The sequence below is a fragment of the Paramormyrops kingsleyae genome, chromosome 16 (genome assembly GCF_048594095.1).
Source record: "Paramormyrops kingsleyae isolate MSU_618 chromosome 16, PKINGS_0.4, whole genome shotgun sequence".
NCBI classification, from domain to species: Eukaryota; Metazoa; Chordata; class Actinopteri; order Osteoglossiformes; family Mormyridae; genus Paramormyrops; species Paramormyrops kingsleyae.
The window spans coordinates 10241311-10382950 of record NC_132812.1 but is presented as its reverse complement, the minus strand read 5'-3'; the positions used below and the strand labels follow the sequence as shown (position 1 = coordinate 10382950).

General features: G+C 42.5%; 9 protein-coding genes across 23 annotated transcripts; 4 read left to right on the top strand and 5 right to left on the bottom strand.

The window, feature by feature from the left end:
* Positions 1–40140: 40140 nt before the first annotated feature.
* Positions 40141–49376, top strand: dusp27 (dual specificity phosphatase 27). Of its 3 annotated transcripts, none has more exons than XM_023814778.2 (6): positions 40141–40305; positions 42051–42180; positions 43994–44088; positions 44191–44422; positions 44555–44772; positions 45667–49376. In XM_023814778.2, exons 2-6 carry the CDS (start codon positions 42071–42073, stop codon positions 48318–48320), a joined length of 3309 nt encoding a protein of 1102 aa, XP_023670546.2. In that variant the 5' UTR covers positions 40141–40305; positions 42051–42070; the 3' UTR covers positions 48321–49376. The 3 variants fall into 3 exon arrangements, with proteins under 3 accessions (XP_023670546.2, XP_023670544.2, XP_023670542.2); XM_023814776.2 differs by having other exon boundaries at positions 42048–42180; XM_023814774.2 differs by lacking the exon at positions 40141–40305 and adding an exon at positions 41270–41357 and having other exon boundaries at positions 42048–42180.
* Positions 49377–50905: 1529 nt separating this feature from the next.
* LOC111845445 (POU domain, class 2, transcription factor 1-like) lies at positions 50906–74116 on the top strand. 7 transcript variants are annotated; one of them, XM_072700814.1, is made up of 15 exons: positions 51901–52226; positions 57691–57845; positions 58606–58652; positions 59089–59184; positions 60379–60549; positions 60732–60870; positions 60961–61052; positions 61144–61311; positions 65027–65168; positions 65510–65655; positions 65848–66030; positions 66270–66375; positions 66490–66757; positions 68219–68307; positions 68842–74116. In XM_072700814.1, the coding sequence occupies exons 4-15, from the start codon at positions 59158–59160 to the stop codon at positions 69111–69113; spliced, it is 1803 nt and encodes a 600-aa protein (XP_072556915.1). In that variant the 5' UTR covers positions 51901–52226; positions 57691–57845; positions 58606–58652; positions 59089–59157; the 3' UTR covers positions 69114–74116. The 7 variants fall into 7 exon arrangements, with proteins under 7 accessions (XP_023670635.2, XP_023670634.2, XP_023670639.2 ...); XM_023814867.2 differs by lacking the exons at positions 51901–52226; positions 58606–58652 and adding an exon at positions 50906–51280 and having other exon boundaries at positions 65851–66030; XM_023814866.2 differs by lacking the exons at positions 51901–52226; positions 58606–58652 and adding an exon at positions 50974–51280.
* A 213-nt stretch (positions 74117–74329) lies between these two features.
* Positions 74330–88595, bottom strand: LOC111845447 (T-cell surface glycoprotein CD3 zeta chain-like). Its single transcript, XM_023814879.2, has 9 exons — positions 87981–88595; positions 84757–85009; positions 78692–78789; positions 78431–78475; positions 78125–78193; positions 77893–77922; positions 76101–76154; positions 75648–75680; positions 74330–75067 (listed from the first exon to the last, which is right to left on the bottom strand). Exons 2-9 carry the CDS (start codon positions 84815–84817, stop codon positions 74996–74998), a joined length of 462 nt encoding a protein of 153 aa, XP_023670647.2. The 5' UTR covers positions 84818–85009; positions 87981–88595; the 3' UTR covers positions 74330–74995.
* Positions 88596–88700: 105 nt separating this feature from the next.
* On the top strand, positions 88701–89404 carry h2af1al (H2A histone family member 1a like). The gene is made up of 2 exons (XM_023814880.2): positions 88701–88808; positions 88917–89404. Exon 2 carries the CDS (start codon positions 88928–88930, stop codon positions 89351–89353), a length of 426 nt encoding a protein of 141 aa, XP_023670648.1. The 5' UTR covers positions 88701–88808; positions 88917–88927; the 3' UTR covers positions 89354–89404.
* Positions 89405–92267: 2863 nt separating this feature from the next.
* Positions 92268–103160, top strand: LOC111845446 (transcription factor Dp-1-like). 3 transcript variants are annotated; one of them, XM_023814875.2, is made up of 13 exons: positions 92268–92449; positions 93318–93396; positions 94560–94651; positions 99216–99282; positions 100066–100166; positions 100388–100506; positions 100963–101128; positions 101202–101348; positions 101542–101610; positions 101747–101898; positions 101988–102154; positions 102418–102496; positions 102583–103160. In XM_023814875.2, the coding sequence occupies exons 3-13, from the start codon at positions 94640–94642 to the stop codon at positions 102713–102715; spliced, it is 1212 nt and encodes a 403-aa protein (XP_023670643.1). In that variant the 5' UTR covers positions 92268–92449; positions 93318–93396; positions 94560–94639; the 3' UTR covers positions 102716–103160. The 3 variants fall into 3 exon arrangements, with proteins under 3 accessions (XP_023670643.1, XP_023670641.1, XP_023670645.1); XM_023814873.2 differs by lacking the exon at positions 93318–93396; XM_023814877.2 differs by lacking the exons at positions 92268–92449; positions 93318–93396 and adding an exon at positions 94122–94420.
* Positions 103161–104625: 1465 nt separating this feature from the next.
* Positions 104626–107872, bottom strand: LOC111845443 (potassium-transporting ATPase subunit beta-like). Its single transcript, XM_023814865.2, has 7 exons — positions 107588–107872; positions 107029–107157; positions 106809–106922; positions 106480–106685; positions 106209–106271; positions 105414–105506; positions 104626–104896 (listed from the first exon to the last, which is right to left on the bottom strand). Exons 1-7 carry the CDS (start codon positions 107697–107699, stop codon positions 104738–104740), a joined length of 876 nt encoding a protein of 291 aa, XP_023670633.2. The 5' UTR covers positions 107700–107872; the 3' UTR covers positions 104626–104737.
* Positions 107873–110586: 2714 nt separating this feature from the next.
* LOC111845437 (ras GTPase-activating protein 3-like) lies at positions 110587–125908 on the bottom strand. 3 transcript variants are annotated; one of them, XM_072700809.1, is made up of 24 exons: positions 125515–125908; positions 122818–122935; positions 122540–122643; positions 121543–121637; positions 120987–121063; positions 120408–120488; positions 120256–120328; positions 119957–120024; positions 119306–119410; positions 118742–118898; positions 118391–118539; positions 118180–118294; positions 117627–117701; positions 117323–117446; positions 116495–116601; positions 116252–116329; positions 116077–116154; positions 115173–115246; positions 114933–115039; positions 114712–114794; positions 113996–114204; positions 113642–113745; positions 113312–113489; positions 110587–112650 (listed from the first exon to the last, which is right to left on the bottom strand). In XM_072700809.1, exons 1-24 carry the CDS (start codon positions 125567–125569, stop codon positions 112575–112577), a joined length of 2490 nt encoding a protein of 829 aa, XP_072556910.1. In that variant the 5' UTR covers positions 125570–125908; the 3' UTR covers positions 110587–112574. The 3 variants fall into 3 exon arrangements, with proteins under 3 accessions (XP_072556910.1, XP_072556911.1, XP_072556912.1); XM_072700810.1 differs by having other exon boundaries at positions 125531–125908; XM_072700811.1 differs by lacking the exon at positions 122540–122643 and having other exon boundaries at positions 125531–125908.
* Positions 125909–130139: 4231 nt separating this feature from the next.
* Positions 130140–133260, bottom strand: mettl21e (methyltransferase like 21e). Its single transcript, XM_023814785.2, has 4 exons — positions 132945–133260; positions 132441–132595; positions 131822–131939; positions 130140–131672 (listed from the first exon to the last, which is right to left on the bottom strand). Exons 1-4 carry the CDS (start codon positions 132982–132984, stop codon positions 131263–131265), a joined length of 723 nt encoding a protein of 240 aa, XP_023670553.1. The 5' UTR covers positions 132985–133260; the 3' UTR covers positions 130140–131262.
* Positions 133261–134021: 761 nt separating this feature from the next.
* Positions 134022–138459, bottom strand: ccdc181 (coiled-coil domain containing 181). 3 transcript variants are annotated; one of them, XM_023814800.2, is made up of 6 exons: positions 137217–137810; positions 136739–136863; positions 135508–136374; positions 135235–135381; positions 134763–134920; positions 134022–134370 (listed from the first exon to the last, which is right to left on the bottom strand). In XM_023814800.2, the coding sequence occupies exons 1-6, from the start codon at positions 137314–137316 to the stop codon at positions 134199–134201; spliced, it is 1569 nt and encodes a 522-aa protein (XP_023670568.2). In that variant the 5' UTR covers positions 137317–137810; the 3' UTR covers positions 134022–134198. The 3 variants fall into 3 exon arrangements, with proteins under 3 accessions (XP_023670568.2, XP_023670565.2, XP_023670564.2); XM_023814797.2 differs by lacking the exon at positions 137217–137810 and adding an exon at positions 137830–138459 and having other exon boundaries at positions 135235–136374; XM_023814796.2 differs by having other exon boundaries at positions 135235–136374.
* Between the last annotated feature and the right edge of the window lie 3181 nt (positions 138460–141640).

The following is a 141640-nucleotide window of genomic DNA, read 5'->3' as shown; positions in this document are numbered from 1 at the left end:
TTTGGTCCCTCAGATAATATCTCTGAGTGGGAAAGGCCCAAATACCACGGGCCTTTGGTTTCAACATTAGGTTTGGTTTCAACATAGGTAGGGGCTAAATCAGCCCCGAACCCCCCTAAACACGCACAGTACTTCCACAAAATTGGTCGGTACATGTCCCTACCATCCATACCCAAATTCACACCCAAAAACACACAGAGATACACACACACGGTATGTTATAAGCCCATCATCAGTGGCTAACTGTGAAGCATTTGAAAAGAGGAGTGTGTAGATTACATGGTAATAACAGTAGGGCCCTCCTACCTGCACATTGGGACATCCATCCATCCATTTTCCAAACTGCTTATCCTACTGGGTCGCGGGGGGTCCGGAGCCTATCCCGGAAGCTATGGGCACGAGGTGGGGAACAACGCAGGATGGGGGCCAGCCCATCGCACTGCACACTCACACACCATTCACTCGCACTTGCACACCTATGGGCAATGTAGTAACACCAATTAGCCTCAGCATGTCTTTGGACTGTGGGGGGAAACCAGAGGAAACCCCACGACGACACGGGGAGAACATGCAAACTCCATACACATGGAACCCAGGTGGAGACTTGAACCCTGGGCCGAGAGGTGTGAGGCAACAGTAAGAACCACTGCACCACCGTGCCGCCCCCTCATTGGGACATTGCAGGCATTTTTGCTAGCATGAAACCCAGTTCTTCAAATTCAAAATTTTGGACTCACCCAGACCCCTGTGTAATAACAGGTCATACTAGCAGTATGTTTTTTTCCCAATCAGATATGATAAGAATCAGTTGTGTTCTGTGCCAGTTGGTGTCATGGTAGTTAGGCAACTGCACTGGAGTTGTGTTTAAAAACAAAAATCTGTGTTGCAACTGCAAAAAATGAGGGTCATTCCACAAACATTTATGAGTTTGAAAGTGAGACTGTGTCGTTTCAGTGGTCGAACTGTCACCAGTAGTAGCTTTGCCGTTAGCGATGTCGCTCTCACACGGTATCACTCATGCTTTTCGGTTGACATCACCGCTTTATGCGGTCAAGTTAACCCATCTTGTAAGATTCTGATGACGCTCATCTTTCCCAGCATGAATTATTGATTCTTCATGGCCTGTCTTGTATGGTGACATCATCCCCACATTGTTGGAGACGCCATCCCAAGAGAATAGATAACGAGAAGCTCTGAGTGCAGAGGTGGCTTTTTAGCCCCCCCATCAACATTAATTAGTAATGTTAACACCAAAGTAACATGTGTAGATGTTGTGCAGGGGGACTGGGGTCAGAGGCATGACCTCACCAAGATGGGTGACATATCATAACAGATGAGGGTACAGCACAGCCTGGCAGGCCGGGGTTACACATCACCCACCAGCTGTCGGTCTCGGCGATGCCTACTGACACTGGCTGAATGAAGATTAGTGATTTAGGCTATATTTTTGCATATAAAATAGAAAGTGTAAAAATCAGCAGAGTATGGCTTCTTGTGTATCGTGTACAGTGAAGATGTAATGCACAGATGGATTCACACCTGAGCCAGTAAGTTTAGATGAGAGTGCTTCAATGAGCGTAACCGCACAAAAAGTATAAGAAGCAAGTTAATACCACGGATGCTATAGTTATTTGTCCCTTGTCATCTCATTTATTTATAAATACTTTTTGAATGCGCAATTTTCCAGCATCTTTAGAGGTGCCATTTATATATTTCAATTTTTGGATTTTTGGAATGATGAAAGCTGATGGTGAAAGGTCAGAGTGGTGAGCGTATGCACCATTAATCAAGTAGATTCTTTTTGCATGGCATCCCATAATATCCCCTCAGTATATGGGAATATCTACTGTGACAAACTGCTGAAGAGTGGGAATGAAGCTGGTGAAGAAAGGAGGCTTAGATCTGTCAGTTGGCAAAGTGTTGGAGATGGGTGGTATTATTTCTTTCCATTTTTTGATTTTGTATTCCCCTTCCTGTCACTCTTCGCGGCGTGATATTGAGGGGAGCCAACGACAGAATAATAATGCGATGCTTTGCATGATCGTTCCAAAGGAAATTGGATTTGAGTCTAAAATAACTGAAAAGTCTTTTTTTAAAAGTGATGATCAACTTCCGTGGAAAAACCATGGAAATATGGCTGTAGCAACGCATACAGCTAAAGTCCCTCATATGTTTTTCAACCACAAACTGGTAACTTGTTAACTATAACTGACAAAATGACCACCCTATTCTTTATAAAAATACAAACTGTGTACATTATGGGTGGTCCCAGCTGGTATGTGACATTTGCTTTAGTAAATTTCACTTGATATTATATTGTCAGAGACCAGAAAATTCTACATACAAGATCTCAAGTACTAAGATTGAAATCCATTAGATAATCTTGGTATGGTGTAAGCATACCTGAAATAAAGTTGAGATTCATTGTTTCTGAATAATATTCAAAACTTTGCAAGATGCTACAAAGTATCGGACCTGGGGATTTATTGATTCCTCTCCCTTTCTAGCCTGTCTGCGAGTCACATTCATCATCATAAACCATATTTCCACAGGCAATTTGGGTCTTTAATGAGGACAGTGGTCTCCAACTCCGGTCCAGGATAGCTAGGTCCACTATACAGTAGGTCTACTATCCTATGTAGCTTCGGATGAGCCATAGCTGTTCTCAGGTAAACACCAGGAACAGGTGTGGCTCATCAGAAGCTAGAAGGAATAGAAAACCTACTGGACAGTAGCTCTCTAGGACGGGAGCTGGAGACCCCTGGTCTAGGATCAATGCAATAGCCTACTGAACTTACACATGTGCAGCTTATATATGTAAATACTTTAGATTCATATGCACTACTTTGCTGCCAATTAGCACTATGAATATTTATGATTATTGTTTCATGTTTACTGTTTAATTCCTAATGTCTTGCCTCTTTCCAGAGTGTAAGTGTGTATGTGACAAAACTTTGTGACATTGGCTCATAAACAGATTCCAAACGGCTGAATCACCATTTTGCTCCATCATAAACATCCACGTGGTGGTGGTGACCTTCACCTCACTGTGGAAGATCTCTGCAGGTAGTGGAAGAAGCGTTATCCTCACAGATAACAAGTACAGCCGTGGAAAAAAATTAATATACCACAGCACAATTTTTTGTTTCACTCATTTCTCAGTTTAAGGGTGGGGTGTCTGTGAATAATATATATATTTTTTCAAACTGCAGCCTGCTTCTTCTTCTGTTCCTCATTATTGAAGGACTTCTTCCTTGCTTTATGGGACTCCAGTCTTGCTTCTAGGAGCCTGATGCGAACTGTCCTTGCAGTGCACTTCACACCTGCACTTAATGTTACCCATTGAGGTCATCCTACGATTCGTGAGAAACTGTCGCATAAGTTAACGGTCATCACTGGCATAAGGAATCTGCTTCCGCCCTTTCCCTGGCTGGTTTCTGGTTGTTCTCAGTGTCTCCTGCTTCACCTTATTCTTGTGTGCAGCTGTCCTAGAAATTTTGAATCTGGAAACAACCTTGCGCTCAGTGTAGCCTCCTGCCAGCAGAACCACGATTAAGCCAGGATTTAAAAAATGCAGATTTGTTTAAAAACATAGAGTGGTCTCGTAATTTTTTCCACGGCTGTATATCTAGGGGGTAAGTGGGAGAGCAGACCGTGCCTGCCGCCACACGGAAAACTGCTCCTGTTACGGAATGCTGCTGCTCTCTCTGGAATGCTTTAATGAGCATCCTGGCAAGGGGGTTCGGTGACACGGGGAGCCTGAGTGATATTTGGGAAAAGTGGGAGGGGGTGATACTGAAGACATGCCCAGGGGGGGTGTGATGGTAAAATTACAAAGCCCCCCACACGCTCCTGTCGTCAGCAGGAAGCCAGGGGATTTCATTTGGGGGGGTCCAGTTACCGCGTTTCGCTCCAGAGTAGCAGCCGCTCCTCCCGCTATTCGGGTTCCGCGCCCCACCCTCGGTCACATGCCTGCGATGACTTGAATGCTATTTGTTCCAGCTGTCAGCTGCTCTTGCACTAAAAACTTCAACTCTATAAATTCCCTTGATTACTTTGTGTGTTTTGTGGCCCCCTAAGTTTGGGGGCCACAAATATTCACTACACTAAATATGAAAAAAAGAATTGTTCCTTATATGTGAGATGCTGAAACAGCGTGTTCTGCAATCCTGCTAGCTAGGTACGATCTTCTGACTCTAATCTCTATTTATTTGGTTTTTGAAACATATGGGGGGGGGGGTTGGAAGGCCCTAAAGTGAGTTTTGAGGGGGGTCTCAGAAACAACAAAGCCCCGTGTTGGAGCAGAGCTCATCTGATATTCTGAAGATTCATAAACAATTCAAGTGGAATCACATCTGTAAATATTCAGATCTAAATGCATTATAAGTGTGTAAAGCTCTACAGCTGCCTCTGTTTACATTTAGGTGGGTAGCTGATGCTTTTAACCTTCACCACTAGTTATATATTTCCATGAAGCAATTTAGGTGTCTTGCTCAAGGATATTATGGTGCCCTTCAAGCTAAAGTCTATAACCACCATGCTATTGTCTAATATGCAGTTACCTACTATGCAAATATATACTGTATATTTTGGGCCATTCTGTTTGCCATTTTGCTTAGCAACTAGGAAATAAATAGATTTGAACTCCTTTTGACATATGCCTAACTTCCCCAATCAAATACTTATTATAGAATTTTTGAGATTCTAGAAGAATCTTTAAATATTTAAAAAGTAGCAGGACATCTGCAGCTAAATGTAGTAAGACTAAATCTTCAGTTCCATTCTGAGATTAAGAAAGGCTTGGTGATCATTGCCAAAGCATCTTCACTGGGATTGCCAGCTGACTTCATGTCCTTAAAGGGTTTGACGGGAGTCTGTAGCCCCTGTAACAGCCCAGAATGTCAGGGTGCCGAATTTGATCGGGGCTTCAGCTGGTCGACCACAAATGTAGGAAGTACTAAATGTTGGAATCCTAGACCGATTCAGCAGCTGGATGTTGAAGACGATCTGGGTATGATCTGACATCACGTGTTGCACAAGGTTGATGTTTTTCATCGCATGTGATGCCAAGGTTCTTACTGCTTTTTCACAAGCAATAATCTCCACTGCCTGCTCCTCCACTTGCATTGAGGTGTGTAAATTGCTAGCATGAAGCACCCTTGGGGGGCGCTGTCCTGACCGGGGCCGTAACTAATGCTTCTACAGTCTTAAGGCAGGTGTGGCTGGCTAACAGACCAGAGCTGCTTCACTGTCACTACGGCCCCCAAAAATAACACATGGGAAGGGGGCAGTAATTTGGGGCCATAAAAGAAGAGGCTGGGGTCTGTTCTCCTGCCACGATGATGGACACACGGCCATTATAGCTACCTCACCCTTATCTGACACATTCCACGTGGACCTTCATGCTCCTAGTCCAATGAAACAGAAATCTATTCTCAGTTTGCCCTGACTTTGCGATAAAAGTAAATTGAACGATTAAGTGAATCCTGACAAAACACAAAGATAATCCCTGGTCGCGTGAGAACTGAAAAAGATCACGTACAGCAGCTGCTCATACGAGATGCCTCGCTACCTTTCTCCTTCCTCCGTGTCAGCGTTTGTGCCTCGTATCTCGTCAGCACGGAGATTATAACATGCCAGGGGTGGTAGTCACAAGGTGGAACTGGATTAGCAGGATTTTGTGGAAGTTAGAGACAGATGCCAGACCACAGAATACTATAAACTTACCGCGACCCTCCTGGCTACAAGCTCCATTCTCTGCCTGTAGATGGTATCTTGAATTTTGCAACCTTGTGACAGATTCATTAGCTCAGGGTCAATGAGACCTTTTACCCCCCCCATTTTAGCCTGGGCTCTGTGGGATATCTAATGGGATGCAGAAAGGGCACAAGGAGCTGCTTGTTTGGAGAAGACTCCACAGCTTCAGCCGTTGGGTTTCACAATGCAGTGCAGTCAGCCGCTTCATTTCAAAGCACCAGATCCTGGCTTCGTGTCAATCCTGCCAACATACAGCATCATTAGGAGTTGACTCACTATGCACCACTGAAATACTGGTGTATGGGGGGTGAGTGTTGTCAGCAGCCATTTTGGCAGGAAGTCTGGTAAACTCCCGTTCTTATGCTCTGTGGGCGTGTGACGAGAGGGAGAGACTGAGAAGCGGGGCAGAGGGAGTTCTATGAAAGGCTTCGGTGACGGAGAGACACGCTGACTTCCTCTGGCACACTTACAGCATCGCTGCACTGCAAAGACTGCGGAGACAAGGACATCACTGTTTCACCCCCGGCAGCTGCGGAGGGCCCGTGTGCAGCTTCCAAGAGGAGGCGGCAGCCCTCCTAGGTACAAGGGCACCTGGTGGGTTAGCGCCAGCTGCCCGGCTTGGCCAGTCAGCCAGGAATTCAATTACAGGTAGCCAGCTATGACACTAGCATAATGGAAATCACTGACCCACTTTCAACTGTGCCCGCTGTGTCATACAAAGGAACTGCATGCTTGGCTTCGATATACGATGCGTGTCACAGAACACCAAGGAGTAAGAAACCCGTAGCCAATAGCAACGGCATTATAAACGAGAGGCATGATGACACTGCAGCCTAATGATAAAACCACTGCCATAAGCTCAATGCTGACAAGAAATGCCAACCTTCACTTTACCTTCTCTATATGGTATGTCACTGTATCGCAGACAGGTTTACACATTTTATGTCTGGTGACAGAACATATGCTTTGGTCTATTTACACCAGGATATGACATCATGACAGGAAGTGTACTTCAGTGTCTGGCTAAAACTCACTGATATTGGTCTAAACGTATTACAAAGCCCATATGTGCTTCCCTAGACAAAAGTGTCGAATAATTGGAGAAAACAAATAAAAAAATTTAATTAAAAAAACCTGCATTAAATGAAATACCAAACGTGTGACATGAAGAGGTTTGTCTCTGCAAAAGGTGTAGCTATTACTGTCATTACTTTGTTGCTATAAACTCAGTCACGTGTTCCTTGCTGTATTGCGTAATTAGTGTGGCGGAACACTGATCTGCTCCACGGCAAAATGTCCCATTACAGAGGATGGATTCGATTCGCTCCGTCTGTTCTCATTCGCTCTGTGCCAAATCACTGTGACCCAGATCAATCGCAAGGTCACTTGATGGTACGGCCACTGAAACTGTCCCGAAGGCAGATGTCTGGACCTGTTCTCCAGACATCCTGTGAGCAGATGAAAAAGTTAAGAAAGGCCTTGTGTTACTGAGGTCCAGTCTTTGAGACCATAATATCTATAATGCCGCCCGATGCTGGATTTATGGATTTATTGGGTTCTGCTTTCGTTTTATTGGACAGTTCTTTTATCTTATACTGATGGGTTGCGGTGTGTTCATTGTTCTCATTCTAAATCTGTTCCTGTCATCCACCATCGTCATGACGATGTTGTACATTGATGACCTGCATGGTCATACACTGTAAAATTCTAAATATAGGACCAGATTCCCCAAAAATAGCTAGAAGATGGAGTATAACAGGAAAATTGGAGGATCCATTTGCTACATTATACCAGAGTATCTATGCACATTGTAATTTGGCTGAAGATGCCTCTTCAGAGCCATTGAAACCCTTGGTTATGTGTTTCACTTTTACCTTTAAGACCACAAATGAAACAATGGGGGATGTAATGACACAGGACAGTACAAAAAGTCATTTCTCTGTGGACTCCATGTAGGTAGGTTTCCCAATAGCGTTTTTCATTCAGTGGCACCTTTTTTTGGGTGCATTTCAGAATGAATGGGACTGAATGTGTGACATAATGGCTTCATTGTTTCCAAGTCAGTAAACACCACTTGGCGTCTAGGTTAATGAAGCTACTGTCACATTCAATTTCCCTTTCTTACCATTGTAATATTCCTTTTTGCTGTTTATTTTCACAATGGTCACCTTAATTAAAGTTTGGGAAACTTCATGGAGTTTTTAGATGGTAAACCCACAATGTGAATGACAGTCAGCTTCCTTTTTGGGGATACAAAATATCTGTAACTTTGTAAACAGATTTCCCATAATTGCCCTAGCAAGACCAACTCATAGGTCATACTTATTTTACCCACCTACCTATATATATAGGAGCACAATAGTCTGGAACCCATGTTCAAAATCTCTGGAATTAAGGTAAGAGAACATGAGCTTCACACAGAGCAAACCAGGAGTTGTTATAACTAAACTGAGATGACTCATAATTGCATGTCCTTATGACTACACAATATCCTGGATTACGGCTGATTTAAAATATGACTCCTTCTATCTGTTCCAGTACATTCATCTTTTTCTCTTCCTAGAACATGCCCAAACACTTTTATGCTCTCTGGTTACATTATTCTAGGATTTATGAGGTTCTCGCTTACACTTCCCTTATCCCCTGAGGCTGTGAGTGTCACAAAAATTTGCGCCAACTGCTCCCCCCCCCTTCAATTTATAAAGAGAACCATTTTTAAAGAACAATACTGGTAATGCTACTAGCTAAGGACATTAATGAGGAAGTTGACCCTTGGGGGTTGGGATGGGTTGGGCAGAGCTTGTGATCTGGCCTCTCATAGCCTTTGGTATAGCCGGTCAAGTGAAACACCCACATAAGAAAGTCACTAGCTGTATTGAGCATGCCCAAAATACACCAATGTTCCTGTCGAACAGCCCTATGTCTTCATATGACTTAATCACCCTTTAAAGCCCTACGATATATTTGAACAGGACCCTTAAATGTATTGTCATATATGACATATGATAGATTCAATTAAAATATACAGAGTTCCTATCAGCTGGAGTCATAGTACCAAACCCTTGTAAACCTGCCAAATTCAAAGTGTTGTTCTATAGCTTAAGAAAGTTGAGAATCAGAAAAGAACATAAAAAAGATTCTGAAGAAAACACAACACTAAGATTAAATCAGACGAATCTGTACTGAAAGGCCATAAACTTTCAGTTCTTCCTTTCATTGCAGATAACCATAATGAATGACACTTATAGTTAACAGCACAAAGGCTGCTTTCTCCAAAAATCCAGGGCTGTGATAAGGCTGGACCTTTCAGGACCCATATTTCCCGTATATATGCATGTATAATTAGTTTCTGTTTTTAAGGGCAGGGGACGCCTTGGAAGGGATGCCAGGCCATCATAGGGAAACTTCTAAATGTACATCGAAATCCAATCTCTCATTCATACCCCCCCCCCCCCACCACCCACCCACGAAAACCATTTCCTGCTCTCTCATTGTTGTACAATAAACTTAACAATTGAGCAACATAATTTTTTACCACAGATACTACAGACTGTAGGGACAAAGGGAATGTTTTCTTTTGGTTTTCTATGAAACCACTAACCCCCCCCCCCACCCACCCAAAAAAAAAACATCTAAAGCATTAAATTCAGCTGCATTCTAAACAGACAGAATTGCAAAAAAGTATAATTGTGCCTTGCAAGGAACTTGATTCATAAATATACAGCCTATGGCTGAAATGATCCATCCATCTTCCATCCTCTTATCCAGTACAGGTTCACGGGTGTCCTTGAGCCAAGCGCAGACAGCACAGGGAAAACTCCCAGACAGGATGCCAATCCATTACTAGGCAGGCCCACACACACACACACACACACACACACACGATGGGCAGTTTAGAGGTGCCACCTCACCTGACTGCATGCTATTTGGACAGCAGAAGGAAACCAGACTTGAGGAAAAATCAGGCAAACTGTACGTATAGGGAGCCAGCATGGAATATCAGCCCCGGTTATGGGGGTGAGAGGCGGAACGCTGCAGCATTTCAGTAATATTTTGCCATGTTTTAATATTTGATCACTGGAAGAATAATCAGTCATATTTTATTGAATTCACATAAAATTTCAGTGCCTGCTCCACCATCCAGTCGATTTGTCTCAGTAAGTAATGTTGCAGTATACATATTACTACAGGAGTTATAGAACGTTTTTCTGGCTTGATGTGGCAGTGAAAATAATCCCTGGGATGTCTCTCTGAATGCTGAGTCCTCTGCGCTTTCCCCCTGTATGAGCTGATCTCCTCGTACCTCACCAACGCTGTGAGATTCATCAGCCGAGGCTTGTGGAGGCACTCGGTTGCTAGGCAACTGAACCAGGTCATTCATCAGACCATCAGTTCTAACTGGGGTGGCATAAGGGGACTGGGGCGTGGCGAACCTGTCACGGTGAGGCTTCTCTAACGCCGCGGCAAAATGGGAGCATGCAGCTCAGCGCGCTGATGGCTCCACGATGCTTTAATTACCAGGTGCATGAATTAGCATGAAATTAGCATGCGTTAGCGGGAATGCGGCTGCCAAAGGTACGGCGGCGTGTCGGGGGTGCATCTGTCCCTGCGCCCGCTCTTTAGTGCTAACAAGACACAACAAGGAGGTTAGCGAGAAACAGATGAAGCACAAAATTAGACTCTCCCACACATCCAGTCGAACAAGCCCTGCATAAAAATCATATGCTAATAATAATAATTCTGCGGTGTGCAGAAATGGTAAACAAGCAGATTTTCTCTGCCGAACACAAACCCTCTCACAGAGTCTGGACAAGGGAAGTCCGCAGATGTCCGTTGGAAGCATTTTACTCACAAACCACAATGCAGCTGTAGGTGAATTCATGCCAGAAGTGAAACTATTGAAATGATCGAATAGGCCGGCCAGCCTCCTTAGCATTGGCTCGTTAGCCTGTTTTGTGTCTTCACAGGTCACATGACGCGATGTGGTTCTTTGTGATCGCATATGGAGTGCACGTTGAGCGTGAAGGCATTCGGTGGTCTTTTGGCAAGGTCGCGAGGTGATGCTGTATCAGCAGGGCTGGCGTCTGCTGCAGTTCTGATTGGCCGGCGATCTGAGATCACTGTGCCCGCCGCTCTCATCTGGGAGTTACTTATGCATTACTAATGCATACAGTGGATATAAAAAGTCTATACACCCCTGTTAACATGCCCGTTTTTTGTGACGCAAAAAAATTAGATCACGATAAATCAGTTTAAGGGTGTTTAAGGGAGTGGACACTTATGCAACCAGCTTAAAAAAATTTTTTTTTATTTTTTATATTTTTCCACCTAACAGATTTGTTTGTTTTTCAATTGAATTGTACAGGTTTTAGGTCAAATTAAAAGTGGGAAAAGTTTTGAAATGATTTATCATGGTCTCATTTTTTTGTATCACAAAAGCTTGGCATTTTAACAGGGTTGTGCACAATTTTATACCCATTGAATCTTTATCAAGGGAATGATGTCTGTTTTGGACATGCTTAGTATCTAATACTGAGAGATAATGTTCACTTTCACTAATCCTTAGTCCATTAGATTCACCACTGTAACACTGTCAGCGCACTACTCAGCACAAAGCTAAACCTCCACATTTTGATAATTAAGATATCACAGAAGGTCATTGTGAACATATCTAGAGAACAGGAGTAAATGAACCTATACAATTTGACAATGCATATTGATTTTGAATTCTCACCTAAGGGGTTATTTGAGAAGAGAATGGGGTAATCTAATGAATATAAAAGATATAACTAAGGAGTATTATGTGTAGCACTGTGCAAAGACCTAAGCGTCAAGAAAAATGTTTAAAGCTGTATATCTGGGTAATAAGTGTATTTTTGCTCAGAAAAAGTTACTGGTATCCTGTTAGATGGCTAGATGAACCTCTCCTCAGGGGCACCCCACCCATTCCATGGATTCGTTACATTTCACCACCAGTGCACTTAATTAATTAACTTAATTAGTCGCATAACTCAATCAGGTATCGATTAGTCATATGAGTTCTGTTACTGGTTGAGTTCAAAAAACATGGGTGTATTGGACGGTTGCCGCAAATCCTGGGGTGACTTTAGGAGAGGGTTTGAAATAGCTAAGCTGACACACTTTGACAGACACAATACCATAGCTTAATGCCAAAATGAAGATCATTTAAACACCATTTTCTTTGCCTGCCTACGACTTTTGCAGTGCTGTATATATATAGCACGGTGTTTCAGTTCAGCTCCCAGTATTGTTTGGGTGGGAAGACTTCAAAATGATGTATCGCGTGTGTATTGTTGCGTGTGTGTTACTGCTTCGAAAAATGATACTTTAACGGCTACATTTCTCACCAGAAACTCTTATTGAAACCCTGAAACACTGACGTCAGCTGGGAGAGAAACGGCAGCAGAAGGGCAGGTTACACTCGCTTATCCAGCACAGATATCTTCAGCCGAGGATTGGCCTGTGTATCTGCCCACGTGAAATTCCAGCCATGCCTGATTATGTTCTTTGCTCCTTCCCATCTCGGGTCATTCAAGCCACCATTCCCTCGCTGGTTACTCATGGGCTATGCATGTCAGTGCTGCTGTTCAAGTCGTTCGACGCTGCCTTGATGACCACACATCATCAGGGGGTGACGGGGGGGGGCAAGTTACAGCCTCCTCTGTTACGGCTGCCACTCAAACACCCTTAAGGATCCCTCAAACAATCTAAGGAAATGCACAAAGACTGTCTTAGCTCATAATTCACATGTACCGCAACAAGTTGGCATGGAAACACCTGATAGTGTCTGTCCTTCATCTCTTATGCTCCTGAGTTTTCAGTCAGGCTGGGAAAGGTGGTTTCTGTTAAACATTTGCTTCGGGTATCCAGATGGTGACTGAATGTTCTTTGCGCCATTGATGTGAAGCTGCCTATATCTCAGTATTCTTACATCACAGTGGGAATGACCTAATACTGAAGTAGTGCATTTGCAATTTTTTCTTGCACATTTGCAGTCCATGCTGACCTGATCCTTTCGAAATTTCTGCCTTTGTCCCCTGGGATATGAAGATTTGAATCAAACCATCCCTTGTAGAAACCATCCCTTAAACATAGCAAGGTGCTTAATACAGGAAAGTAAATGTGACCTCTGACATTTGAGGACAGCGTGTCTCGCCTATGTCCTGTGTCACCTGTGCTTCTTCCATCCACTTGTTTCTCTGTACCCGCTTATCCTGTTCATGGTTGCCGGGCTTCCAGAGCCTATTCTGGAATCTACTGGCGTAAGGCAGGGAATTACCCAGGATGGGACACCGCCCCAACACTCATACCCCACAAAGACACGGGGAGACCATGCTAACACCACACACATAGGGCCATGACTCGCAGAGGGGCTAACCACTGTGCCATCACGCTACCTGTCTGTGCTTCTTCTTCTTCATCGCATTGTAGTTTAACTTTTCAATGACGTTGGCATGACCAGAGTCACAAGAAAAGGGGAAGGAGCAGAATGTAGAAAAGAATAACTGAGAAATAACTACTTCCCCATGTATCTAGAGTAAAAAGCAAAAGCTGTATATAAACCCCATGCAGAGCCAAATCTAGTCCATGAGAATTGTATCACTTCCTAGAGGCAAACCGCACATCAAAGTCAGGCTCCATATAAACTGGGGGGAGGGGGCTAGAGGGAGGGGAAGCATTCTAGGCAGCGTGGCGCTTCTGCGAGAGTAGCCCCCCGTGGCTGCTTTCAGTCTCGAACCCGCAAATTCCACAACGGGCTGAAAAGCAGAGCCGCCCCTGGAGGACAGATGTTCCCTCCATCGCGTCGATTGAATCTGGAGGCGGTCCTCTGCCGAGCTCCTCCACGCGCTACGGGGTGTCGCTTTTCAGCGTAAGTGTGATTTTACGCAAGGGTGACAATAACGTGTTCTTTATTAAATTCACTCCAGCTGTAGTGAAAATAAAAAGCAATGCTTCCACACTGCCACCACTGCTCAGGTGTCAGAACTGCTGGAACAGTCAGTGATTTTCTGACTGTTCCTTAATATGTATATTTAGGGTTTTCCTCTTTTACACCCTCCTCCCCCCATTTTTTACCCCCTTATGAAACTCCCACCCCTAATAAAATCCCGTGCCCTTATCTCATTGACCAGAGCAGTTACGGCAGAAGATTAGCATAATGCTAAGCTATTTTCTTGTTTCACTTCTACAGAGTGATAGAGCATATTTTATGCCTCCTGCACATCAGCAGATATGTTGCTTGTGATTTGTGTGGCTCCTCCTGGCATCCCATAGTCTCATTCCTGAAGCAGAAATAAAGAAGTGTAAGATTAAAATGCAGTAAAAATAAATATGACTAGCCTCTGCTTGGCCTGGAGCCATGATTTTAATGTGATGTCAGTCAGTCACTCCTGAACCAACCTCTGATGATCTGCATTGTTATGATCACTTCCTGGTTCTGCTTAGCAGAGAATCACTCATCACCTCAGGGACATCTCTCTCTCTCTCTCTCTCTCTCTCCCCCTCATTTTATTTGCTCTCTCGTTTTTGCCTCTGTATCTCTCTGAAGAGGGTTAATGCAGCGTAACAGAAAATTGCACCCAGGCTTCAATAGCTTGTGGTCCGTAACATAAGGGCAGTATAGTTTCTGAGCATGAGGGACAGTGCCTCATAACCAGCCTCATTTGTGCGTGTGCATAAACGGGAATGCAGCTCAAAAAAACACATACACTGGCTCTCTTTTGCGTAGGGCGAGCGCTCGCTTGTTCTTCAAGGTTTCAGAGCGCTAACTGCGTTAGATCACAGGACAACAGCAAGACAACGGAATGACAGCCAACCAGACACGCACCCTGGGTTTAATGCTGCAGGAGGATTCGTTTGCTGATGTTATCTCGGGGCCACTTGTTCCCGCCTGCTTCCTGGGAGGTCCTGATTGATGTTACCATTAGGGCCCGTTGGAAGGCTGGGGTTACTGCTGATTGGCTATACATTATTATCGTAAGTAGGAACACACATGCTTTGCTGTTAAAAGGAACGGTACTAAATGACAAAAACCATAAAAGGTTATCGCAAGCTATTGATTTGAATTCAGTACTTGATCTTTGAGATTTAAAGAGCCTGGGACCAAGGGAACAGCTTATCATTACTGGCAGTGCAGGTCGAATCCCATGTGGCGCTCTCGGGGGGGGGGGGGGGGGGGTTTAAGTTAGCGCCCCCTGATACTGAATAGCGCCCCCGGTTGACCAGCATGAGCTACAGGTCCTGTACTAAGCTGCTTGGTGACCTCATAACCTTCATGTAACACCTGTGTGAAATGCACTTTCCCTAAGCACATGGTAAACTGCGGAGCAGGTACAAGCAGGGCCATGTGGGAGGACGGTGGGGGGGGCGCACGAGCTGATCTCCGACAACCCCCCACCCCCCATTCCCCCTGCCAGCTCCTGCCAGGCTGTTGAGGTCAGGCCTTCTCCTCCATATAAACAACTGCCACAGTATATTACTCACAAGAGCAGAATCTCTGCGCATAAACGCAGTCTGGAGATTGACTTACATTAAAAAAAACTGCATTCGGAAAAAAAAGTCACCTTCCTGTAAAATCTTAGGCATTTTTACTCTTTTCTCTCTCTCTCTCTCTCTCTCTCTCTCGTACATTTCATTCAGTAGCCCTTGTTTCCATGTCATAAAGAATAATTGATTAATGATGATCAGGATCAGGAAACCCCCCCTGCATCTCTGCCCCCCCCCCACCAGGCTTGGTTGCTCTTTGATTCTTTGATTTGAAGTGAGAGCGAAGTTTGGGGTCTGAGCACAGGGTCAGCCATATTTTTGTGTCCCTGGAGCATTTTTTTTTGGGGGGGGGGGGTTAAGAGCCTTGCTCTATGTGACTACTCTGCCAGGCATTTGAACTGACAACCTTATGGTGCCAGACACAAAAGCCTAACCAGCTGAGCCACACGGCCCCCTAAGGCTAATTTTGGCCTTTGATCAGTCCAGACCTTGACATTATTAGCACTCTGCGCTAACCAGCTGAGATACTGGCTATACTGTTACGGAACGCCACCCGTGTTACTTTGCTGATATTTAGCACAACCTGTAAGGACTCATTTAAGCACATCCATCACACACTGTTTGCCTGGAGGGTGGCATAGTAACAAATAAGGCTTCTCCATCTGCTCCATCTCCAAACAGTAATAATAGCAACTGTAATGACAAGCTTTTAGGTGAGAAATGGGACGTACTCTATCCTTTTCTGAGTCACATCTGCGCTTAGGCTGTATCTCCTCATCAATGCTGATCAATCATCTGCATGTTTTATATGACGTAACAAGCATAGTGGGGATTTGGAGCCGTTCCTGGGAGACAGATAGGCGACCAGCTCCGGGGGAACCTCACATGTTAAGGGCGACGTTAGGAGCAGGGATCCAGATGTGTGTTTAGCTCCACAGGAATCTCACTCAGTAAGGGAGACTTCAGAGGCAGGGATGCAGATAGGTGACCAGTTCCACAGGAACCTCACATGTTAAGGGCGACGTTAGAGGCAGGGATACAGTAGGCAACCAGCACAACAGGAATCTCAAAAGGGGGGGCTTCAGAGGAAGGGATATACCGCAGCAGCATATCTTTGGAGGCAACCCACGCAAACACAGGGATAATGTGCGAATGGCCCACGCACACGTAGCAGGGGCCAGATGCAAACCCGCGATAGGGCATCTGGGAAGATGACAGCATCACCCACTCAATTCTGCATCCGTTGGTGTTAAGCCACGATTTTTCACATTTCTCTATATTCAGCAGAGACCTGAGAAGCTGAGTCAGCTAGTCCCAGGAGCAACTGGGGCTTCAGTGCCTCACTCAATGGTCCAAAAGCAAAATCACTGTGATTTCGACCAGCAACCTTCTGATTATAGGTACAGCATCTTAGCCCACTGAGCCACACGCTGGACTGCAGCAAGTATGTGGAACACAAGGTGTGAAAATGTGCCTATTTGTGCTACAGCCAGTGGTAAATGTATTTATAAGCAGCTTGCAGTTGTGCCATAGCTGAGAAATGACTAAGAAGATACATGAATTTCAGACGCGTGGGCATCACATTATCTGCATGGATCAGATGCTTTCTGCTGACTAATAAATCTTCTGGGCCGAAATGGGCATCAAAGCGGGTGCTCGGGTGAAAGCGATACACACCAGGGAGGGGGGGTAGAGAGAGAGCAGCGTGCCACCCCACTGCTTTGATCGTGGCCAGCAGGTCTGGGGGATTTTCTCTCTCCCTTTGATCTCTGAGGCAGACTGGGCCCCTCCCCCCTGCCACGTCAACGCACATCAAGCCCGGCCCACATGCTGATTCAATTAGAGCCCCGTGCGGAATGAAAGCTTTAATTAGACCGCTATGGCAGGCAGGTAAATATTTAACATCCACTTTTTTTTTTAAGCGAGTCTGTTTGTTTTTCCTCTTTTTTGTGTAACTTACAGGCAACCCCCCCCCCCCCCCCCCCCAGGAGATCCCCCTGAGATCCTATCTCAGATCCTTCTGGACAGAACATGACACCCTGCGTACAGAATCAGGTGAATAATGGCTTTAGAAGGACAGCTCTGCTTACCTGAATGAGCCCAAACACTGTGTAGATACAGCTTCCAGGTCAGGCTAGAGCTTCCCTTAGAAATAAAGATTATTCCCTTTTGTACCAGAGTGCACAATCATTTATGATGTCATTCTACTGAAGCAGTGTTTTTTAAATGAATGAATTAATTTACAATTCTGGTTTAAAATCATTATTAGCATTGCACACAGTTTCCTAAATGTAGAATATGCATTTTCTATTTTCACCGCCATGCAAGATAGATCCAGAAAAAACAGCACAGAAATCAGCAACAGTGACATTTTCCTGTTTTTTGCTGTAGGGGAAAAGGCTGAGGATTAGCATGCTGGTTGGTCAATTACATTCCTCCGCAGGGAACCTCTATGCGTTGGACAATAAACACGCTACCAGGGAAACCACACATGCAGCACTCTGCTGGACAGCATGCAGAAGGAAACACCAGTGAATCTGTGTGTGACATCCCTCCATCCTGCTCTTCCCCCACACTGCTGAAATGCACTTTTAGCCATCCGTGGCAGACGACACCTGACACAGCAGCCATCCCGGTGCGTCTACAATCCCGCATCCTCGCTCATGACTGCCCCCCGCAGGCAGCCGAGTCTGCAGTAGCCCTGAATTTTCACGGTCTTCGGCAGTTTCCGTTACCGCGGTGATGAGCCCACCAGGGCAGCGAGTGGGAAGGCCCATCGTGAAGCCTGCCCAGAATAATGATGAGGGCTGGGGGGGCACTAGACGGGAGAAGCACTGGAGCTGAGGCAATGGGATGGGGAAGCCTGTCACTGCGTTAAGGGGCCCCCTCTGATGCGAATCCACGACACCGCGTGCGATAGGTGACAGGGGATGTTTCCTGTCTAATTAGGGCATAACCACAACAAAGATACCTACATCAAAAGGTGCAAAAGCACCGAAGTTCCAGAACCAGGTCCCGGTTTACAAGTTCCTGGAACTTTTGTAGCTCCTGGTTACTTTCCTGTGTTGCAGCAGGAACTGGGACCTTTAAGCTAAATAAGCATGAGAGACGCAAAAAGCTCGTAGGTTAAACTTCACACGTAATTCGAAACTACACCACTACCCCAATACAATGGAGGATAAGCCTTTTTTTTAGTTATTTGTTAGCTATTGGGCGGATTGATCACGATCAAACGGGACACAACTTTTTATTTATATTTAACTTATACGACCCAAGACATTCGTGACTCTTATTAAATCTGGCCAGCAGATCAATCTTTCATTTTCCATAGAATGAAAAATAATGTACCGTTATCCCAGTACTAAGCACTGGCAAGTTTCACCACTGGCACTAGCAATGCTAGATAAAAGTATCAGAATCAGAATCTTTTGTTTCCCTAGTACAAAGAAGTACAAGGAATTTCTTTTTGTGCAGGTGGTATCAAGACTTAAGCAAATTAAACATACAAGTAAAATTCTAAATGTAAAAATACAAAGACAGTAAATAGAATTAGGCAACATAATAGGTCTTTTCCAGGAGATATGCTACGATGAGGCAAGCATATACAGTTGAAACCAGATATTTATATACACTTCAGAAAAAAACACAAGAACTTCTTTTTCTTTACTGTCAAACATTAAATCAGAGTAAACTTCTGTTTTAGATCAATAAATATTAACACATTTTTTGCATTTGTTAAATGTCAGAATAAAGGGAGAGAATTTTATGGAATTTTTTTTTATTACTTTCATCAGTTAAGACTCACTTGGGCCAAACGTTTTGCGTTCCTTCCACAAGCTTTCTCCAATAGTTGCTGGAATTTTGGCCCACTCCTCTTGACAGAACTGGTGTAACTGGGTCAGGTTTGTAGGCCTTCTTGCTGGCACTCACCTTTTCAGTGCCGCCCACAAATTTTCTATGGGATTGAGATCAGGGCTTTGTGACGGCCACTGCAATACCTTGACTTTGTTGTCCTTAAGCCACTTTGTCACTAATTTGGAGGTATGCTTGGGGTCATTGTCCATTTGTTAGACCCATTTGCACCCAAGCTTCAACTTCCTGGCTGATGTCTTCAGATGTTGCTTCAATACATCCACATAATTTTCTTTTCTCATGACACCATCTATTTTGTGAAGTGCACCAGCCCCCCCTGCAGCAAAGCAGCCCCACATGATGCTGCCACCCCCATACCTCACAGTTAGGATGGTGTTCTGAAGCTTCAAAGCTTCCCCCGTTTTCCTCCAAATATACCGTTTTTCATTATGGCCGAATCGTTCAGTTTTTGTTTCGTCAGACCACAGGACATGTCTCCAGAAATTAAGAGTTTTGACCCCATGTATAGTTGCAAACTGTAGTCTGGCTTTTTAATGGTGGTTTTGAAGCAATGGCTTCTCCTCCCAGAGTAACCTTTCAGTTCATGTCAGTACAGGACTTGTTTTCCTGTGGATAATGACGCTGTCTTACTAGTTTCAGCCAGCATCTTCACAGGGACTTTTGCTGTTGTTCTGGGGTTGATTTGCACATTTTGCACCAAAAAACGTTCTCAGAATCCATCTCCTTCCTGAGTGGTATGACGGTTATACATTCCCATGTTTTTTATACTTGCATATTATTCTCTTAACCAATGAACGTGGGACCTTCAGGCATCTGGAAATTGCACCTAAGGATGAGCCACACTTGTGGAGGTCCACAATTATTTTCCTGATGTCTTGGTTGATTTCTCTTTATTTTCTCATGATGTCAAAGAAAGAGGCTCTGTGTCTGAGGTGCGCCTTTATATGCATCCACAGGTGTGCCACCAATTAACTCAAATAGAATCAACTAACCTATCAGAAGCTTCTTAAGCTCAGAAAGGAATCATCTGGAGTTTTCTTTTTGTTTAAAGACACAATAAACTTAGTGTATGTATACTTCTGACTTTGATGAAAGTGATAAAAAAAATACATAATAATTCTCTCTTTATTCTAACATTTAACAAATGCAAAAAAATGTTAATATTTATTGATCTAAAACAGAAAAAGTTTACTCATTTAATGTTTGACAGTAAAGAAAAAAAGCTTTTGTGTTTTATTCTGAAGTGTATGTAAATATCTGGTTTCAACTGTAGACAAATAATAAAAAAGTATTGTGGCACCAGGCAAATTGAGGCATCATAGCAGTAGCGAAAAAAAATTATGCAAGATGGTTTCACACAAAGTTGCTCTTTATATTAGCCCTTGACTGGACTGCACAACAAGCAACAACGATAACACTCTGACAATCGATGGCAGGGAAACACGGGGAGGTTACACACTAGATGGGAAGGCTCACACATGGTAGGTCATTATACAACATTAGAGCATGTCAGGATTACACACACAACACAGGTATGGGTACATGCAATACTCGGGTGCAGAACACAGACACTTATAACCAGACATTCTCAGGGGCTATATACACGGCCCACGAGCATGCTGGGAAATGCTAATCTGACCGGTGCTACAGTATATTGGTTATTGATAGAATATTCTGATGCAGAAATATGGAGACCTAAGCATAGAATGTATTAATTGATGCATTAAATGTAATTGAAGTACAAAAATAATTCCATCTGCTCAGTTTTCGCTCCGCTACTTCTATCTTTTTTCCTGCACTTCCATGTAACTTCAAAGTTAGCAGCGGTACTTGTGGTCAGCAAAGTTTATTGCTATAAGTGCCTTCCCAGCAGTTCGTATTTGAACGAAAAGTACCTAGTCTGAAGTAGGTACTAAAAATAGAGTTCCAGAACAGCCTCCAAGGAACTACAATCGGGGCCATGTTCCTGTTTTGTGAACATGACAAAAGTCCCTGGTTCTGGAAATAGATTCTGGTTCTAGAAAACCGTCCGTGTGGTGTGAAAGCAACTAAAGATGTGAACCTCTAAGTCCTGGAAACAAATCTTTAACTGTCTGAAAGCTGTAGCTACCGCTGTTAGCTGTTAGTGGGTGAAGTGTGGTTCAGCTGGTTAGGATGCTGTGCTGTGAGCAGAAGACCGCCGGTTTGAATGCCAAGGTCGGCAGAGTGATGTCACCGTTGGGCCCCCTATGCAAGGCCCTAAACCCCAACTGCTCCGGGGGCTGCTTCATCAAGCTTTCTCAATGTCACTTTGGATAAAAAACACTTTTGCTAAAAAAAAAAAAACAATTGGATGTCATCACCCTGTCAGCACAGAGTAAATATCTGCACCTTTGGCAGTAAATGTGGGCCAGTTGGTGATCCAGTGCAAAGCTGTTTCTTGACATTTCTCATTCACAGTTATGGTATGGAAATGCTGACATGGTAATCAGAGTCATATGCTGCAAAAAATAAATTAAAACAAAACAGTATAATCGAATGGCCAAATACATTTAACAAAAATGGCCTTTGATTGCCATTTTTGCTTTAACCCCTTCGTTAAAATTTATGCTCATCCAAAATTCTCAAGAATGAGCTTGAAATAAAATTAGTGTCCGAAATAAAGTGTCATTCTTGATTTGACCCAGAACCCAGGAAGAAATATCAGTAGCCTTCAATCAAAGGTATTGAGCAAGATCTTATTTTGTTTCATGTTTTGTTTTCATGAAGTTAATCAGCAGAGGTACACTATACAGACAAAAGTATTGGGACACCAGACCATTACACCCACACGTACAACTATGACATCCCATTCTAAATCCAAAGGCATCAATACGGATTTGGTCCAAGTTTTGTAGTTGTAACAACTGCCACTCTTCTGGAAAGGCTGTCCACAAGAGTTTGGAGTGTGTCTGTGGGAATTTTTATCCATTCATCCAGGAGAGCATTTGTGAGGTCAGGCACTGATGTTGGATGTGAAGGCCTGGCTCGCAATCTCAGTTCGAGTTCATCTCAAAGGTGTTTGATGGGGTTGAGGTCCAGGCTCTGTGCGGGCCAGTCAAGTTCATCCACCCCAAACTCAACATGACTTTGCTTTGTGCACTTTGTGCCCAACCCCTGAAAAACAACCCCATACCATTACACTCCTCCACCAAACTTTACAGTTGGCACAATGCAGTCAGGCAGGTAATGTTCTCCTGGCATTTGCCAAACTCAGACTCATCCATCAGACTGTCAGACAGAGAAGCGTGATTTGTCACTCCGTAGAATACGTTTCCACTGCTCCAGAGTCCGGTGGCCGTGTGCTTTATACCACACTGATGCTTTATATTGCGCTTGGTGATGTGAGGCTTGCATGCAGCTGCTCGGCCATGGAAGCCCATTCCATGAAGCTCCCAGTGCACAGTTTTTGTTCTGGGGTTAATGCCAGAGGACGTTTGGAACTCTGCAGTTATGGAGTCAACAGAGCACTGGTGACTTTTACACACTATGCACCTCAGCATTCGGTGACCCCGCTCTGTTACTTTACATCGTCTGGCCTGCCACATTCTGTCGTCCCTAAATACTTTGCAATAATACCACTTATAGTTGACCTTGGAAAATCTATAAGGGAAGAAATTTCACAACCTTATTTACTGGAGAGGTGGCATCCTATGACAGTACCATGCTTGAATTCATATAGCTCTTCAGAACGACCCATTCTTTCAGAAATGTTAGTAAACCTGACTGCCTGGCTAGGTGCTTGATTTTATACATCTGTGTATAAAATCTATGGGTCTGAATGAAACACACGTGTCCCCATACTTTTGTCCATATAGTATATTTCGGAGCACATTCTGCTTTTCAAATCTCTTTCACATATGTGTGGATCTATTGTAGCTTTATCACAATCTAAATGTGTGCAAGATAAACCATCTTCTGTGAATCTCCCTCTTTCTGACCCTACTGAAGCCGGGTCTTTGGACTGTGGTCCTGTTTCAGACACAGAATACCCAGCATTCCCTGTGGTCATCTGACATCCCACTGTTTGCACTGTTTGCAGATGCAGTTAGAGTGCAGAGTGGTAGAAGGTAAAGGTTAACAAATAGTTCACAATGTCTTCAGATTTGAATGACAATTTTGTTATCCCTTAAGCTTTATTGTTGCAGTGATGTTGTTTATTGTTGTGTATTTGTTCTGCATGTTATTTCTATGCTGTATATGGATGGTTTGTTTTGCCATTGCCATTCATTTCCCTGCATTGTATTGTTGTATTTGTTTTCCTCTAATCATGTGTGGTATTATTTTTGTCATGCAACTTGACAGTCGATTTCCTGGACCAACATGCAATTACAATGAGCTAGCCACTGAAGTTATTTCAGCTAAACAGTAATTAAAACCTTAATCCGCAATGTAATAAGGGGGAACATTGGGAAACATTGTATCTTTGTGTGTTCATTTGGTGCTTATTGATTTGAGGTGAGGATGGGAATGTAACCCGATGAAACTTGTGGTTTCCTGAGGAATTCCTGGTCAGTGGAATAATGACCAGCTACATGCACTGTTTTTGCTGGTTTTTCCAGTTCCTCCAAACTTAAGCCCTGGGTCTTGGGAAAATACTCTGAGACTGCAAAGGTTCACTGGCGTTTGTCAGATACGACCCCCACTGTGCTAAATAATTGTATTATTATAGGAAGGTAGGGGACGTGATGGCTCACTGATAACACTACAGCCTCATACCTTCCTGGATGGGGGGGTTGAATCATGCCCCCCCTGTCAGGGTTTGTGCGCAGTTTATCAAATATTCTGGCTTCCCCCCAAAGACACGCAGGAAGGCCAACTGGCATCTCTGAATTGCCAGTGCGTGATTGTGTTTGCATGTTTGTGCCTGTAATCCCATCTCGGGTGAAGAGTCATGTGTTCAGAGAACATGGCACTGAATTTGGAATTTAGCAGTAATGAATAATGGAAAAGATGCAAATGTCGATTACATTTATTTGTGGTCAGACAAGTTAGAATAGAACACCAGGATTATTGACTAGGTCATAGACTCACCTTGAAAATAGTCTGGGGGTGAGTTAAGACGGCCTGAGATAGACAAGGTTATGAAAACGAGGGTGGGGATTGGACTGGGATTGGACCTGATGTGTGAGAGATGAAGACCAGTGCACTGGGCGGTGGGGGGGTTAAAACCACACATGCACCCCCCGCTGTATGTAAGCAGCTGGCCTGAGGACTCTTGGGGGATTATAAAGTGTCTGGGACAGACTGAGCCCAGTGTAAATAATGTGGGGGCAGCAGACCTCCTGGCCTGGAAACAGTCCTGCCCCCCCAGAGAGAGCAAAAAAACATTTAAGTGTGCAAGAAAAACTCAGCCCTCAGTTTCTTCTAGCCAGCACATTTCACACACACCCCCACACCTGCACACACACACACACACAGGCAGACAGACACACACACAGATAGACACAAACACAGACAGACACACAGAGACACACACATGGACAGCAAACAGACATACAGATTGACAGACACAGACAGACATACAGACACACATGCACACAGACAGACAGATACACACACACAAACCAACAGACACTCACACACCCACAAGCCAACATACACACAAACACACACAAACGTGGCCCCTTTCGGTTGTCACTGAGGTCCTAGTGGCTGATCCTGGCCAAGGAACCCTGTGATTAAAGCCCCCCCCCCCCCTCAGCTCCCATAAAGATGATAGCAGATGGGTCATTTCAGGCAGCCATTTCAGGAGCAAAGGCAAAAGTAAACACTGCAGGAGTGATGGATGTGTGCAAACAGGGGGGGCCGGATAACAGGCATTTATAGACAATGGCTAATGTACAGCTACACACAGTTCTGGGGGAGATCACCTGCCAGACAGCAACTTCCATAAAATTGCTCAGTGTGAGGTCAGCATGGAGGAATCATCAGCTAGGAGGTTAACTGAGGCTAACCCTGACCTTTGCCCTCTTCCACCCACAAGGCAGAGATCCTGCTGAACTTTTTGCTCTGAGATCTAGGCCAGTTTCCCACTGGGAAGAGTCTGCAGGCGGCTGCAAACCCCAATGCAGGGGTGGACAGCAGACGCCAAACACATACAGTGCAAACCCTGCTTGGTGATACAGACAGATATAACTGTCTACAAAATAAATGTCAAGTTCCTCACAAGAGACATTTCTCAACTAACGTAAGTAATCTGTTCCAAACCCTAACTCACCCAAACCGTACAATTCATCTTATAGCAAAAACACATAAGGCAAACATATACTAATGATACATACTAAGGAACTCATAATAAATAAATGAAAAGATAAATACTGTATTTTCTCAGGTGTACGTTGCTTTCTTGTTAGTTCTTTCATAAATTCTATGTGTCTGCATAAGGCTGAATTTATGCAAGGCAGTTTTAGGTAAGTCGAGAGCTGCCTGTACTTCAAGGTTCAAGGTCACTTCACTGTCATCAGCAGCTTCATACATGTACAAAGAGTGATGAAACAACGTTTCTCCATGGCCCCGGTGCAACATATAGTAACATATAGTACACTTAACATTACAGTAACAGGGCGTGCAAGGTGCAAACAGGCAGTAAATAAACAGTGCAGAGATAATATATAAGTGGTGCATAGGTCATTTTGTTTTTCAGCAGGGTTGCCAACTTTGGATTGCTGGCTGGTGTGAATTTTGCAATTCGAGACAAGTCTGCACACGCATTTATATGTACGTGACAAATGTGTTACCTAGTAAATAGTTTATAGGGTTTGCAAACTACCCCAATGCTTTTGATGTTGTTAATTTTAGGTTTATAATGGAATTATATGGATTTGTCATAAGATTTCTTGCGTGAGCGTGAGAATGAAAGCCTGCATGTCACACCAGATGCATGAGAGTTGGCAACCCTGTTTCAGCCATGAAAGATTGAAATGCAACAGAAATACGACTAGACTATCCACAATCTTTTTGTTTTTTTGCTTGTTTATGTTAAGCGGAATAAAAGCACAAAAACACATGTAGTCTGCATGAAAGTAGGATGCGTGTCACAGGTGCAATCATTCAGGATGTGGAAAAATATCTTCCCGTTGAATGCAGCGATTTTAAGAAAGCAGCTTTTGTGGTTCTGTCAGGTTTGTCTAGACACTACAGGTATGTCTGTGAGAAATAACGTGAAAGTAGAAGGTACCAAGCAATACTGACCTCAGACATTTTTCCAAAATATTTCCAGGGTAAAAGACATATCTATAAAAAAAAATGGCTTCAGCGTATAAGGTAATTTTAGACCTGAACATGTTGCGCGGAGAGTTACACAGCCTACCTACAGCAAGCATAAGGTCACCAGCCTGATGTGACATGTCTACCCTGGGGAAGGCATGGTCAGATGACCCCCCCAAACCCTCATAGGCTGTCTGACACCTTAGGCAGGGTGAGTATCAGCAAGGACAAGATCAATCATTTCAAAAGGTGGAGATGTACCAGGGCTCTATAAATCAAACAAACGTCCTGAAGATATATTAATGTAAAAGCATAGCTAGACAATAATGTAATGTGTTAATCTTTGCAGCAAGGACATGCCAAGGTTAATGTTCATAAATGCAAATATGTCTTATACACACTTAGATAAACACATTTATGTAGGAGTGGACATCCTCATGATGATATGACTGGGGGGGTGGTTATTTGTCTCCCTCTCAGGGTCACCGGTCGTTCATTTTGATGCCACAGAGTCACCCCATTGGACCTCTGAGTTCTTGAGCCCGACGGGCAATAGCTAGCCGGTTAGCAGGGATGTTGGCACCTACTCGATGAGGGATGCCGGGAAAAGAAATATGAGAGCAGAAAATGTAACAGAAAATAGTGGGTTGGGTTCCTTGGACAGTGCATCCACAATACAAGCTGGGTGTTTTTTCAGAGAAGGACATTAGCCTATCTGTATAGTGAACATACTCGCCCTCCAAATCCCCCCCCCACTTGACAAATCTGAGCTTAGGCATGTCCTCACAATCAATGAGCTTAACAACCACACACACATACACACACACACACAGGCCTGGAGTGGTGGTGTTCCCTTCCTGTGCCGGATCCCGACGTGTTCCGTCTTCTACCGACGATCTTCCTCTATCTCTCCGCAGCCACCTCCGTTCTCAGCATCCTTCAATGCAGTTTTGGCCACATGGTTCCCAGCCCTGTCTCTCCTCAGGACCCCATTAATGGCAGTGGTGATGCTGTGGTGACTGGCTGCGGGGGAAACAGAGTGGAGGACCTGTCTAATGTAGCCAATGAGAACAGTATATACTGACCTGTGATGACCAAGCAGAATCTGTTACTGCAAATGATACTGAACAGATATCTCAGGTAGATTAAGGCTTATATATAGGCTTGGATATAGTATAGGTGTATAAGCAGATTTGTGGTTAGGTTTAGGATGTGGGTTAGGGTTAGGTATAGGTACACTAAAGTTAGGTACAAGTACACTAAACCTTCTTTAACAGAGTTAGGGTTGTGGATTGGGTGTTGCTTAGGAACAGGAACGTTAGGGTTAGGGATAGGTACAAAGTTCTCCACAGGGCAATGCAGTACCATTCAACAGGAAGTCGCTTGCGCTGCACTGCCTGATAAAGTCTTCTGCAGCGTACCCTCCCTGCAGACGGCATTTTTAAAACATGATGAGTGACTCTGACAGCCGCTTAATGCTTCCCTCTGCACCATCATTATGGCTCCAGCAGTAATCTCCCCTAAATGGGCTGCTTGCCTGAGAGCTTTTTTCAAAATCTCCCAGTACTAAAAGTCCGAATTTTAACTCAAGGCCATAATTCAAGTGCAGTTATCAATATATACTGTGTATTTTTAGACTTTACTGTGAAAAAATAAACACCTTCACATACTACATTTGCTCAGCATTAAGGCACCTGCTAATCATCAATGGTGAAAATAACAGTTTTATGTTGAAACAACTCACTTTCTGTTTTATAGACTTATTCTAGGTCATTATCGAAATTTGATATTGATATTTTGAAGTCACAATCACTGATCATTTAATTCTGGCTTTTGTTCAATAAAAATCTTCTTCCCATGCTTGCTTCTAATAGCCAGATCATGATTTCCCTGAAATCTGGGGGACAGGAAGCTGATGAGTGTATCTGCTGTCAGTACTGTCAGTGTCACCTCATATGCTTCCCGTAGATCACGGGTCTCACACTCACATGACCTGGGGGCCGCTGACTAGGAGATATTTTTTGTGAGCCAAAAGTGAAGTGAGGGAGAAGAAAAAAATGATGCGACATCCACTAATCTGTAAGAAAACTAAGTCTATGCAGGTCACTTAAATGAAAAATTAATAAAGTGTAAAACGAAAGCTCGTCCTGTGCAGCAAATTTAATAATCAATTTAAAACATTCAACGGGTCATATAAAACTGTCTTGGGGGCCGGATCTTGTCCGTAGGGCGGTAGTTTGAGACGTCAGATAAAATAAGATAGAACTTTGTTGATTCCTATGAGGAGAATTTTCTTTGTATATTACCACATGAATAAATACAACAAAGGACAATTTAGATAGAAATAAACATAACAAAGAAGAATAATAATAACAGACAATAAATATGTGAATGTGCAAAAAAGGTAGCGCTGCGCTAAGTACAGTGCAAAATGGCTGTTGGGCAAATAGCATATGCACATTCAGTGTCTCTTCACAAAGTGACTTTAGAAGAGCCAGAGTTGTATAGAAGTGAGCAAGAACCAGCCTTGTGTAGCTCTATGTTTTGCATTTGGGGACTTGAATCTGCATTTGTGTTTTCTTAAGAGGACTATCCATCCATCTGTCCATCAATCCACCCATCCATCCATTTTTCATGTCCGATTGTCCTATGCAGGGTCATCCGGGTCCACAGCCTATGCCAGATGCTATGGGTGCAAGGCAAGGAATAACCCAAGATCGGGCGCTAACCCATCGTAGGGTACACGCTCCATTCATACCAACAGGCAGTTTGGTACCTCCAATTCACCTTAGCTTGTGAATATTAATGGCATTAGCATTTGCTTGCATAAATATGCATAACAAATCCATTCCATTCGGCTGTTCTGTAGTACTTTTTTAAGGAGGTGGTTTGAAATTTTCAAGTTCTGAATTATCGGGAGTGCATCAATACTATGTGCGATAGTACTAATAATGAATAATATGTAGAACGTGCCCTTTTTTCCTTCAGATAATCCATGCATATTGATGCAGAACACTGGTATCTCTGTGCATTTCAACCAATCAAGTGATTGTGATGCAAGCAGCTTGGTCTGGTCACACTTAAGCCGGGCAGTCAGTTCACAGTACGACTCAGGGTAGATTTGGTTTTCGGTGGCAGTGGAGAAGCACTATAAGTGAGAAATCTCACATGGGTGACATGGGCGTTTGAGATGAGAAAAGGACTGTGCAGGCAGAGCCTGTGTAGCGCACGATTCAGAGGATGAAATCATGTATCAAACAAATTAAATCAAAGGTTATGTTCAATAAATGTGGAAGCAGTAATGTACCCGTAAACTGGAAAAAAGATTGAAATCTTCCAAAGGCATAAAATAATTGGATTGTTTCCATATATCAATTATATAATAAATTCATTTTGCTGCAATTAAATATATAAAAAGTCACGATTTCTTTCAATCAGCATGCAGCTAGTGAACAAAATCTAATAGCTAGAGGAATCTGGCTCTTCCATCTTCTCCTATCTACCAGGACTTTGTGAAGCACTTTTGAAAGACCCTTAGCAGACAAAGACAAAAGAGATTTATTTGATCATTTTCAGGTCAGTCATCAGAATATCACAGATAGGCTTTACTGTTTTTGGTTTTTAGAACAGTCAATGGGAATAAGGCTGGCATAGGAAGAGCAGTTTTGTGTGTGTGTGTGTGTGGGTATGTGGATATAGTGATAGCCATATATACTACAATAGCAGGGGAATTATGCATATCTGCACATGTATGTAAGCCAGACTTTGCTATTAGTCTATGAGGTGTGGGAGGCAGATTTGCTAACTTTAAGTGGGTTATAAGTGGATCGTAGCTGAAGAGGGTGACAGACATTGGGTCCCTGTGGAGAGCTAGAGGATGATATCACACAGCCTGACATGGTTTTCCCAGACGTGTTTTCTGCTCATGTGTGGTCGCTTTTTTCCAGCACTTTCTGTGTTATCAACAAGTCACCTACTTCCATGGCTCTCCTAATTACCAGGCCTTAATACTTTTGACCTGGAGCTGTTTATGACATCAGTATCGCCTCCAGCTAAACGAAGGATGAAATTACCTATAGAGGAATTTAACATCTTCAAAATAGCTTCAGAAAACCTGTTCAGTCTGTGTCACATTATGTATTCATTCTATTCATCTGCATTAATAAATTAGCTTAACAACGGTTCTACATGGTGGGTGGCGCACTGGCTCAGTGGGTATTATTGATGTGTCACCCCTCCAGACCCGGGGTGGGTCGAATCCCTTTTTGCATGATCTCCCCATGTTGTCTAGGTTTCCTTCCTCAGTCCAAGAAAATGCAGTTGGATTGATTGGCAATCTGTCAATGACCCATAGAGTATGACTGTGTGCCATTTGATAGACTGGCATCCCATCCAGGGTTTACCATGCTGTGCCCTGTGCTGCTTGGCATAGGCTCCACCCAACCCAATTCCAAGATGATGAATGGATGGATGGATGGATGGATGGATGGATTGACAATTCAGTTCGGCGAATATAAAAAATGAAGCAGATTAAATTTTGGTAGCTATGAAAATAATAATATGGAAAATACCCTGGATAATAAAATATGTAGCTATAGTATAGTAGATGTTTTATGCCAGTTTTCTTTCAGACATTTTGCATTATGAGATGCCTGAACATTGTACTGCGTGTTATTCACTGCTATTCCCATACTATTTAAAGTGTGATATATAACATGGTTACTATGTACAAGCAGACATATCGGTTTTGAGTTTCTGCGATGCATAGATCAGACTTGGCTGAGAAAAACCAGAAGGGCTTCACTGTGTTTTCAAGAGTCGTGACACATGGACTAGAATAGCGACCCGGTCTGAAGTGACACTGCGGTGCAGTGGGTAGTGCTGCTCGCGGCTTCAGGGCCACGGGTTTGAGTGAGGCAACACTCACAAACACACATATAGGAGAGCGAAATTAGTGAGTGAGAGCACAGCCAAACTGGGCCGTGGGTGAGGAGCGATCGCTTCATCTTGGGAGCCCCTTATTTTAATGGTTCTTTCAGGTTGGGGAGTTTTAGAAGCGCGGAGAGATGTGAAGGAGACATGGATACAATATCAGTACAGTCTGATCAACAGTAGGGTCCCAAGTTCTAGCAAATCACCATCAGGGTTTAAGTGTAAATGAGAAATTAAAGGCAAACATTCTCTGGAAGTGAAGCCCAAGTTCTATATCCCACACTTGGTGGAGAACTTCCACGCCACCCGGAACATGAACTGCATTCTGGATTCTCTGACATCCATACAATGGCATCCATGTTATGGTCCTCAGCAACCTAAATAAATAGTTCTTATATGGATAAGATGTTTCAAATATTGGATAAATGGCAAGGCAGCACATTATAATCTTTGGTATGATAATTAAAAAATTCTTGAAACCATAGAAAAATGGCCTGGATAGAGGCCTTAGATTCACACGCAAGCAGCAGTGTTTGCCATCACTCAAAACACGCATTTGGGGTCCCTGAGGACCACAAACAGTCTCTACACTGCCGGGGGGGGGGGCAGACTGACATTTTGAGTGGGACCCCAGAAATACTAAACCCACCCCTGCATGGAATAGATTAATTCTGGGTCTTTTGGCAGTTTACTTAATTTGCAAGGCATTAAAAACTGCTCTGGGTTTTGGCTACAAACAGATTTTCATGGCAAAATTACTGCTTCACTTCTTCCTCTGACATTGCTTCTATTCGCCATTAAGGCCAGATGGTAAATGATCTGAATATTTAATTGCCATGATAATGTGCTTAAATTACAGTAATTACAGTATTATGAGAGTATTGCGACAATGGCATCTGAAGAAAAAAATATATTCTTGCATATTTTTTCAGTCGGAAATGAAAAACTTCTAAAGGAACTGTGAGCCTGCATAACCATTTCAAAGGAATTAAAAGAATGGCGAAACACTATGAAGTATGATATATAAAGTAAATAATTACAGCCTACGTACTGCTGAAACCGAGCCCCATATATACACAGCTAATTGCTAGCAGTGTTTACCAGAGCTGCGTGTGTCTGATTCTCACAGATCTGGCCCCCTAACAGAAAATCTTTTGCTGCTTTCCCAAAATTATAATCCACTCAATCAGTCACTTGTATAGGTTGCCTTGCATTGAAGTTCCCTGAGGAAATTGATTACGACTCTTTAGTTCTACTTACATAACCTGTCTCGTCCTGTTGAGTTCCAAGTAGTTGTGCACAGGGAAAATAGGGCTGAATTTAGTTTTTTTCATAATTAATAAGGAGATTTTTTGAAATATATTAACTTCATATGGTTATTTCGTGTGGTTGCTTTGCAGACTCTGGCCTCAAAGCACAATAACTGACAGACATATGGAATGTAAAAAGTCAAATGTTGTCACATATATAGGGTTATGGAGGGTTAGGTTGATTGAATCTTTCAATAATAACTGTAATTGTTTACAACTCCTTGCAGGCAAGTACACACTACAGTTCAGCAGGGATCACATTCACATGAAATGCTTAGCTCAGACTAACAGCAAAAACGACTCTTGCACTCCCCCTACCAGTCATTTAGTGTCAGGCCAATAACATGCTCTGTGTTGCTAAGGATTTGGGAACCCAAACATGCTACAAGATAGGAATATGCCTCCATCATCATTGAACCACTTTCTTATGTTTTAGAAAATTTGTTTATCCATCAGTCCATCCATCCATCCATCCATCCATCCATCTGTCCATCCATATTCTAACCACTTTTCCTGGTCAAAGTCTAAACTGTGGGTGTTGCGTGACTGTGTGTGCATCCTCTTCAGAATGTTCCCATGCCCAATGCATTCTGGGATATGCTCCAGGGTTACTGCAACCCTCTACTGAGTATGTGCCTGGAAGATGGATGCATGGTCCTAATTGCCTGAAAGAGGCCTTTTTGGGGTACAAGCTAACATGCATGTACCCATTTTAAAATAGCTAATGAAGCTAATTTTGTTCTTCAGATGTCATTAAATAAATTTTGTTCTATTATTTTTATTTTAAACTGAAAGACAACTGGTATTGTGGATTGCTTTCTGTATTATTACTACATGTGATGCTAGTAAGATTGTACTGTCAAACAAGATTCCAGGCTATTAATCAGTGACATGGGGAAGATATTTATTAGCTGTCATCATTTTTATTGACTGTCAAGAATCCATTTATCTGCAGCATCTTAAGTGGGTTGGGATACCTCACAGCGCCATCATTTGGTTGTTCCAGAACAAGGCATCTCGAATGAACATAGCTTTTGTATTGTAAATTAAGAGCTCGGTATGGCAGCTGGCAGTTTTGCTATATTCAGGAACATAATAACTCAATAACATTGACACCAAACGCATTACACGCCTTGTGGGGCAGTGCCTGAATTCCCCAAAGGAAAGTGTTTTAGAATCCTGTACATTACCGCTGGCATTTTCACTCGTGGGATGCGTGCTGCTCCAGATAGCTCTCCATGGGAAGAACTCAGCTGCTGATAGGCTCATCAGCAAAGCAGCACGGCACACAATGATGATGCGTCCAATTTTATGCCTACACCTGTTTGTTACCACTGTACCCTGTAGTATAGCTGGAAATATGCAGTATAGTCCTACTTTCTCCTTAAATGGTAATTAATATGATTTGATTAATTAGGGCGCCCATAGCCTGCAGGATAGATTGTGGATCCCTCGAGACCCTGAATAGGATAACCAGTTACAGAAAATGGATGGATGGAAATTTAATGTACCCTGCTAGGACCTATTCTGTTCGCCATTGTAATTATGCACAACAATATTTAAATTACAAGTTAATGTTCACCAAGGTGGCGTGGTGGTGCAGTGGCTGGCACTGCTTAGCACTGCTGCCTCACAGCAAGAAGGGCCTGGGTTCGCTCCCCGGTCCTTTCTGTGTGGAGTTCTCACGTCTCTCCCTGTGTTCGCGTGGGTTTCTGCCAGGGGCTCTGGTTTCCTCCCACGGTCCAAAAGCATGCAGGGCAGGTTGGTTGTCTAAATTTGCCCTGTAGATGTGTGTGTCCTACAGTGTGTTGGTGGCTGCCCAGGGTTGGTTCCTGCCTGTGCCCATTGTTCCTGGGATAGGCTCCTGTGACCCCAGTGCGGTAAAAGTGGTTACAGTGATGGATGGATGTTCACCAGTGAATACTACACTGCAGATTTTATCTGAAGAACATGAAACCACAAGAAAACAAAGACCAGTCAGAGTACTCTATCTGTACTACACAGTACAGAGTTACATATTTAAAATTGAATGTATGATTGCATGTCTGTTGTCTTTGTTATTCAGAACAAACAGCCTCCTTCTAGTCTGGAGAGAATAGTCTCTGCAAGTTTGGCTCAGTGGGTAGCACTGCTGCCTTACACCTCTAGAACTGGCAGTTTGAATCGTGTGTGTGTGTGTGTTTTGTTCCCCTGTGCAGTTTGGCTTCCTCTGGGTACTCTGGTATTCTCCTGCAGCAGGTGGCGAATGGTCTTGTTATTTTTAAAGCTGATTAAACAGAATCATGTCATAAAATCACTCACATTAATAAGCAAACTGCAAACATGTAAGCTCCGCTAAACAGATTAATCATGTAAAATAATACAGTGAAAATAATGGTTTCAGCTGGGTGGTATTATTTTTTCCACACGTCACATGTTTTTATCACCGATTTAACATGAAGAACATTCTTCACACACTGTCTACTAAGAAACGAAAAGTTTTCCTACGAAACGCCTCCCTTGTCAAGTTCAGACTTTTCCTTCACTTCCTGCTACCTTAATCTCGCAAAGCAGCCTGAGGTGATGAAATTCCAATTACTCAACAGCAGGAGTCATTGTAACACCCCCCCCCCACCCACCCCCTGCCAACCCCCAACCCTGTGGCCTAAACCTTCCACCGCCTCCCCTGTCCAAGCACCTGAGACTATGCACACATGGCCGTCATTATGTCACGTCACGGTGGGACATGGAGGCACCGGGTCCCACAAAGAAAACACAGAGGCGGGGTGTCGACACCACAGATCTGCATCCGCCCACAGCTCAGGTCACAGGAAGTAGGGTTAAGAGACGGGTTCTGACAGGACATCCACCCCTGTGCCTCGGCAGTACATTCATCCTCAGTGTACAAACTCCGTCTGTCATCAGCTTTTTATTTCTAAACACACTGTGAAGGCAGGATGAATCAGACGGAGGTCTCCGAAACGCTGCCGCTGCGTTTGCACTCCTACTTGACTTGTCATCAGGTAAAGACGGGCAGCCAAGAGATTTGACTGACCTGGGCTCTGCGATGCAGAAGGTGGGGTTGATTTTTAACTGCCCTGGTCTGCCAGTGTTAGAAAGCAGGGGGTTTGGTGTTGGGTGTGATATGTTCACCTCATATACAACGTGGCCTTTCCTAGGTGAAAGAGCCATTGAATTGTGTCAGCATAAGGAAAGAGTTTTGGATTTTCTTTTTTTCTGGAGAAGTTGTGCTCAAATTTTAAAATATAGGTGATATAGGTAGAGACCAAAAGAGACATGAAAACGATGAATTGGTCGATTAATTAAACATTTCATTCCATGCACTTGAATATCACTTAGAAATAGAAACCAGGACAGTGAGAGTGAAACGAAAGTTTCTCAAAGAGTCCTTCTGTGTTGTTTCTTTTTTCTTCTTAAGCCCCTCTGGCAATAACACTTCTGTACTTTGCCTGGGTTGTTTCCAAGGCGACAGTTACAAACTGTGAACTTGTTCCACTGAAGCATTTTCTGGATGAGAAAAATTCTGAGAATAGGCAGGTCAAGAACAATAGGGAGAGCCGGAGAGGGAGGGAGGAGAGCGATGGCGAGGTGATACAGGGCGATAAAGAGCTGGAGCAGTATGCAAGCGGCATGGGGACTGCTGCAGATTACCCACCACCCATTCCGAGCCAAGAAGCGGGGAAAACAAATAACAGGCAGCACATCATACACAGAAAAGAAAAGTCTGCCACCCTCACCAGGCAGCACGAGACTAAATTAGGTTCTGCTGTGTTAATGTCATACTGTCATTCCCCTGCAGGATTAACACCTCTCTCTTTCAGCAAGAGAACAGTTTATGTTTTAAATATAATCTGTAGCTTAGAGCCACAAAAGCGAAATGACATTACTTTAGGATTTCAGGCTGACTAACCATTTCCATAAACCCGGGGTTCCGAGGCTGACAATCTGAGCTCCTTTGTGTCTTGTTACACCGCTCACGATTACACACAACACACACGTTCTACAATGTCCATTTGTTTAACAGATGAAAAAATAATGATTGACCTTCAGCCAGTAATTAGAAAAGCCATGTTAGATTAAATACGTCATTATATTTTACATTAGCGCCAACATCTTTTATGACGGCTGTAATTAAGCTCCTGCTCATGAACCCTAATACTGACCTGAATGGCCGGCCACACCCTCGTAGCTACCGATTACAGTACATCATTATCTATAATATGCTTAACTTCTGTAATATGCAGCTTAACTTCTGAAAGTTTAACAATGGTCTCTCCTCTTATGCTCCTGGACTTCAGCGATGCCTTTGACAAAAGAAGGTTGACTTATTGTTTTGGACAGAATAGCAAATCTTGTTGGACTTAATGAACAGCTGTTCTCTTGCTTTACGTTTTATCTGCCATAATGTTAACAATTCAAGCCAATAATCAAAATACTCAGAGATCTGGTAAAGAGTTCCATAAGGCTTAGTCCTGTTGCCGCTAGTCTGCACCATACATATGCTTTTACAATATTATGAACATCTAGGGTGTTAATTAGTAATTACCAGTGTTATGTTAATGAGAAATAACTCAATCTATCTGTCACAAACAGTAAAATGTTTTGGCTCTTTGGATTGGAAAATCCATAAAAAGACTTGATAACACAGTGCCTCCTTTAAAATTTGTTTTCCTTTCGCACTGAAAATTATATCGGGCTGCCGCTCCACCTTGTGGTCATATGTAAGATCGTTACCGTCGGATTTCAGCGCCCGCACACCGTTCCCAGGAAACACATAAACACCCTTGATGTGACGCCAGGCAATCAAAGCTTTTGTAGTTTAAATCGACAGGCACTAACACACATTGCGTAATCCATGTTATTGGATACACACTTTTTTCTTACATGTTCCAGTAATTCAACTGGCACTCTTAATGTAAGCAGCACAATAAGTTTGCATTGCGAGGGAGCTGCAATGTTTGCTGGCGCGGATCATATTATTAATAGATACATCATGAGTGAAACCATCTCATCTGTCTGACAGCTGTACATGATGCACAGCGCATCGATCCATTTCAAAGCGAGAACAAGCGAAACATTATTAACAACTTGTGAAATGAGGCTTTATTTGCCATGTAGTTAATTAGCACACATACGAGTACAGCTACATTGGAATCAGGGGCCGTATTACACAAAAGAACCTTCTTAAGTCTTAGGAGGGAGGAGTATAAGATTGGATCTGCAAGTTAGAAGATTTTACAATATGGCCACATAATGAAGGCTGCTCTCGTTTGAAATACACACACACACAGATCTGAGAGAGCGAGAGCTGCCTGTCCAGATACCCTAAAGCCATGTAGTTCCCACCCAATGTTACAGTGCCCCCTGTAGGTTAGCATGGGTTTCACGTCATGAATGAACGATTATACACTGCCCGACATTGTGAGGCATGCATACAAGCACGTGGGGGCCATACAAACTACTGAGTACGATTTTTAGTTGTTGTAATGAATATTTCGGCAAAATGGACCAGCCTACCGGATCATTTTTTCACTTTGATTTTTGTGGTGTCTTTGAATTCAGCCCTCTGTAGGTTTATCATTTTCATTTCCATCAAACAATGTGGCATCCTTTCGTTCCTAACACATTACCCAGTCCATATCAGTATTGATATACAGCATGATTTTTCCCCCCATTGAGATCTGATGTGTTTTCAAAGCGTTCCTTTAATTTTTTTTGAGCAGTGTATAATCATATAGGTTTGGTGTCGCACATTGCCTGTTATCATTTCATTAGTGCTCAATCAGCTAATTTATTCATTAGTGTCCTGGTGCACTAGGACACCACGCCATCGCCTACAGCTACAGAGCAGCCTGTGGGCTTAATTGTACGTTTGTTACTGCTTTAATTTTACCACCTGCCATTCGATATGCATGCAGCTGTGGGTGCCGTGGTATTATAATCAACATTCGGACTGTGGTTTTGTGAAACACGTACTGAAAGTGTAAAATTTACTCGGACGTTTTACCGGTTTATACTTCTGGACATTTCAATGGTGCACTTCAGATAATTTCCCTTTGGGGTGTGTTATAAAACGCCCCCCCTCCCCCCTCCCCCAAATGACCGCCTGTGCCCCTCAAAAATATAATCACCTTAAGATGCAAAAAAAAAGAACGGTAAAGAAATATTGTGCCTTTCTGGGGTGTGCTGCTGTATAACTTCTACGGTCGCCATCCCACCTCTCCCATGTAAAGACGGCGTCACCCGACGTTACGTTACCCCATGAATTTCGGTCCTACGGTAGTAACGCACTTTCACCACAAGGTGGCATCATTAGCCCATGTTCATCTGCTCTATTGAAGATCGACATATTTTGGTAGACCTGTTAAACAGTATTTCCAATGTTATAATTCTTGCTGCTACATGGTATATATTAGGAATGCTGCAGGATACTGGAGTCTCGCTCTTTTTTGGATGGATGGAGTTTTGCCGAACCACGCACATGCAGTTCCCTGTAGTTGAATGTAAGATAAGTTTAGGACAGGGGTGGGCAATCTTATCCTTGTGTTTGAGAGTTTTCACTGTAACTCCCTAATTAGATTACTAATTAGAGGACTGATTGGCTGAAGAGTCCTCACAACTGGGTTTGAACAGCTAACCTGCGTACACACCAGCCCAATGCGAATAAGATTGGCCACCCCTGCTTTAGAAGATCAGTTGGTGTTCTGGAATCTTTCTTCACTCTAATCAAATGAATATTGCGGTTTCAGCACTGGTGTACTAAAATATTCCTATTGTAGTGCTTTGTGAAAAGATTACATGTAATGTGATGAAATTTAGATCAAGATTGTTATGATTATTATTGTTATTGTTGTTAATAATAATTTTTCTTAATATTCTGTGTTTCTGCATTCTATTTGTGCACTATGTGCTTTTGCTTGCACTGCATTTAATTGTTAGCACTCTGTGTATTACACCTTGTCTGTTTTGCACTTTGTATGCATGTTGGTCTGTGGTCTGTGTCTCATGCTGCTGTATGAAGTATGTCTGTATGTGTGCTCCGTGTGTGTATTAGCTGCTCCGCCTACCACTTAAATGTCTTTTTAACATTCTGGAACCACTTTTTTGTACAGTTAATCAATCCTATTTTTGTCCTCCGAATGTCTTCCTCGTTAAACAGATACACACATGCATTTGGCTAGTACCAAAAGGACAATTAACACTAATACTGCAAAACCTGGCAGCATAATGATTATCTGAATATAAACCTAATCAGTAAGTCAGATATTGAATATAACACTTGCACAAGCCACTGAAGGACTGTGACTACAGGACTGTTAACATTTGATTCCACTTCTGGTGAAAGAGAAAGATAATGTTCTGTACAGCAGCATGGGGACTGTCTGGATTTAGTAGATGGGCATCATGGTCTGTCCTGAGTCTGTCTGCTCATGCAGTGACTGCCGTGGCCTCCATTACAGTGAGAACCACACATTCCTCAGTTTATAAATAGACTCTGAGCCATTGTTAGTGGCAGATAAACCAACATGACGCTTCACTCTGTCAGCCAGTCTCACACAGGCTACAGGGCAGAAGGTTTCCATGGCCGAGACCGCACTGTAACCGTGCAGTAATCGTGTTGTAACCACATTGTAACTGGATTGTAGCTGACTAAAGGACCAGACTGGGTGTTGTATTTTCAGAAACTGTGAACTTGCAGGTGAGTAGAACCACCAACCATACAACTACTTTGGCATGTCTTGGGTCACTTCACTGTGAGCTGTATCCTGTGATATTTATATAGATGGACCTATTATAATGATGATGATAGTGATGGTGATTATCAGTATTATTATCGTTGTTGGAGGTGGTGGTGGTGTTATTAATGATGATAAATCATAACATAAAGCAGACTATTTACCCACATGGTTCCTACCATCTTATAATCTTTAGAACAACATCACAAGCACCAACAAAAGGCTTTTTTTAGATTTGCCATCTAAAAACATCGATATCCGGACTAGATGTGTCAGAGAAGTGGCGTGAATAATTTTCCACTTTCTAATAAATGCAAATACTACATGGCATTATGATTCCTTATTTTTATACATTAAGTGAAACAGGTTTGTACACCACTATGTAAAACAACATCTATGTGTCGCCTCAGCTGTACAGTGCATTGCTGAATTCTCTCAGATAGATAGACGCAGGGACGTAGGACCTGGGAAGGGATGTGTATCCCCCAGTATTTAATTTGGCTTCATTCAACCCTCAATTGTGGTTAAACCCTCCCCCCCACAATATCAAATTGTCTCCCACGCCCTTGGACAGAAGTAAGCACCGTTTGTGTGATGAGGCTCTGATGTCAGAGTATGTTTCAGATCGGCATTCCGGTCCAATGTGAATTTGTAAGTATAGGTTTTGTTCACAAATCTAGTGACTGTGGCTCAACTGAGAGACAGAGAGTTTCATGAGCTGTATAAACACTATGTAAGAAGAAAATTGGGCACTTTTACTTCTATTACACCACTGGAATACACAAAGTTCCCTTCTGTGAAGTGGAACTCCAAGGGTTAATGTCCCTTAGTCACAAACTGATATATCATGATGGTGTCAGATGTCTGGGCTCTGGGAGAGAGATTATGACCTCACAGGGACCCAGCCAATCAGAAGGCCTACTAAGTTTAGGCTTCCCCATCACCCCTGCCCTCTCCCCCAGTATGCCCCTGTCGCCTGACGTGGATGTCAGAAAGTCTACTTTTGGTTACCCAGGTAAGCAGAAAACCTGCTTATGGGAACAGCCAGCAGTGTGATCTTGGGAAGGGCTGCCGGGGCGTAGCGTGGGGGCCGGGGGCTGGGGCACCATGGGTCTTTATCAAAGCTTTTCGGGCTTCGGGGTTCTGGGCTGTTGCCTTGCATATCTTGACCTGATTGCAGCTGTCACTGGTGCTATAAATACATGCATGGACGCAGATAGACCTCTCTCTCTGTGTCTCACACACAAACACAGACACACACACACACATCAAAAAACAGAAAAACATGCATTCAGTTACAAACATCCATCAATCTATCATACATTCGCATCCAACAAAAACACATACCAAAATGTACAGTAACACTAAATAATTTAAATATGTTATTATTTAGGTAAAATATTTAAATAACTGCAGATTTATCATATTTTATATGTAATTTTTGCTGGGAGCATTTGCTAGGTTTACAATTCATGTATAACTTAGGTGTTCGCATTGTTTAAGTGTGTAAAAATTTTAGGCATGGCGCAAAAATTCGAACTGTTCCCTGTGCTGCCTGGGAATTTCACAAATTTGTTTCCATCAGGAAATAAATGCAAAAATGACAATGATACAATGGAAACACTGACACTGCAGTTATCATGTTTCTTTTGAAAACACAAAGCCAAGATGTACCATAATGAATCTTCCTGACGTGTTTCTACAGCAGTTAAAGACGACAGCGTTGCCATGGCATCCCTCAGAGACACTGAAGATGCAGACCAAGTGGTTCCGGAAGATGACACCACGAGTGTCAAATCCATCCAGTCACACTACCTACGAAGTCCATCTCCAAGCAGGTAACAAGACTTCAGTTCTTTTTCAATTGTATTATATGCCTGACAAACCAACATTTTATCTTCAGTTTGACAGTAACGCATGGAAACTATTATTCACAGTGGGACCTTCATGTTACATGTTCAATGTTCAATGTGGTACTGTGTAAAATTAACATGCTATATATGTTTAACAGGGAATCACAGAGGGGGAGAACAGAATCAGACATTTTTTATGTTCGACATGTTCCTTGGCCACAGTTGTCAGAGTAGTTACATTAAATCAATACACTTGTCAGTCTGTGGGTGGGAAACGTTTTAGTTTATGATTTGTGGAATAAACTTTTCAGTGTCCAAGTTGTTTCCTCAGAATGTCCTTAAGAATTGCAGCTCAGAACAGCATGTGATATGGTACCTCCACAAAAGTTTTAGCAATAATATTGTACAATTATTGTACGGACTGCCTAAAAGAGTCAGTTTGTTTGATAATCTACTGAAACAAATGTTGAAGCCCTTGAGCACTATGATCAAATAGCCCAGATAAGTAGGGGGCACTCTGGGTGGCCACAAGATAAACTATTGATGAAATGGAAAGTGCCAGGGAAGGAGAACTGAGCAGTACCTTTGTAAGCTACTGCAAAGGGTATTGCATAAGTATCCTACCAGCAGTGTGTAAGACTGGAGACCACAGCTCATGCTATACAGACAATGTTGTCTCCATATTTTTTACATGTTACCACGACTATTCAATGGGCAGATGCCAAATGGAGCAAGGAGGGCTTCTGGTTTCTGGCATGATCTTTTACTGTAGTTCCCCTTTCTGATGATGAACGGTCAATGGTTCCTTTGGCTACATCACAGCAGTATAGTACAGGCCCCTCCTGGTGTTGAGTTTAGGGACAATGGACAGGGATGCTGGTTGGGTATGTCAGTTGTTGCTGAGCTAATATTTGAGCCGTGTGATGGCAGCATGGCCTCTGTAGCGTGTTTGTGAGGAAAACTGTGTCCTATTTTCAGCAGGTGTACAACTGTCCTTAAATGGCTAACCCTATTACTTGTTCATATTTCAATTTTTTTTTACATAAAGGGCCAGATTTATTAAGCAGGGCAAATTAGCATGAGGGTGTGATTTAAAAATGCACCAATAGGAATGGCCAGTTCTATGGGTGATTAAATTAATGAACATAGACATGGCAAGTTCATTTAAATAATGACCGATCCAATCTACCAAGGGCACCGCAAAAGGCATGCTTTTTTTGGCGTTAAGTTATGGTGCAATTTGCAGTAAATTGCCTTTGACAAACCTTAGTAAATCATGGTTCATGACTCATTTAAATGATCCCCTCCTCCAAAATGTTGCACTTTGAAAGGGAACTCCTACAAATGCATTTACAATATTGCTGGTTACAAAATTAACTGCATCAGCGCCTTTCCATCGCTAACTCTTCAATGTGCGTCTTTAGTTTGCACTGGCACAAACCATTAGTAAATCTGGCCCAAAGTCTCAGGATTAATGTCTGTAAAAGAAACACCAATACCATACAGGATGTGTTTCATTAGTTTCACGTGTTTTTAAGTTTGCCAGTCAGGATATGGAGGAAGAAGAGACACACAGACATATACATTAAAGAATGGGGCATGAGTTTCAAGTATGAATAGCTATGGGATGTAATTAACACACTGTAAATCACTGGCCTCCCTGCCATTCTAGATAGAGCTCAAAGCAGTGATTTAGTATGTGTGTTCACAGTGTGTTAGCATGTTCTCTGTATGACTGACCCTGTATGAAATACCCCCTGCTCCACCCTGACTCCACACTGACTTATGCTGCCGACAGGTTCTCTGTGATCTCGGATACAGACACCGAGAGCATCTTCATGGAACCCATCCATCTGTCATCTGGAATAGCTGCCAAACAGATCATCAGTGAGGGTGAGGGATCAACAACTGGCCAATAATCAATACAAGACCAAGGAGACCAAGCAAATTCTCAGAGTCCCTTAGTGACTCTGCCCTCTCTTTCTCTGTTCTTAGAGCTGAAGCCAAAGGAGATTAAGCTAGATCCGGTGCCAGAGAGCATGCTGGAGTCTGCAGAGCAACTGATGGTAGAGGACCTGTACAACCGTGTGAAGGACATGATGGACGACAGCAGCCCCTACAACACGCCTTGTGTGCTGGACATACAGCGCGCTGTGGTGCAAGACCGCCTCGAGGCCCCTTTCAACCCCGTAGATGAGGTGTGGCCCAACACCTTTATCGGAGAGAAGTAAGTTACAGTTAGTAAGTTACACTCCAGAGTAAGTTACACTCCAGAGTAAGTTACACTCCAGAACTGGCCTCTTTGATAGCCCCGATGTCTAAGCGGTGTGTGTGAGTTGTGTATACCTGTTTTTTATAGGTCTGTGGCCGTGAATAAATCCCGTCTTAAGCGGCTGGGCATTACACACATCTTGAATGCAGCCCATGGCACTGGGGTGTACACTGGGCAGGACTTCTATGCTGGAATGAACATCCAATACCTGGGCATTGAGGTAGATGACTTTGTCGAAGCAGACATCTCTCCACACTTGCGAGGGGCTGCTGAATTCCTGGATGAGGCCTTGCTGACCCATAAAGGTAGGATGGCACATTGAGACACACTGCTAGACGAGCCTTTTGTTTGGGTTTTTTTCTGATAGACCTGATCTGGCCAGACATGGGGTTTCCTCATGTAGACATGAAGTAAAGTTACTCAAATTCAGAGACACTCGAGATGGATGTAGATTGCACCCAATATTCCCAGAATATTGTGGAAACATGGCAGCCCTAGAATATTCAATGTGGTCTCATGCAGTGTAGATCACACTGAAGCTTTCAAGGATCTGAGCTCAGTGCTGTTGCCTTCCTAAATTGATTTAAGAGCTTAATACCATCCATCCACTCATGTTTTATAATTGCTTATCTAGTGCATTATGGCAGTGAGCCTGGAGCCTGTACTATGAGGCACCCTGGACGGAATACAACACAGGTGCTTAAAAATGGAAGTATATCTGTCTGGAAAACCGGGCGATAAATGCGAAGCTGTATGATGACAACATGGTTTTGGTAGCACATATTTGTGCAGGAGGCTGTGTCTTATTTTGAGTAGGTGACAAGCTGACAATAAATTGCCAACCCTATGATTTGTCCCTAAATTCACATTTTAATGTATTTTTGAACATAAAATTTTGGGATCGATTTTTGTAAGAGAAAGATACACACTAATGGCCAAAACTGTGGAAACACCTAGCGTTTGGCATTACGCTTTAAAAATCACTACACGAATATTGGAGGTAATGTTTATAAACAATCAATGAATGTTTACAAGTATCAGTACACTGGACAATTACAAAAGCAATTGGAGTAACTGGAATAAAGTTCTGCGATTTCTAAAAAAGTGTTGCCACAATTTTGGCCGCTAGTGAATGTGGAGGAATGGTTTGAATATTTAAATATATCAAAAATGATTTGATGTGCTTCATTACTCTGCAGGGAGGGTGCTGGTCAACTCAATGATGGGGGTTAGCCGATCTGCTGTGTTTGTTGCCGCCTACCTCATGATCTTTCATCACATGACCATTATGGAGGCATTGCTTGCACTAAGGAAGAAGAGGCCAATCAACCCCAATGAGGGCTTCCTGAAGCAGCTGCGAGATCTGAACGAGACCCTGCTGGAGGAGAGGGATGGGGACAGAGATGACGGCAGTGACACACTTAGCCAGGGCTCTGTCATTGAGGTCCGCCCGCGTGAACACGGGGGAACGCAAAGCATTCTGGGAGCTAAGGTACACTCCATAATGGCAGAAGAGGAAGAGGATGGGAAAAGTATGATCAGCAGTGTGATGTCATCACAGAGACCCACACGCCTGGATCAGCACCAGGAGGACCAGAGCGAAGAGACAGAACCAGTGCTGCCAGAAGAATGGGATGATGAGGACAACGATCTGGACCGTGCGATCCATGAATGGCAGAAGAGGAATGAGAAGTATCAGAGTGAAGAGTGGTGGCAGACCCAGCTGATGTGTGAGGACAAAGAATCCATCTTAGGTGGGAGCTGCCTGGCTGAGGACTTGGAGAGCATCAGCAGCAAAGACATCCAAGCCCTGAAAGAGCAGCTGGGGGCTGGTCAGTCCCGTCGCCACCAGGGTACAGAGTCCATCTGTAGTGAGGACAGCAGCAGTAGCTGTGCAGATATGTGGAAGCGCCGACTGAACGACATCGAGAAGCAGGTGGCTGCCCGTTACAGAAGCCGACACGTGGAAGAGGACCAAAGTGAAGACAGGGACAGGGAGGACGATGAGGAGAGCGTACTCTCAGAGTCTGGATCCTCGCTCTTCAATTTCTGCAAGAAAAACAAGGACAGGTTGACACCATTGGAGAGGTGGCGAGTGAAGAGGATCCAGTTCGGCTGGAACAAGAAAGACTCAGAGGCAGAAAAGGCAGGGTTGGGAGAGCAGGGTGGGGCCGAAGGAGAGGATAGGAAGACCCCCGCGCCAGATGAAGTTAATCTCACAGCCTACCAAATCTGGAAGCTGAAACAGCAAAAGAAACTGGGATTGGAGAACAAAGATGAGATAGTGGAACTGGCTAGGGGGGAGGACTCGGCTTCAGTGAAACGGAAGCAGCGGCGCGAGGAGATCCTGGAGCGCTCGCGACAGACGCTGGAGGAGAGCCAGTCCATGTGCAGCTGGGACGCGGAGAGCTCGCTGAGCGCAGGCACCATCCCGCTATCCGCATTCTGGCCTGCGATGAGCAGGAGTGTGGCCGGTGATGACACTGCCTCCATGCTCAGCATGCAGAGCGGCCGCTCTTCCACCGTGTCTCAGAGCCGCAGTTTGCAATCTATGCCTCAAATGCCACCCATGGTGCCCACAGTTCCTTTGCCAAACATGCAAGGGCCTGGCAATGAGATGCTGAACCTAGCTAGCATCCAGAACTGGATTTCCAATGTTGTAGCAGAGACTCTTATCCAGAAACAGAATGAAATGATGATGCTAGGAGGGAGTTTGCCTCCATCCCGGCCAGGGTCCGTTCTCAGCCTTGGGGTAAAATCAGGGCAACCCCAGGATGATGACAAGGTGTCCATGCTGAGCGGGGCATCATCCACCAGCTCTCTGTCTAGGACTGGGGCCAATTCAGTGCTCTCTTTAGGTGGAACTTCTGGTACCTCTGTTACAGGTTCCCGTAAGGGCCGCATCACCACAACAAGCGTGCCCCTCTACAGTCTCTTCCAGGATGAGGTTGACCTGCAAAAGCTAGACTCCATAGATAAAGGAATTAAATCCGAGATGAAGGACAAGATGGCAGCCTATGAGCTGAAGAAAATTACAGAGGACAACAAGCGTAGTACCCTCTTCAAGAAGAAAAAAACTAAGGAAGATGAGGATGGTGAGGATAATGAAGTGAGAGGTACTTCACATCGGCAACCTGACCCTGTCCACAAGAAACCTGAAAGGGCAATACTGGATGCACCAGGAAGATTGAGCAGTGTGGCTCTGGATGGAGACAAGACCAGCAGCATTGACAAGTGGCTCAATGGCATCTCAGCTCCTTCCAGGAGCCCCATGTCCCACAGCACAGACAGTCTTACACATCGGGCCACCACAGAGTCTCTCTCCAGCCGGAGGAGGGATTTCCGGGAGAGCTCATCTAATGGTGGGGGAGAGGAGTATGGTCATGGCTTAAGATTCTCCTCTAGATCAATGAAGGATCCATTCTCTACAAGCAGACTCCAAGCCTCTGAAACTGACCTCTGCAGTGGTCCCAGTTTAGAGTCATCCTATAACAAAAGAAAGTCAGCTCTGGAGAAAGGACACTCAGCGAATGGCATGTTGGAATCCCACAGCTGTGGAACACGTAGATCTTATGGCAGCGATGAGGACCAGGAAGAAGAAGAGGACGTACAGGAGTTTTCAGCAAAAAAGAAGTTTTCCCATTGTGCAGTGTATGATGCCGAAAACACAGAGGTGAAGAAAGGAAGCCAAGAGGAGGATGAAGAAGAAGATGAAATATCCTCCTTCCTTAGCAGGTCCAGGCTAAGATCCAGGGCTGTGGTGGAGGAGGAACTGCAGGATGAGGATGTCATTACATCCTGGAGAAAACAGCTGGAATCAAAGTCATATTCATACAGAGGGAGTGAATCTTAAAAACATTGTCTTCAGAAAGGGCAAATTAATTTCTTCTTCAACGTCTAGATTCTTTAGATGTTAAAGTACAACAGAACTTATACTCCACATAACTACTCTTGCTAGAATGTCATCTACCTTGTAGCAATTTAAAAATTGCATTTACAATCTAAAGAGCTTTTAGATATCTTAAAAACCCTGCTCATGATCACAAGTATTGATACATCTGTCTGGTGACATTTCTCACCTGACACATTATGATCTGCAGGAATATTAAAAAAGACTCCTGCTATCATTGCACTAGCTTATAGAAAACCAGGAAATAGGTACAAAAACAAACCCTGATTGAAATATTCTAGATGAGCAGAATAATATCAGATGTTCAAGTCATAAACCCATGCTGATATTTTGTAATTACATTCTAAACACAAGCTTAATATTAAGAACACTGGACATGAAAATAAATTTTGAATCAATGGAAATTTAAAAATTTCAGAAACTGATTGCTTATCTCTTCCTGCATGTTAAATTCCTTTTCATGACTGGAGAAATGGCTGCCTGTCTCGCTGATGCAGGCTTGTTTTTTCAACATCTGAACAGAACCATTAAAGGTCTATATTTGCTGTATGAAGTAAGTATAGTGCTGAGACACACCAGCCAATCCTTACAATCCATTCTGTAAATAAATACTGATTTCACACATGCAATCATTTTAATTATAGTCTGCAGTGACTAACGATACATATTTGTTGTATCATTAGCCCATGAGTTTCCAAAGTGAATGTTTTGTATTAAATTCTGTGGGTGGACATGACTGAGTGATCATTTTATTTTTAAAAAAATCATACAAATACAAAGAGCTTTTGTGCAAATGTGAAAGTAATTTATTATGACCTGTATTTGTAAGAAGTTAATTCTTAGACATATAGCAAATACTATACTGCTGAAAATGTATTTCTGCAGGTTATTTTTTTTAAAGTGTGATCGATGTTCCACTTTTTGTGAAGAAATTATTGGACAGCCGTTTCATACCTCCAATGAATCCATGTTAATAATAATAAAAATAAATAAAAATCCCTCAATGCTTCATCAAATATCGATGAGTTTTAACTTTTAAAAAAAAAGTAATACAAAAGTACAGCAGAGAAAGTATAGTAAAGAGGCCTATATAAGTATACAAAACTACTAAGCTCATTATAAATTTCACTAATGAAGGACAGTTCTACTCACCATGGTTATGTGTGGATGCTGTGAAGTTCAGCCTTATCTCAGAAAGGAGCCTACCAGTATCAATAGTAGGACAGCAGAGTGTTTCAGTGTGGTCTCACACCTCAAGGGTTGTTGGCTGGACTCCTGCCCCAACTCTCTATGGCAAGCAGGGTTGCCAACTTTGGTCAACTGGCTGGAGTGAGATTTTTAATTTGTGACAAGTCTCACATTAGTGCGTGAACATATGCACATGTATACTTCCATGTATGTAACAGTTTTCTTACCTTGTAGATAGTCTGTAGGGTTTGCAAACTACCCCAATGCTTTTAATGTGGCTAATGTTTGGTTTATAATGGAATAATATATAGATTTGGCATTAGATTCTTGCATGAGTGTAAGATTAAGGATGAATGCATCACTCCAGGTTCACTCAGAAAAAAATAATAATTTGTACCGTTGTTTGTCACTGGGGCTGCACCCGTAAAGGTCTGCCAATGGTACCCTTAGTTGTAGGTAAATGTACCTCCTAGTCTAATTTAAGGCACAGAAATGGACTGAGGAACATACTTAATGTACAAACATTAATGTACCCACAATGGTACAAAAATCTTTCTTGTAGTCCATTTCTGTATCTTAAAAGGTAGTTACCCTGGAGAGTACAGCCCCAGTGACAAGCAAAGATACAAATAGCCTATATTTTTCTGACAGCATAATCATATGCATGAGTAATGAACTTTACTACAATTTTCTTCCAGCAAACTGGCTAGTTTTTAATTAATTGAACAAATAAATTCATGAATCATGATAAATGGCAATGAATCATAATGGGGAAAAAAGATCTGGCTGCAGGGTGTTTCAATTGCAAGCGCCCAGTTACACACAAATTAGGCAAATACATAAAGACAGTCAGTGGAATTACTTAATCGATGGTAAAGGAAGATTTTTAATTAATGGGATAAATTAATTCACCGCGCTGGTTTCTAAATATAGCATTAATATATCTGCAACTATTAATCCAGTCTGATAGCGTTGAAACCTCTTTTTTATTTCAACGGCGGGGTCATGGTGAAGTGATATTATTTGTGCATGGCTTAAGCGTTGTCTGAAAACAAGTATCTTGAGAAGAAAATGGTCGCATTTGTTTTGGCTGAAAGACAGCATATGCAAGTCCGTTGCCTGAACCGTGCTGTTCCGCCCACTGTACTCCAGTATATTCAGAGGTTTCTTAAAACATCGCATGTATAAAAACGCATATCGTTTTCCCTCGGTCCATATGTTTTAGTTTAGAAAAAAACATGTTTCAGACGAACGCTTCGTTTGTGGAATTCTCCACTTTCACAGTTCGCATGTTTCCGAATAAAACCATTCCCGGTGTTTTGATCAGTATTGTTAACGGCCATATAATTAAATGCATGAATGCCCGACTCTGTGTTTGCTGCTGCGTGAGGGAAAGTGGTCGTTTCCAGTCGCCACCCCCCTTTTCTTTTTTTTTGTTTTTCGAAGTTCGTCAGTTTTCGCCAACTGTTTCCGACGGCCAATGGAAGTTCCCTTCGGATTTTAAATCGATCACTGAAATATTTTCCCAAGTATTGTTTCTGGATTATGCTAATACACCGAAAAGGTTTCACGTCCGTGGAATAATCAGCCGCATAATGTGTTTTTCTGTTATAAGGCGGGGTGTATAGTTGTGTATCTCGGGGTTGGGATTCGGGGTTAAATATTCAAAATGGCGGACGGAGGAACGACGAGTCAAGATGGGAGTTCGGGAGCAGGTAATATTACTGAACTTTACATATTCATATTCATATTCAAACACTCTCAACTTTTGTTTGGGTCAGGATTTATATAACACCAAGCTCTAAAACACTGCATCGCATTATAAACAACCCAAGGTGGGTGTTCAGGAGAAGATAATATTGGTGAACTTTACATATTCATCCGCTCCTACATCAGGACCAGGAATAAAATTCAACATTGTGTCATAACATCTTATTAACAATAATGGAGCAGACGAGCTCTTGTGCGTTGTTTCCCCCATGTGAGTCGAAATGGGGCGATCGTAAATTTAAAGTTAAGCATGTTGTGATTAACTCATAGCGTTAAACGTTTCCAGCGAGTCACGGCTTGAGCACATCTGACGGCTGTGATCTACATTTACTGTGGTCAGCTGTCGGAGTGTTTGCAGGTCGCTGATTAGCCATGTTTATGCTAACGCTAGGCTGTTTTGCGTTTGAATTGGCGAGTCGAGTTTGCATATTCACTCCCCGGCTGGCGGCGGCAACACCTCGCACTCCCGTCAGCCTAACAGCCACGGAGCCCCGCAGTCTATTCATCCACATGCAGAATAACCATAACCCCAATTATTCTCGTACAGAATAACCCTAAAACCAACTAACCGATATAAGTTTGCATATTCAATCCCCGACCGCCAGCAGCAGCACGCCGCCCTCCTGTTAGCCTGACAGATACGGAGCCCCGCCATCATGCATAAGACTAATTATTCACAAACTGAACTCTCATATATCTTTCGCCTCAGTAATGATTCCTGCACTAATACGGCCGTCAGTTTCAATGTTACTTCTCCCGTCGGCTGATTCCTGCCTGTCCGGCCGAGGCAGACCAGTGTCTGCTTTCAATATTTCGCTGCTAAACCGATACTCTTGCAACATTTTTATAGTTTTTTTCCCTTCTTTTTCAAACCTACAAAGGGATAAGCGGGTATGTATCTGCTTCTGTTCGCTCTTTTAACTCAACAACTTCACCACAACTGATGTATAACTGCAAATTAACTTAATAGTATTTTTTGTGTGTGTAAGCAAAATGCTTACTGCCTGAACTTGATGCGACACTGTCATTTACATTTAATTAGGCGTTTTAGTCCGAAGCGACTTTCGCGCATTTTAAGCCTATAGGCGGACTCCACATACGGACTAAAAGTAATTTTCATAACTTATTATGCAAACCAGTCCCCTAAACCGTGCTCATGTCACTTCGCAGTTTTATTCTTACCAGTTTGAGCTATTTTGTTCAGCAGATGCTAAGTATTCCCGTACCGTGGAGGGTCTGTTTGCCTGAGAAACGAGCTTGACACTTGTCAGAAGTATTTCTTAGTATTAGTTTGTTTGTTAGACATCTTTGCATGTTAGGAGTGAACAAGTCAGGCGGTAAGATTTTCGAAAATAAACACGCCCCACGTTTCTCAGTATCTACATGTTTAATAAATATGATTAAACCATTGCAAACTCCGTGTGCTGTCCTCTGTGCCGGGGTGTGTTCTGGAGTGGTGAATATATTAGTGTCTCATTACAATGTATCTGCTTGGGAGGTTTCTTTTATTTAAAATGGCTGAATAGATCCCCGCCTCTCATGTTTAGTAATACACGTCTTTTTAGACATACACTCGCTCTGTTTTGTATTTTTTATACGAGGCCATGTGCGTTTGTGGTTTCAGTGATTCCTTCTCCTTCGGCCTGCCGTTATCCAGGCGGCGCCGGCGGTCCACGCAAGGCCCAGGCTTTTCGCGAGAGCAGGCCTCTGGCTCTTTGTTTATTTCGTTTTTCTTGATGTCGTATTTCATCCGACGGTAATCTTAAGTATATGCTTGATTTCGCCGCTGGCATTTATTTTGTGCGTGTTTCTTTTTAGATCAATTTAAGGGCTGAGTTAATATTGACAGTTAACGAGGAAGTCAATGTAGTTCATTTGGTCGGTTATCTGCTGTCTTAAAGTTAGTAATACATTTAATAAAACAGCTTTTATCAAGTATGAAAATGTGTAAAATATCCAATTTTGTGTATATATAATTTGTAAAGGAAATTGTTACAATTAAAATTGTTGTTTTTCCATATCACATAAGAATGCTAATTCCTGAGTGATCAAACTGATTAGAATTGTACATGCATGCATAGTACAGCTGCCCATCTCAGACGTAATTGGGGCGGTGTGTGGCTCAGCATGTTAGGACTCTGCTTCTGATCAGAAATTAACAGTTTGGAATTCCAGCACTGACAGTCTAATAGCAGCAGTGGGCCCCTGAGCAAGGCCCTTGACCCTCAGTTGCTCCAGGGGCACAGGGCACTGTCTGAACCTGTGCTGTTGGCCAAGCTATGGGCAGCAAGATGGGATAGGGAAAGAGAAGAACTTCTGTACTTGTGCAAACGGCAAATATAGGATTTATTTTTATTTATTTACAGTTTGCAGTAAAGTGCTGCTGCTTGCTGAACAGTGTCTATTGATTGAGTTGATATAGGTACCGTCTCTCTCTCTCACACACACACACACACACACACACACACATATACATATATAATGTAAAGGATAATTTATCTATATATATAACCTTCGTAGGTGTTCTTGGTATTACACCTACAATGAACTTGTTTGAGTAAAATGGGGTTAACCACACATGATGTTCAAATAAGTGGTGGAAAATCTAAATGTTTCAAAAATGATGTTGTCTTTGGTGCTGGTGAGGTATATTGTGCTTTAGCTGTTTATTTTTAAGTTGAAGGAGTACCAGTTATAAGTTGTTGTGCATTTTTGTTCCATTGAGGACTGTGTGTGCATGTGTGTGTTTGTTCAGGTATATATGACATTGTAGGGGCCAAATGTCCCCACAGTGTGATAAAAAACTTGTTACATGGACCTTTTGGGGACATCTGTGAGTGCAGTCAAAAAGCTAAAATAGCCGTAAGACTTGCATTTTGTTTGGTTACTTATGGTTAAGGCTAGGGCTGGGTAGAGGTCAGACTTGTCATAGTTGGTATTAGGGTTATGCTCAGAGAAATAAATGGAGAATCAGAACCAGAAAGGGTATTTGTACGATAATGCTCTGACCCAGTTGAATGACAATAGATCTTGTGACCACAGCTATGCCATATCTAAGTTTGGGGGGGCTGGGGGTGGTGTTAGTGACACAGTTATTGCAGAAGTGTTAATATTTTTTGGCAATTCCTTTATTCAGTTGGTTTCTTTTTAGTAAAGACCTAGTGTAGTTTACTTCAGAGCTGTGAATCATCTACCATCATTTTCACATGCCCATCATGCTGTGTGAGGTAGACTTGATGAACCTCAGTTTCAGATTTTAAAACACCAAAGAAAAGTGCAATCTTGGTACTACTGTTTTACACATACTGATGAGGTCTAATTATAGATTGTTACAATAGTTTGACCAAGAATAGCATTTAACTCGGCTTGAATTTTGAAAAGTAATAAGCTATATGTCCTTCATATTGCCATACATTGTATTCAAATTTGAAATAATTTTAAGCATGGCAGAAATTTGTTCCTACAGTGTATTGCTCTAAATAGGTATTTGAGTTTATGCATGAATATGGATGAGGGCAGACGTAGTGGTCATGAATAATTCATTTATCACTCCACTGACTCCACAGCTTTCAGATGCTACAGCACAAATAAGCTGTGTGGGGCGTTCTGGCCAGTGGCCACTTGCTGTGAGGACATGGGCCTTATCTGCTTTCACATGTGAGCAAGTTACCCTCCAAGTTGTGCCACGTAATATGTGTGCAGGTGTTCGGTTTTGCCTTTTTAGGGGTATTGAGAGGTGTCTGTTCCCTGGTTCTGGAGAGCCAGTGTATATAGACTTATACCCTAATTCACATGCTGGTCGTTTACTCTGTTTTGACTGTGGAGACGGTGGCTCTTCATGGTGCTGGTCTTCTGTCAACATCCTTGAATTTTCTGCCTCTGGATCCCACTAGTAATAAAAGAGGGGTCAGTGTTAAATGTGACCACAAGATGGCTCTCATTAAAATGGAATATAAGAATATTCCTCATCTTCATCTGCATGGTTCTGGAATTAGCATTTTCTCTTATTAGTATCTGAGTCACTGTCTGCAAGTGCATCCTGAAGACATTAGTCTCACTGATTTCAGTAGCCTAGAGCTATGGGCTATGGACGTTTCATTTTCAATTGTTTGTTTAAAATTGTTAAACTCTGCATAGTGTATCATTGGATCTGAACAGCCACAGAATGTAAATTTTATATTTACGATCTCATTTTTCCTCAGCTAAAATGCTGTCGTCCCCCACTCCTACAGAAGCATGTAGTCGTAGCAACAGTAATGTTAAAAGAAACTGAAAGTTTGTTAGTCACCTCCTATATCATATTTGTCAGTTTGTACATTTGTATCCTCTTAAGATATCACTGGCCAGCAAACTGTATGTTTATCTGCTTGGGATGATGAAGACACAGCTGCCATGTTATCAGCCGCAGAGGTTTCTGGCTTTTATTTATTTTTTTATAACTGGAATGTTTTGACTATCAGAAATCATTGAACTCTGCTCCTCAAAGTTCTGTCAGACGACTTTAAGATGCCTGTCAAATTCTATGGGCTTTGAGATTTCTGTAGTGTAGGTAGCATTTTACTTTAAAAAAAAAAAAATGTACAACTTCCTTTCTGCATATGATTTTCATTTATTGACTTCAAAGCCTTATCTTCACTAAATGAACACTAAAGAGTTCCAGGTTATCTGAATATGCTAATACAGTTGAGCACGCATGCATATATTTGCATACGGATTGCGCTGCAGCTGTAAATGTAGCCTTCCATGTTAACTGTCTAGGATGCTGCATGTTGTGCTGCGTAGCTGTTTTGCCAGAAGTTGTGTTAATGCAGGATTTTGCATTTCATAAACAGGAACAAAAAGGTTACAAAATGCACCTAAGAACACATGTATATTGATTTGAACAGTAATTAATTTACTATTTTGACTCCTGTAGAATGTCAAAAGGATGTGGAACTTTAAGTGCAATTAATCAGCTTGTTAAATAGGTTTGCTGATTTTGTAATTGTGATTTCTGTTAATGCTAATTTATACATGAGAATAATATTAATTGGCACTATGTGTAAACAGCTACATTTTGAAGCATATAATGAAGTTAGAAAAATCAAATCAAGTAGCTGATTCAGTTGGAAAATACCATTGCTTTTAAAAGCGTAGCTGCTTAGCTGTGGATCACAGCCACAAAACGTTTCACCTTTGCTGCAGTTACTCAGTCCCCCTGGATCCACATCAATGTGAATGTATGATTTTACTTCTGTACTTGACTGTTTCCTTTTTATAATGTACACTGAAAACTGCTTTTCTGAATAAACATAACATTAGTGAGATTAGGCTTCTACAGACCTGGTCTGCTGCGATGCTATGGTTAGCCAATCACAGAAGGTGGTAGGTGCTGGTGTTTGAAACAGTGCTCTCTGTAACTTAAGGTGAAATCTACTCATTTAGACCATAATATAAATGGTGACCATGGGGGGGGGGGGGAACTACAGACTTATTACTGTTCAGTCTTGCATGGTGTGCAGATGGCAAATGCCTGTGTTCTGGCTGGACATGGATTGCTGTGCTATAGGGCTGGACAGGCCTTTGCTGGCCCATGGGTAGGCTGTCGATGTCAGTGTATAGGTGGGTTACGCTGCCACCCCCCGGTCACCCTGGCTACCGGTGCTGCGTGCCATCAGCATCTCTCTCGCCCGTTCACTCTCTCTGCTGTTATTTGGACTCACACCCACTTCCTCACCATGAGGCTGGGTTAGAATCAGTCTTGTTATCCAATTAATATGGTAATGAGCTGATAAATATTTATGACAGATTTAAATTATGCAGAAAGCTTTCTGTCCTTTATGCGAAATGAATCGCTCGCAAGACTTCAAAGCACTCGCACCACACTAACGAGCGCGGAAAATTTGCATAGGACTTTAATCAGCTGCATACTGATTATGCCTCATTACTGAAAGTGGCAGCTGCAGTCTTTGTCTGGCTTATTCCAGCGAAGAGGAACTTTTTTGCACTTGGGCTGCCATAACATCCGAGAGAAGCAGAGGAGGTGCTCGTGCATCCACAGAGCCAAAGGCTGTTTGAGACTCCCCTCTGCTGGGTCGCTCTATACTCCCCTTTAACGATACCCGCATCTTAGAGCTGGCTGGGAGCTGTCCTGTACTCCTCTATGCTTGTGACAGGTGAGAGTGGTTTGTGTGTCTGTCTGTCTGTCTGTCTGTCGGTGTGATTAATCTGTGCATTTCTGCACTACTGCTTGCCTGTCAGTAAATGCAGGTACTGAGCCCCAGTGCCTCTTGTGTACAGTGGTGGACTGGCATCTGTGGCATTCATCATGCTGAGATGACTGGTCTGGTGAATAACGTTGTCTTGTCTGTTTCAGAGTCAGGAATGAGCAGTCCGTCTGAATCAAGCAAAGGAGCCATGGGCAATGGCGAAGGAAGCCCGGGGCTACGGACAAACGGAGTGGACTTCGAGAGACGGAGTGTGCAGACAGACTCTGTCAGCAGTACCAACACACAGACCCTGCTGCAACAGGTAACAGACATGCCCTTCTTTTGTAGTGGACTCCTATCGACTAAATTTTATACGGTGCTAAACTGTAACTTAATCTCAGGATCCTTTAAAAAGATATACGTTGTCAAAACACGTTTCTTATCTAAAGAGGTGAACAAAACGTTACCCCAGTTTTAGTTTTGCGTTGCTGGAGTCACTGTGCTTGTAGGGCATTTTTGTGAAAAACTCTCACAGCTGTCTCGTGCTATAAACGCACAGATGTGCACGCCAGCGGCATGCACACTCCTATTGTTACGCTTACATCTTTCACAAAGAAGCTGTATTGCTGCTGCTGGCAGATTACCTGCACATTGTATAGCTCTATAGTGTGATGTGGGATTCTGATTCCTGTGGTGTTTCTGCTCGTCTGGGGAAGAGCTGTTGAATCAGCCCTCTATTTTAATTGTTGTTGTTCCTTGGGGAAGAAATGAATAAATATGCAAATATATGCAAAGTTCAGCAGCACAGCTTAAGTAGTTTTATATTACCATACTCTGCTGTGTTTCCCCTGAAGATCTTTAAGTAGATTTTAAATGTATTTTGATATTATGTGTAAAGCCCGAAACAGTGAAATTGCTTTCCAAACTATCTCTGATTTGTTAGACTTGGGCCTCTTGGTACAAGGAACTGATCCATTGAATCTTCTACTTTGCTGTTCTACTGAGACAACTTTATGGAGGTTCTCTGGGTGCCCCTAGCTGTATAGAGTGTTGTGGCGACTTTGCGTATTTTCCCTCTGTAGTCTCGTAGACCTTCCTTGGGTGTCCTGGATCCTGTCATGGAGCTTCTGTAGGTGTCTGCCTTTTTCCATCTTCTCCGTTTGTAGGGTGTTGTTTCTAGCCCTTTATGTAGGGATTTTTATTTAGGGTGTGGCCCTCCATGCTGTGAAGACTGTATGTCTCATACTGAAACTGATATGATTTTATCATCTTTTTAATCAAGTACTGTGTGAGTAATGATGCTGAGTTTTATGTTGTTCTTTTTATAGTAATTAGGTTTATTTGAATTAAAGTGTATTTTAAATGCCAGTAAGATATTTGATGTAACAATTACAAAAACTGGGGCTTTTATAACCTGAAGACTAAACTTTGCTGACCGTCTTAAGCTTCTGCTTAATCTGTACCATTTGGTTCTTTGTGTTGAGTGCTGCATCAGCAGGATTTTGTGGGTGTAAATGTAAGATCATACTCCTTTTTACACAGACTCTGCTCTGTTTTGGTTTTAGTCCAAGTCTGCAGATGCAGCAGAACCCCCGCCCACCATCCAGTTGGGGGCGCTGCCTCAGGCTCAGCTTATGTTAGCTGGGGGACAGATCACTGGAGTAAGTGGCACGTTGTGGTCTTGTTCAAGGCTCCCTGGTGTTTGTAAACGCCCCCAGCACGCTTTCTTTTGGCTTCTTTGTGGTTCCTGTTTTGTTCTCTTTGTGCAGTGCAAACATGATCGATGTTCTTTGCTCTGCTGTCACAGCACAGTCAGCATGGGTTTCAGCATGCATAGTACACCTTTCCTTAACAAGGCCTTAGCATGCTTCTCCGATTTCTTGCTTGTGTGCTGCCTTTATCTCTCTGGGCTTATGATTATGGGGACCAACTTAGTAGCAGGGTCACATCTGGAGAATGAGGTTTAGTCATTTTGGTGCATAGTATGTATGAATTGTTAAAACCTCCAGTTGGCTGACCCAGTAGAGGACTTCGGGTCCATAGAACAGATTCATAAGGATAGCCCCTATATGCAAATCATCAGTTTAACTGATAAACACTAAATGCAAGAAAGAATGCGAAGTGTGAAATAAATGATATGTAAAGTATATTTAAAAACCTGATTAAGGAATTATTATACATAATGAAGTTAATTGGTGGTTCTGCTCTCTTAGTTTTGGGTCTGCCTTAAATGTTGTGCAAGGCCAGAGGCTGGAGCTCCTGTGTAGGTAAACGTGTGAATAATGGCCTTTCTAAACAGATCATTAGTGATTTCCCAGAGGGCTCATTATCTCCCGGTGTGAGTACTTGCTTTAAATCGCCCTAATGAGTGGAGCAGAGTTGTGTGCCGAGTGGAGGTGCCATTGACCGGCAGAAAAGTGTGGGTCTGTACCCTGATTGAACGGGGAGAGATGGGGTGCTGTTAGCTACCCCACAGTGCTCTGCTCCGCGTAGTGGCCCCGGGGCCCGTCTCTCTGCTCCTCCTCATGGGATGCCGATGGCCAGTGTCTTTCCTTCATGGCACAGGATGCCGCCAGTGCCCGTCTCTCTTCTCCGCATTGTGCGATGCTGGCTATGCCCATGTCTCTGCTCCATGTGATGGGACGCCGCCACTGCCCATCTCCCTGCTCTGCGTCACGGCATGCCAGCTCTGCCCATCTTTATACTCCGCGTCACAGGACACCGCAGTCGCCCATCTCTTTGCACTCCTTTTTTTTTTCCTGACATACATTGTGTTGTTGCTTGTCTCAGGCACATGTTTTGCTCTGTGCTCATTCACAGAGCTCTGACCTTTGTTCCCTCTCTTGCCGCTGCAGTTGACGCTGACCCCAGCACAGCAGCAGCTCCTGATCCAGCAAGCACAAGCGCAGCTTCTGGCTGCAGCGGTGCAGCACTCGGCCAGCCAGCAGAGCAGCACCACAGGAGCTGCCATTTCTGCCTCTGCAGCCACGCCCATCACTCTCTCCCAGCCCATTCAGATCACACCAGTAAGTGGTGCTCCTGCTTAGTTCAGGGCCTGCAGAGTGTGTCAGTGCATCATATCTTCTGTACATTTAAAGAGCCTGCTTGCAGCTGTATTAGACTGTTTTTGGGTATGTCTCTTTCCCTGTGTTGTTCTTGATGCACTGCTCCCGTAATGACATGCATCCCTTTTGTTCTTTGCTTGGAGGATTTCCAGCAGCTACAGCAGCTGCAGCAGCAGAACTTAAATCTGCAGCAGTTCGTGCTGGTGCAGCCGGGCCACCCTATCGCCACGCAGCTGCAGCCGGCGCAGTTCATCATCTCGCAGACGGCTCAGGGGCAACAGAGTACGTGTGCCACCGTGACTGTGTCGGCTCTGCTTTGCTCACCTTCTCGCTTTGTGTATCACACCTCTTGTGTTCCTGTTTGCCCTACAGATATTCTGCAAGCCCAGAATCTGCTAACACAACTACCTCAAAGCCAAGGCAATCTGCTGCCGGCTCAGACAAGCATCGCCATCAGCACTCAGGTCTGAGGCTGCCTGTAGATATCGGAATATTCGTGGAACCAAGTGAAATGTTTCTGAATAGCAATATCGCTTCTCTTGCTTTGTTGTACAGCCAGCGACACCTACACGCACAATCGCAGCTGCACCTGTGCAGGCGATCAACCACGTAACACCAAAGCGCATAGACACGCCCACTTTAGAGGAGCCCAGCGACCTGGAGGAGCTTGAGCAGTTTGCCAAGACATTCAAGCAGAGGAGAATCAAGCTGGGATTCACTCAGGTTTGAGGGCACTCTTCTCTTTATTTGCAGACTTACTTTGGGATCAGGGTGGGGATTCTGCATCTCCATGCTGGCTCCCAGTAAAATATGATTAGTTTTAAGATTATTTTATTTACATACAAGGCCCTTACCCCTCTGGAGTTGGCGATCCCGCCGGCAGGATCTGACAGAAATTTCACCAAACCGTTTAAATAACTGAGTTTTTGTCATACACATTTAAAAAAACACCATCAGAAAACTTGGATGGTATATTTTTCATATATATATATATATATATAGGTAGAAACTAAATATTTTTTTACAGCTAGAAAGAACAAGAGTGACTGACTTAAGCGTCTGCGTCTCGAAGCAGCTCTGATCGCGCACCCACTTGCAAATCGCGCTATTCACATGATAATAACATGATAATCCGACAGTTAGTACTGGGTAAAGAAATATGTGGATATGCCCATTGTGACCGAAATAAACAAGAGCACATGTCTGGGTAGTGTTTACACTGATCGGCTACAATATAGCACACGGATACGTCTCTGCCGCTGAAGCTTTGCGCCAGTGTTGCCATTTTCAGCAGCGAAGCTCATACCTGTGTTCATAGCTCAGTGGGCTAAACCTGTGTGCCTATAATCACACGATTGCCGGTTCAAACCCAGCCTATTTAGAAAGTGAATAGCGATCTTCAGCTGAGAGCGGTCCTACACGCCCCCGATGCAGGTAAGACAAAGAAAGGTGACATGGTTTACTTTTTTGCCGATTTAACCTAATTTAAAAAACTTTCAAACTTCCGACAATGGAACTTTTGAAAAGAAGACAGATTATGGATTTAGTCAGTGTTTTTTTTCATGATTCTACATAATGATTTCAGCGAGATATAAACTGAAATACACGAGAATGATACGCGGTCAACGATGCCCTTGTCCCCAGAGCATTAATAATAGTGAATTATTTTATTTCCGTCAACTCTGCATAGGCACTGCATCATATTTATATGGTCGGTTTTTCATTTTTCATTCCCTCTACCAATAAACTGTGAAAAGGATTTTATTGTTGCTACTTGCGTTTCAAACTACCTTTGCAAAGTGATGGGTGTGGGGTGACATTCCAGACTGATGGGCCATTGACAGTATGCAAACTACTACAGGTGTAGGGACACCTGTCTCATCTATATTCATTGTGCAGGCCACTGACTTTGAGAAAAAGTATCACTCTAAAGTTCAAACACCCCAGTAATCAAACCACATAAAATTTCAGAATGTCTCTTTCACCTATGTGTAGCCAACCCCTGTGTCTATAAGCTTCAGAGCTCAAAAGTCTTGGCTAAAAATGTCTATAATGTGATTTTTTTACAATTTCTCAGCATGTCTGAAAATAGGTTTTTGAAAAGGATATGTTTAAAGTTGATTTTAACAAAAAATAGAATAACACTCTGTCAGCGGTCACTAACAGGCGGACCGCGGTCCAGGTCTGGACCCAGAAGCTGTCCCATACGGACCTGGACCGACAGCCAAAACATTTAGTTATTTAAAACCTGACGGGGCGCTTTTATTTTAACCGGCGCAGCGTTTGTAGTCTTTTCGGTAGTGGTTTAGCAGTAGAACCGCCGTTTCCCACGCCAATGAACGTCAAACGCCTTTGACCGCCAAGCAAGACGTATAGTTCGGCGTATGCAGCCCTTTGTCTGCGCTAATGTGCCTTGTGTTAATAGCAGCAGCGAAGCTAACACCAGCAAACAAAAAGCGTAATGTTCCTAACAGAGTGGCTGCGCTCTCCTGAAATCGTAAAGCTGAAAAGTTTTCAAATACAATATATATTATATAACACGTTGGATAAATAGACGTAGTTTATTGTTGATTGCATGTTCGTTGAAGTTTCTGCATTTTAACATATGTATAAAATAATGTTATCTGTTATATAAATAAACTCATGTGAAACAGAAAATGTACGTTTTCAGGGTTGCCAAACCTCAAGCATCTGGCATGACACGCTTTCAGACTCATGCTGGAAATCTTACGGCAAATCTATATTATTCCATTAAAAAACCTAAAATTAGCTACGTCAAAAGTGTATTTACACGGTTAAAAAGCAGACTATTTACAAGGTGAGAACTGTTACATGTGTGCAGACATCTCGAATTGAAAATCTCACTCCAGCCAACTGGCCGAAGTAATATGTCACGTGACAAAAAAATTACGTTTTTGAATTGTACTGAATTAATTTGATTTGACAGTCAGGTACTGATTACATACAATGTTGATGCAACTAATAGGCTACTTAAATATATATCACACTATTAAATAGTTAGACATTATGATCTTCCGGACCTTTGCTTCAAGAATTTTTCTCTAACTGGACCTCTTTAAATTTTAGTTGAATACCCCTGCTCTAAGTGGTCTCAGATTATTGGTGCCGAGTTTGTGCTGAATAAAAGCAAATGTAACACTTTGGGGTAAATGTTTTTTAGATAGGTGAAATATTTTAAAATGTCAAGGCATGTCAGACCACCCCGAAAGTGGCTGAGAGGCCTCAGGCTGCAGAGGGTTAACAATCAGGTGTCCACTTACGTCTGTGACCTTTTGAGCCAATACTCGGCAAACCAGACATTCAGGTCTTCCTGTTGTCCCCGGATCCAGGTGTAAGACTAAGGGTTACGGAGCTTTTGTGGTTGTGCCCCAAGGCTGAGGAACAGTCTGCCCATGGCCGTTAGACCAGCCAGCAATGTGGACACTCTAAAAGGATATCTGAAAACTTATTTGTCCAGAAGCCTTTTATTGATGTTTGAATATCTTTGTTTTATTTCCTGTAAAGCACTTTGTGCTATATAAATGAGCTACTTATTAACCCTCTGGGGACGATGCAGCATATTTTTCGCGTCTATTTCAGTTTATATCTCTCTTAAATCTTTAAGTAGAATCATGGAAAAAAAACACTGACTAAATCCGTAATCTGTCTTCTTTTCAAAACGTCCATTGTCAGAAGTATTAAAGTTTTTAAAATGAGGTTAAATCGGCAAAAAAGTAAATCATGTCACCTTAACTTTGTTTTACCTGCATCGGGGGTGTGTAGTACCGCCCTCACCTTGAAGATCGCTATTTGCATTCTAAATAACCGCATTACCGTGTATTCAAGTCGCATTCACACGGTAATTTGATGAACAACGCAATGGGAAAACGCGATCCAGATACAGCCCCATCAGCGCCATAAAAGGGGGGGATGTGGCCAGGTGTGAATGGCTCATGCATACACATGAGAGCTCCTACATATTCAATGGAAGGAGCCAGAAATAGTGACATGAGTTAGGCTTTTCTTATTTATCCAACTGAATGTTGCAACTGCACCATTTAGTCATCTTCATGTAGCCAAAACAATGGTGATCAGATATCTGGGATCAAAACAAACTGGCACCATTGCTTACTATGAACTTTCATAATGTTTCTGCAAGTGTTCGACTGCATTTTGCAATGTCTATACTTTGGCGTCAGATTACAAACTTAATATAAATCTGACATAATTTAAATGTATATTATAAATAAGATGAGTGTGATGCCAAAACAAATATATGATATAATTTATTTGCCATGAATTAAGTTTATGATATTGAATGAAAAGTGTCTTCCCTACTACTTACTTGCTCTTCTGTATAAGAAGGCAGGCTGGGTATTTTCCCCACTGATTTCTGGCTTGTCCTGAGAGCATGTACTCTTTTTCTCTTTCTCCAAAGGGGGATGTCGGCCTTGCCATGGGCAAGCTGTATGGGAATGACTTCAGTCAGACCACGATCTCCCGCTTCGAAGCCCTGAACCTGAGTTTCAAAAACATGTGCAAGCTGAAGCCGCTGCTGGAGAAGTGGCTTAACGATGCAGGTCTGTCACTCAGAGCTTGGGCTCTAAAGCTGTAAAACTGTCTGAACATACCATTCTTCATATAGTGTTTCCCAGTCCAGTCCTCGTGGGCCCAGAGATGGTCCACATTTTTGCTCCCTCCCAGGGAGCTGGAAGGGAGCAAAAACATGGATTGATTGTGGGTCGTCCAGGAGTGGATTGGGAAACACAGGCATAAAATATCGAGGATAGACAGCCCATATGTCATGGGCCTGGATCATTGAGGATGTGTGCATGTTCTTTCCTTGTCGTCGTCTTGCTGAGTGTTTACGCACATTCTTCACAGGTGCTAACCATTCCTCCTCCATCTGCCGTCTTTGCAGAGAACCTCAACTCAGACCCCTCCCTGTCCAGCCCCAGTGCCCTTGGCTCACCGAGTCTGGGCATGGAGGGTACCAACCGGCGCCGCAAGAAGCGGACCAGCATTGAGACCAACATTCGAGTGGCCTTAGAAAAGAGTTTTCAGGAGGTAAACGAACCTTCACACCTCACCTGGTGCTCGGGGACTTCTGTGAAATGTCATAATGAAGCTTCCTGGACCGTGTGTGGATAATGGTCCGCTCTGCTCGCCTTGGCCTTGCCTGACTCCCGTAATCTGGGCGTCATGACGCCTTTTACGCCTCATGCTGACATGGCAATTGGTGTCTTTGCCCCTTTTAAGCAGAACCAAAAACCTACCTCTGAGGAGATCACCATGATCGCCGATCAACTGAATATGGAGAAGGAGGTTATCCGCGTTTGGTTCTGCAACCGCCGGCAGAAGGAGAAGAGGATCAACCCACCAAGCAATGCCAGCACTGGAAACACAGCAGTTAAAGCAGTGTTTGCTCCTTCCAACCCTGTGGTACGCTCCACTCCTCGTACAATGGCACATGTAGGGGTCTCCTTCAGCAGCGTTTTCAGTTCAGTCTCCCTGTTCTGGTGATGTTTCTCATCTTGGGGAGACTGGATTCCTAGAGCTGCTTGTGTGTGTGAGCCTCCTGAAGCTTGAAACCGCTCTGGTTTGTATGTGTATGTACGTGCATGCGTGCACGGCCCTCTGACGCTTGGAGCTGCTCACTTCTGAAGCTCTGCTCTCCCCAGGTGTCGAGCACGGCCAGCCTAGTGACCAGCGCAGCCCCCGTCTCGCTGGCTGGAAACCTGCCCCCAGCACTGACCAGCACAGCCGCCTCCAGCCTCGCCTTCACAGGTGTGAGTGATGCGGGAATGCTGGGAGATACTGGTGGTCATACCTGCCATCCCAGCTGGCCAATCTGTGTGAGTCCCCTGGAAACACCCTGTTAAAGGTTTCCCTTTATTCCAGGCCCGACCCTCGGGGCAGCGACTACAAACACCGCGTCTGTCATATCAACGGTTACTATGTCGACATGCACAGCGACACCCTCGTTCGGGGAGGGAGGCCGGCCCCAGAAGACGGCGGTGGTGACTCAGGTGCCGGCAGCTTCCAGCTCGACCTCGCAGGTGATGATGGCGACGCCCGGGCTGCCGGCCGCCCTGCAAAGTGCCGCCATGGCTGCCGCGGCTGCGGGCCTGGGCCCGGGGCTCGTGGCGTCCCCGCAGTTCACGCCAGGGTAAGGCACGCACCAACACCGTGCTCTGGCACGCTGACACTTTCACGCAAGCCTGCTGGCGGTGGGGATTTGCATAGCTATCCCCCTTGAGTAAAGCTGTACTTTTCTCGCTCTAGATATCAAAATACTCTGTCCAAGCGTGTAAGGGCAGCTTCCGTCCTGAATCATTTGCATCTGTTTTTACTACCAGTATTCTGCTGTGTTTATTGCTAGAAGAATGTCTGTAATGAAAATATACCTCGTGCACCTTTTTCAACACAACCACATTTTTTCATAGTTTTTTTTTGGTCACATATCACTTCCTAATATAATGCAGTTCCATACATCTGCTTTATATGTTGTTGCGATTCAGCATTAATTTTTGTTCTCCGTACATGCCACTTAATTTCTGTAAAGAGGGCAGTTCAGGCTTTAAGATAAAGTTAAATATTTAATTAAACTAAAATTGTGTGTGCGTATTTGTTAAAGATGGAGCATAAGAATCAGTTGTTCTTCAGTAACTTCAGTAAAAACCAAATTATCAAATAATTTGGAGGAACACAAACATTGATGGCAATATAGTATTGATTGCAATATAAGTATAGAAATACAAGTACTTGCTTGGAGCAGGTTGGTAAAAGAAATAATACAGCAATACTTAATGTCCACTTAATGCTATTTGGTTAATGTATTGCAGTTTTAATTTTTCAAATGCTCAGGCTCACTGTAATGGTTATCTTAAAGGTATACTTTTTTTGGATGGTAAAATTGAAAGTGTTAACCTTGAGTATTTAACGGAAGCTCTCTCTTTTCTGTAACTAGCTATTAAACTATCCAGCTGATCCCATGTCACCCTTTCTTTGTTTTACCTGCATCGGGGGTGTGTAGTACCTCCCTCACCTTGAAGATCGCTATTCGCATTCTAAATAACCGCATTACCGTGTATTCAAGTCGCATTCACATGGTAATTTGATGAACAACGCAATGGGAAAACGCGATCCAGATACACCCCCATCAGCACCATAAAAGGGGGGGGGGGAGGATGTGGCCAGGTGTGAATGGCTCATGCATACACATGAGAGCTCCTACATATTCAATGGAAGGAGGCCAGAAATAGTGACATGAGTTAGGCTTTTCTTATTTATTCAACTTAATGTTGCAACTGCACCATTTAGTCATCTAATTATTAATTATTTGCCATTGATTAAGTTTATGATATTTAATGAAATATGTCACCATGGCCCAGTCAGTGAAAGGGTCTTCCCTACCCCAAGACCCCAGAGTGTTAACTAGTGGACAATTTTCAGTTAATCTCTTATCAGAGGACAAATGTGAGAAACAGCAAAAATGTAGCCCTTAAATATATTTTTATGTGCTGTTACTCTTAATTGAGCCATTGCCAGTCAGTGAGGTATAAATCATACAAGCACTTCTGCTCATTACCCTCTGATTGACTGACTTGTATTTGCTTATTTGCCACAGGGGGGCGTTGCTGAGCCTGGCTCCTGGAGGCCTGGGAAGCGCTCTGAGTCCGGCCTTGATGAGTAACAGCACCCTTGCCACCATTCAAGGTTTGTGTTGTTCTGATATTACTCTTCTTGCTTGGTGCCTGTGCCCTCCATTCCAACCAAGAGAGTGTGGTGGCTCCGTACTGACGGGGACGCGCCCGTGACTCTGGCTCTGTACTGACGGGGACGCGCCCGTGACTCTGGCTCTGTACTGACGGGGACAGGCCCGTGACTCTGGCTCTGTACTGACGGGGACGCGCCCGTGACTCTGGCCTCCGTACTGACGGGGACGCGCCCGTGACTCTGGCTCCGTACTGACGGGGACGCGCCCGTGACTCTGGCTCCGTACTGACGGGGACGCGCCCGTGACTCTGGCTCCGTACTGACGGGGACGCGCCCGTGACTCTGGCCTCCGTACTGACGGGGACGCGCCCGTGACTCTGGCCTCCGTACTGACGGGGACGCGCCCGTGACTCTGGGCTCCGTACTGACGGGGACGCGCCCGTGACTCTGGCTCCGTACTGACGGGGACACCATCCTGATTTTGGTTTCATACTATTAGAGACACTGTGGTGACTCTTACTTTCTCTTCCTCAGCCCTGGCATCCAGTGGGACTCTGCCGATATCCGTCGATGGAAATGGGAACCTGTTGTTTGCGAATGCTAGTGCCGGAACCACCAACCTGGTACCTGCTCCACTTTTCCTGAACCCACAGAACTTGTCCCTGCTGACTAGCAACCCAATCAGCTTAGTGTCTGCGAGCGGGGCTGTGGGGGGAGCTGGAAGCGGGGCCCTCAACCTGCAGGTCGCCTCTGTTCCCCATGGCGATTCCCACCACGGCACGGTGACCTCCACCAAGGCCCAGTAAAGACCGTACTGACTGATCTGCTGCCACCAAGAGCGAAGCCTGTGCTGGACGTCCCTCCTGCTGTTTTTCCGTGAGCTTCAGGCCTAAAGACACATCCTGGGTCTTCATGCTTGATTGTGTGGTTCTTGGCATGTAGGAACTTCTTGGGTCTTTTTTGCAAAGACTGCTACTGAAAGAAACGTAGGCAATTCTAATCTAAGAAGATCAACTGCATTGACATATTTACAGAAGTAATTATTATTGTACTGATTATCTGTCTCACATATGGAGGGTGGGTGAAACTTTTATATAGAAGCTTTTCAGTGTTCACTGCTGTGCGTGCTGAAGAGGCTATGAGTGTGTGTGTGTGTGTGTGTGTGTGTGTGTGTTGACTTTCTTAGTGAATTTTTTTAGCTTTATATTGTCCTTAACTGAAACCTTAAACACGGTTAGAAGGCTTTAAGCTTACAGGGAGCTGTGTTCTTGCTTGGGCTCGTTTTACTGTAAGGAATCGTGCTATTCAACATGTGTCTCTCTAAAACACTGGTACTGCAGGAGTTTGCATGAATTAATAGGGTGGTGAGGACAATAGACAACACTGATTTTTGTACTCTAATTGTGAGAGCTTTACAGGAAGCTGACGTGCTGTGGTTTTGACTGTCGTAACTGGCACAGGGAGCGCTGGTGGCGGCGCTCTCCATCCTCATGCCTTAAGGTCCTTTGTGCGGCCTCTCAGCGCAGGTGTCGCTCCTGGCCTTTTGGGTCTGGCCCGACGCTTCGGGGCCGTTCTGTGCCCAGAACCCGAGGACCATGTTGGCACCAGCTGCTCTGTGGCTCATTGATCTCTCTACTCTTTAACCAGCTTCTATTCAGATACCAAAAATATCACGTGTCTGTATGTTTCTGTAGATTAGCATAAAAGTGTCTATTAGGAGAATCCCTACTTGGGTCATGACTGATAATGCAATACTGTCATGACACTTTCCAAAGACTGATGGGCGAAATACTTTAGTTTCCATGTGAGGAGGTGTGTGTGTGTGTGTGTGTGTGTGTGTGTGTGTGTGTGTGTGTGTGTGTGTGTGTGTGTGTGTGACAGAGAGAGAGAGCGAGAGAGAGAGAATTAGTGCATTAAAGCAAACCGTAGGGAGGAGATGCTTAATGAGCTTGGATTACTGGTCAGGCACATTTTTATGCTTGATTTTTAAAGAAATGTTTGAAACCTTAACGTCCACTCCATGTGATAATAAAACTGCATGTGTGTATTGACTTTTTTTTTTCTTTCTAGAACCACAGTCTGTCGTGTGCTCTGTATCAGTCTGTTCTACATTGGACTGACTCTAACTTTGTGAACCATGGTCAGGCTTTTGTGGAGCTGTTTTTTTTCCCTTCCCTTACAAACTTTAGCCACCAAACGAAAGCTTGAACCAAAGTTGTTCCCTTTTGCTGCTGCTGCTTTGTCTGGTCTGTCTGTCTGTCTGTCTGTCTGTCTCTGTCTGTCTGTCTAAGGATGTTACTGTGTGACCATGATTAAGACTTCACCACTGTATAAACATCTGACTACTTATCTTTCATTTAAACGTTTTTTTCAAGAAATTGGTGTTGGTAACTAGTATCTAGCTCTAAACCAATTTGCGTCGCACCACCAGGTGGAGTGTCTCTATGGGCCAGTACCCCCCCCGCCCCCCTCCCATGTTGTGTCTCCTATCACTACTACTGCATTAGTGTGGTTTTCTCAGTAGATTCAGACTGAGTAATGATGTAGAGGTCTTGCTTATCACAGGACAGGTTGTGTATGTATTAGAGATGCACCGATTGTAACGGCCAGCTATCAGTATCGGCCAATACAGCAACAATTAGCCATCAGTGAATCATTGTAAATGAGCCGATATTTCCCACTTATAATTCCCCATATTGTTTTGCATGCCTGCGTACTAAACGGTAAGAAAAATGTCTGCTGTGTGGAATTTTATTGTTCACAAAGTCATTAGACCTTAGAAATGTATTTTGCAAACATTGCTCTGCTAAACTTTCACGAGGAGGATCCATTAATAACCATTTCAATGCAGTAAATTTGATTGCTCTTCTTAAGGTGGGACAGTGAAGAGTAACAAATCCGCTCCTATAAAGAAGGCTGCTGTACAGCCAAATAACGTTATTCCATCAGTAGTGCGAGCATTTAATGGCAAAAATAATCCGTGCAGACAGTGTGAAGTCAAAAGATAATAGGAAAATTATGGAATTAATCACACTTGATTGGTCAGCCCTTCTGTTTATAAATGTTATAAATATGTAAGATGTATACAGTTAGAAAATATAGTGCTCTGGGACTATTGTATGCCAGAGTTGGTGGGAAAATACTTATTCATGCTTTTGGAATGTAACTTATTTATTTTTTTAATTTATTTGGGTGGAATGTCCTTTAAACTTATTTAAGCAGAACCTCCCAAACAATCGGTATCGGTAATGTCAGTTTTCTAAATAACTGGCTATTGGTATCAGCCAGAAATGTCCTTATCGGTGCATCGCTAGTATGTATCTGAGATAGCTAGTGGTTTACTGGAAAAATACAGCAAATTCCAGCGGCCAGTAAATTAGAAAAAAAGTATTGGTAATTCCCTGTATTTAAATTAAGGTTTTCACTTATTAAATATGGTGATTTGTAAATAATGATGTGTTAGTGTTTGTCACAGTTCCAGCTGCCTTGCCGTGACGCTTTGCGGGGACATGGCCTGGTTCATGGAGCCTTCAGTTGATGGCTGAGTTCCTGACCTCCTGTAGGCTGGTAATTAACAAGGAAACAGACTCTAAAGCCACTGGTCTTAACATGTGAAGATACTCTTCCTTTTTTTTCTTCTTTTGATAGAAATGAATAACAATCAGTTTTTCTAGCCTTTGAAATTTCTTTGTATTATTTCCTTGGCTTTGACCCCTAACCCTTCAGAATTGCCATTTAATGATTCCATCACCATATATGCTTGTAAGGGGTACATTTCTTGGTGTGGATGCTTATGATCTTTGATCTTTGGCTGATCGTCAATATGGTGTAACTGGATGATAGGTGGGATTAGGGTTGCAAAGAGGCAGAATATTTAGGGAAGCTTTCCATGGGAAGTTAAGATGGGGAATTTTGGAAATCTAGAGCCCCATGGGACTCTGCACAAGCTGTCAGATGTGGCAAAGAAAGCAAACTATATAATATGTCTTATAAGCAGTGCGTTTTAATGCGTATGCTTGTTTTGGGATGTTTCTGCATATACAATTACAAGCGCTTGGTCACAGAGTGATAGCATTATTATTGCCATCAAGATGATTTTTTTTCCCCCAACTACAACTACGTTTATGTTTCCTGTTATAGGCTAATCTGCAGTTTTGAAATTTTCCAGTTTATTCCTAGTAATTCCAATATATTCCCATTAATTCACATAGAATGTTTCTCAGAATTTTGCCTGCAAGAAAGGTTAGGGATAAATGGAAGTTAATCATGGTGGAAGGGGAAGCATGAGGCCGTGAAGATCTTCATAAAGCTGGCTGAGTGTGTCTGAGGTGTCCTTTCAAATGTACTACAAGTTCTGGGCTGGGGATGCGTGTGGAGTGCCACCTCGTCGGTGCCTGTGTGGGGAGGCCCCTTCATAAATGACCGCTGACTGAGGTGTGAATGTCGAATGTCGGCAGCACTCCGTTCACTATACCCTTTCACCATTACATCCCCTTGTGCTGCCTTTTTCTGTTAGGTAGCTATAGCACTGTCGTGGACTTGTTCATTTCTACTAATGTATGACAATCCTTCTGATGTGGCGTCTTCATTTCTTGCTGAATGTATACGTAAGGGTGTGTGTGTGTGTCCATCCTCAAGCTTCAGAGAAAACCAAAGACGTCAGCGTGTCCCCGGTCCTGGCCTTCCTGTGACAGATACCAAAACGTCACCTTGCTGTCTGCTTGGGGTTGTGTGTGGTTGTGTTCTGGAATACACAGTTTGTCCGTCACCGCTCCCTGTCCCTCACTTTTGCTCCCAGAGTGTGCTTCGTTTTGGCCGTATAGCTATGCATCGTGCTCCAGGGCTGGACTCGGTCTGTCTCGGCACAGCTGTAAAGAGACCTCTGTCACTTTCCTGTTTGTGTGTTGCCTTTCTGGGGAGCTAAACGTGGGTGGGAGGGTCCTACACACTTTGTGCCGGAGCAAAAACCCAAATGAAACGAGTGGACCGGCCGCCCTGCCTGCCGCACATACCAAAGATGGCCCAGCCCGCTGAGTTCACTCTGGGGAGGGCAGCCTATTCCAAAGTTTTAGTCTTTATTTTGGAACATTTCTAGGACACTTGAGGAGGGGTGGGACAATTTAAAACCCCCTTGTTGATTTTGGTGTAAAGCGCTTTCCTGTCATAGCATGCAGTTTAAATACAAAGTTGTCGTACTCTTGTTGGGGGAAGACTGGCCTTTTGTACTGGATATATATCGGCTAAGTTTCAAGTTCCATTTTCCTGGGAGTCATCATTTTAAAATGTAAACACAAGCTGTACATATTTCTTAAGTTGTTACTTTTAGATGATCATTCTGACAGTTAATTGTGTGAGGCTGTTCTACCTTTACTATATTTTGACTTAAGCTTTTGCCATTTTTTCTTTCTGCTCATACCTGCTGTGTAGCTTACACTGTTGTCATGGTGACCCTTGAGTGACAGGTGTAAGAGTTACACCATAAAAGGGGAGGGGGCAGGATATATTTGTCCCTTTCATCACACTGCTGTTGCTCATGTTGGTTGCTATGGGGACAAATGCCTTTGGCCTCCAATTATAAAGCAACTCAGACATAAATGGTTAAAATCTGGGCAGGACTATTAGAAATATGAATTTGGGTATATACATTGATGTTTGTCTGCTGTATTTTGTTTTTATATATGAATTCTTACTGTAACTGTACAGTATACTTACTGTAAACGTTAAACCATTTTCCAGTCTTTGTAAAGGTGTCTCCTTGATAGTGAAATTCTTTTATAATTAAAATCTAATTAAAATTCTTTGATACACATACATGTCTCCCTGTGTCACTTTTAGTCTCAAATATCGGCAGACTCGTGGGTGAAGGGTAAATAAGGACTTTCAGTTGAGAACAAAGGGGAACAGGAAAGCTAGTTTAGGTCGAGGCAGAGATGGGGAGAGAGAGGGACATGCATTTCAGGCCAGCATTTGTATTTGCAGTTCACTTCACAGTAAATCTGACTGAAGAGACTCGACATTACACTTCATGTGTATATATAGATAATATATTTACATATACATTTAAAGTACAAACTAGAACAGAAACATACATTTTTCCTTTAATAAAGTTACCTATTTTCCAAGCTGTTCTACTCTGCAAATTCACACATTTCTATACTCATATTTCAGATTATAAAAAAAAGTTTCGTTTCCGTAACACTAACAGCACTGATCAGTAATAATACTAACCACATACAATGATGTTCCATTGTTAATCACACTGAAATGTAGATCACTAATCCTTGGTTATACCAATCTGTTTAAGTATCCTCCTGGTTTGCATTTTATTGGTTATACAGGCCCATAATAATATAGCTGTAACCTCAGTTTATATACACAGTTATCGAGCACTTCTGGTTTGCACCTCCTCAAAAGTAAGGACCACCGGTGCAATTGTGAGGGCTCACCAGCAGAGGGCAGTAGGCTGCTGTGGGAGCCTCTAAGGCAGTGTTTCCCATCCCAGTCCTCGGGGAACCCCGGCCAGTCCACATTTTTACTTCCTTTCATCTCCCAGCACTCCTGTACCAGGTATTGGGTGTTCCTACAGTAATTGGCTGAGAGCTGGGAGGGAGCAAAAACGTGGACTGTCCGGGGTTCCCCGTGGACTGGGTTGGGAAACATTGCTCTAAGGTCAGCAGCCAAGCACTGCTTAGCGTCTCTGCCCCACTGGGTACATCTGGAGAGAGTCGTAGGGGGTGTCCTTGGTGGCTGAACTCAGATCCTGGAAGGTTGAGAGTTAAAACAACAATCACTCTTGTATTTACCTTAACTGCTTTTGCATGATTGTATTTAAACTAGTGCTTTTCCTCCAGATGTGCTTCTTATGTATGTGTACATACAAAACTCACAGAAAGTCTTGGGACACTTGCCTTAATAAAAGGGACACTAAACACAAATGTTTGGTGTTTTATGTTACTGCAAAGGTAATTAAAAAAGCACCAAATGAGACTGTTTGTCAATAAACCTTTTAACTCAGAACCACATTTTGAGTTTAAATTTATTACTTAAAATTACTGGATGATTGTAATGTGATACATATTTTTGGAAAGAAAAAATATATATCTATTTATTTATTTATAAAACCAGTACATTTCCAATATTTTTACTGAATTAAACAAGCGTCCCTTTCTGGGAGCAGTGTTCATCTGCAGGTGTATCGATAAATAGATTATGCTGTCACTTGTGATAATTGTGCTGTCTTAGTGAAAATATAGTTAGTGTATGTATGTGTGTATGTCTGTAGGTGGCTGCTCCATAAGCGACCACAAAGACTGAGGAAATAGCGGGTAGTCCTTCCTCACCTGATACACCATTTCGTTCTTGTTTCTGCGTCGCTGTGAGAGAAACGGCATTTATTATACTACACAAATTCTACCGCTTCATCTTCTATGAATCCCTGCCACTTTCACATGCTAAATCAGGGGTCACCAACATGGTGCCCCCAAGGACCACATGAATTGCCCGCAGACCTGTTCTAAAAATAACAGGTCACAACTCACCAGTGAGCAGTGTCTAAAATGAAATTTTATCCTCTTGCTATTCTTCATATAGGTTTAATACATTTGCATTTATATAGATTTGAAAGTGACAATATCTAAAAAAACACATTTTAAACATGTGTATCAAACTGGTAGCCCTTCGTATGGCTCAGTACCCATGAAGTAGCTCTCAGTTTAAAAAAGGTTGGTGACCCCTGTGCTAAACAGTATTACAGAGAGACAGGGATCCCAAGCGTCAGCGTTGCTAAGCCGTACCTCATTCTTCGCAGGTATTTCCCGGTATGTGTCCCCTGCGCCTGGTTTCAGTGGCTGCAATTCGAAATAATGTCAAAAATCTCCCTCAGTACAGCTGGGTACAGTACAGTAACTTAAAATTTCAACTTGCATGGATGTGATAATCAATTCAACATGCCTGGAATACTAGACATTTAAGTATAGAAATTGTGTACAATATTTATTATAAAATGATTTCACTATCATGATATATATATATATATATATATATATATATATATATATATTTGTGTGTGTGTCTATATATATTAGGGCTGTCAATAGATTAAAATATTTAATCATGATTAATCGCACAATTCATGATTCGCAAATTAAATCATGAATTTATTCAACATTTACCATTAAGGGATTTTTAGGTGTTTTTCAAATTTTATCAATATTAGAGTTGGCAAGGCTTTATGCAAATGTATGCATTAATTTTTGGAAATCAATTACCAAAAATAAACACCAACAAAGATAGTCCAAAGGTCATCAGAAACCCTTTATCACTTAAGAAAAACTCTATGGCGTTAAATTAGTGCCAAAACTCGCGCGTATGCGTTCGCGAGCAGAAAATCCATGCTATCTACGCGCTCTCGTTTGCACATCGCTCGCTCGCTCGGCTTTAAGTTAGTGCCAAAAGTCGAACCACGCGCGCGTGTGCGCTCGCGAGCTGAAAATCCATCTTCTCTACGCGCTCGCCTTCGCTGGACCCTATCTACGCGCTCGAGTCTGCACCACACTCGCTGGCTGGACAAGATGAATTTTGACAATTTGGAGGCGGGAACAGTGGCTAATATCTCCGCTCCTTTGATTGTTTTTTTAAAATATTGACTACGATTGGCTGTTTGCTTTGGTAGAAGATGAAGATTAAAAAAAAAACTCAAGTCCAACAACAGATCGGCACCTTGACCTGCTAAATATTACATATTACTTAGTCATATAGCTAAGCATAGATCAGAGGTCGGCAACCGTTTCAAAGCAAAAAGCCATTTTATCCTAAATGTCTGACCCAAGATTTACAATGAGCCGCAATGGGTAGATCGAGAAGGGGGTTTGAGATACGATGTCTCATTTGAGATACGGGTTCTCAGGTGTAAATCACTCGGACGCGTAACAGCGCAAAGGTGACTAATATCACAATATTGTTCAGTTCTGTAGCGATGGTCTTCACCTTCACCCAAGTTCATTTGTCTGCCCTTCACTCTCCACTAAACTACTTTTAACTAACCGAGCGGTGCAAAATGTCCTCACCACTCCAAACTCAGCTAGCTATAATATGTAAATCGGAAAAACATAATAATTTTACGAAGATCTGGGAAGGCGTGGTGACGATTTACTACGAAAAGTATATGAAAGAATTAGGAATCCCAATAAACTGAATAAGCCTACATCCAATCTCGGACACTGAAGAAAACTCCGGAAAGCATATATACCATTTAACCAGAGACATATACTCTCGATCGTAGAGAATGACTTTAAGGAAGATGTAAATTATGCAGTTAAGACATCACTAAACCGCGTGATGGACTGCCTCATTCACATACATCTAAAGAAATACCTAAATGAAAAATAATATTAACCCATAAATAAATTATTTATAGCCTATTTAAATAAGATATCTGACAGTCTTGAAGCTGAACCTGCCATTCAAAATAGATTTTCCGTTGTTCATTATCTTTCCCGAGCTACCATAACGACTATAATGAATTCCCTTTGACAGCCCTAATATATATATTTAAATTGTGCATGTGAGTAATAACATTGATCTTACCGTGTAGACCTCATCATTTGGTCTGTGGGCCTGAAACAGTGCAGATGGGGATCATATTTGTGTTCATACTCAGACTTCAAGAGTAATGCTTTACGAATTCAGTTTATATCCAAACAGGCTACATGAGCCACATGGCAAATGAGATACCTACTGCAGCACCGGCTTACATCCATTTTATGAATGGCTGCCCTCTGCTGGAGCCTGTAGAGTCCCGAGCACTATGGTCACTCACCCGTGTTCTACTCCCGCTCTCTATGTCTCTGTTCAGCCAGTCATATTGTTCACCAGATGTCATCAGTTCCTGAGAAAATGTAGGGGGTGCTCACTGAAGGGTGTTATTCTTCTGTTGTGCCCCTAGGTGGCAGCAGCTTTAAAAAGTATTACTACTGTTACGACCGTCAGCAAGACAAAAGACTAGCGTGAAGCTACTGAGTATCTGCCTAGCAAAGGAGAAAGTGGCACGCTGGTGAAAAGAGGCCGCTGTGAGCTACAGAGGAGCCCCCAGGGAAAGGTGTTTGGGGGAGTTGGAGAGACTTACAGAATAAGTAGAGTTATTCTCCAGCTTGGAGTTGGGTGTGCCGAGCTAGAGATAAAGACAACCATTGATTACAACTATATATATTAATTACAGACATGCATAAATTGCTTCCACATATTAATCATGAGCATTTTATTTACAACGCAGTCACATATAGGTGTTGGTTCCGGGATATAAGTATTAATTGCAAATGTGCCGATCAAATTCACTCATAGTCGTTAATTTGCAGACAGGCAAAATTACTGGACATATCAATCTCACCTTTGCTTGGAAAAATAATGCAGTTATGATGATGCTATACACCAACAGAATACCATCCAAGATGTAACAGAATAGGGGGTCGTCCAGCTGCAATGCTTCTGCAACCGAAATAAACATGAGACTCAGTATCGAAGGCAAGAAAGATCGCTGGGAGCAAACGGGAGACAATGTCACAATACTTCAGTACACAATTCATACCACACCCTCTGTAGATGGACACACCACATGTATATATTCACTTAGCAGATGCTTACAAGTCATTAAAAATGTTAAGCGCATTTAGAGAACAGACAAAGGCTTTGGTGAATCCAGTAAGATATGTGCTACTATTCAGAATGTATAACTAATGTATAGCAAAAAAAAGAGCCTCCCAATGAAGTCTGCAGCTAATGTGTATTGGAACATGCTACAAGTGTTGGTCTTCTGCAAGTCAGTGGGGGAAAAATGTTAACATATAAAAACAAAGGGTTAAGTAGTAAAGTGTGTCCACAAGGAATATCATGTCACAAAACCTAATGTTTGCTTCTGCTTTGAAATGTGGAGAGATTCTGTAACTGCTGACATGCTGGCTGGAGACCTTCCGCTATAATGCCTGAGCTCAGTCAGAGTCTCGCCGGCTGACAGGAAATCAGATGCTCAGGCATGACACTCATGCACCACAGAACCAAACCGCCCCAATCTTCTGCTTCACCCGTCGGAACAGGAGCACAAGCAACAAGCAAAGGATTAGCACAGCCTGAGATCGTAAGGTGGAGTAAGAGAGACAGAGAGAATGCAGGTATATTGCAAGATAAGCTGTTTAGAGGCTGTGAGAATAACAGCAGCTGCACACAGTTCCCTCACACCTCAGCATGTCATTGTCACTCGTTGTGTTGAGCTTGGTGGTTTTCCTCTGCCGTTGAGTTATCTAAGCCTGGCTCAGTCAGCGGCTGCTTGACAAAGAAGAGGTGGGGCACAGAGGCTCAGAAGTCAACATCTTCTATCTCAAGCCACCCACCCCGGGCTCCCCAGCACTCGGTAACAAAAACACAAGCCACAGTCTTTCATATTTTCCACCTTTTCTATACAGCCGTGTCTCATGAAATCGTATCACATTAAGCAGTGGGTTTTCATAAGTATTCCTCAAGTATATGTGTGTGTGTTTGAGGTTTTTGACCTTGTAAGAGATCTTATTATTCTCACCAGACTCGTAAATTGACAATACAGAAGACAAAGATGTTTCTGACCTTTTTTAATTGCTTAAATATTATATAGGACAAGAGGGTATAGAAGATGGATGGATGGATGGATTATTAGATGTTGACTTTAAAGTTTAAAGGGCCAATAGTTTGAGTGGATATTCATAAAAGCCATAATCTGTGCATCTATGGCAGGGGTCTCCAACCTTCTTTTCAGTGGGGGCGGAATTATGACTACATCACCCCGGGGTGACGATGGTAAAATTAATTACCCCTTTATGTGCAGTCAAACCCAGAGGAAAATGTTACTATATGAAAGTTTGGAAAGACTCATTTTAATTTCTATATTGTCAGATATGTTTCTTCTATACTTCACTAGGAGAAATTAAATAGACAAAGGTGAACAGAAGCACAGGAGTCATTTTTGAAGTGAACAAAAGATATCTTGCCAAACTCTTGTTAAGGAGCAATACTAGAGCTAGTATAGAGCAGTATGTAAGTCTCAAGACACTTTTACAAATGCTGAAATATTCATTCATCTTCTAGCTGCTTGTCCTTTACAGGGATGATGGGTTCCAGAGCTTATTCTGGAAACAATGGGACACTAGGCAGGGAATAAGTCAGGAAAAGACACCAACCCATCACATGACAACAAAACAATTTGGTAACTCATGCTTACCGTAGCATGTGGCAGGAATCCCCACAACAACAGAGAGAAAACACCTGAGCTGTACACATATAGTACCAGGGGGGACTCGAACTCAGCACACCCTTCCCACACCACCATATCTGTACATGACATAGGGTCCAAGTACTTCGGCAGCTATGGCCTTCGATTTGAGGGTGAAGCAAAAATAAAACAACTAAAAAAAGATAAACTTTACTACTACTGTATGTAATTGTATTACTTTAGATATTTATGTAATGCGTTATTAATGTTATTGCTGGAGAACATACAGTAGTTGAAACAGTACTTGAAGTAACTGATTCAGTTACTGAAATATTTAAAGCACAAATGTTAATTTTTGCTGCACAAACCAGCAAAAACGAACAGAGTTTGAATACTGATTATCACTTATCAGCAACCCCATGCACTTATTTGTAAGTTGAGTTCATAAAGAGAGCTCTCTACTTTCTCCACTGTAGATGAAAATGAGATGCAAGGAGAACTATTGTAAAGCTTGAGGTCTCTTTTGAAACTTTCGGGGGGGCTGATACTATGGTGGCGGAATGCGTGGAGCTCCATCATGCCGCCCATTTAGTGTTGGTGAACTCAGATGGAACTCAGGCCCACCGATTCAGCATTCACAGCGAGTGATACAGCACAATAAAATGACTGTGCCTGACAAGTATGCGTGTGCGTGGTTCGATCAATCAGAGGAAAATCGCTGTTGAGGAGCAAATAGATTCTTTCTCTTTGTTCAGTTGGTCTTACCACTGCCACAGATCATTTAAAAAATGATTTTAAAAATGATGCTGTTGAGTCTATAGTGTGACTTATCTCCAAGTGTTATGGGACAGGCCAGCCTGATTTTCTGCTAGCCCAACCACGCTATGATTTCTGACTCTACCATTGGGCTGATAAGTGATTTTGTGTCTCTTCGCTCTGGAGAAAAGAATGTAAGACAGGAGACAGAAGCTGTAGTTTCATTTTGGTTTCACACATATCTTATAGTTGGGGTGAAAATGATGATGAAAAAGAGAAATAAATTAAAGAGTTTTGTGCACATCTATATGAGACAAACAAAATTAAAGAGGCCCGATTTCTCATAAGTGCTACGCAGGCTATTCATTGGCTCCTTGTCCCTCCCTGGGGCAGTGACATGTTCATGACCACTGATCTACAACCTCGTTCCCAAAAAAGTTATATAAACATATTTAACTGAAAATAGAACAAAGACAAGATATCAAATGTAATTTGAAGTTGTATTGTTTTATGACAAATAGATGCTCAATTTGAATTTGATGCCAGCAACTTTTTTTAAAAAGTTGGGACGGGGCAACATCAGATTAAAATATTCAGAGAATCCAGAGAGATCTCTGTACCCAAGGGATAAGACCTGAAACCAATATTGGATGGCCGTGATCTTTGGGTCCTCAGGCAGCACTGCATGGGCTCATGAACCCATCCTTTACTGCATCAACAAATACAGGATGAAACTCTACCATGCAAAGAAGAAACTGTATCTAGACATGATCCAGAAACACCACCAACTTCTCAGGGCCTGAGCTCAGCTCATTTAAGATGGACTGAGGCAAAATGGAAAACTGTCCTGCAGTCTTCTGAATCCAAATTTCAAATTCTTTTTGGAAATGATGGATGCTGTGTCCTCCGGGCTAAAGAACAGAGGGACCATCCAGCTCAATGTTCAATGCGGACAGTTCAAAAGCCAGCATCCGTGATGGTATGGGGGTGCATTAGTGCCCGTGGCTTGGGTAGCTTGCACATCTGGGAAGGCGCCATTAAAGCTGAATGATATATAGAGGTTTTGGAGCAACACATGCTGCCATCTAGATAATATCTTTTTCAGAGGAGGTCATGTATGTCTCAGCAAGACAATGACAAACCACATTCTGCTCATATTACAACAGCATGGCTCTGTAGTGGAAGAGTCCAGGTGCTAGACTGGACACACCATGAAACAAACAGTACGACACAGGAGACCCAAACTGTTGAGCAGCTGAAATCCTATATCGTGCAAGAAAGGGACAATATTGCACTTTCAAATCTCCAGCAACTGATCTCCTCAGCTCCCAAACATTTACAGAGTGTTGTTAAAGGAAGAGTTGATGCAACACAGCAAAGTGCCCCTGTCCCAACTTTTTTGAAATGTGTTGCTGGCATCAAATTCAAATTGAGTATACATTTCTCATAAAGCAATAAAATTTCTCAATTTTAACATTTGAGGTGTTGTCTTTCTTCTATTTTCAATTACATATGGGTTTATATAATTATGTAAATCATTGCATTCTGTTTTTATTTACATTTTACACTGTGTCCCAACTTTTTTGGAAACAGGGTTGTATTGTATTTTATGTTTTATTTAAGGGAAACCCAAAATGGACTGTTTCAGTCTAGAGAGTTATGAGTGTGTCGTAAATTCTGCACTCTGCTTAAAATAACACGGATTGGGCCACTTGATAAGATGCTTTCAAAGCCCAAGCAGGTGTCTGTGCAAAGCATTTCATCGAGCCTTTCTGCGCCTCAAACTCATGTGATTTGTTATGAACAAAATCTTCTGATTTTCCAACTAGATTTTCCTGTTTTGTCAATGTCTTTTTTAATTACATTGGTTACAAGATGTTATTAGAAACTGTAAATGCAGAAACCACACAAAGGGCTGTACCTCTCCATGGAGAATGGCTGAAGCAAAATCATATTTGCACCCCGTCATCTTCTGTTTGTGCTCGTTTTAGGTATTACTTTGCCATCACATTTTCACCAGTACTAATAGCTGTACATTTGTCCATGTTTACTCCAAGTATGCAAGCATTTACCCATTGTAAACTTTTGTGATGTCACCAACCATAACAGTCTGATGTATTCAATATATGGTACCTGTCTATTTTACGCATTTTTATTTGTCAGCGTCTTATAAAGCGTACAGGCATATTATGTGTTCACACTGTTTTTGATATTTCTAAAGGTTGCAATTTCGAAATAGATCTGCCACTACCTCAACACCCCGCACAATATTCTGTTTTTTTCCATTACCTGCACCCCCACTCCAGCATTGTTGTTCTTCTTATTGTTACTGGTGTTGCTGCTGTTTATTGCAGTGTCAAACACGTTCGCCCTCCAGATTATCAACACTGTAAAAGTGGCTTTCACTGTAAATAAGGTTGGAGATCACTGCCCTCCATACCTGCTGTTTCTCAGTTGTGTGCATATATTGACTGAGTTGTGTTTAGGGATTTGGCAGGTTTACCTAGATTGATTATTATATATTCAGATTTAATTATTTAGTAATGCATACCACACACAATAAAGAATAACATGTATGTTATGCATGGTGATTAAAAAAATTAATAAGGAGTGCATTCCTATTTCAAATTGTATAATAAAATAGAGTAAAATACACAGAAATGTGCAAGGATATATTATTTGTATCCGAAATAGGATATCAATTTATATTGGACATATTGTAAACATAATCTGAATTCATTATGAATATATACTGAATCTGTTCTAAACATACAAACCGAAAAACAACTGTGTTTAGGAAAAACAGAATAAGGCCCATATTTCGTTTCATTCCCTCCCACGGTTATTTTTCTGTTTTAAAAAAACCTTTGTAATTCATGGAAATGACTGCTGTTTACTTGCCAGCTAAGTCATTCTTTTTCCATCACTGGTTAGACAGGCAACCTCATGAGTATAAGCGTATTAGTGCGTGTGCATGCGTGTAAGTGCATGTGCATGCGTGTTGATATGGAGCGGAGGTCACTGGAGGGTACCAGTGTTGGTCAGAGGTCATAGGGGGTTTCTGTGGTCATGGCACCGAAGACATTTTTAGCCATGACCCAGTCTGTCTTTTATCTTGTATAAAAAAAAAAAAAAAATAGCATCCTGTAGGACAGTAGGCAGCGGAAGCCTTCACCAACACAGCCGGCATTCTTGTACGCAAGGGGTTAGAGAAACAATTAAGTAAATAAGTAGCTTCAGTCTGGTTTGCCATCCAATGCCAACTTTGGCCAACGCCCTGATCCCAGTTCAGTGAAGTGAGACAGGGCGGCATGACCTCTTGGTGATCTGATGGCCAATTTCAGGACACACTACAATTCTCATATCTAGACGCCATTATTCCATATGTCTATCCGCGCCTCGATGGAGCACACAGTAAGCAAGCAGCCCGCCCAGGGCTGAGGTGGGAGAATCCGACTTACCCGCACATGGAGCTTCCCGCAGCAGCACCAGCAGCAGCACAGCGGTCCGCTGGACATCCATAGTCCTCGTTGTCCTGCTCAGTTCACAGCTCACACTACACGGCTTCAAGTGACTTTGTCTTTTGAGTCACGTAACCACACGCATTCAGCAACAGCGACACAGAAAAATGGCTCCTTTGCATGGCTCCACCTGGCGATGCTGATGACGTTCGCCGTTCAATATGGCCACCCGAGGCGGCCCACATCCTGCAAACTGGCCCAGTTTAGGATGCAGCTGGTTCAGTAGGTGTGAGCAGGTGTTTGTGAATGTAGGATGGGTTGCTAAGGCATTGATGACAATGAACAACTCTGCTCTTATGGTAAATGGACTGCATTTACTGTATATAGCACTTTTCTACTCCTATGAGTACTCAAAGTGCTTTACAATTTATGCCTCACATTCACCCATGCATACCACACATTCATACACCAGTGGTGGAGGCTGCCATGCAAGGCACCAACCTGCACACCGGGAGCAATTTGGGGTTTAGTGTCTTGCTCAAGGACACTTTGATGGGGTCAGGAGGAACTAGGGCTCGAACCTGCAACCTTCCAGGTGCCGAACGATAGCATTAGCTCCTGTGCCACCATCTTCCCCTTATAAATCATTTAAAATTTTATTGGTTTAACTAATGCCGTGAACCCATTTTGGCCACCGTATAAGTGTGTATAAAATCAAGTAAAACTTTCAAAATTTTCTTGAAAATAATTTAACTCAGCAAGATAAAATGTGATTTTTCATACATAAGTCTATAGTGAATTGGCACAGCTTGTCCTGTGATAGGTTGCAGTGAGCCTGGAGTCTGCAGCAGAAAGCGCAGGCATGCGATGCGAGACGCAGTGGGTAGGACTTCATTTCATCATGCTGCCCAGGCAGAACTCAAACCCACAGGATTTGTGAGGCTGCAGTGTGGCCTTCTTCTACCTTCATTTCTGGTTCATATAATGACCGACTTTGTAACTAACTTCCAGTAAATGAACTGGTGTGTTCCAATAGCTCAACAAATATGGCAGTGTGCTAACAATGCAAGTGTTGTGGGTTTGAATCCCAAGAAACATGCATAAACTGTAATGCATTGTTCCACTGTAAGTTGCTCTGAATAAAAGTGTCAGATAAATTACTTAAAAAATAGTGTATTATTGTATCGTGTCAGTACAGGGAACAGAAACGGCTGACCCAGTTTAACCCAGGTGGCAGACCCAGCTATTGCCTTTCGCTTTCATATGGGAACAAATGTACCCACAGTGTGTCAGTGGGATGCCAGACTGAAATGTGTCAAAGTCACTGCTGGACAGTGGGAACACACACAGCTGCTGGGTGACAAGCTGCCATGTGTGCTGCTCATTATACTGGGGGGGGGGGGGTCATTTTTACACAACACTTTTCTTTTGTAGAGGTCCCACAGTATTTATCATAGGGCTTCGTTTAGCAGCATTTTCATGTTTCGGAAATTTACTCGGTCTTTGCAGAATCTTTATTCAGCTGTCAAAGGAAATGTATCTGAAATCATGTCATGTACAATGACAACAAATAACTGCATCTTTCACCAATCAAGAGCAAACCAAACTAAATGTCTATGGTTTAAATAAGACAGGCTCCACCAAAAAGCTCTGTAACGATGTTCTAATCATTTTCACCTGGTTTGGTGCACCCAAATCTAATTCTAGGTATTTTAAACAGTAATGAATGTGAGTGTCCTAACATTTTTCTTAGTGGAAATTAGCATATTAGTTAATTTAGTTTCATAAATAAGTTAATTTGTTTTTTGTTTTTGCATAGACGATGCAGTTACATCACCTTTATCTACAGATATAATTTGAAAGAAGATGTAATACTGATATGTTGATATTTCTTAATAAAGAACTAAATACTTAATGGGGTATCCTAATTTTTTCACATGACTGTATGTATTTGTACAGTTTTCTGGAGGAATTCTGATTAAGTAGCTCACTCAATACACGCATACTGTGGTCCATTCCCTCCCACGATTATAATTCTGGTCTAAAATAACATATCCAATTCGTGGAAATTACTGCTATTTAATTGACGTAATTTACGCTAGCTAAGTCATTCTTTTTCCATCACTGGTTAGACAGTCAGCATAAGCTTGTTAGTCGGGTTACAGAAGGGTTTGATTCTATGACTCATTTAAGGGAGCCCTAAAGCACTATACTGCTATCTGCTGGTTTTATGAATGCAGGTGCTAGAAAACTGATTCATGGAAGAGACTTTAGCTCATTTGACAATAAGAGCTTTAATACACCATGCCAACACACCCAAGCAAGTTTAACAGTTTTATCAATTTGTAAGCCGTAAATGAAGTGTGTTTTTAAAGTCAAGTTATTTGTATGACCTCTAGGTTTTATTGCTTTTGAATCCCTTGGATCTAACATGAACTAACAACCTTCTACAATAGAGAATTAAAAATTATAGCATTATTATTTAATTTTTTATCTTCATTATATTTGAAAGGGTAAAATATGATCTGCGATAGGTTGGAGCCCTGGAGCCCTGTACTGGGTTATTCCCTCCCTTTTTCCCATGGTCTCTGGGATAGACTCCAGACCTCCATAGGACAAGCGGGGACAGAAGATGGAAAATGGGTATAGAAAATGCTGGATGGATGGAAAACATAATCTGATATTTGAAGTGTTTTCTGTTTCAGGCCCATTATACTGACTTGTCAGTGGTAGCCTGTCAAACCCCTAGTGACCATTAGGAGGTGCTCATGTAGCAGGCAGCTACATCAAACCCATGTGCAGCACTACATTACACATTCCGATCACACTCCTGGAAAATAAGTGTTTGAATCACAATTTTTAGTGGAAATTTAATACTACAAGTCAACCATCTTACTCTGTGAGAAGTTACGTTCTGTTCAGGCATCTATGGAGCTCTTAAGTAGACATTGTTTACAAGTGTATGGCTGTAAATGAATCCTCAGAGATGACCTTCTAACCCTTACAAAGTAGTCCAGCACCCACCCCTGTGTGATGTTCATAAACTGTAATCAATCAGCAACTTGCAATCGGCCTTTTTGGAGTGTTACGCAAATAGATGGGTAAGAATCATCACCAGCCCTTCATAAAGGTGAGGATTTTTATTTTGAGTGGCTAGATAATGTTAGCTTATTATTCAGATCATTTCTTTCACTCATCCATCCATCCATACATACATAGCTTACCCAGTACAGGGTCACTGGAAGCTCATCCAAGGAGATACAGAGCAAGGAAAGTCCAAGAGGGGATAGCAGTCCATCTCAGGGTGCACACTCGCACATATATGTAGTACTGTGAGGTGCCAATTGGCATAGCCAAGCTTTTGGACCGTGGGAGGAAACAAAATGGGCAGAACATGCAGCCACCAAGTATTAACACACACACACAGTGGGACCCAGGTGGTTCAAGGCAGCAGTGATACCCACAGAGCTTCCGGATCCCTCTTTGGGATCATTTCAGACAATTAAAGGGCCACTCATAGGCCTTCAGCAGCAAGACTTCATTATTTTTCTAGCTCAGTTTAAAGAAAAGGGAAGTGTAGGCCTGATGTACTGACCAGGAAAACTTTTAAAAATTAGTCCTTTCCAACTGCCAAATTCAGCTGGAATGAAACCCTGCTTGTGAGCTAAAATGAAGATGCTACTGCAAGCCTTAGTGTTAAGAAACAAGACTGTGTTAAAAGTGCACTATTTTTTCAGTGAAATACCTGAGTATCTCTTATTGTTATTTGTGAAATACTTGAGTATCTCTTAACCTTATTTGCTGACAGAGTGCTGAAACAATCAAGAAAAATGCAGGGATGCTTGTTAATGTTAATTAAGCAACAAAGTAAACTCAGCTGAAGGTCATTGTGGTAATCATTGGTTAACCTTAACTTCTGGCTAACTGGGTAGTTGCAGTTAATCATTCAGGTTGCAGAGACTCTTATAGTGTATATGAACAGCTTCAGCACAACTTTGAGCTGCTTGTGTCTGTCTTCTTGGCTTTGGAGTGTAGTCATTGGAATATAGAAGGTGAGCTTGCTGTTATGACTCCTCTTGCTGATAATTTAATGTTTTTTTTTGTTTTTTTTTTTGTTTTTCTTCCTTCACCCATGAATTGTATCCTTTGCCTCCCCCCAGGGCCCTGAAGGATGTCTGGTCGTGGTAAGAAGGCTGTTGCCAAAGCAAAGAGCTCCATGACCCGTTCGGCACGGGCCGGGCTGCAGTTCCCCGTGGGCCGCGTTGCCCGTCTGCTGCGAAAGGGAAACTATGCAGCCCGCATTGGCACAGGTGCTGCGGTTTACTTGACCGCCATCCTGGAGTACCTGTGTGCCGAGGTCCTGGAGCTGGCCGGCAATGCCTCACGGGACAACAAGAAGCTGAGAATCACTCCACGACACATCCAACTGGCCGTGCGTAACGACGAGGAGCTCAACGCCCTGCTGGGTAGTGTCACCATTTCGGAGGGGGGTGTCCTGCCCAATATTCAAGCCCAGCTTCTGCCCAAGAAGACTGCCAAAGGCCTGAAGGCCTCCTTCCATGATGAAGGCAAAGATGTGCAGTCACAGGAGTTCTGATATGGATGTCTTATAGTTTTAAGGAAATATTAAAGTGAATTGTTTTTTAAATTCCTGCTTTTGTCTACAGCTGTGTGGCTCCTGTGGGATATTTTGGGTCTTATGGGTGTGGCTTGCCTAGACCGGGAGCTGTGTATGTGTAAGGTGATGCTGGTACCTACAATGTTGTGAGCTCATGGGTCCCTGGGGTGGGTCAACTCATGGGTCCACCAGGAAGTCAAAGGGTCTTTGAACTCTATTCTCTCGTGATCAGACTAAAATAACACCTGGAAAAGACTTCTGGAGGCACAAGCAACACTAATATCTGGCTTGTGCTAGGATTTGAGAGAATGAGGTTCTGAGGTGATCATATCTAGGCCTGTAAAGACCACATAGTCGTTGGGCTGACTGGGATATGTGTTTTTTAAGCTATATATTACATCTGATATAGAAATACCAAAGTAATACTTCAAATGTACTAAGTACTACCTTAGTGTTTCATGTAGCACACCAGCATGGATTCAGGACCAGGGCGGTGTTCCACAAAGCAGAACTTCCCAGTCAGCTGGATAACAAGCCAAATGTGGAAACTGTCCAGTAGGAGGAGCAGTATGTTACATTCCTATTGGACAGTCCTTACATTACTTATCCAGCTGATCTGCTACATGGAATACCCCTCTGGATTGTAAACCCCTAAGCGAAGTGCTTTCTGGATAAAAGTTCATACTGTTATCAGTAGGGGGCAGACAAATACAGTGTAACAAAGATGTTCCACAAGATTCCAGCTCCAGTTTAGGTACCTTACAGACTTTCTGAATTTACAGCCATCTTTTAGAATTTTACCTTGTCAATTTCTTTTAAATTACTAAAAATTACACCTACTTTTTAGTGGAAGACAGATGGATGGAATTTGAAAAGCAATTGAAACCAGTATTATCATATTAGCTCTGGTACTTGCTTGATGTTTTAAACAATGTCACCTCCGGGGGTAACTTTCCCCACTTGCACAAGTTGAACCTGTGTGCATGTGTATCTGTATGAAAAGCAAAACTGAAAACACACCAGGCATATGTGCAAGGGGATTTGTGCAAGGGGTGTTATTTTCCTAATATAGTCTATATATTTTAATTTTTCTATGACGCCTCACCCATGCATATTCTTCTTGCATCTGAAGAATTGTAAAACGATGAAGTTATAAAATTGCTGATCGATCCGCAGGTAAATAAGGATGGCTGGCTGGGGGCATCACAGAAAAGCTGGGCACCAGCCATTGGGGGAAGAAAGATAAGCGATGATTATCATAGAGTACAGAGGAGTAGACAGTGGCCAGCATGCTTGAGGGTAGACAGAAAGCAAGCGGCTATCATGCTCACTGTGGTTGTGTCCATGCCGAGCAAAGGCAGCTCCGTGTCTGACTCAGCAGAGTCTGTTATCTGTGTGTCCCAAATGTAGATGCACAGGGAGGGGCCCCTTCTTGACCTCCCCCTCCTGACTGCTTCATATAAGCATTGAAACAGATATGCTTGAATATATAAATAAAGCATACTCTTATGTGTTCATGTTTGTTCAAGTGCAAAAAACATATATCTTTTGTGTTATTAAAAGTATAATTGTAAAAATGTGTTTTTGTTATAGCTTAATAAAAATAATTTTAAAAAAGTTTATCTGTGTTTCCTTATGGATAGTCTCTACATCTTTCCATTTATCCTCATCGACATTTAAGTCAGAATAAGAACATTCTCACAGAGGTACATTCAGCCTTATATTCTGCATGCCTCTTACAGGTACAATGGGCTAGCATTTAAACATACCAAATTTACCTCTTTCATCCTCCTTACCATCATCACATCTCAAATTGTCCTACAATTGTCTTTTTTCCAGAAAAAAATCACTCTTGAAAGATGGGTGTGACTATAGGTAGATCAAGAGGTCTACATTTTTTTTACTTATTGGTGTCCCACAAGGATCAGCGGTGGGTCCCCTTCAAAACATGCCCTCCTGGATGACAGACCTAAAGGCAACTGTGAGACTAAAGAATGTATAAAATGATGTTTAAGTTTATATGCTTCAAACATGAATATTAGAGATAGAGATCAATGGAGTGGTGAATAGACTGTTGCTATGAATATTGAAAAAAATCTATTCTTTTAAGTATCTGTTTCCTTATAATCCATGATTGTTAACATGAAATCTACGCTTTATCTTAACTTCATTTTGTGCAAAGTTGTTACCGTAACCTAATATAAAAGAGCAAGGTCATGAGAAATTCAAAATGTTACTCACATGTCTTTAACTTCCACAAGTCTTAAATTGGTGTTTATACTGCCATTCTATAGAGGATTAAGTATTATATTTCATATAGGTAGATTTTGTCCCCCAGGGCGGAGTCCCCACCACCCTCGTTAGATTGTGGGGCCCATACAAAGTGTTACCCCCTCTGAATCTGCCAGGGTATCCATGCAAGGGGACCTACTTCAAAATAAAACATGGAGCATTTCTTGATTAAAAAAAAACAGCATCACGTCGCATTCAATCTAAGCTGACACAAATAAACAAAGTGGGTGATAGTATTTACTACGAAGCTCCTAACAAACAATTATTTTGTATAAATACTTTTAACTAGACACATACTATATAAATAGCAGAACAACCATTTTACTTGAGAGAAGGTAACGGCTTTTTAATGTTAACTATGTCATATATTTAACTACAAGAATAATTTCCAGCTGACCCACCTCCACCCAATACGCACCTAACTTCAAGAGGACGAAACTTTCCACGGCACGTTAATGACAAGCAACGTTGTCCAATGAAACTAGTCGATGAAAGAAGTTCGACTGTGCGAACTAATCATTTCATTGTAGAGGCGTAGTCAATGCGGTGCTGCGTGATGACGTATAATCGTACGTGACCAATGGGCAAGCTTACTGTTAAGACACCGCCAAGATCAGTTTGTGAGCAGAGCAGACGTTGAGTGAGCAGTGTGCAGTCGAGTGTCTTACATCCTGCTGGGAATTTACCACAGTAAACTAACGGATTGAAAGGAGCTGTTCGCAGACCCAGCGTATTTGGAACTTTAAATTAAAAGAACGGCTATGCATCGCCTACTTTGAATTAGTAAGTGCAGCGGAGTTTAACTTCCACGATTTCACTGCTCTCTCTACGCTGTGGTTAACAGCAGGCTTTCGTAGCTAACCATGTCATATCAGGAACTGCTAGTAGGCTAACTGGCTAACTATAACATATCAAGAACTGCGAGTAGGCTAACTGTATCATCAGGAACTGTTGGTGGGCTAACTATCATACCAGGAACTGCTAGTAGGCTACCTGGCTAACTATGTATTACAATGGTTAGATCTGTCAACATGTCAAAAACTCGTAGTTAACTGCACTGGAAAAGCTGACTGGGACGCGATCGGGTCGCATAGGTTTCTTATAGATGTCCATAACATTTAAAACAAATTATATAGATTCATAGAGTGACACTTATTTTGCGACTTCTTCGAGAGTCGCAAAATATTACGTATTAATATTCGTTGTTAGTTCTGACAGATGAATGCACATTGTTTGGCTTTTGAAAGTTAAAATAGCTGACATGACTAGGGGTATTCGTCCACCCTGTGTGTTTTCAGAGCTGGTGTGTAACTGTAAATGCATTACTAGCCGCATTGTTGCCGTGTAAAACGACAGACGCATCTAAAGCAGTTTGTTGTTTGACCAACATGCTGTATAAAAACAGTAACCGTGTGTTCTACTTTAAACTTGGGTGTTGTTATTTTTACAGCTAAAATACATCAGTTTAACTGGTGTAAGATTGACAACATAACTTAGTAGCTAGGTACGTAGTGATCTTGTGTGAATTAACTGTCTGAATCAACGCCTTTAACTGGCAATAATAACGAATTATGTGTTTTAGTTTGCATATAATAAATGATTTGAACACAAGATCGCATTATGTTTAGTTTTTGTTTCCTGATTGGTGTAGGGATTTAGACCTCCTCTTCCTCTGTCCACTCTGCCAACAAAAACAGTCTGGGCGCTTCAATTGACCGAAGTATACAGACGTAAGTGCGATGCGGCTTATCGTTTATTTAACTGTGGTTGTTAAGCGCGAAATGTGTCTAAACTTGCATAAATACTTTAATGCATCCAAGATAAGAGTAGACTCGACCGATTCTGTTTCTGCAATTTAACGGTTGTTCATTACAGCGCGAGCTTTAGTCATAGTTTGTCTCGCTCTTTACAGTATTATAAATACAGACACCTAGTAAAACAGCGTCGTGCGGTATAATCACTGGATAAACATACATTTATTTTATCTTAATTGCAGTCGGGGTTACACTGCATTCATTTAGCTAGCCAGCTAGGCCCAGGTTTCTTTGCCTTTTAAAAAGTTCTTGCAAACATATGATGATCCCTGCCATAATCAAATTTTAAATAATCAACTAATTAAACAAGCGAAAAGCCCATTTGTACAATAAGATACCTATGAGTAGAGCGTGTTCGTGGGAAACCGATGTTGCTTTGTGCAGGGTAATAAAAGATGCTGTGGTAGTCATACGGGCCTCGTTTTGAGCAAAATAACGTTAAGGCTGAGCATGATATTCTCCTCTGGAATCAACGGTCTCGCGCGTTAAATTCGGTTATATGAGAAAAGACTGATTTGTGCACTAAACACAGAGTTTAAGTAATTATTAAATTGAGGAAAATAACCCGCGGCCTAGTGCAGCGCTGCCCCTCGCGCGACTGACAGTGTCACGCAGCGCCGCGCGCCGGTACTGATGAATGGCGTGCGGGAGCACGGGACATCATGGCACGCGCTGTTTTCGCTGCGCGCGGAAGCCGTTTCCTGCTAGTTTTTGCAAAATTTTATCTACGATTAATGGGCAGTATCTGCGGAGTATGATTCCGCGTTTGCAGCCCGCGAGTGTGAAATCGGAGCAGTGTGCTGTGGGAACTCCGAAGAGTTTTCTCATCGACGACCATGCTTTTTAAAGTGACCCTCGTTCCGATTTTCTTTTGGGGTACAGACAGTAAAGAGTGGGTTACTGGCAATTTCATTGTTCACGAACTGATTGAAGTATTTGGGTAGGTATCGCCTTAAATAATCCATCATCATGACTGCGAAGGGTAGTTTCTGGATGTGCTTGCTTAAAGCAGCATTTGCATGCAGATATGATTCCTCGTCCACTCTGTGCCGTTTACATATTGTTTCTTTTTGTTTTAGGGGCACCTGCTGTTCAGCCTCCTGAGAAATTACCCGCATAGGAGGGCTTTGGCTCTCTCTTTTTCCCAGAACCTGGTAACATGGCAAAGGATGTGAGTATGGTCATGTGGCCCATCATTTATCTCTGATGGAGTAGGGGTACATATCAATTGTACAATTAGTGGCATTAGATATTATATTGTGTTTTTAGGTAAACAATTCAATTGGGATTGTGTCTTTGCTTTCGGTCTGTTTTGTTCATTATAATTTGTTTGCCCTGTTTACTCAACAGTTTTTTTTATTGTTGTGTCGCAAAGTCAGTATATGTTTAATATGGGAGAGGTCAATTCAACAGGTTACCCTATTCAGGACAGTCCTCAGGCTCATCCTTTGAGTGGGTGTAGTCAGTCTTTCTGTATGAGCCAATGTGAGCAGGCCGTACCCGTTTATACCTGCAGCTCAGAAGATGGTTAACATATATGATCCAGAGAAATACTTGCTTTCTAGGTAGCCTGTAACAATGTATATTATTTCATATGAAGATGCAATGTGAAATATAATTGTAAAGCTATTTAGTAACTTTAATATTGAAGCTGACAAGGCAAATTTATATTGTTCTGCCCTAAATATAATTAACAAAAAATTAAAAAACTAGTATTAAATGTATGTGTATCTAATAGGAATTAGTATTGTGGTATTACTGAAGCCGCTTTAGCCAGGCAGTTGTAATAATGGAGATTAAGTTGCCCAGGTGATGGTTGGTGTTGGTCACATACTTTATAATGATGCAAATCCAGTGGCAAATGAGGGGAATTTTTATATTGAAAGGATGAAGGTTTGGCAAATAATATCACAGAATGTTTAGGGATGTGGATGTTATAAGAGAATTTATACTTTATTAATCTGAAGGGTAATTTAAAAAAAAAAAAAGATATTGAAATGTATATTTGTATATTTTAAAACTCCCCATCCATTTACAGTGTTAAGTCTTTTAAAACGTAATTGTTAGGCTGTTTCTGTTCAATGTCTTAAGGTAATTTCAGTGAATAACTAAGAGAGTAAGATATTCACTGCGAAGTTATGGCTGATGGAACTGTGTACTATTGTAGAAAAATAAGAAGACGAGCGGCGAGTTTAAGTTCTTTGTCTGTCATCTCAGCCAAGGGTGCGGGTGCTTCAGACAGCCAGGCTGAATGCACACTGTCCAGAGGGAATCCTCCTTATCTTGTATGCTAGCTGCTTGTTTCATCCGCAACCTTGTTTCTACTCTTTGGTTATTTACTCATCAGGGATATCAACCTCTGCTTTCCATTTCTCAGTAGATATATTATCGCCTTTCTTACTTTTTCATTAATTCTGCACCTTCTTCTAGTTAGACCATGAGAGACTTCAAGGATACGATAACACATGTTTTACCAGTTAATGTCTTTTCTCACCTAACTAACTTCTTAAGATATGCATTTCATAATAAAAGTACTTGTACATATACATATGTGATGTATATTTAGGCTTCTGGCCCAGCTCTCCTAACTCAGAGGGAGTTCCCCCTCTATGGGTTAACTACTCGTATACTTTGACTTCATTTCTGCACACGCCGTATCCCACCATTCATATAATGATATGTTTGTAGCACAAGCATTGTATACATCTGACAACTTTAAGAAGATATAATTTTTCTTCCACATTACTCATGAATCATAATTTTATATTTAAAGGGTGTGCAAGCAATCTGTTTACTCATAGGGCTTCAATCTGTCCAGTGCTCTAGACTGACGTTTTTCACTAGTGACACAGGTGTTCCTTACTGAAAATATTAGGAGCACCAGCATGAAATGTAGGCATACCAATTCAGTTAACATGCACCACAACACATTCATATTTTTCCATCTTCTAAGAAAGAAGATCTCCAAATGCAGTAGTACATGTTGCTCTGCCTGTAAATGATTTTGCTTTGTCAACATTTGTTGATGCACATTTACCCTCACAGACTGAATGAACACTTAAGCATAAAAATAGGGGGGGGGGGGGGAATTGTGTTATGTGCCAAGAGCTAAACAGAAATATCTATGAAAAATATGGATAGTGTCTAGCATTTGCTTTTCTGCCATGTTCTATTTAACAGTATCTGGCATTTCAGGTTATGTTGATGTTGAAATGATCAGACTTACTGTATTTACAAAAGCATCTACCCACTGAAACACTTTACGGCAGGGTTCCGGTTTGCAGATTTTTCTTCTCAAACGCATATTAATCCATTTACCAAGTTTAGTAGGCATGTTTGAGCAGAGACATCTGCAAACTGTGCTGGATTATGGCCCTCCAGGATGGGAATTGGGGAACCCTGACTTAGGGTTGTGTTTCCATTGAGCTAAGTGCGGTGATCTTTCTGTTTGATGGATTGGGGCGGTGTGACTCTGCTGGTGAATGCAGCCCTCCAGCTACTGCCTTATCCCCCCGGCCCCAACCATCTGATGACACGTTTAAACATCAGCATATACGGTTCACCTGTGCAACCCACACTTCCAGTCTCATCTCCTTAATTGAAACGCCTTTCTTCAGTTAGCCTTTGGAGCAGTCATTAACATAGAGGTTCATTTACTTTTTCCGGCCTGCATTATGAATTATTACTCAGTGTGCTCAGTAAAGACATCTAGTGGGCGCAAAAAATACAGCGAGTGGTTCATGAAGCAATGTTTTGTCCATCGCTACTGACCTGATGCCCCTTCCACAGCAGGCCGTGGCGTAGAAAAGCACACTGGCCACTATGGATAGCGCTAGGGCTGAACGATTTGGGGAAAATATCTAATCGTGATTTTTCTGACAGACATTGCGATTACGATTTGATTCGCGATATAATTTTTTATGTCAAGCTTCAGTTGAATATTCAGTGTGTAGTAAATTTAAAACTTATGATGCAGCATTACCACATGAGATACCATCAAAATATTAACTGGTCTATATTGAATGTAATAATGAACAAATACAGCAAAAATTAAAATAATAGCGATCTTGCAGGTAATGCTAATTACCCTCTTAATAACAGTAGAACCGCCTTTCCCACGCCAGTGAACAAGCAAGAACTACTTCAGTGTATACAGCCGTTTTATTTGCGCTAATGTGTTATTAGTGTTAATAACAGCAGTGAATCTAACACTCAAAAAGCTGCAATTTTCATAACAGAGTGGCTTTTCTGTCCTGAAACTGTAAAGCTGGAAAATTTTCAAACGTAATTTTATAAAATGTCGAATAAATAGACATAGTTTATTGGTGGTCATGTTGGTCTACGTTTCCGCTTTTTAACAACTGTATAAGATTATTTTTTATACAAATCAATTCAGGGGAAACAAAAAATGTATGTGTTCAGGGTTGCAAACTCTCACGGGTTTGGCTAACACGCTTTCAGACTCTCATGCAAGACTCTTAGCTGCATCAAAAACGTTAGGGCAGTTTGCAAACCCTACAGACTATTTACATGGTAATAAAACTCTTACATACACGTAAATGTCTGCAGACTCGTCTCAAACAGAAAGCCTCACTCCAGGCAGCTGACCAAAGATTCGACTGAAGCGGCTTGTCATTCCTTTGCCTTGTTGCTCTGACAAATATAAAACGGAGAAAACATTACATGCGTCACTTTTTCATATCTTTTTTAAATAATAAGACCATGCCCATACCCAACTGTAATAACGATTAAAGTGATCTGTTCTTTTAGTATTTGTGTTAAAGCGAGGCTTTCATTTTATTACTGTTGTGGTATTAAGATTCATTTCACAAGATTAATCTATGGAAATCAATGCTTAAATCAATGAGCACAAAAACATATGACATAAACACGACTGTATTATGGATTTTACAGCATTTCTGGGGGTCACAGACTCTGCTGCTGTGAGGATTACCGACCGTCTCATTGTTGTTTTGATGGGTTATATGCTAATGTGATTTCCCATTAACAAAAACAAAAGGTGTGATATGCTGAACTATATCGCAGCTGGTGTTTAAAAGGAGATAGGATGATAGGACCTTTCTGAAACAATCTCGGACCATGAAATAGGAAGGCAAATCACTTGTAGCTCAGTAGCGGAATCAGTGTTTTTTCTGCACCGCGAATGCAACATTTTCTTCGGGTTTCACGTGTTTGTGGGCGTGTACTCGGTCGCCTCGGGCCTCTTCTGATTGGTGAGCATGACTGTCACATAAGGAGCACGGCGCTTGTGATTGGTGAGAACAACTGTCACATAGGGAGCATGGTATGTGTTTGGAAAACTATTCTTACAACAGTTTTAAACCCTGGGTCCGACGTGCTGTATAATGTATGTCCTAAATCGCAGCCTTTGCGATTTGCTAATCGCGTTGTTTCAAATCGCGATTTCGATTTGAAATTGATAAATCATTCAGCCCTAGATAGCGCATGCATATGTATTAATACTGCTCATTGAGATGCATCATGTTTGATAGTAGGTTGGACATCTTTGTCTTCAAAGTTTAGTTGAACTGAAATAAGCAGGTTAGACAGTTATCCAGCCAGAAGATAAAACTGAGAACTTCAACCCTGGTCCCTGTGGTCCTTCTCTAGGCTAAAGATCTGTCTGGTGGGGGCGTGTGCCTGTGCAGGTGTTTATCTTTCTCACAAATTCTTTTGATAATGAGGTATGTTTACGCATTTCATTTAATTCCCAGGCTGGTCTCATTGAAGCCAATGGAGAACTGAAGGTTTTCATTGACCAGAATCTGAGTCCAAGCAAAGGTGAGCATGCCCTTGCAGTCTTGCAGGAATTGTTTTCTGCTGCTTTTGAACTGTTGGTAGTTTCCCCTAGGTGGCACTGTTGCCTTCGTAAAGAGGTCAGCAGTACCTCTTTGCTCTCATGCTAGCCCTGCTTTCCTTTCACACTGACGAGCAGGATGTCAGCATTCATTTCCCCGAGTTCTTCTTTAACCACTTCCTGCCGCCTTTTAATGAAGAGCACCTGTCGGTAGATGGCTTGTAACGGTGGGTAGAGCATTATGTGTCTATGTGTGTGTAAGTGCTGGGTATCCATTGAGCATTTCATTGAGCATAGCGCACTGGCTGTATTCCTGAAAATGGTTGTGTATCTACTTATACTCCTTTGTGTACTGCAGGCAGCCCTGTTTGAATCCTGAAGACAAAATTTTGCATGAACACATCCGTGTGCCCAGTAGCTCAGAGCTGTAGATCAATGCAAATTTAATTTCTGTGTATTACTGAGTAGCCTGATTGCTGTTTTTACAGTAACGAAAGTTTGTGCTATAATAAGCTAGAATCAGTCTGCTAGCTTAACATGGAGATTGGTAGCTTCTCATTATCGAATTTGCTGTGCCAGGCTCTTGCTCCTGACTTGGTAAGTTGGTCTTTCTGACTGAAGGCTTATTTTTTCCCCCCTCCTCTCCCAGAAGCTAGAAGTACTGTGCTGTGTGAGGGACAGTAGTGTGAAAGTGTTTTTTTTTTTTAAACCTGACTGTCTGTGGATTGGGAATCTGACATGTGGCCTCATGCTGTTCTTTACCTCAGGGGTCTTGTCTCTGGTCACCGTCCATCCTGCTGTCACACTGGGCAAGCAGTTACTGCCCAAAACCCTGGGTCCTTCCAATGTCAACATAGCTCCTCACATGGTAGGTTATGGGCTGGGACAGACGCAGCATTTTGATGTCACGTATAGGTGTCAGTAACGTACGTTTGAAGGTGACTTTCACGGTGATTAAGTTGACGAGGTCCTGAGCGTTCTGTGCTAGCTTCACCTTCATTTGCTTTTTTTGTATAGCCTTCACTCTGCAACTTTTAAAGATGGATCATTGTCTTGTCTGCTGGAGTCTGACCGCTCTCTGCCCCGCAGGTGATCAGCACTCCCCAGCGGCCCAGCGGCTCCAGCACTGTCCTGGTGGGCAGCCCTCACACTCCCAGTGCCCAGTTCCTTCAGAACCAGCAGGCCGATACCTCACCCTGGTCCACTGGGTGAGGGACCTCTCATCAGTTAGATCGCTGTGCCCAGTTCACCACATGGGTCTCAGCTAACCTGGCACTAGATGACTGACCTGCTCAGCCTATAATCAGAATCAGAATCCTTGTTTTCAAAGTACCAAAAATACACAATTTTCTTTTGGTGCATCAGGTATACACTGAAACTTGCTGCTCTGGAGAAAATTGAGACCACTCTGTATTTATAAAAAAAAAAAAAAAAAAATCTGCATTTTTAAATCCTGGTTTAATCGTGGTTCTGCTGGCGTCCGGCCAAATGCTTCGTCTGTCATCTGAAGCCCTGGTGATTATCGCTCGATATGATATCGCCCAGCCCTACTTCCAAATATGTTTCAGGGTTGATTTGCAAATGTAGACAGGCATTTTCGCTCTTCCAGATTGTGTGGGTTTGTATCATGTTCTCCTGTGAAGGCTCATCCCTCTTTCTCGCAGAAAACGCAGTAAGAAGGGTGAAAAGAATGGCAAGGGCCTGCGGCACTTCTCCATGAAGGTCTGCGAGAAGGTGCAGAGGAAGGGCGTCACTACCTACAATGAAGTCGCTGACGAACTGGTGGCAGAGTTCAGCTCCGTTGACAACCACATTTCCCCCAATGACTCGGTGAGCTTCTCTCCCCTCAACGGCCCTCTCCTCACCCTCCGCTTTCACTAACTGCTCTTCCATGTATGTCAAGCATGTATATGACCAGAAGAACATTCGTCGACGTGTCTATGATGCCCTCAACGTACTGATGGCCATGAACATCATCTCAAAGGAGAAGAAGGAGATCAAATGGATTGGCCTCCCCACCAATTCAGCACAGGAGTGCCAAAACCTAGAGGTGGGTCTGTCTGGAGCAGCGTTCAGAACTTGAACAACGGACCCACTGGTCACGATTCTTTTACTCACGCACTGGTATCACCAGGCAGAGTCCAAAACCCCACCTGTGCTTTATGCCATGTGCTCTTTGAGTTGTAATGTTTTGCTAAATTTTAAAGAGCGTCATCTTTAAGTTGACTGGTTTTCCGTTTCAGCTGGAACGGCAACGGCGACTTGAAAGAATAAAGCAGAAACAGTCACAGCTGCAGGAGCTTATCTTACAGGTGAAATGTCCTCCTCCCGCGCTAACAGGTTCTGTGTACTGTGACGTTTTCATATTGTAAATTTGCTGATATTAACTGATTTGCTGGTTGAACTTGAGTCAGTAAGTGCTAATATGATTCTCATTCCTGACTGCAGCAAATCGCTTTTAAGAACTTGGTGCAGCGGAATCGGCAGGCAGAGAACCAGTCTAACAGGCCCCCAGCTGCCAACTCTGTCATTCACCTGCCTTTCATCATTGTCAACACCAGCAAGAAGACAGTCATTGACTGTAGCATCTCCAATGACAAGTGAGAGCAGCTTCTGATTCTGGAATTTGTATGGCACACTTTGGTGAATGGAGTGCGGTCTCTGACCCGGCTCTTCTCCCTGCCCGCAGGTTTGAGTACCTTTTTAACTTTGACAACATGTTCGAGATCCACGACGACATCGAGGTTCTGAAACGGATGGGAATGGCCTGCGGGCTGGAGGCTGGGAAGTGTTCCGCTGAGGACCTGAAGAGGGCGCGCAGCTTGGTACCAAAGGCACTGGAACCTTATGTCACAGGTCAGTATCACAGCATGGCTGGGCTTCTGTGTGACAGGCAAGGAAACTTACCCGTTATTGTTGGAACTTCACCTTGTCTATCACTTGCATGTACTGAGATTCTGAATTGGCTCCTCAACAGTTTTTTAAGGGGAGCGGTATCAGGGATTATCCTCGTTGCATGGGTGATTCTGTAAAAATATATATTTACAATATACATTTATGTAACCACTATTTACCTACCCTGTTCTCATGTTTTTGATAACCCCTGTCTTTCTCTACAGAAATGGCACAGGGATCTATAAATAGCGTGTATAGCACTGGAGGCTCTTCTTCCAATGGGGGGCGCTACCACACTGGCAGGTAGGTACTGCGTCCCGCTGGGAATTGGCACCTTCCTCTCTGGCGTGGTGGAGGTTTGTCTGGACGGCGTCTCTTTGCTCCCGCAGTGAGAGTGCCGACGGAACCGCCGCCTCCAGCTACAGCGGCTCCCACTACAGCGGCTCCCGCGTGGAGACGCCCGTGTCCTACATGGATGACGATGACGATGAAGACTATGACGACAACGATGATGAAGATTAGCCGCCACATGGTCACAGCTGTGCTGTGTCATTCTCCCACGCGCACACACCCAAAACATATTGTCACAAAAGTGCGTGCGCGTGCGTGTGTGTGTGCCTGTTGCACTGGAAACCAGATGCAGCCTTCAGAAACCCAGGTTCCTAAAACCCCACTGCATGCTTGGAGATGTGGTCTTTGACTATAGAAACCTATCAGTGCTTTGGGGTGGTCACTCTGTTAATAAATTTCTAGCTTTGCTTAGAGAATGGTGGCTGATGGGAAGTGTAGTCCATAGTTGGAGTTGGTGCTGTAATAACCCTCTGCCTTCCATCTGCACCACTGATGTCAGCTCTGGTCTGCTGACCTCCACCTCTTCTGAATGTTTGTGAATGAAAGAGTCCCTCCAGACTCCTCATGTTTGATAAAAGTAGTAAGATCTGTGTGAATAAATCTCTTCTTATTTTTATATGTTGTATTTCTTTGTGATTAATCTTTCACATGCCCCTGGGTCAGCACCTGTCTCTGACTGCCTGAGCTGCTGTTGTGTCCAGAATTTTTATATGACGATTTTATCGCTTTTGGAGTTTGAAATCTGCCCTGCAGGTTTTGCTTGGTTTCTACCTACCTTGCTGTTCGTGAGACTCATTGACAGGAACTTTGCCCGTGTGTAACTCACAGGTCTCTAGACTTACCTTAGTTTCCAAGTATAATATGGATTAAAAGTGGTTACATGGGAAAACCCTTCGTTAAACTACAAGACTTTAGTAGAATCACCTAAAATTTCTCAAAACAGGAAAAGTATTTTCCTGTTTCCTGAAGTTTTATTTCTCAGGTAGTTTTCTGTAATCTGAGGTGAAAGTTAACGTTTGTTAAAACTATATTTAACTTGGATTGGTTTTTCCCTTTATAAATCCTCCTGCTACCTTGTTTAAACAACGGTTACATTTGCCAGAGGAAATGTTGGACGTTGCTTGTTCCTGATTGGTCACCTTTAAGCTGAATCATTGTGTGAAAATAGTCTAAGATCGTTTTTTTTTTTATTATTAGTAAGTGTCCTTGACCAAAGCTGTGCACATTACTCCAAGGGAGATGCTTAAGTGTTGAACCTGGTTCATACTCCACTTGTCTACATAATGTTGTGGTACGCAGTGTGCAGCCCTGATTTTGGGTGTAGTGGACTTGTTGCTTGTCAACTGCACACATGCATGTAATAGTCCACTGGTCTGGTGGAATATCATTGCTGAACTCATGTGACCGTCTGCATACTGCCCCAAAATGCTCCAAATGTATGCGAAATCTGCATGCTCGACTGCTTTATACGGCCACCACAAAACACCCTGTGTACCACTATACTCCAACCTTATTTACAGTGAGAGCTTCTCAAAGAACGTTATCTGTGGGGCTGCGTGGTTCTTACAAAATTTTATCAAGTAGGGAATGGGGGGGGGGGGGTGAGGTGTGGCAACAATGAAACTAGCTGACTGGACTGATTATCATTTGACATACATTCTGCAGCACTGTGACATTGTAAATGACACTTTGTGTCATTTACCAGCACAAAGTGACATTCCTCGTAGTGCCCTAATGTGCATAAGCAAAAAAAACAAAATCTACAATTTATCCTATTTCTAAAACGTGTTAAAGACACTCATGGGCTCCCTGCAAGCCACTAGTATTTTGCGACGCTTTTCGATTCCCAGCTGCTGCTTTTAATGACATGCGATGGCAGCTTGCTGGCTTGTGTGTGACGCCGGTGGGATGATGCACAGCTAATGTCTAAATATCCATTACTGACGCTCCGCCCACCAGAGCTTCCTGTGGCACTAAAATAGTGGATGTTTTAAGCTCTAATAGTATTCCATACATGGCTTCCTGTCTATGTGTGGGTGCTTTTTGCAGCTGTGCCTGAATGATAGTTATCACTAATCAGACAAGTTTTGATTTTTAGAATGGTTTATTACAATGTCGAATATCAGTTGCATCAACAGAAAACTAATGCAGATGTATCTATATTTACAGCTCCAAAGAAAATCAAGTTTAACTTTATGAGGTCACCTTGAGATCAAAGATAACTTTGCCTTCGTTAGGGTCATGGATGTTTTCGTACGCGATGTTCTTGGCTACCACTCTGCACTGGACCTTAGCCTCCTGCTCCGCAGTCATATAGAATTTCACAGCTACCAAGGGATTGATATAGGTGGGCTGTGGGAAGTACAGGGATATATAGGATTCAAGATTCAAAAGTTACATTTCCCACATGCATCAATGTGGCAGTACACCAGCAATGAAATTAAATTGCCGCTACTCCAAACTCTGCAATAAAACATCAAAATTTAGAAATTATTTAAAAAGTTATAAGAAAATATTTGAGAAACACGTGCAGGTCGCAATCATTTTGATTGGTGGTGTTAATAATCCTAATGGCCTGGGCTGATCAGTAGCAATGGCTAATAGAAGCTTCATAAACCGATTGCTGTATTTTCTGATACCATTCAATGGTGCTCTCTATTCAAAAAAGGGCTTGATTTATGCCCCAAAGTAAACCAAGAGCACCATCTAGTGAGGCCAACAAAAAACAGAAAATGGTTCATGAAGCTTCATTTGGCCATCATGACTGATCAGACCAGGTATAACAGGTACATGTGAGTCACAACAGCTGTAATCATCTTGTTCCCACAGCTTCTTAGTGATAGTGTGTGAAGGTGCCGGCTGTGCATACCTGTGCTTTTTTGCCATAATAGGGGAAATATGCAAGATCCAAGGTGCCATTGCTGGGGAAATACTTGATGTCTTTCACATTGTCACTGCCGTGCTGTTAATTAACAATAAAAGGTTCTTGTTTAGGTCAGGATTTCGCTACATACAGTTACAGTTTCCATGCATGAAACGGTACCCGCGGTCATGGAAAACCTGGAAAAGTTTTGAAATTTTTAAATTATTTTTCCAGGCCCTGGATAAGTTTTGGAATTCTTGGATAGAGAGAAAAAGTTTTGGAAATTAGCCTTGTTCATTTTTGTTTCCCATTTCGGGGAAATGTATGAGCGGAAGTCAATAGTTAACTGCCTTATACAAATACTGTTCTATCTACTTTAGTTTTACAAACTTGTGGGTTTTGGAAAATTTTCTTATGGTACTGGAAAAGTCATGGAAATTTATTCTGCCAGAATTGGGGGAACCCTGATTAAAGTTTCAGTTATTGATTAAATAGCAGTAGCAATAACACTGTTAGGTTGCATTGTTAGCAAATTCACAAATTCGTAAGTACCCTTTCCAACATTTACAAATGTTTTATTTTTATAGCAGATAGACTGTTTATAGCAGTGAAAGTCTGATATAATAGTTGCTTCCATTCAAGACAGTTTCAAAATGGGTGTAGGAAAACCTTCTCTTCAGACTCATTGAGTAACTACAGTTGTGTTCCTACTGTATCCATGGGGTGGTACGCTGACTGCAAGCATATCCACACTTTTTCTTTTCTGATAGAAAGGAAAGACCAGTGAATACCTGTACTCACCAATACTGTGCACTGCAAGTATGGTGCTATGTCAGGGCCATTATTGGGCAAGAAGTTTATGATCTGGTGAAAGAATACAGATGTGAGGTCATCAGAGCTGTCACACATCAACAGAATTATACTCAAGGGGAATAAGCTTGTTGTTCCTGGCTGCCGTTTACTCATGTACAGGAAATCGCAATACATGTAAACCTTGTGTAATGTATGCAGGCCAGATTCCCCAGTCTTGTGAATATGCTATTTATTTAGCGTTTTATCCATCTCACCGCACCCTGTTCATCTTGATGATCACGCAGGGTGTCCCATTTGAGTATCCAAAGGTGGGGTCGCTGATGCCTGAACAGTCACCCAACATGTTCTGTGTGAATGGACAGGCGAACTTGGTGTGTCCTGGTCCGCTGAAGTCATTCTGGATATAGTTTTTCCCCCAGTGGCATTCATGGGGGTTACTTTGGTTTTGTTTGTTTTCATTGTAGGCTGCAGATGGAGCAAGACAGTTAGGCCCAACCTGGGAAACCTCACATTACTGGGAAATTTACATTGCTAACATTTTCTGTATTGAATTGAAGTAAAGCATGCTGTGAAATGATCTGTGCTTACGATTCAGGAAGTTTTTAAGGCAGTTAGACATCTTAAGCCAGCTGCTTCTGTCTGATGTGTTGAAGGATATCTCCACATTGTCTTCTCCGTATGTGTCCGGCCACACCATCACTCCTAAACATGGAATTAGTGCCGGACAGTGAACCACTGCGAACAAACTAACTAACTTGTGTCTGTCAGGTAGCATTTTCATGACGAGCCGGAAGATTGACACACTTACCTGGTGATGTTAAACGATCTTGATAGTCAGGTGTATAGGGGCTGAGTGTGTACATCATTATGTAGATGGCCAGTGCAAAAAGGGAAGTCATGATTATGTAGAATGCCACATAGTACAGGCTAATGTACACTGTGGGAATGAGAGAGTAGAATAATTACCAGCCTTGACATCATCTGCTGATCTAGATAGGATCATGTTATTTCAGTGAATTTATCAGGAATTTTATATATCATGAGTGAATCTGTGATGGATGATTCGTTCACTTGAATGTCAAAAAAGTGTGAGGTGTCCTTGACCAGGCTCTTGAGAACTTGACAAAGCAACACCTCTCGGTTACACAAAAATGTTATCTTTGCTATCTAGTTCCTAATCTATCTACGGGCTGGAAACTCGCGCGGCACTGATAACGTTTCAATCGACAACCCAAGGACAGGCAATGTCAAGGTACAACAGAATGTGATGTTCTTAAGAAAAAGTGAAAGTTGTCATCCTTTTACAAAATGCTACAGATCAGTAAGGCTACCCATAAACGTGAGAACATGAGGCATCTTCCACATACCCCATCTCTCTGGTGTCCTTCCCATGAAGGTCTTGTCATCGGAGTTCCACACGAAATGCCCGAAATCCCGACATCGCTCACCGCATGTCCTTTTCTCTCTCAGCGTTGCCATGGTGATTAGTTTAGTGCAACAGTATCTAAAATTTCTATAATGTTATTCACTGAATCTTTCCCCTTTTCTGTGTTTTTGCTCAGTCTATTATATACTCTGCGGTGGGTCTTTAGCGCTCTTCTTTATGCACTCATGGATCTGAGTTTCCCCTGTATCTTCTGTCCTCTGTACGCTCTGACTCTTTCCTTTGTCCTGTACGAGTTGGTGCCCTTTTATATATTCCAGGGCCAACCACAGGAAGGGCTGCAGTGTTTACACGCCTCGCGTGACCGGAGCATGCCATCCCTCCCAATGATTTTTTTTCTCTTTTCTGTATGATTTCATTACGGCTGTCATGCCTACACACATACTATTTAGATGAGCTTTACTGTCACGGCTCTCACATTTAAACTTTCCTTTCCCCTCTTTCATTTCTTCTGTTTACAGGTGAGTATATGCTGTGAGATTGAGGTTGGAGCATCATCATGGAGTTTTGTTGAATTGATCACACTTCAGGAACGGCTGTGTGACAATCTAGGGGTCATCTGGAATCACAGCTTTTTCTTTTTTTAAGTATAGATTAATTAACCTTTGTTAGCGAAGACTAAATCTGCTTTAGCTAAAAAACACCTGCCACAGTAAGATCAACATCCAGTGTAAATGACTGAAATGTACCAAAGTTTAAAGAGTAGATCACCACAGAGCGTGCACTTGACAGAAGACAAGTGCATGGCAATAGGAAAGAATCTAATAAAGTTGCTTCATAATTGATGGAAAATGCCTACTGAAACAAATCTGTTACTAAGGTGCTCATTTCTAACGTGGCAGTTAACCTAATCAAAATTTCAAATTTTAAAATCTTGGCAACCCATAGGCTCAAATTCTCAATTTCTCTGTCGCTCACCTTAGAGGTGTGAGACAACAGCACCACCCACGGTGCCAATCTCAGGGATCTTCTGAAATGATTTGTAATATACAGTAGCCCCCCCCCCCCCCCCCCCCTCCGCCGTATCTGCAGGTGATACATTCTAAGACATACCTCGGCTGGCTGAAACCATGGATGATAGCGAACCACCTTTATATAGAGGTTGATTCATAAATTATGCACAGTAAGACATTACCAACATTAAATACAGTAATAATAAAATACATTACAGAACTGCACTCTCTCAGATGAAAGGGATTTTGACATCATAGCATAATTATGAAGAGATGGATAGCAATGAAAAATGTCATGTATCAAGGAATGACAGAGCAATGAAAATTGTGCTTTTTATTCATTTTTATAGCATACACTGCAATAACACAGCAATGATTGGGATCAGTGAGAACGCTAGACAGACTGGATGAGAGTTCTGCAGAGTAGCAGGCGTGGGTCTGGGGCCAAGGTGTACTGGGCGCAACTGGGGTGGCGGGTTTCACCATGTTACAGTCTGTACTCGTTTGGTGAGTGGTTCGAAACTTATGAACTGTTTATTTCTGGAATTTTCCAATTTTTTTGGGCCTTGGCAAACCACAGATAGCAGAAACTGTAGATACAGAAGTGGCACTGTAATTCACAAATAACCTAAATTATATATTTCTGTGAAGTCTGATTTTTGCTCAGTGTGGTTATAAAGGATCAGTATCGAACTATGGAATTTTGTTTTCTGTCTTCTGGCTCTTAATCACTATTCACTTACACGATTGTGAGCCTGAACTCTTGTAAGCCATTAAGTGGTGTCATTGGGGGTCTGCCATTTTGAAGACTAATTAAAAATTATTTGAATTGAAAAACATACACATGGTAAACTCGGGGCCTAATCTCTGCTCTGATGTTTGCTCTCGGGAGTGCGTATGGCATACGTAAGCCTGATGTCTGAATATATTTGCCTTCAGACTAAATGGCTTAGGTTGCGATTCCCGTGTCGACGACTCTGGGGGCGGAGCTGCAGCCTAGCACAGCCATCAGTACAGGTCACACCCCCACCTTGCCTTGCTCTCTCTCTTTTTATCATGGTTATGTGTGGCCAACATTAACCTTGAGCAAGGGCTTGGTAGAGAAGCAGATAACATGCACATACTGCACTGCCTGAGGCCATGGTGGCACTGGGCAAAGCTTAATGACTTTGTAGGGGTCTAATGATACTGGGGTGGATGCAAATACAAAAAAATGGTAACCAATGTGTGTGAACCTGTGTGAAGTGCTTGTTTAGGGGTAGTGTTGCAAATTATGAGACGGTGAAGACTCACACGGATCATCTACTTGTATGTATAGAAGAAAAAGCATAGCTAGTTATGTAAAAAAAATGAGGACGCAAAACAAAGCCCTTTTGTTTGGTTTAACCAGCTTATAAAACAGTGGATTTTTTAATTATATCACAATAGGCACCTAAATGACTTTAGGTCATAACAATTTACCAGTCGCTGAATATTGAATATTGCCTATGGTCATGAGCTATCGGTAATGACCGAAAGAATGAGATCGCGAATACAGGCGGCCGAAATGAGGTTTCTCCGCAGGGTATCTGGGCTCTCCCTTAGGGATAGGGTGAGAAGTTCGGATATTCGGGAAAATATACTATTTTAATTTTCCCCCAGACAATTTAAAACATATTAAATTGTATTATATTTCAAAGTAAGTCAAATTAATGCTGGTTTGAAGCTATGTACATACATTTGTCGTTATTAGCTAGTATATGTCATAAAGCATGGGCATTTGAATCCTTCAGTAATACTAATGATGGAGTTATTATTAGGTATACTGACATGTAACTGTTGTCAGAACCTGTATACTGACATATAACTGTTGTCAGAACCTGTATCTGGTACGAAATACAGTTTAATTAGACTAATGCAGGGATATTCAACTAAAATTTAAAGAGGTCCAGTTAGAGAAAAATTCTTGAAGCAAAGGTCCGGAAGATCATAATATTAACTATTTAATAGTGTAATATATATTTAAGTAGCCTATTAGTTACATCAACATTGTATGTAATCAGTACCTGACTGTCAAATCAAATTAATTCAGTACAATTCAAAAACGTTATTTTTTTGTCACGTGACATAGAACTTCGGCCAGTTGGCTGGAGTGAGATTTTCAATTCGAGATGTCTGCACACATGTAACAGTTCTTACCTTGTAAATAGTCTGCTTTTTAACCGTGTAAATACACTTTTGACGTAGCTAATTTTAGGTTTTTTAATGGAATAATATAGATTTGCCGTAAGATTTCCAGCATGAGTCTGAAAGCGTGTCATGCCAGATGCTTGAGATTTGGCAACCCTGAAAACGTAAATTTTTTGTTTCACATGAGTTTATTTATGTAACAGATAACATTACTTTATACATATGTTAAAATGCAGAAACTTCAACGAATATGCAATCAACAATAAACTACGTCTATTTATCCAACGTGTTATATAATATATATATATATATATTGTATTTGAAAACTTTTCAGCTTTACGATTTCAGGAGAGCGCAGCCACTCTGTTAGGAACATTACGCTTTTTGTTTGCTGGTGTTAGCTTCGCTGCTGCTATTAACACGAAAGGCACATTAGCGCAGACAAAGGGCTGCATACGCCGAACTATACGTCTTGCTTGGCGGTCAAAGGCGTTTGACGTTCATTGGCGTGGGAAACGGCGGTTATACTGCTAAACCACTACCGAAAAGACTACAAACGCTGCGCAGGTTAAAATAAAAGCGCCCCGTCAGGTTTTAAATAACTAAATGTTTTGGCTGTCGGTCCAGGTCCGTATGGGACAGCTTCTGGGTCCAGACCTGGACCGCGGTCCGCCTGTTAGTGACCGCTGGACTAATGGGATATTTTTTTTATATGTATCACTATTGTATAAACAGTATTACAGTTAATGTTCATGTGAACTTATTTAAAGTTGTAGCTCTGCCCCATGTTTACCCATGAAAATCCAAGACCAAAATTCACATTTTTAACAACTGACCCCATGTAAGTTTTCCTAAAGGCAATTTATAATTTGAAAGTCTGTGGGGAAAAAAATCAGTCATACTTGCTACTTTTAGATGTAATTAATTGTAATTCATATGAACGCTGATTGTAAAAGTGCCTGTTTTATGCCTGACTGTTAGATATTTAATATTGTCCTACATTACCAGTTCCCTTTTTGCAGCATGCAATTGAGATTCAGCCATGCGAACACTGAAGAATTAGAATTCAGGTAGAAACTCACTTGCTTGTAGAATGCCAAATGCCAAAAAAATTACTTGAAGGTGCTCAGGCAGTGAAAATTAAGTGTCCTTATAGAAAAACCTTTTAAAGCAGAAATAACACCTTGCGCCTCACACCTTTGGGACCGGGGTTTGAGTCCCCACACTGGCTCTATGTGTGGGGTTTGCATGGTCTCCTCATGTCGTCACTGGGTTTCCTCCAGGTACTCCAGTCCCACAGTCTATAAACATACTGAGCTGGAACCAGAGTTACCAAATTGTCCCTAGGTGTGAATCTGTCTGTGTGAATGGTGTGTGAGTGTGCTCTGCCATTGGTTGGTGCCCCATGCTGGATTATTCCAGTGTAGGCTCCAGACCCCCTGCGACCCTGCATAGCACAAGCGCATAAGAAGAAGATGATTGAATGGATATTGCCTTGCATAGACTCACGTATCCGCAAGAATGTACGGATATGTTGTATAATCCTGAAAACCTGACTATTCCTCTTTTGAGGGTCATGTAAAAGACTCACAAAACAAATTCAGAAATCAGCATAAAAAGTACATTTAAAAGATGCCGTCTATTGGCTTCACCCTAATGTTTGGGTATTTAAAGTGCAAATGCACCCCCTATATTTTTGTGGGAAATGTCCTTCTAAAGGGACAGGAAGGGAAGTGCTGTTGGACCACTGGAGCTCAGAGCATGGTCCTGGTCAGTGCTGCTGTAGGGTCAGATGCCATGTGCAGAGTTTTCAGACAGCTGGGTGATGAAGCACTGAAAGTTGCTGTCTCCGATTGGATATTCCCTGCAGCAAGACAAACAGCTTAGCTTAGAGCCTGTTACTTTTTCACTGGTAGTGCTGATGTATTAAAGGTTTAGAATGAGGTTTATTGAACATGTAAGTTCACAGTAGACATGGTGCTTGGAGTGACATTTAACAACCAGAGATGGAGCATAATTTAGAGAACAGAAAAACATAAAACATCTCACAGTCACCTTTCAACCAACATGTTATACTGTAATTTCGACAAGTATGTAGGACATCATTTCACACCTATCCTCCAGTGGTTATTAACGGCAGGCTCTAATGGCTGAGCTTCATTAAGTTTGTCTACTGGAATGACATTTTGGTTGGCCCTTCCACATTAGGGGTGCAGGCTCCCTCTGATCTGGAAAACCATGTACAATTTTTTGGTTCCCTTGGTGAGCAAATGCGAGTGGAGAAAAGTAAATATACGAGAAATGTGAGATACAAAGATCACTGCGAGATCACTGTGATATCACAGCGAGATATCACGTGAGAGGCTGATTTATGAGTTACAAAAATTTTTGTGGCTCATCTGCTGGCCTTCGGGTGTCATCTGCGACATTCTCAAAACTCCCCATGACTCTCAAAACATTCCCATTTAATTTCCCAACCCCACGATATATCAAAACCGGGATGCAAAAGGCTGGACTCTACTTACTCGCTGCCATATCTCGTTTTCCTAAACTTTTCACGCTTATATTGAGCATGTTCCAGCTTGAGCAGACGCACAAACGCCATGATTTGCTTGAGCGTCTTGTAGGTCTCCTGTGGGTCATCTATGATGAAGTCGTCGTTTAGCTCCAGCCCGTGGTAGACAGCCTTGCTGCCACATGCCTCTGGAGGCCAGCAAGAAGAGAACTGTTAGCAGATAGCAAAAATAATCTGGCTTTCTAAAATTAAATCTAAAATTTCCAAGGTTTGTTTTTCATACTTTACTTTTCTTGAGAACATACACACACACACACACACGCACACTCCTGCTGTGCACCTTGCATCTTCTCCAGCCTGTCCATGTATCTGCTGAAGAGGCAGAAGATGCGTTCTGTTTCTCGATCTCCATCAATGTCGAGCTCGATGTTGTCTGGTAGAACTCTGTCACAGAACAGCGATGGCATCTTGTATCGCAACTTCAAAGAATGTTGATCTCTCGTGCAATGGTGTTACGGTGCTAGTTTTATTTTTATTTTATTTTTTCTAACAACCAGCTGTGCGTGAAGATGTTTAACAAGAAAACAGAGTAAATTAAAGCTAGCTAAATGTGGCTAGCAGACAAATCACTGAGTAATGCAGATTGGTGGACAGGTGTAGGGCAGGTTAGGGGGGAGGGTGGGACTCAACCCACCCTGTGCAGGGAGTGCATCCTGGAGCAGAGTCTGCAGCCAATCCGCAGCACGGCCAGAGGTCATTGAGGAAGGCCAATGGGTGGTAGGTGCTCAGGCGCTGGCGGTTGGACTGGCTGACTTTGGTGAGGATGTTGATCCAATCACGTGCCTCCACACAGTTAGTGGCTTGAATGTAGAGTGTCCTCTCTGGCTGGATGACCTGAAACATCTATTACCAACAGGCAAAACACAAGGGCTCAATCAAGCAAACCACTGACGATCAAACACTAAGTAGGACATTTTGTTTTTGTGTAAGGTCATGATTCACTCATTCATTTATTTTCTGTAACCGCTCGTCCTATTCGGGGTCGCGGGGGGTCCGGAGCCTATCCCGAAAGCTACTGGTGCAAGGCAGTTACCAACCCAGGATGGGGTACCAACCCATCACAGGGCACACTCACACACCATTAGGTCATGATTTCATATCATTATTAACTTGTATAATTATAAAATTATTATTCTTTGCACTTAATGATGTAGTCATAAAAATCTGCTGCCAGTGATCCCATGGACCTATAGTAAGCTACATAAGGATTTGCATAGGGGTGTTAATGCTGTCGTTACTCAGAATTTACTCAGTACTGTCTCTATTGGCTTTTTGTTTGAGTATGGGAAGAGAGTGTTCTGTATCTCTTACTGTGAGTGACAGTAATGCACTTCGGCATTCAGCTCTTACATTCTTCTTGTTAAAAGATTCCTCTTCCAGACGTTCCACTGCGAGGATGTTTTCTACAGGGATGCGGTGGAGCATCCCACTGCCTGAAGGTAACGGGGAGGGATTTAGGGCCAGATGAAGATTAAAAAAAAGCTGCATTACAGTATTTCCAATCAGGCACAGGTTACAGCTATAAATTATACAGGGTTTAAATAGGGAAGTGCAATAAACATCAACTGTACCTTTGTTTTTACGGTATATGAACTCATGGTTAGTGAGACGGAACCATTTCTTCTGAAAACTCTTCAGGCCACAGCATTTCCTACCCCAGGCTCTTTTTCTCATGAACCTTGTTAGAGAGAAATACGATGATTGATGATCTCGATGGGTTTTACAATAATATCAGTGATATCGCAGCAATACTCAGCTAATGTGGATGAAACGTGGTTGCAGGATTATGGTTACAGAAATCGGCTGCTCACCCTTCTTTCAGCGTCACTGGTGTTTCAATGACATTCTGGTCCCACCTCTGAGAGGATGAGATCAGGTCCAGAAACTGTACAGTGAAAACATGACAGTTACTAAACACTTTACTTATCAAAGGGAGCAGTGGCTTCCACCAAAGGTCTGGATCCAACACATTAGCAGAACTGGATGATCAAACAAACCTTTCTGTACACAATACTGATATCTATACACAAACAGAATCTGGTGTGTCAGAATCAGAAGTTTAGAAAGTTCAAACCTTTGTTCACTTTCACCTCGGTATAGGGTCACAAAACAGACAAATTCCCAAGAGCCATGCAAATTTTATGGGAATTCTCACATTCTTAAAGCATTATGCACCATTTCACCTGCTTGTTTAGGAATATTTATATACAAATATGTCCCACTGAGGAAAAGATATTTCAAAATAAGTAAAAGCAATGTGATGCCAAGAAACAATTTCTTACTGTCAGAGTTGGGTAATTCAGGTCCAGAAAATAAAAATCCAGACCAGAATTTTGTTTCAACCAACCAGTTGAGCATAAAGAGTCACAGTCACAGAGTCAACTGGTCGGTTGAAACAAAATCTTGGTCTGGACCTGAATTACCCATCTCTGCTTAATGTATCTGAGAAGTTTCAGCCTGGCTGTAGAATACACCATCACACTAATCAGGAAAGTGAATCACTCTGCCTGTTGTGAGGTCTTTCTACTAGTTCTGCCTTTGATACCACTGATCAAACCATTTTATTTTTGACAGATCACAAAACCGTATTTACAGGAAATCTTGCAGGCCTCAGTGGACAATTCCTTGACTTGATTCCCTTTAGGAGACCATAAAAGATAAAAATGTAAAACAAAATTTGAGAGCTGACTTGTACATTCAGCTTGAGTTACTCACATCTTTCACAGCAGCTGTGTATTCCTCCTCACTGAAGTGGTCATAAAAGGCAGCCATGTATGACTCTTTGACGCTGCCCTGCATGCAAACATTAACCAATAAGGTGGCTGAGTCTCCATTTTCACTTTGAAGCCCCATAACTCAAAGACAAACGGCTGCCTTCTCAGTAACTCACAGACTTGGACTTGGAGAGGCTCCCAAGGGTCTGTATGGTCTTGGAAATCAATGTCAGGGTTCGGGAGGTAGAGGGGTCCTGTGGAAACAGCCAAGTCATATTACCTCAAAGTGCTCAAAGACGGCCACCCAGAAGCCGGGCAAAAGAGAGAGAGACTGAAAGGAAATAAGATGGGGAAGGGGGAGGGTTAAAACGAGGAAGACGGGGGGGGTGAAGGCGGGGGCTACCGAGACACACACTCACCGGGTAGTGAGGCCGAAGCTGGAAAAGGCTGGGGGTGAGAACAGCCGCAGCAAAAAAGCGCAGGTAGATAAAACTGCTGACGGCCGTGTACTGAACGTCCTGATCCCCTGCAGGGCACACAGACATTTTCATTACTACAAAATACACAGTTACATATACCTTACATTCGCCAATATAAACACCAAACTAAGCAGAATCATAATAGCTATATGATATTATATATTAAAATATAAATATGCATGTACATATATATATATATTTTGTGTGTGTGTGTGTGTGTGTGTGTGTGTGTGGTGGCGGCTGGCACCTCCAGGGTTGTGGGTTTGAATCCCAGCCCTGTTTGGTGTGCATGGAGTTTGGATATTCTCCCCATGTTATAAAAATGTTCTTCCACAGTAGAAATATATGCAGGTAGGTGAATGACTGCCTGGGCCTTGCCTGTCATCTGTCTGCATGTGCCCTGTGATGAGATCGGCTGCCTGTCTACAGTATACCATTGCCCTATCCTTCCTGTTCTGGGAGGATAATCATAGTTAAGATGATAGTGTAATTTCATATGCTTCCAACAGATGGCAGCATGACCCTAAATCTATATGTTTAAGACCAATGTTAGGAAGAGGAAGTTTGTGTCAACCTGTCTGACTGCACTGTTTATTCTTTATTATATAGCACATAAAAATAAGGACCACAGCTGCACCTGCACATCTGATCCTGGACTTACACTGGAATGGTAAAAAGCAGTAGATTTACTATAACAAGGATTTAGTCTTTTACCCCAGTCGCCATGGTTTTCATGTTCATCCATAATGGTGAAGAGGAGCAGGTTACCTTGGAAATGCTTGACCGCACATTCCCTCAGGGAAAAGAAGATGTCACACATGACAGTAGGACAACGAGCTCCAGATGTGGTGATGGCCCTGAAGATCCGATCCACATACTGCCGCAGATTTTCCTTAGAATCGAACACAGAACCGTGTTTGTTTGCAGACAGATCGTCAGGCACTTACATCAACACCTACACTATTACAAATGGACTAACACAGCTATACTGACACAGACAGACAAACACAAACATATACACTTACATAAACATACTGTATTCTACACTCTTACACATACGCCTACAACCCACTCTGTTTGTTTCCGGATTGTCTGACTCCTTCAGCTTCCCAGGGTCAATCTCACAGGGTTTGTGGCTTGTGCAGATCTGCAAGATAGCAGATCACTCTCATAACCCATTGTTTGTTTTTGAGATGAGACTGTCAATTAACTAAAGTCAGGCTTCCTCATCATCTGTTACAGTATTTGGAGTCAGGCCTCATGTAATCGTGTAATCGTAAGTTTCCAAAACCGTAGAAAACCAGAGAAATTTTCTCAAAAAGATAATTCATGTACTGCTTAAGTCCTGAAAATGTGTTCTTCAATTGCTTAATCAAAAAGGATACCCACTGGTCACTGGTTTATTTAGCATTTAATATTTCATCAATGCCCAGCATCAAATCCTGTCCGTTTTTTGAATCAGTCCCCTGTTCTGGAGAACCTACAGTATGGCTGATGGTTGGAGGCTGTGCTCATTCCGATTCTTATTGCCTCACTGATGATGCAGAGACAGCTGAGTATATGCGTCCTCAGGTGTGTTTGTGTGTGTGTGTGTGTGTGGGGGGGGGGGGTTGGGGGAGTCTCACCTCATCTATGATTGGCCCCAAAGTTATCTGCAGGTAGTGCCTGCCAGCCAGCTTCATGACTTCATCGATACATTTGGATGCCAGTGAATTCCCCCGAAAAATGGTGTTGGGATCCCTGCAGACCAAGCAGCAGAGCCATGGGCGTCACCACAGAGAAGCACCCCTCCCTTCCTCACCCACACCCTTCCTCCTCCACCCCTCCCCTGCTCACTGCGTTCTGCTGATCTCTGCGCTGGCGACGGCGCTCACGAAAGGCACAACCTTCCCGTAGTGCAGGAAGAAGTGGACGAGCGGCGCGGCTGCCTCCTGCTTCTCCCTGCACACTTGCCCCAGGACGTGGCCCGCCGAGGCCGACACCGGCTGCGGGGAGACGGGGGGGTCAGTGACATCACCATGCCCAGAGAGGGGCGCTGCATTATCCGGCGACCGCTACCACACGGCCATAAGCACGAATCAACCACCTCCCCGGCGCTTCTGCCACCATCTGGACAATGCATGCTAATGCACGGCACCCAGTTTGGAAGGACCTGCGACCGACCTGAACACACGCAGACACACATACCTGCAAGCAGGCCGACTTCAGCAGCAGCTCTTTCAGCGAGCCGTACGCTTCCGAGGTGAGGACATGGTCCTCAGTGTAAATTATATTCAGCCGTAAGGAGCCCAGTTCTTCTGGTTTCACGGACTTGCTGCCGTTATCCCTGGGCTGTAGGAAGTACCTGTGACATAGACAGGCAGGGGTCTGTCACATACACAATCCACACCGTCAGGGCACGAATGGCCTCCTCTCGTTTGTAAATTTCTTATGTTCTTATGTTCTTATGTTCTTATGTTCTTATATGCAAACTAGGCAACTGCCAAGGGCCCAATCAGCAGAAGGGGTCCCGACTCTCCGGTCCAATTGAAATACATTTCTGGCTACAGAGCTGCCTAGGGCCCCGGGAAAATGATATCTGGCCCTGCACACCATGGGAGAAAATGGGAACATGGGCATTATTAAGCAGATAGGCAGGGGACAGGAAGAAGGATGATTACGGGCTGAACTATCAGGGTGATGTACAGGCCTGAGAGAAACAGATATACAGATAGAGGGGCCCCCTCTTCAAAACAGCGTGCCCATACTCACCATGCATTATGGCAGCCAGATGCAGTCAGTACTGTCAGAGGGATACTGACCTCTCCCAAGAACTCATCTCCAAGTTTCAGGTTGCTGGATTTCCACAGGTCTACCCTGCAGCAGAACCAGGCTCCAGATTGCAGTATAGACTATGTGCAAACTCTTTGCTGCATATATGCACACATACACACACACACACACACACACCCCTCATGCTCCAGTTCCACTGGCACACATTCCAATATATTGTTAGAATTTTTAAATTCAATAAACTGCCCATCACCCTTCAAGCAACATGTCGTATATTGAGGTCTCGTGACTATAACTGGGTTATTTGTGTCAAATTGCTCAATCTTATTCTTCACAAAATGTTTTATTTGGTGGGTATACCATTCCATTCTGTCTCCAGTCACCCAGACTGCAGTAGCAAAACCAGTCTCAAAACATGGCAGTTCAGTGACTTTTTTGGTCATTTTTGGTAAAGTTTATGGCTCCTTTACTTTTTGTGATTTTTAGATGTGTTGATACTCTCCTTGCATGGACCCTATTCCTCCCAAAAAAGCCCCTATGAATCTGTCATTTCCTGCTCAGCACCAATATAACATGGTGCCATACAGTACATCCATACAAACTCAGTCTCTCTCTTTCTCACACACAAACCTCAGTACTACTTTGTCAGTATCTTCTTCGCTGGCATCAAAGTTTGGTTTAATGTTGTAGTTCTGCATCTGTATGCAAGAGATAGAGTGTGAGATGTCAATCAAATGAAGGAACAGAAAACAGCAGCGACTGTGTGACCAGTGTCAGCACCACAAATCATTCATGTATCTGCACGTGCTTGTATATTTCCCTATTTCTGCATTTGTGCACTTGCAAGTGTTTGTTTATAAGTATGTTAGTGTGTATGTGTATAAGGGATCTTTTTATAAAATATCATTTCTTAGCAGAAAGTTGCAAACCTCAAAATAGAAGACTTCATCAAAATGGGGGCTGTTGGTCTTCTTCTTCACTCTGGTCTTCTTGACCTCGGACCTGGGAGAGGCTAGCAGTTAGAACAGGCCTGAGCTACTTCTTGGGCGTGTGCACCATGTGACAGGTCACCTGCTCTTACCCGGAGGGCGTGATCAGTAACACTGTAGCATAGGGGTCACATTGTCCATTGACGATGGGCAAGTCCTGGCACTCCAGCACACTGGGGGAACACGAGGGTACAGGTCCAAGCAATATCAGCTAAGTGCTTATAATGCACTGGAGATGTGGATTTTCACTGCAATTCTCTAGTTAGATTATTAATTAGAGGACTGACTGGCTGAAGAGTCCTCATACCTGTGTTTGAACACACTGGCCCTTTGAGGATTTAAAGTTACATTTAACGTAATTATGTATTAACATAACACCAAAACACCCAACTGTATTTACAGAAAAGGAAAAGTAGGTTTCCCATGAATGGATGGATGGATGGATGGATGGATGAAAAATGGCACAGGTTTTGGGGTGACGCTTTCCTGTGAAGCCTAACAGCCACTGGACTTTCCCTGATAAAGAGAACAGCTGCCGGTGGCCCCCACCATGGACGCCCACAATGCACCTGCAGTTAGGAGCCCAGCTTGCTGCAGGTCTCCCGCATCATATGTGACACACTGTGTGCTGATGCGAGGAGAACATTCAGACTGCAGAGGAGCAAACTCACCGCGTCATCAGTCTCTGAGCAACAGTGCCACTGTCTGTGATGACATCACTCAGCTGTATCTCCACATGGACTTTCCCCTGTGAACGAACAACAAAGACTCCCTACTTCCTGTTGCCTGTCCCTTACACTTTCTCACCTGTGGGTGAGCCTGTGTCAATGAAGGTTAAAGGTTAAATAATTAGCTATTGCATGTGTCACTGTATGTGTGTGTCAGACACCGTGTTTATGTGAGCAGCTTTTTTTGTGAGGGGCAGTAAAAAGGACACAATAGTTATCCTATGCAACATTATATAAAATCATTCAACCATTAGCACTACTGGGGATCTTTGCTGTCTGCTGCCAGGCACATAACTGTGTGTAACTATGTTGTGCCTGTATACACCAAATGTACAATCTGTTCACTAATTTTAATTAGTTTATTTGTGCACAACATAGTTTGTGTGCATTGTCTATCTATCTATCTATCTATCTATCTATCTATCTATCTAATCAGTTGTGTCTGTATTTCCATCATTACACCACTTCCTGTTTACAAACAGGAGTTGCACCTGCTCACCTGCACCTCTGAATCTGCACTGATTGGCTGCAGCTGGAACCAGGTGTCTTTGCCCTGGTACTTTGGCAGATACTCCTTCTTCACAGCTACTTTGCCTTGAAAAAAAACATAATCACATTGGAATGTCAGGAGCCAGGGCTCAGTGTATGATTGATTACTGATTAACAAAATATCCTTTTATCCATCTTCTGTAACTGCTTGTCCTATTGAGGGAGGGGGTCCAGAGCCTACGGGCACAAGGCAGGGAACAACCCAGGATGGGGCACCAACCCATCGCAGGGCACAAGGCAGGGAACAACCCAGGATGGGGCACCAACCCATCGCAGGGCACATTCACACACTATACACACCTATGGGCAATTTGGCAAATCCAATTAAACTCAGCCTATTTTTGGATTGGGGGAGGACTTGGAGTACCTGCAGGAAACCCCAGGATAACAGGGGGGTCACATGCAAACTCCACACACAAGCAGCCATGGCACAGGCTCAAACCCAGTTCCCAGAGGATAACCACTGCACCACCCCAGTAACAAAATATTCTACAGAAAAAGTAAAGACAAAGACACAAAGTGACAGAACAATGGTTGACAGTAGTCTCTGCTGTGTCATCACTACACCCCACAGCCAGCTCCCACTTGAGAAGCAGAGAATCCCACACAAACATGATAAAGCTGTAAAGATGGGGATCAGATCTAAGTACATTGGGCCCCCTAGTGTCCATCATTAATATTACACATACACATAGCACTGTCAAATTTGTATTCATACACAGAATGTACATGTGCATGCACAACTGAATGCTGCAGTCACTGTAACGCTTACCAATAACATACTGAGCAATAATGCTAACAAAATGGTGACTTCAATAATATTTTTCACACTGGCATTATTAAAGTATTACTAAAATACATAACCCCAGTTTGACTTGACAAACTGAACCTTTACACTAATATGAGACAAAAATATTTTGCATCAATCACAGCTTGTCTCTTCTTACCAATGCTGGAGTCCCTCTTGAATACGTCTCTATCAAAAATGTAAAAGGACAGCTGACGGAAGCTCCGTGGGATTTCACAGAAAAATTCCTCTCCGTAGAAAGGGCTATGATTAAGATTCACAACAGGCAGATCTATTATTATTATTATTATTATTATTATTATTATTATTATTAATAATAATTCATTCATTCATTCATTCATTCATTCACCTTAAATACAGAAATATTTGCTTGCCTATCACTGCCCCACACACAGACAGCTGTACTGAACAACTCACCATAAGGATTTCTCAATGACCTTGGTCCTGAAGACCTCCTCCTGGTCCAGGTTGATGGTGCAGTAGCAGTCCCGCATGCGGGTGGGTCCTGGGTAAGGTATGATGTTCTTTGCCTCGCCTGTCAAAAGCCAGAGATCACCAGACCTTTGATGCACATACAGAGAAATGTGTGGTTTTGCCATATTGAAGACTGACAGCCTCTTATCAGTCTCATACACACAAGCAAAAAATGTATTTTGGCAGGAAGAACCAAATTAACAACCCGGTTCCCAATCAAACAGCAGAGCTAAAATTAGAAATTCAGCAGCAAACTAGAGTGGCTGTATTTCCACAGATGTTTCTATGGCTGTGTCAGCTAACTGAAGAGGATTGGAATGGGTAACAATAACAGAATGTAACAAAATACAACATGGTGTCTTTGATGTAAAAGTTTCATAGCCGTTCATACATCATCAGGGGAATATGAGAAGCGCACAAACAAAGTAGATAGGGAAGAAATTAAAAACAAGACAGACGGACTCAAAAGTGAGGAAAGACTTACCAAACAAGTAGGAATAAAAAAAATGAAAAGGAAGACAGAAAAACAGAGGAAGTCAATGCCCATCCCATAGACCCTGGCTTCAGCATTAGCACAGGGTCCTAAAATTAAGGGAATTTGCAGCAAGAGGGCTTAAGCTTAGCATTTGCTTTGTTATACATGCAATTCCATCAGCAGGGTCACCAACCTTGGTCAGTTGGTCGGCCTGAGATTTTCAATTTGAGACAAGTCTGCACACGCATTTACATGTATGTAAGAGTTTTATTACCTTGCAGATAGTCTGTAGGGTTTGCAGACTACCCCACTGCTTTTGATGTAGCTAGTTTTAGGTTATTAATGGAATAATACAGATTTGCATAATATTACAGATTTCTTGCATGCCTGAGAGTCAGAAAGCGTGAGTATCACACCAGATGCGTGAGAGTCGGCAACCTTGCCATCAGATAGTATTCCTACAAAATAAACACCATGCATTACTACAAATTCATTTTTTACAAGCCTAATTTTCAAGATAAAGCCACAAAATAAATGTATTTTGCTTTTTAAGCCAGCTGTAAATTGCTGCCACCTCACATGCAATCCATCAAAGCTTTTAATATGCAGTTTTATTATTGCTACAAAAAAGTAAATTCATGTCTGTCTGCCGCTCCTTACCATCATCTAAGATGGTAGTGTGACAGGATAGAGCACTTTGTGGTAGGGAGGACATCAGTACATGTTTACTGGTGGTTTGTTTCCTATTTTAAGCCAAACCAAGAAGGACAACGCCCACTAGCAAACCGTTAAGCGGTCGGGTGTCAAGACAATGACTAACTCCCATGCTGAAGATCGCCCATACCTCTTCATAATACACGTTACAATGAATCACAGATGATTTGAAATCAATATCTACCCTTGTACTTCCAACAGCAAATGTAGAAGCAAGAAGAACATTATGATTAAGATGAACATTAATGGGTACATTAAGACTGCCAGTTAATTTAGCAGTATTTTTCCAAATAGGGATATACTATATTTGGGAAATGGATGGATGAATTCAGCAATTTATCTAGGGCAGACGTGTTAAGTACAGTCCATCCATCTTCTGTAACTGCTTATCTCATTTAGGGTCAAGGGGGGGTGGTTCTGCTGGGGGGGGGGGGGTTATAGACCCTATCCCAGAGTCTATGGGTGCAAGGCAGGATCACACTCACACACCATTCAGTCACACCTATGAGCAATTTGATAACTCCAATTAACCTCAGCATTTTGTTGGACTGTGGGGGGGGGGGGACTGGAGTACCTGGAGGAAACCCCACGTCAACACAGGGAGAACAGGCAAACCCCACACATATGGAGCCATGGCAGAGACTCAAACCCTGGTCACAGAGGTGTGACAGGCAAACCCCACACATATGGAGCCATGGCAGAGACTCAAACCCTGGTCACAGAGGTGTGAGCTAACAGTGCTAACTACTGCCCCCCCCCCCCCCCCCCCCCCCCTAATCAACACAGTATAATGTAAAACGACAAAGAACATTTGAGCAATTCAATTTGAAACTAAGGGGCATTTTTTTTGCCGACAATATTAATCATTCATGTAAAGACACCGTGACACTTACAGTAAACACACCTATATACTACATAAGCCATATTTCACATTTACGTCGTCGGTTCGTTAGGGACGATAAGACTGATACAGCCTACATGGAATATATTCGCACTTATGTTTTTGGAAACCTCTTGAATGCAGAGATTTTTATATAAAGCCTTTCAGAATAATGTCACCCCAATTAAGGTGCTTTACCTGGGAGTGTTGTTAAACATTTAGGTATCATTTATAAGCTACAAAATAACTGAAGAATAGGGAAAAGGGAAGACAAAGAAATTAATTAAAGAAAACCAAATGACTAGGTAACGCGACTCTTAAACGATCATTTGTCTTGATATGGTGAGATTCTGGGTATAAAGCAGATGAAGTTAGACACCTTCAAGAAAAAAGTCAGAGAAGCTCAGCCTCAGTAACAAGTGCTGAAGAGGCAATAGAGCTATTTATCAAGGCAGTTAAGGAATATTTGCTCATGCCTATTTAATATTATAATATATTACTTAAGTCAGTGCATGATTTAAAATAATGTAGGTTATGGAAAAATGACGTTTGTTTTGACATCATAACTCACCTATTTTTATGTTTACCTTCTGAAAGACCCGGAGCCCTTCCGCCTCAGCCGCCATATCAGCCGTGTCACTCTCTGCTTGTGATGCTAAGAAGGTGCCTGGCCGATTTTGCTGTCCCAGGACCCGGCAGCCTCACACCCAGCATAGGCACCGCCCTCCGTACAAACCACTGGATGACAGAAAGGTGTGTCTTATAGGGGCGGCGCAGTTTTACTCCGGTAAAGCATGAGTTTCATACTTTCTAAATAAAATTCATTTAAATACAGATGAAACCTGTATCGAACATAAAAAAGCTCACAAAATACCAGCAGAACACCGTTTTATTAGTCTGTTAGTTTGAAACAATAGTGAAGTTGGATACAGATTAGTATGAGCTATGTAGACTATAATATGTATCTAAAATGCAAACGTCGATATAGTTTTAAAGAGCTGGTTTTATATTGGTTTTTGTAGTGGTGCCAGGGTTGGAAATAAGGGCCCGCCCATCCTGTCACTCAGTTAAAACCACGTTTCCTCCGAGAAACTTCAGTCCGACCGACGCCCTGTGCCGTTTCACCACGTCCTGAGTCGCCGTTCATAACAGCGCATTTTTCCATTTAACACATTTCATTCGTGACACACGCAGATGAAACAGATAAGACGAATTAACGCTTGTTAGTTACCTTTCTGCACATCTACATGCAGTCAGACGATGGCATTATTGTTATCTATGTGTTCTAATTGAGATGTCTCAATTAAGACTCCTACCGTCGACACCGCCTAAGTAATCTAAATAACTGCATTAACAGAAAATATCGATTATACACCGATATAAGTCGATTATACACCGATATGTAATTGTAGAAATTATGTGCATGGAACCTCAGTCAGTTTTAACAGTAGGCTATTTGCATGTGTAATATAACCATTTTCTAAATTTGTCTGAATGAATCAATCAACTGTTTTTGAAAGGACCTGTCTGTTTATCGAGTTCTTGTTAGTTTCACCTTTTCAAAACCGTTCCATATATAATTACGTTGCTTTGAACGGGAGCATAATGCATCACAGTAAAAAAAAACATCAAATAATACTCCATCAATGAACATTCATATTGTGCAGCTGCCTGTCGTTGAGATTTACATGCATAAACCTCTCAGAATCACTTTTTCAGCTGTATAAGTAACAACAAGCGTGTAAACTCAGAATAGTATGCGCAAAAGTCATAATTCTTCTGAATTTTAAGGAAGCCTGCTTGCACCCCACCCTGTGGTTAACCACGAAGCAGTGCTGCACAGCACCGCAAAGCAGAGCGCATATATAGCGTGTTAAATGGCTGCACTTTCGCACTTTCTCACGCCACACCCTCGCGCAGTGATGCGTTTTGCAAATACAATCACTGTAAGATTGAATTGCAAAATTTAATCTTAGAAGTATATAGACTCCAAATTGAGTTGTCATCAGTGTATATTCATTTTTCCAGTAACTGCTGCTCCACCAAACAGCATCAGTCCTGTTCTGAGGACTATGGCGTGAAAGCGTGGAACACAGCAAGTCGGCTCATGCAAGAGAAACACTGACAGATAAGACACAGAGAGTTAAAGGGACGGGACGTGAAATACCAGGGAATTTCTGGGAGCACTTAGAAAATCTTGGCGATACACAAAGGACAAGTTGGGACATTATGTATATATGTAACATGTAATGTAACATTATACGCATAAATGCCGGTGTTCACACACACATAAATACAAACACATGCAAACCTTAAGCATCATATAACACAGAGAAGACACACGCACACACATGTTTGTGTGGTCCGACCATTTATTTTTATGGGAAAAACCCTAATCTTACTTCCCAGAATATCGCCTCCATCCATGCGTCACGGAGTGGGTCTGTGAACCACGCATGCAGCTGAGGTGAAAAAAGTGATGGGACATTTAATAAAGACGATATGCTCCATCTGGTGCCCACATATTTGCCACCGAAATGGCACCATGCTCGGTGAACAGCGCCCTCAGCTGTCCTATTCCGAGCAGGTTCACTGGTTATATCTGGTACCTTTCACCGGGTATCTGGTAGAACCTTGTCTGGTCTGAAGGAGAACCTTCCAGTAGCTCAGTCTGGAGATGATACATAGCTGTTTGGATGATGAAGCAGGCAAACCCCTCCACCATGCCCTTAAGATCCATTCTTACTAGTCATTTTCCTGGACAGGTCGTCAGTGTGGCGTCCCTAGTATTTGCAGAAGATGTTTCTCTCTGGGTCTCGTCTGACCTGACCCTTCACCATGCACTGCGATGCTTAGCACCTCCAAATCTGGAGCTATGAGTACGGTCTCTTGGAAAAGAGCAAATTTCTGTGTGTGGGGGGGTCTGCCGTTAATTATGGAGTTAACATGAATCCAATGCAATGTACACGGTTCCCACCATGTTTGTGTATGTCGTAGGGCGGCCAAATTAGATTTTATAGAAAGTTCATTAGGTAGAAAAAAACATGTTTATGTGCGGTCTGTTGGAGAAGAGAATGGATGATAACACAGGTTAACAGGTCATTTTCATCAGAGGTAATTTTATGTGGGTTTTGTAGTATTTTTCATGCTGATTTCAAATCTGTGTTTAGTTTTTCTCTAGCACGTCAAGTTTTTGTGATGAAGCTATATGTAGTATGATATTATGTGCATGCAGTCTGCCTAAGAGTATTACAAGAGTTGTCTATACATCACCGTTCTCTAGGTGACTAGATATTGATTTATGTTTTATTGACCCTAGTCTAGTTGCGATTTGAGTATAATTAATTTGACCTTGTGCGCATGCGCATGTCTTGTGTATACAACTTAGTTTAGCGGGAAACATAGGTAGTTCAGGCTTCGTTATGCTGACATAAGCTTCTCGACAAATTTTTTATTATTTCTCGAATTGTTGCAAAAGAAATACTAAATCTAACTCATGAGTTTGAATTCTGGGTCAACTGTGTTGGCTTTCAGTTGTTATCATGCCTAGAAATTGCATTAATCATCCAGACAGTTTCTGTTATGTGTGTGGTTCATTCACAATGAAAGCACAACGTCGCCCAATCACTGCAGATCTTAAGAAGATATACAAATTATACTTTGGCTGTCCACCTGGAGATCAGGATAAATCTTGGGTTCCACATGTCATCTGTACCAGTTGTTCAAATGGTCTGCGTGACTGGCTAAATCGGCGAAAGGCAGCAGTGCCATTTGGAATTCCGATGGTGTGGAGGGAACCATGAGACCATCTCAATGACTGCTATTTTTGCCACACGAATACAAGTGGATTCTCAGCTAAAACTAAGCACAAAATTGTATATCCCAGCCTAGATTCTGCAATCGGGCCTGTTCCTCATGACGATTCATTGCCTGTTTCTGTACCGCCACATGATGGTCTTGATTCTGTAGAAGGTGATGAGTACGGAGAAGGTGCAGCTGGTTACAGTGAAAGCATGATGGCCGACTACTGCTGGATGCTGCACTGCGACAATCCAGGCATGGTGTACACAAGAAGATCAAACTCAAAGCGTTTTTGAAGAAACAATGGTGGCTAACAAACACTTTTCAATTTCTTTATGCCCACTGTCTGTTTATTTCATTTTGCTCTAAAGAATATTTTACCCTATACCACAGTGATGCTTTTGTTTTAGTACACAATACTTGCAATTACAGTATGAACTAGCATTACTCATAAATCAAAAAGTTGACTGGAAACAGATATGGAATCAGCGTGAAAAACTGATTAGGAAAATGTGTTTTGGTCTCTGATGATTTAAAGAAATGTTTTTTGTTGTCCTGTGTTATTTGTGCCATAACTCCCCCTACTGGCAGTAGAGGAGAAAAACGACAGCGGTCGTAAGGGCTAGCGGCCAGTCTATACGTGATAGATAGATAGATAGATAGATAGATAGATAGATAGATAGATAGATAGATAGATAGATAGATAGATAGATAGATAGATAGAACACTTTATTAATCACTCGGGAAGGTTCCCCTGGGAAATTCAACAAATAGCAACATAGCACCATACAACATACAATCACACATAGTACAATAATCAAAGATAAAAGTATAGGGAGAAGTAATAAATAGTGGTGCCCGACCAAAGAGGAAAAGTTTGATGACTTAGCGTTATAAATCATTAAAAAATAATTTGTAAAAAAAAAAAAATGTCCTTCCTCTGTGATTCAGATTCACCATTCTACATAAACTTTGTGTTTTAATTTAAGACTAATTCTTTTATTTGCCATTTGCACAATAGTGGATACAGGAACATTGGAATGCAGTCCTTGAGACACGCAGACAGGTGAGAGCAAGCGAAGGGGGTCACAGCGCAGGGTCAGCCGGCATGTGGTGTCCCTGGAGCGGGGGGCCAAAGGCCCGCTGACATGTGACTATTATGTGTGGCTCAAACTGGCGATCATCTGATCACAGGCACTAGGATCTATTTCACTGAGCCACTCACTGCCACCATTTAATTTGCAAGCCGCAGATACAAACCATTAACACTCTTTGTAATTAATAGTTAAGTATCATTCTAATCTTCATTTTCCCACTTGGTGACAGTCACGATAGTAAAGGATTCTTTGTAATCATGTACAGTTATTTAACAAATGTCTCTCCCAGAATTAAAAATGACTGCTTAAGCTTTATTTGTATGAATTCAAAAGTTACTGTTTTTCAAGTTCTGTAAAAGTACCAGAATTCTTCCATTTACCTAAATTGCAATAGGCAGTATGTGATGTGTGCAAAGAGGTGGAAAATGCATTAACTCATCTGGCAAAACAAAAAGTGAAGACAGAAATTATATGTGCATTGGACAATTCTACTGACTTTTGCAACTTCTTAAATCAATGGAAGTCAATGCAATGAAGACCATTTTCTTTTGTAATTATATCTTTAACTTCTATTAATTCTATTATGGAAAGATAAAAACATCCCTGCAGAACATTCTTCAATACACCCTCTCAATAACACAGCATATCACTGCTGGATAGTTATGTAAAGGTAATGACTAGGCTACAATGAAACTAAAATTGCAGGAATCCTTTACATCACTGGAATACTGAGGAACGGAGCTTATGAACAAAGCACAGTGTTGTCCTTCCAGGGATAGTACAGGCCATATGGTACCAGCTAAGGGGAATGCAGTGCTGAGAGTCTGCCGCTTTAAATAGACAAGACATCACTGCTTTAATGGATCAGGGGATGCCATGGAACCCCCCCCCCTTCCTGTCAGACTGAAGCAGCTGAGTTGGAGTCAGACCTGCTTCACAGCTACTCTGAGGCTCCCCTGCACTTATATGGTGTCAGAATGAAACTGGTGAATAGCATTTAACACCAGATGGGTAACACCAGAAAAGAAACTAAAAATGTTAATAAGAAAACGTGTTTCGGTTGTGGGGGATGTTTAAATTCAAACAGTACATACGAAACTTAAAAAAGAAATAAAACTAAAAATAAGCAAAATTATATCTTCAATGGATGTAAAGATTTTATGCTGGAATTTCTGAGCATCCAGGGTTTGACGCATGAAAACAGGGGCTTTAGGTTAATCTGACTGCAGCACAGCAATGATGCCGTCCACCGTACTCAAGGGTATCTCGTTTAGTCTTCTGTAGACCTCTGAGGCTATTTAAAGCTGTTCCACATTCTGCCACACTGATGTAGTTCAGGCAGAGGCTGTAAGCTCCTAACCCAAATCACTGGGTATGTCACTGCTCTGTACGTTTTCTCTCTCAGGTTTGCTTATCCTTTCTCATACATTAGACTCTGTGGCTTTTTTCTTCACAGCTCGAAACAGCTTGATGCGCAGCGATGGCAGGTCGTACAAGAGCTCCACGCGAAACCTTTTCTGAAAGCGGTCAACAAAGCTATTCTCCGGGTCAAGACGAAACCTCATGGCCCAAAGAATCACAGTCTGGTCCTGACACAGGTACTCGAAGGTGTCCATTAGCTCATCCAGGTGGGGGTGGGCGTAGACCACATCTGCAGCCAGAATATAGTCGAAACAGCAAGAGGCGCGTGGAAAGCGTGTCTCCAGTTGCTGTCCCCAGGTGAGCTCTGTCACATTTGGTGGGTACCTACAGCGCCCCCTTGTGTTACACCTCACATTGTACTCCAAGTTTCCAAGAACATCAGGCAGGTCAGTAGACATCACTTTAGCTCCTGCAATGTCAAATGCACATTTCGGGTTTCCATTCCACCAATGACATTCCATCACCAAGTAAGATACTGTATCAACAGGTTAATTTGGGTAGTTCCCCCTTAGGGTAAAAGATCAGCATCCCAGTTATTTATAACTGGATAATTCTTACCCAGTAAGCTGGTCACAATGGAGACCAATCCAGTGCCAGCACCAAGCTCAATGACATTCTTGTCCATCATATTGTATTCTTCACGGTGTGTGTCCAGGAAGTGGCATAGAACAAGGGCCTATAGTACATAATGAGCATTAACTATAACTACAAAGAAACTAGAACACAATGAAGGTCAGCAGAACCGGAGCACCGCATCTGAAGAGGAACCATATAACCTGCAATATAAAAAACAATCACTTCCTCCCACAAGAGCAGAGCACAGCAGCTGCCAAGAAAAGCAAAGACTGCAAGGACTTTCAAGAAAAGTTAAAGACAACAAATGGCAAAGGGACTGAAGCAGATCCGTTGCCAGTGAAGTCCAAATGGCACAAAAGCATGTTGACAATGCCAGTGCTGATAGTGATGGTCATTTTATTGTTGTTCTTGACGTATTGGTGAAACTGGAGATAAAAATGGTGATGGAGATACTTTAAAGATGATAAAAACGACAGACAGTAATGAAAATAAGGTGTTGGTGGTGATGATGTGCAGTTGATAATGGTGATGATAGTAGTGGAAATTACAATGAGAATAATGATGATGGTGACAATGATGGTGACAATAGTGATGGACGTACTGAGGGCCACAGCACAGCTCCGTAACAATCTGTGGACTCTGTGATGCGGATCTCCAGGCCAGCGAAGCGGTACCCCTCCCATGCCTTTGTGGTGATGAGAGAGGGACAGAAACGTCTCTGCATGATGGCGAATGCCAGCTCCTCGTCCTCAGTGCCTGGTGAAAGGGTGACACTCTCAGAGTGTAATACATTACAGAGTACAGCATAATTAATTACAGTACGGATAAGCAAAAGAAGCAAAAATGAATGGATGATGAAGTTAACTCTTTATCAAATCAACATGACGGAAGCTTACCTACTCAATCCTCCTGGAAGTAGTAATTTGTTACAATTTGTTCATCCACAATGTGTGGTAGAATATATATGATGGAATTCAGCCTTTATCTAGAGCATGCATGCATTTGGTATCTGCAGTTAACTGGCATGAAGAGATTTGCATTTGCCTGTTGCTTGTATGAATGCCTTTTTACTCGCCCCCTGTGGTCGTCTGCGATTTATACTTACATTCCCCTGCGGGATTCTGCAGTGAGGCATCCATATCCATTGGTCTGTTATAGTAGTCCTGTCCAGCTCCACTGAACAGGTACGACTTGTTAACTAAACTGTTTCTTCACTATGAATCACACTGACCTCATTCTATCTGCAGATCGAGACCATGCAGACTGCAGGAGATTGACTGCAGCAGCTGTGCTGGCCTGATTGGATGGACCTGGCCCTGTGCTGGCCTGATTGGATGGACCTGGCCCTGTGCTTTCCTTTTAAGTTGGTCAGCGGCACATTGAGGGAGGTCTTCACTTAAAAACTACCCTTAGAGTGAAGAACATCAACACGTCAAACATGAAACCCCTGCAAAGATAAAAATAAACATACTCTGCCCATGTGCGATAAATATGATCCAAAATCAAGAGGAAGTGTCCTGGCTGATATGGTCTAAAAGCAGAAGGAGAAAGGGGAGGAGTCATTGACAGTGCATGGAAATTTTCATTGTGCAAAACTGACTTAATGTACTGCAGGGATCTCCCACCTTGGTTCTGGTGAGACCCGAACTAAGAAACCCATCTGTTGACTATCAGTGAAACCAGTTGCTTATTTTAGAGAACCAAGGTAATGTTTAAATAGCGTACATTCAATTATATGGGTCATTTATTAGCTTATTGTTACCCAGATCATTCACTTTGGTCATTGTCTGCTATTTTGATGCATGAGTCCTTGATAAGTTTGACTCGCTCCTCATTGCCAGTTTAGCTTAAATGATTCTGCTGAATTACGTCTGTTTCTGCAGTAACCAGGCCAGGGGAACACTGCTGTCAGGTGTAGCAAGAAAAAGCAAGGAAATCGTGTGTTTCTTTTAACTTGAATTATTTGATTCTTCTGGTTTACATGTTATTTTTTAACTTTTTCAATAAAGACCACCTTGGTGCATCATGTACGTACATGCATCTGTTCACTGACCGGACTGATGATACATAAAATCTCAAACATAAGACCCGAAAGCCCGTTCCATCAAAGTGAACTGAGTAAAGGGGGTGAATACAAGTGCAACATAACCACAACTATGTCTTATAAATTTTTTTACTTTTGTGATAGAACATGGAGCTTTACAACTGTACACAGCTGCTTCTATTGGGACAAACATTTTATAATTTATTATAAGTAAACGATAAAGTCCCGCCAAAGGAGTGAGGGAAAAAAAAAACATACAGACATACATAAATCATTTTCATAATGGTATGGGGGGGCAGGGTGTGTATGTAGAGCTCAGAAGCGATAGCTGCAGCGGTCGGTGAAGCGTAGATTCCGCGTGTCGCTAACGGAGATGAGCAGATCCTGGGTGCGCCGTGCCCGCCGCGCTTCCATCACCAGCCTGCGGGAGCGCTCACGAGCTGCCTGCTGTTCCGCTCTCTTCTCCGACCGTTTCTTCTTTAGCCACCTGTGCAACACACACAAACACATATGGGTGCACAAAGATATAGACTGACAGGCACCAAAGAGCATATGTACACAGAAGACTGTGGCTGATGTAAGGGGGAGAGTAAGTGAGATTCAGTATGTTTGACTTGACTGGCCAAGCGAATTTCGTATAAGGAAGCCTTGGGAATTGGATTGTTGTGCTGTTCATGCACATTTGAAACACTTTAATATCTGCAATGCTTATGTAATACTTTCCACAACACCCTGAACAGAAAACTAACATTTCCTTAGTCCTTTTTTTAAGACTGGCCTTGCTGGTGGATCAAGTCAAAGGTATTTTTCAGCTGCTGTTACATTACCATGACAATTCATACAGCCTCTGTCACAACACTCTGAGTGTGTGATGCTTACAGTTTGAAGGCCCTCTCACAATCGTCGCGATTATGCACGGAATAAGTGCTCTCCTCCTCGAGCCTCCTCATGTCGTCCAGCTGCCGCTGCTTCTCCTGCTGCTCTTGTTTGCGCTGCAGCCAAAGCTGAAAAGTCTCATGGGGACTGGAGAGCTCCCTCTGGTGGACAGGGATGTATACACACCCAGCTCAGCAATGGTTCAAGAAAGCATGCAGACATACATACAGTGATTTACATGCACTTAAACACAGATGTGCAAGTGTGCTCTCTCTCGCTCTTTCTCTCACTCACTCACACACACACACACACACACCACAAAAATACACACAGCTAGTATTTATTATGCCTTAGACTTAGCTGGTCTTGTTTAAATCTGTATAATGCATTTGTTGGATTTGTGTAAGAGCTTTAATTGGCCTGCATTGCACACATAGTGGAAGCAATGCTCAGGGGCTCCCCCTGCGGGCCAAACCTTGCAGCTCATCCTCTCTAACTCCTGGGCCCTCTGAAGCCGTCGTTCCTCCTGCAGCTGCTCCCTCTTTCTGGACAGCCAGGCCCGGAAGGCGCGCTCATTTTCCTGCTGCCTCTGCTCCTCCTCTGCCTGCTTCCGCTGCTGCTCCTGCGGAGGTGCACAGAGCACAGCAGTGGTCTGTGGAATGTTAGCGGCGGCGCCCGTGTGATGCTCCCTTCCTGTTAAAAGGGCAACGCCACTGATAGCGCGGCGGTCAGGGAGGGTAGGGCCCACCTCTCTGTGCAGCCTCTCTCTCTTATGCTGCAGTTTCACTTGCAGGTCCTTTTGCTGCAGTGAGAGGGTGAAGGTAGAGCAGGTGGCACTGCTGTTAGCTGACTGCACTCTACGCTTCACTGCTCTCGTCCGTTGAGTGTTGCCTGCTGAACTGGGTCGGTTCCTGGACCGAGATGGGGGTTTAGGGGCATGGTGAGGTCCAGAGCCTATCGTGGCGTAGGGTGCTGAGCCTCTGCTATGGCCGAGGAAATGCTGGCTGCGCCGGGGGGAGTTTGGTTCATTGCCGGGGGGGCTGGACAGCGGCGGCAGCAGCCCCTGACTCTCCACCTCCCTCAGACTGACCAAGTCAAACTTGCCGTCCTTCTCAACCAGAACACGGCCCTCCTTTGCGCCGGTGGGCCCGACCTCCATGCTGGAGATGTGCAGCTCCAACATCCTCTCAGAAACATCCTGCTCCTCTGCCTCCCTCTCGTACTCCAGAGGAGGCACCACCAGGTCCACCAGGGTGTCTTTGAACTGCAGCCGTCTCTGCCGGTCCTGGTTGGGGGAAGTCTGCTTCTGCAGCTGCCGGTTAGCCTGCTGGATCTTCTCCAGAACATACTTCTTCTCATCGTCCAGCTTCTCCTCCTCCATGTCAGCTGAAAGAGGGAGCGAGTGACCATGGGAGCAGTCACCGTGTGGGAAATCGCCTAGGGGCTCCATGGGGGAGGGCCACCTCTCCCCCTCCACCCCCACCTCCACCCTTTGGTCTCTCTCATTCTCTCCTCCCTCAGTTGTCTGTTCTTCCTCCTTTTGGCTCCATTCTCTCTTCTCTTCCTCCTCTAGCTCTTTGTCTATTTCAGCCTCAATATCCTCATATCCTTGCTCCTGGGAGGACAAAAGTATCATTTACCATATGTATGATTTCACACATTAATCATCATTAACAGAGACCTGTAAAAACAACAGCTACCTGTAGTAATTTCATCACAACTAAGTTTTGGTTTCGAAAACAGGTATAACATGCTAACTTTTCGTGTTTATTTTCATAATTCAGTAAAATGCCAAGGATCAATGAAATATCTAATCTTGCATATTTATTTAGATCTTTTTCCATTGTGGCTTTTATGTATTCTGATTAGTGTCATAAGTATTGTTTCCAGAATGCAGGCCTTAACATGGTAGCACCCTAAGGGCATTCTGGGATAGCTTATAAACCATTAGTAAGCATCAGCATTTCCAATCTGCTTACTTGGTCTTCACTCCTTGCTTCCTCCTCTATCAGCCAGTCCAGATCTTTCTCAAAGTCGTCCTCATAGTCCTCCTGCGATTCAGCACCTGTTACACCACGCTGTAGCTCTTGGCTCATCTTCTTTCCTAATTAATTTGTGTGCGGATGTGAGAGAACAAATGTTTGTACAGAAAGACTTCACTGCACATAGGTTACTGTCATACAGGAGCAATCCCTATCACACAAGCCACATCAATTCCACTTTTTCCCACCAGAACACTATTTTCAGCAAATTTCAGCAGATGCAGCAACATATTGATAAATATGAAGTACACAATTCATAATAAGTAACAAAATGGATCAGAATGGATCAACTCATCTTATTACTTAAATGATCAAGTATATTAGAAAGATTCTGAAGAAAAACCTCGAATAAAAAAGGCGTGAGTTATAAGTTTGGTTTTTCGGCTATTGTCGACAACGGTGCAAAATGGTGCACCGAGGATGCCGGCCTCCGCCGCCAGGGGGCAGTGGCGGACGGTCCCGGGAAGCCACGTGATGTCGGACTCCCATAGCAGCTCCAGAAACGCAGGTGGCATTTACTGGTTTGCCTGTGGATTTTCCAGTGATCCGATATAAGGATCTTGTGAGCGTATTTAATGGTCACCGACTGTTCTAGTATTCTAGTATGATAATATTACAGCAGACAAATAACTGCAAACAATTTATTTTTCAATTTAAACGAATCTATAATATTCTAGGTTACGTATTTGTAATGAAGTTAACTGTTATTTCCTCTAAGATGTTACTTTGTTACTTTTGTCACTCGATCATTTAGACATGTGTATTACATACTTCATTTATGAAATACAAATTATGTTCAACAAAAAAAAACGGCTATTAGGCTACGTTCTGAGTATTACCAACACTTTAAACTATTTTCTAATCCTCTTTAAAAAAAACAATATACATAAAATCCTTAATAACGTAAATTACGTCTCGGACAAATTTATCCGCCCAAGCTAGATGCTAGTAGTTCATACTGTATTTATTTAATCATAACAGCATAACCTTAGATGTGCCCACACCCTGGACGTCCCACATTAGCTCACCCGAGTCTGCTTCTCTCTGTAGGCTGGATCTCGGGCTTGCTGTCGTATTTACCATCCGTCTGAGCGGCTCCACAGCGGCGTCCCTCCGGCGACCTCCCTCCGCTCGCCGGGCAGCTTTACGCAGCTTTACGCGGCTTTACCGTGCGTCGTCATGGAGACAGGAAACAGCGCGGAGCAGGGCGCTGTTGTGCTGCTTCAGCACTGACTCCCATACAACCATGTTTGCAATACAACAGTTTCAAATAGTATTAAAACGGCAGCAAAGATATATTTAACTAATATGGTCGTATTTATTTTCTGTATTTCTATCGCTATAATTGAATTTGATTTGCATACGTTAATGTATAGGCCTAGCTAATTGTACATTCAGTTGTTACAACGTCAGTCTAATTATTGTGGTATTTAAGCAATATGTTAGGTGTTAAGCCAAGGTTTCCTAACTATTTGCATTTGACAGCCTACCTTCAAAATTTAAAATGTAGTTTTGGCCACAATAAATGTAACCGCACAAACACTTAAAGTTTACTAATTCCAATGGGCAAACATCAAATCTGAATACAATATCAACTTTCTTTGCATATTTGCAATGCTGTGGTGAAAGTAGGCCTACTGTTTTGTTTTTTTCATAAACATGCTCACTTACCTAATGAGAGGTCTGGTGTTGCAATCCGAACGGCAGATACTCACTGCTGTACAGTAACGTACAGATAGACGTGAATAATTAAACGGGAATATTTTTGGAACATGCTGAAAAAAATCGCAAACTCGCGACCGACGTGTAAATCAAAAACAATACTGAAAATGATTTGGAACATATAAATTCACATACTATATAAATATTAGTGCTGAATGATATTTCTAATTGTAAGAGCTTATTATACTCGTAATAGACTATTGAAAGTCTTGGCTTGGTTATGCCGCGCATTTTTGTCTCGGCAATAACTCACTCACGTGTTAGTTGTATGTCATCGTGGAATGTCGCGTTTATCGCAGTAACTTTTAAACTTTTCAGTCCATTTGCATTTTTAACAATGGGTACAAAACGTATGGGAGGTATTTTCTGCAAAAAATAAAATGAAAATGAAAATGATAAAAAGAAAATACAATCTCCACTTTGCCATTTAGTTTCCATAGTCTGTGCGCAAAAATCCTGCAAAAATGAAAAAGAAATCAAAATAACACCATTTGCATTTTCATTTTCCACTCAGGCACGAGTAATTTGTGCAAAAATTAAGTATAAAATTAAAAGAACACTTTGTCTTTTCATTATCTCTTTTGCATTTTCATTTTCAATATACTCGCGGTATTTTAGTGTCATAATTAAAATGAAATCGCTAATCGGTAAAAGAAAGAGCAATATCGACTTTGCATTTGCTTTATCTTCACAGCATGCACATTAACTGCTAAAATTAAAATGAAAATGAAATCTTTTCATCATATTTACTTTTCTGAGGCTTATCGGTACATCTATGACAATATTAAAAAGAAAACTCAAAATGGATAAACCGAAATCAAAGTGCCCGTTTGGATTTTCATTTTCAGCACAAACAGCACTGAGGCTGTAAAAATGAAAAGACAAACACAAATGAGTTACAGCGCCATCTACTGCACTTTGACTTTTCGTTTTCCATTTAGCATTTTCGTTTCCTACTTTTCATTTTCGTTTTCAAGTTCACATCATGCAAATATATGCTAATAAGGCGGGTGGGTCGATGGGCGTGTCTACGACTACAAAAAAGCACTGTGACCATCAAGAACCGTACTGTACCTGCCACCAGAATGGCGGATGTTGTTCGGGAAACGGTGCGGGAGTTACTAGAGTTGGCAAACTCCACTGGCGAACTGGATGAAAATTTCATTTTATTAAGATGTGAAGTTATAATCAGTAAGGGTTCAGTCCCAAAAAGGCAGCTGGCAGGAGGAAGTGACGTCACAGGCACCCGTCAAGGCAGGTAGCGGCAGCTGCCACTAAGGAGCTTGGCAGCTGCCAGTTCTTAGTGGCAGCTGCCACTTCTGTCCGTCGCTAGTGGCGCTTAACAGTGGCAGGTCCCGTTCGAATACAGTGCCTGCCGGGGTACAGAGACAGCCACCGCCACTCGTGGAAGTAAACCCGAGATGCTGTGCACGGCTACGATAAACTGGAATACGGAAATAAATTGAGGACTTGTTTAATCTTTGCATGACTACGAATTATATTATTGTTGCTGACTGTACATCTCTTTAAGATAATATTTGAGAAAGCAATGATTGTACTGTCGCTACTGGCGCTAAACAGTGACAGGAGCCGTTCGGGAACAGTGCCTGCCGGTAGTGGCAGGTCTAGTGGCAGGTCCCGTGGCAGGTGACGTTCAGATACAGTAGAGAGGCACCTACCCGCCAATCATGGAAGTAGCTTAAACCAGAGATTCTGTACATCGGCTAAATGATCAACTGCAATAGTTCGGTAAAATTGGAACGATATTGGCAGATTCGAACTTCGCGGCTCAATAAATCATAAACAAAACGTTCTTACAACACAATATACGGGTCTATTTAACAGTAGTAAGGTAGACAATGAGCTACAACCGGATTTTCGTCCAAACTATATGTATTTACAGAAAAACGGATAACATATTGCTCCCTAAGAGCAGTCCGCTGCCTGAGGAGAGCTTAGGGACCGTCTACAAAGTACAAATCGACAACGGATAATGTCAATAACTTCGCTTCCAAAGAGTGAAGAGCCACCAAAATCACTAAATGCTTTTGGAATGTTATCATGGTCATACTACACCCCTTAGTTTGGTGAAATGTACCTAAGTCTATTTCTAAAGAATTTATATTAGGAATAACATTCAATAACTTTGCTCTTATCAACTGTACTACCACCAAAATCACTACACACTTCTACAGTCTCATTATGGTCATACTACATCACTTAGTTTGGTGAAAAAAATATCATTATTATTAAATAAAATGCAATAACTTTGCTCCTATGAATTGTAGCGCCACCAAAATTACTATATACTTTTGCAATTTAATTATGGTAGGACTGCACCACTTAGGTTGGGAAAATGTGGCTTAGTTTATTGTTAAAGGGATTTTATTGGCAATAAAATTCAATAACTTTCTTCCTATGCACTGTAGTTCCACCAAAATCACTCTGCTCATCTAGTGTGTCATCATGGTCGTACTACAGCATTTAGTTTGGGGAAATGTGGCTAAGTCTATTGTTAAAGAATTTTTATTGCCAATAAAATTCAATAACTTTCGTACTATACACTGTAGTTCCACCAAAATCACTACCCACATCTACAGTCTCATCATTGTATAATATATTTGTTTAACAATAAAAAAAAAATAAAAAAATAAAATAAAAACGCAAAGATGTTGCTTTGATATTTTGGAAACATTTCATAAATGTTACTTTTACTTTTACCTTTAACAGCTTCCTCTACCATTTAGTAGACCTCTGTAATTAACAAATTGCATGATCAATGTTTGGAAAAACTATTTATTTTTGTTTATATTGGCCAAAAGAGCAAAGAACTGATAAAAAATATTTTTTTCAATGGCTTTTTCTGGGTATGCCACTTAAAGGGTAAATGGGGACATTTCCCCAAACTAAGTGTTGTAGTATGACCATGATGACACTGTAGAGTTCTGTAGTGATTTTGGTGACACTACACTTAACTGTCACAAAGTTATTGAAAGTTATTCCTAATAAAAATAATTTTAAAAAATGATTAAAAACAGACTAAGGTACATTTCCCCAAACTAAGTCCTGTAGAATGACCATGATGACACCCTAGATGTGTAGAGTGATTTTGGTGGT

What these genes read in the sequence shown, in the direction of transcription:
- dusp27 (XM_023814774.2), top strand. Translation starts at nt 41,306, where the DNA reads ATGCCCCTGTCGCCTGACGTGGATGTCAGAAAGTCTACTTTTGGTTAC. An exon ending in GTCTACTTTTGGTTACCCAG is followed by an intron (nt 41,358 to 42,047) that starts GTAAGCAGAAAA and finishes GTGTTTCTACAG; the next exon opens with CAGTTAAAGACGACAGCGTT. An exon ending in GGCCTTGCTGACCCATAAAG is followed by an intron (nt 44,773 to 45,666) that starts GTAGGATGGCAC and finishes ATTACTCTGCAG; the next exon opens with GGAGGGTGCTGGTCAACTCA.
- LOC111845445 (XM_023814866.2), top strand. Translation starts at nt 51,235, where the DNA reads ATGGCGGACGGAGGAACGACGAGTCAAGATGGGAGTTCGGGAGCAG. An exon ending in GCATCGCCATCAGCACTCAG is followed by an intron (nt 61,053 to 61,143) that starts GTCTGAGGCTGC and finishes TTTGTTGTACAG; the next exon opens with CCAGCGACACCTACACGCAC. An exon ending in GAAGTGGCTTAACGATGCAG is followed by an intron (nt 65,169 to 65,509) that starts GTCTGTCACTCA and finishes CCGTCTTTGCAG; the next exon opens with AGAACCTCAACTCAGACCCC.
- LOC111845447 (XM_023814879.2), bottom strand. Translation starts at nt 84,817, where the DNA reads ATGGATGTCCAGCGGACCGCTGTGCTGCTGCTGGTGCTGCTGCGGGAA. An exon ending in AAATACCTGCGAAGAATGAG is followed by an intron (nt 75,681 to 76,100) that starts GTACGGCTTAGC and finishes TTTCTCTCACAG; the next exon opens with CGACGCAGAAACAAGAACGA. An exon ending in AGAACGAAATGGTGTATCAG is followed by an intron (nt 75,068 to 75,647) that starts GTGAGGAAGGAC and finishes TCAACCTTCCAG; the next exon opens with GATCTGAGTTCAGCCACCAA.
- h2af1al (XM_023814880.2), top strand. Translation starts at nt 88,928, where the DNA reads ATGTCTGGTCGTGGTAAGAAGGCTGTTGCCAAAGCAAAGAGCTCCATG.
- LOC111845446 (XM_023814873.2), top strand. An exon ending in TGCAGGAGCTTATCTTACAG is followed by an intron (nt 101,611 to 101,746) that starts GTGAAATGTCCT and finishes TCCTGACTGCAG; the next exon opens with CAAATCGCTTTTAAGAACTT. An exon ending in GGGCGCTACCACACTGGCAG is followed by an intron (nt 102,497 to 102,582) that starts GTAGGTACTGCG and finishes TTGCTCCCGCAG; the next exon opens with TGAGAGTGCCGACGGAACCG.
- LOC111845443 (XM_023814865.2), bottom strand. Translation starts at nt 107,699, where the DNA reads ATGGCAACGCTGAGAGAGAAAAGGACATGCGGTGAGCGATGTCGGGAT. An exon ending in AAGGACACCAGAGAGATGGG is followed by an intron (nt 107,158 to 107,587) that starts GTATGTGGAAGA and finishes TCATTCCCACAG; the next exon opens with TGTACATTAGCCTGTACTAT. An exon ending in CCTTAAAAACTTCCTGAATC is followed by an intron (nt 106,686 to 106,808) that starts GTAAGCACAGAT and finishes CTCCATCTGCAG; the next exon opens with CCTACAATGAAAACAAACAA.
- LOC111845437 (XM_072700809.1), bottom strand. Translation starts at nt 125,569, where the DNA reads ATGGCGGCTGAGGCGGAAGGGCTCCGGGTCTTTCAGAAGGTAAACATA. An exon ending in GCTCAGAGACTGATGACGCG is followed by an intron (nt 120,489 to 120,986) that starts GTGAGTTTGCTC and finishes GTGTTCCCCCAG; the next exon opens with TGTGCTGGAGTGCCAGGACT. An exon ending in GGATGCACTCCCTGCACAGG is followed by an intron (nt 113,746 to 113,995) that starts GTGGGTTGAGTC and finishes GTTCTGTGACAG; the next exon opens with AGTTCTACCAGACAACATCG.
- mettl21e (XM_023814785.2), bottom strand. Translation starts at nt 132,984, where the DNA reads ATGGATATGGATGCCTCACTGCAGAATCCCGCAGGGGAAT. An exon ending in GCAGAATCCCGCAGGGGAAT is followed by an intron (nt 132,596 to 132,944) that starts GTAAGTATAAAT and finishes CCCTTTCACCAG; the next exon opens with GCACTGAGGACGAGGAGCTG. An exon ending in CATTGTGACCAGCTTACTGG is followed by an intron (nt 131,673 to 131,821) that starts GTAAGAATTATC and finishes TTGACATTGCAG; the next exon opens with GAGCTAAAGTGATGTCTACT.
- ccdc181 (XM_023814796.2), bottom strand. Translation starts at nt 137,316, where the DNA reads ATGCCACCTGCGTTTCTGGAGCTGCTATGGGAGTCCGACATCACGTGG. An exon ending in GGCGGAGGCCGGCATCCTCG is followed by an intron (nt 136,864 to 137,216) that starts GTGCACCATTTT and finishes CAAATTAATTAG; the next exon opens with GAAAGAAGATGAGCCAAGAG. An exon ending in TGTGAGAGGGCCTTCAAACT is followed by an intron (nt 134,371 to 134,762) that starts GTAAGCATCACA and finishes TGTGTTGCACAG; the next exon opens with GTGGCTAAAGAAGAAACGGT.